The sequence below is a fragment of the Schistocerca gregaria genome, chromosome 6, assembly GCF_023897955.1.
Source record: "Schistocerca gregaria isolate iqSchGreg1 chromosome 6, iqSchGreg1.2, whole genome shotgun sequence".
Classification (NCBI taxonomy): Eukaryota; Metazoa; Arthropoda; class Insecta; order Orthoptera; family Acrididae; genus Schistocerca; species Schistocerca gregaria.
Genome location: NC_064925.1, coordinates 555,802,901 through 555,947,079, shown reverse-complemented (window position 1 = coordinate 555,947,079; position 144,179 = coordinate 555,802,901). Strand labels below are relative to the sequence as shown.

General features: G+C 40.7%; 1 protein-coding gene across 1 annotated transcript; it reads right to left on the bottom strand.

The window, feature by feature from the left end:
* Positions 1 to 27,555: 27,555 nt before the first annotated feature.
* Positions 27,556 to 119,787, bottom strand: LOC126278484 (uncharacterized). The gene is made up of 5 exons (XM_049978640.1): positions 119,698 to 119,787; positions 79,698 to 79,842; positions 66,254 to 66,394; positions 56,257 to 56,331; positions 27,556 to 28,007 (listed from the first exon to the last, which is right to left on the bottom strand). Exons 2-5 carry the CDS (start codon positions 79,748 to 79,750, stop codon positions 27,854 to 27,856), a joined length of 423 nt encoding a protein of 140 aa, XP_049834597.1. The 5' UTR covers positions 79,751 to 79,842; positions 119,698 to 119,787; the 3' UTR covers positions 27,556 to 27,853.
* Between the last annotated feature and the right edge of the window lie 24,392 nt (positions 119,788 to 144,179).

Here is a 144,179-nt window from a genome sequence, read left to right as displayed (position 1 = left end):
GCGACTTACGAGAAGCAATAAAAAAGAAGAAATGTGAACTTTAAACCTACAGAACTCCATTCATGATATGCAGGAATCAATTCGAGAACATCATCGCATCACTATCTGAGGTAAGGACAATCCGCAGCGCGCACTTTCAGGTTTTCATGCTACAACTACTTGTAATACTGAAATTTCCGTCCATGACATTCAAAGACAATACTTTCTGACTTAGTTTTTCGCATTGTCAATGAAATTACGTGAATGTAAGTCACAAGATTACTGATTACGTAACGTTTTATCAGTAATGGCTAGTGCTGCTCTACGTTGTACCACCATTTCCGACGTTCAGATCGTAATTATTCAAAATTAATGCAAAGATATTTCTAATTACTATTAATTTTATGGTGAAAGAGGCAAGATCTCCAAAATAACAACACAGGAAGAAAGTAATGCAGAGCTTAACGGTGGACTGAACAAATTAGCTAACATGGAAGCTGAAAATGCACTAGTTTGAAAATCCGATCCGGAATAGCGCTCTGAATCTGATGCAGAAATTAAGGCAGACAGTTCACTGTATCAAAATGTTCCTCATTTAGGTGAACTTTCACGTAGTGTAATTCATCAGTCTGATATTACGCTGGGCGCTCTTTCATGTGAAGCGAACGTACAAATAGCCAGTGAACCAAATGACTACACCTACAAAATTTTTAGGTAATGAGGGCCGAGGTAACCGCTCAATTTGAGAACGACTCGAAAGAATTACAAAACCAATCCAAAAAATTACGAAACCAATCTAAAAATGGCAACAACAATACAATGATTTCAGATAACCATCTGACAATAAAGAAAAATGGCTATTAACTTCAACACATTGTCGTTACTGCACGATACTCCAGCAAATGATGTTTCGAAATTAAATTTTATCCTCGTCCTCCCGAATGTGTGAAAAACCTCGTCTAAACATTAAAAACAAATAAAAGATACCGTTGTGCAGTTAGGAAATAAAGTCGATACCTTCGTAAAATAACATTTTGTTAAGGTTCAAAAACAGTTAAATGAACAGAGCAAACATGTGGATGAGTTTTTACAATGGCTATTGCAAAGGGATGTAGAGGTGAATGACAAACTAAATTTAGAACTAGAACGAGTCGTAGATGAAACGGTCACACCCGCTGATTCTTTACGAGACAACATGACCAGTCGATATATTCTGAATGAGAACAAAAAGAAACTAATTAAATAAAGATCTGCTGGATAGTCACTTAAAAGTCCAGCACTATTTTGTTTGTTAAAAAGAAGTATGCCGAATGGCACTGGACAGCAAAACGTCGAGCATATTTCTATGCATTAACAAATGCCTTAATAAACTTTTGAAATCCTATATTATACTAACTGAAATTTAATTTTTTGCGATTCAACAGACGCACCCTCTTCGGGAACTGATGCATGCCTATTAAAAACAGGTGGAAAGGACGATGAGATTGAAATTACCACAATTAGTTTTGCTAGTAGAACTCTTTCACAGTGCAAACCAGGAAATTCTGCTACTGAGTTAGAAACTCTGGCCTTGAAGAAGTTCATTTATCACATTTCTGGAACACACGTTAAGGTATTTTGTGACCACCGTCCTCTGAGCGTTTTATTAGCCTATAGGATACTATATCCCAGAATGACGAAATGAAAAGCTTTTCTGCAGGAGCGATATGTCGAGATATGCATGTTAAGGGAAGGACAATGTTGTGGCTGACGCTTTGTCGCCTCTACCGCAATCAGCGACTAATCTTTCACAGTACACAGGATAAATAACTGATTACAGAATTTTGTTAATAAAAGACGCACCCTAGAAATAAAACTATTTAGATAGGTCTAACAACTTGGCTACATTGCACGTTGCATATCCAACGTGGAAGAAAACGAAAACTTCCCTTACAAAAAACACATATAAGAAAATGCACAAGAAGTACAATACTGAAACAACGTCTTATACTACAAATGAAATGTTTCAGGTGCGTTTGCTTGCTAGATACTTGCAGGAAAAAAACATTGGTTTGTAATAGTCATTATTCAAGGTTATTACAGTATCACCATACATTTAAGGAAACAGAATTTATGTTGCTTCTTTCCAAATATCCGAAGGTATGTTGATCAGCTATTAAAATTTGTCTACAGTGTCAAAAAGCAAAGCCTGTTAATGAGTGCGGCTACATGAAATGAACCATGGAATTGACGTTGGTGGGGAGGCTTGCGTGCCTCAGAGATACAGACAGCCGTACCGCAGGTGCAACCACTGCGGAGGGGTATCTATTGAGAAGCCAGACAAACGTGTGGTTCCTGAAGAGGGGCAGCAGCCTTTTCAGTAGTTGCAAGGGCAACAGTCTGGATGATTGACGGATCTGGCATTGTAACACTAACCAAAACGGCCTAGCTATGCTGGTACTGCGAACGGCTGAAAGCAACGGGAAACTACGGCCGTAATTATTGCCAAGGGCGTGCAGCTCTACTGTATGATTAAATGATGATGGGGTCCTCTTTGGTAAAATATTCCGAAGATAACATAGTCCCCCACTCGGATCTCCGGGCGGGGACTACTCAGCAGGACGTTGTTATCAGGACAAAGAAAACTAGCTTTCTACGGATCTGAGCGTGGAATGTCAGAGCCCTTAATAGGGCAGGTAGGTTAGAAAATTTGAAAAGGGAAGTACGTAGGTTAAAGTTAGATATAGTGGGAATTAGTGAAGTTCGGTGGCAGGAGGAGTAAGACTTCTGGTCAGGTGAATACGGGGTTATAAATACAAAATCAAATAGGGGTAATTCACGAGTAGGTTTAATAATGAATAGGAAAACAGGAATGTTGTTAAGCTACTACAGCCAGCACAGTGAACGCACTATTCTCCCCAAGATAGATACGAAGCCCACAACTACCACAATAGTACAAGTTTATATGCCAACTAGCTACGCAGATGACGAAAAGAATGATGAAATGTATGATGACATAAAAGAAATTATTCAGACAGTGAAGGGAGACTAAAACTTAACAGTCACGGGTGACTAGAAATCGACAGTAGGAAAAGATAGTGAAGCAAACGTAGTAGGTGAATATGGAATGGGAGTAAGGAAAGAAAGAGGAAGCCGCCTGCTAGAATTTTGCACAGAGCATAACTTAATCATAGCTAACACTTGGTTCTAGAAAGATTAAAGAAGGCTGTATACATGGAAGAAGCCTGGAGATACTGGAAGGTATCAGATATTTTATGTAATGGTAGGACAGAGATATAGTTACCAGGTTTAAAATTTTAAGACATTTACAGGGTCAGATGTGGACTCTTACCACAATCTATTGATTATGAACTGTAGATTAAAACTCAATAAACTGCACCAAAAGGTGGTAAATTGAGGGTATGGGACATGGATAAACTCAAAGAACCAGAAATTGTAAAAAGCTTCAGCGACAGCGATAGGGAACGATCCACCAAAATGGGGGAAAGAAATACAATAGAAGAAGAATGTGTAGCTTTAAGAGAGAAATAGTGAAGGTAGCATAGGATCAAGTAGATATAAAGACGAGGGCTAATAGAAATCCTTTGGTAACAGAAGAGATATTGAATGTAATTGATGAAAGTATTAATTACAAAATTGCAGTATATGAAGCAGGCAAAAAGTAATACAAACTTTTAAAAAATGAGATCGACAGGAAGTGCAAAATGGCTAAGCAGGGATGGCTAGAGGACAGATGTAAGGATGTAGACGCACACATCACTAAGGGTAAGATAGATACTGCATAGAGGAAAATTAAAGAGAACTTTGGAGATAAGAGGGCGACTTGTATGACTATCAAGAGCACAGATGGAAACCCAGTACTTAGCAAAGAAGGGAAAGCAGAAATGTGGAAGGAGTATGTAGAGGGTCATCTATACAAGGGCGATATTCTTGAGGAAAATATTATAGAAATGGAAGACAATGTAGATGAAGGTGAAATGGGAGATATGATACTGCGTAAAGAGTTTGACAGAGCACTGAAAGATCTATGTCGAAACAAGGCACCAGGAGTAGACAACATCCCATTACAACTAATGACAGCCTTGGGAGAGCCAGGCCTAACAAAACTCTACCACTTAGTGAGCAGGATATATGAGACAGGAGAAATACCCACAGACATCAAGAAGAATATAATAATTCCAATACCAAAGAATGCAGGTGTTGACAGATATGAAAATTACTGAACTATCAGTTGAAGAAGCCACAGCTGCAAAATACTAACTGAATTCTTTACAGACGAGTGGAAAAACTGGTAGAAGCCGACCTCGTGGAAGATGAGTTTGGATTCCGCAGACATGTTGGAACACGTGAGGCAATAGTGACCTACGACTTATCGTAGAAAATACATTAAGGAAAGGCATAACTACGTTTCTAGCATTTGTAGACTTAGAGAAAGCTTTTGACAATTTTGACTGTAATATTCTCTTTCAAATTCTGAAGGTGGCAGGGGTAAAATACTGAGAGCGAAAGGCTACTTACGGTTTGTTCAGAAACCAGATGGCAGTTATAAGAGTCGAGGAGCATGAAAGGAAAGCAGTGGTTGGGAATGGAGTGAGACAGGGTTGTAGCCTCTCCCCAATGTTATTGAATCTGTATATTGAGCAAGCCGTAAAGGAAACAAAAGAAAAATACGGAGTAGATATTAAAATCCATGGAGAAGAAATAAAAACTTTGGCGCTGTAATTCTGTCAGAGACAGCAAAGGACCTGGCAGAGCAGTTGAACGGAATGGACAGTGTCTTGAAAGGAGGATATAAGAAGAACATCAACAAAAGCAAAACGAGAATAATGGAATGTAGTCGAATTAAGTCGGGTGATGCGGAGAGAATTAGATTGGGAAGTGAAACACTTAAAGTAGTAAAGGAGTTTTGCTATTTGGGGAGCAAAATAACTGATGATGGTCGAAGTAGAGAGGATATAAAATGTAGACTGGCAATGGCAAGTAAAGCGTTTTTGGAGAAGAGAAATTTGTTAACGTCAGGTTTAGATTTAAGTGTCGGGAAGCCGTTTCTGAAAGTATTTGAATGGAGTTTAACCAAGTATGGAAGTGAAACATGGACGATAAATAGTTTAGACAAGAAGAGAATAGAAGCTTTCGAAATGTGGTGCTACAGAAGAATGCTGAAGATTAGATGTGTAGATTACATAACTAATGAGGACTTATTGAATAGGATTGGGGAGAAGAGAGGTTTGTGGCCAACTTGACTAGAAAAAGGGATCGGTTGGTAAGACATGTTCTTAGGCATCAAGGGTCACCAATTTAGTATTGGAGGGCAGCGTGGAGGGTAAAAATCATAGAGGGAGGCCAAGGGATGAGTACACGAAACAGATTCAGACGAATGTAGGTTGCCGTAGGTACTGGGAGATGAAGAAGCTTGCGCAGGATAGAGTAGCATGGAGCGCTGCATCAAACCAGTCTCTGGACTGAAGACCACAACAACTACAACACGAAATTATAATCTGTCTTGATATCAGCGAGCCAATGCTCTCTGGACGACGTGATCTTACGTATGCCGTAGCTCTCCATGACCTTTTCCTAAAATACACACGTCAAACTATGTGCTGAAAAGTCGACAGCAGCCTCTACTATTATTAAGAGCGTCCTCAAAGATTACATACTGTAATTATGTAATAGGCGTATTTAAACTGTTTTAGCATGTAATTATCTGAACTGTTTCTTATTTAAATTGTTTTGTTAATTAAATTGCATTGTGTATTATTGAGAAAGAGCGGGAAACCGCGCATAGATACATTTTGAGAAAGAGCGGGAAACAGCGCGCAGTAATACATCTGTAATGGTAGCAGGGATTGTCTGCACCAAAAACCATTGTTGGCGGCGAGACCGCACTTTTGTAGCATTGAGCGTTGGAAGCGAGCAGTTGCGAGTAAGATGTGAGACGAGGCAGTCGTAGCTAGCGAGACATGAGAGGAGGTCGCTGTAAGCGAGGTATGAATTAACACTTTGAAAGAAGCGGTGTGCTCGCCAGCCACTCGCTATATGTAGCGCAATGCTAGTTTTTAAGAATTTTTGTAAAGAACTATGCCCCTTGTAATTGTTTGTCAAGATCGTTCTCAGAATATAGTTATGTAATTTTGATGGAAAATTAGGTATGTAGCGCAACGCTACTTTTTAAGAATTTTTGTAAAGAACTATACCCCTTGTAATTGTTTGTCAAGATCGTTCTCAGAATATAGTTAACTTCTACCAGATTAAATGCATTAAGAATTTTCTATCCCAAAATCATTCACGTAAATGCTTTACGGAATTTATTGTTATCTTAAAAGAAAAGTCTAAACTGAGCTTCAGCTTTTATCAAATCTAAATTAACTTCAACTTAAAGAATTCCAGTCACAAAGTATTATGAAACTCCACCAGCAGCTTATAATTATGTTAAAGAGAAGTAAGTATATTCATTCCACAGTTTGCTGTAGCAGTCAGATGGCGATCCAGTATAAATAATTAAAGGTAAGAATCAGTCTTAATAATTTCAGGTAACGACTGAGGGCCACGGCGACAACACATTTTATGTTTCGTCGTAATAATCAGCAGGTAGTCTTGACAGAGCAGCAGTTAAAAGATTTTAAGAGACGCAGCGTTCAGTCAGCAAGCAAACGTACATCCAATATTAGACGGGAAGGTTTCACTTGGCGATATCCATTCAGTACGACATTTTAGTGAATCTACTGTGGATATGAATATACTGACTTTGATAATAGTGTGAATAAGTTACTGTTAAGTGGCGCAACGCATATACTAAAGTGTATAACTTTTATTCACAGGTCATCGGCAATTCTGTTTGCTTTATTGATTCGGCGTTGAAAAGTGTTTGTTCAGTGTTAAATCCGCTTTGAACAGTGATATATTTTGTTGCGTGTGATGATTATAGACAAATGTCCCGCAGAATAATTACTCGTTCTCAAACTGATAAAACTTTTTGTTGCGTGTGATTATAATAGACAATGTCTCGCAGAATAATTACTCGTTCTCAAACTGATAAAACTGTACAAAATACTGACGAGAGATTCTTTTCTGGAATAGGCAGTAATAATACGTGTGAAAACCCTGATTCTGAAACGTTAGGTGAACAGACATTTAATAACTGTAACAATATGGAAGCGTTTAACGAACAAGTAACTTCAGAAATGCCCACAGACAATGAAACAGTAGTGCAAAATAATTTGGCATTAAATGCAACAGACGGTACACAGTCACAAATTCCGCATAGTAGACATAACAGTTTCAGTAACGAAACCACTACAATGCAGTCAGACAGAGAGACTCCATTAAGCACTGATTTAGATTCAAACGGTACACAGCTACACAACCAGCGTAGCAGATCCAACAGTTCTCATGACCAAAATTCCGAAATTACGGAAAACGTGACGCAGTCACAATCATCTGAGGATGTTCAAATGAACACAGATCTACAGCCTTTAACAACGAATACAAATACACACAGAAGTCAATCCGAAACGGATCCAATAATGGCATTTTTGCTACAAATGAGACAAGACATGAATCAAAACTTTAACAGAGGGTCACAAGAATTAGAAAAAAGGTCACAAGATCTAAAAAACGAAATTAAGGCAGAACACGCACACACAGATCAGAAATTAGACAACATGTACCAAAATCTAAAACACGAAATCAAAGTAGAAATTCAAACAGTCGCTGAAAAATGTTCACAATCAACACAAGAATTACGCGACAAAATTCAAGAAATATCCGATAACCAAGCAACATTTGCAGTTAGTATACGGGAAACAATGACAGAAAACTTTGCTAAACAAAACGCTCAGATTGATGAACGTTTTAACAATCACACAGAAAACTGTTTGATACGTCACCGTAAACTGGTGCGATCGCAGGATAAAGAACGAAAAGAATTACTACAAACAATCACTAAACAGCGTCAGGACGACAAAAAGAAAGTGTTTGCCCAGGGCAAAACATATGTAGACAATCACATACAGTCGATCTCGGAAGAAATCGAAACGGTCAAAGAAACAAATAATCAAATACAAGACAGGCTTACAGAAATCCAAACACAGACAATCGATGTGAAAACTTCTACAGACACTGAAATCCAGAATGTTAAAGATAAATTAACAGAGGACGTTCAGACACTAACTGACAAAATAGAACACATAGAAATTAACCATGACACAGAAAATTTAAAGGCAGATTTTAAGAAAGTCACCAAAAGCAACCGTAAATTACGAAACGAACTGACAGAAAAGATCAATGAACTCACTACAAGAATAGATCTTTTAGATACTAACAATGACGAGAGATCAGACGACACTGCACCAGTTCTAGTGCAACAGAACTCTAATAGTAATAACACGCCATTGACAAATATACAACAAACTATCACAGATCTAAAATCGCGTAATGATTCATTGCATCAGCAAATAAATTCTCTACAGCAAGAGATAGCGGACGCACAAGAAACCGCCGCACATAATCATTTTCAACAGAACACACACCGTTACGAAATGCCTCAGATCCATAATACATACACTCCTGGAAATTGAAATAAGAACACCGTGAATTCATTGTCCCAGGAAGGGGAAACTTTATTGACACATTCCTGGGGTCAGATAAATCACATGATCACACTGACAGAACCACAGGCACATAGGCACAGGCAACAGAGCATGCACAATGTCGGCACTAGTACAGTGTATATCCACCTTTCGCAGCAATGCAGGCTGCTATTCTCCCATGGAGACGATCGTAGAGATGCTGGATGTAGTCCTGTAGAACGGCTTGCCATGCCATTTCCACCTGGCGCCTCAGTTGGACCAGCGTTCGTGCTGGACGTGCAGACCGCGTGATACGACGCTTCATCCAGTCCCAAACATGCTCAATGGGGGACAGATCCGGAGATCTTGCTGGCCAGGGTAGTTGACTTACACCTTCTAGAGCACATTGAGTGGCACGGGATACATGTGGACGTGCATTGTCCTGTTGGAACAGCAAGTTCCCTTGCCAGTCTAGGAGTGGTAGAACGATGAGTTCGATGACGGTTTGGATGTACCGTGCACTATTCAGTGTCCCCTCGACGATCACCAGAGGTGTACGGCCAGTGTAGGAGATCGCTCCCCACACCATGATGCCGGTTGTTGGCCCTGTGTGCCTCGGTCGTATGCAGTCCTGATTGTGGCGCTCACCTGCACGGCGCCAAACACGCATACGACAATCATTGGCACCAAGGCAGAAGCGACTCTCATCGCTGAAGACGACATGTCTCCATTCGTCCCTCCATTCACGCCTGTCGCGGCACCACTGGAGGCGGGCTGCACGATGTTGGGGCGTGAGCGGAAGACGGCCTAACGGTGTGCGGGACCATAGCCCAGCTTCATGGAGACGGTTGCGAATGGTCCTCGCCGATACCCCAGGAGCAACAGTGTCCCTAATTTGCTGGGAAGTGGCGGTGCGGTCCCCTACGGCACTGCGTAGGATCCTACGGTCTTGGCGTGCATCCGTGCGTCGCTGCGATCCGGTCCCAGGTCGACGGGCACGTGAACCTTCCGCCGACCACTGGCGACAACATCGATGTACTGTGGAGACCTCACACCCCACGTGTTGAGCAATTCGGCGGTACGTCCACCCGGCCTCCCGCATGCCCACTATACGCCCTTGCTCAAAGTCCGTCAACTGCACATACGATTCACATCCACACTGTCGCGGCATGCTACCAGTGTTAAAGACTGCGATGGAGCTCCGTATGCCACGGCAAACTGGCTGACACTGACGGCGGCGGTGCACAAATGCTGCACAGCTAGCGCCATTCGACGGCCAACACAGCGGTTCCTGGTGTGTCCGCTGTGGCGTGCGTGTGATCATTGCTTGTACAGCCCTCTCGCAGTGTCCGGAGCAAGTATGGTGGGTCTGACACACCGGTGTCAATGTGTTCTTTTTTCCATTTCCAGGGGTGTATAATGTTGGTAGACTTCAGAGAGTAAGAGATTTTACCCAGGAAGAAAGACACCCGAATCCATATTCAAGACAATACGACACACACAGACATGACAGTTTTGATCACAAACATTTTCTTTCACTTAGAAAGTTAAAACATTTAAAAACGACAGGGCGCAAATACATCCGTTGGATTTTATCCAACAGTTCAGGGGAGCACTTCCACCATCATGGCCAGTACAACATAAGTTAGAATTTATTGTCAGTTTTCTTGAAGGAGAACCAGCACGACGAATGCGACCAATTGCTAGACAATGTTTTGCCGTAGAAGCATTTGAGGAAGCATTTTTATCAGCATATTGGTCTGACACTACACAAAACAGCATCAAAGATCGGCTACTTAGTTTGCCAAACTTTGAAAATTCTACCTTTTCAACAATCACACAATTTTTCGAGTACATGGTGGAACAGAACCAGTACCTCAACGAGCCATACAGTCAATCGGCATTAATACTGCTTTGCATTTCAAAACTGCCCAGAGCTTTGAAAGTGTCATTACTGACAGGGCAACAAAAGGACAATGTATCCGCTTTTAGAGACATCTTACAACTATTAGAAGCACACCAGGCAGACTACGCATTTGTTAACAAAAATTTTTCACGACAGAACGGAAAACAAACCAACTCAGCTACTTTTGAACAAACACGATTTGGTAATAACAATCCGAGTAAACGCTTTCGCAGCGAAAATGACAACGAAAACAGGAGTAATGAAAAACATTATACTGACACGGTAAATTTATATTCAGGACAGCAACAGAATCCGAGACTTAACACGCAACCGAATAGGTCAAATTTCCATATGAATCATCGCTCAGATAATGCGACTGGGGAAGGCCATTACGCGGGTCGACCGCAAAATGAACAAAAACAAACGTTTCTAGGGGGTGCAGGTGGGCTGCCGTACAGTCACAGTTATAACGACAGGAGAAAAGAAAACGAACACAGACCGCCGAGGACGTTCCAGAATGACAATTTTAACGGAAACTACAACAGGGCCCAACAGCTGCGTTACCGTATGAATGTACCAGACACCAGATTTCATCCACCAGACACTGCTAATAATCAAAACGGCAGAACTGTACAGTTGATAGAACACATACCAAACTCCCAAGCTGAAAATCACATATCGGAAGAATTATGACTAGAGAAAACCTGCAATGAATCTCTTAATGTCGATACTATGAAATCACACAGAGAAAACATAACGACCGAAAATGCAATTACATTTGACGACGTGAGAGACACATTGTTACAGGAAAAACCAATCCTACAGAAAACAATATATCACCCAATAATAGAGATAAATTTACAGTCGCACAATATTTTAGCGATAATTGATTCAGGTTCACCTATGTGCGTAATTAACGAAGACACATTTAACAGATGCAATAGCAATAATGATTACCCAGTATTTCCTTTAAACAGAACGAAGGTCAAGGGAGCTTTTGCAGGAAAAGGCATTGAAGTTAAAAGACAGACACAATTAACATTTGTTTTTGCAGGGGAAACGTTCCACAGTGATTGTTGGATAGTTCCGAATTTAACAACAGACATGATATTAGGAATAAATTTTCTTGTTCAGTACGATGCGAAGATTGACTTCAAATCGTCATACCTCACACTACAAAAGGAAAACAGGGAAGTGATCGTAAGATTTCAAAACACAGTATCCTCCGAAGAACAAAATATGTACAGGATCGAGATTATTACTGATTCTCAAGATAACGATTGTTATATCGCACTATACACGAACACACTTAATAATGACTTGGTAGAGGAACAGGAGTACAATATGTTCGAGACAATTACACGCAAGGTAGACAATAGTGTAGCAAAATGCGACGCAGAACGCACAGAACTTGAAAATATTCTGGTACAACACAAAGCAGTTTTTGCCAATGTTCCATGAACAATGACAGGATTTATGTACGAATTTCAGGTGAAACCACACGAGACTTTCAAAGCAAAGCATTATCCAATCCCACACATACACACAGAAGCAGTTAAGAAAGAATTACGAGCAATGATCGATCAAGGAATAATAGAACCAGCAGCCAGCCAATATATAAATCCACTATACATTGTTGAAAAGAAGGATGGATCACTACGTTTAGTTTTAGATTCACGTCAAGTTAATAAAATAATCATTACAGAAACCGACCGACCACAGACGTTAGAAGAGTTACTGCAAAAATTTCATGGCACCTCCATTTATACTACACTCGACCTCAAATCAGGGTTTTGGCAAATCCAACTACACCCAAATTGCCGAAAATATACGGCATTCCTTTGCTTTGGGGAATGCTATCAATTTTGTAAACTTCCGTTTGGACTAACGATTTCGTCTGCCGCCTTTATACGAGGCATGAATACTATTCTACCACAAGATCTGAAAAACAAAATTACTACATATGTCGATGACATTTTAATTGCAGCAGAAAACTGGGAACAACACAATCATACTCTTCAACAATTACTGAATACATTCGAGCAGAATAGTATAACTATAAACTTGCGTAAATCTGAATTTGGTAAAGCGTCAATAAAATTTCTAGGGCACATTATCTCACAAACAGGTATCGCACCAGACCCTGACAAATTGCAAGCACTGAAAGACATCGACGTGCCAACAAACAAAAAGGAACTTCGGAGCTTTTTAGGTCTTATCAATTATTTTAGAAAATTTATCCACTACAAAGCATTAGACACGCCCTTGCTATACCAGCTTACAAGTAAAAACACACTTTGGTCATGGAATGAAGACGTTGAAGCTGAATTCGAGAACTTGAAAGAAGCATTATTAAAAGCACCTTTGTTATCACACCCTGACCCAACACAAAACTTTTCCGTTGCAACAGATAGTTCAACCACAGCACTAGGAGTACATATTTTCCAAGAAATGAAGGAAGAAGATAAGACAGTCGTGAAACACATTGCTTTTGCAAGCAGGATACTTTCTCCAGCAGAGCGCAATTATTCTGTAACAGAATTAGAGACACTATGTGTAATTTACGCTTTTAAGCGATTCCGTCATTTTCTATATGGCCGACATACAACAATATATACCGATCACCGAGCAATCCAGTTTTTATTGTCAGCAAAACTTACACACGATAGATTAAGCCGCTGGAAATTATACTTACAAGAGTTTGATTTTACCATTATACACATTCCAGGCACGCAGAATACTGTTGCCGACGCATTGTCGAGGTCCATTCACAATAAACGCATGGAGAAAGAAAATACCTTTTGCTACAACAACCATAGTATTATGTATATTAAACAAGTTGCTTTCGAAAACTTTATATCAGCAGCATTACAGGATATAGAGAGAGAACAGCAGAAAGATGAAACACTGAAAGAGATTGTAACGCTTTTGAAAGACAGAAGTAACGCTAAAGTCAGACTTCATTACACTGTACATCAAAATATACTCTTTATTCGATCATACCGAGACGGTAATAATTGGCTTTTATGCATTCCGGAAGGGATCGTAAATAAACTGATATGGTATACACATCTAAGTTATGGACACTACGGAGCGAGGAAATGCTTTCTGATTCTGCGACAAAATTGCCACTTTAATAACATGGAAAAACACATAAGAAAAGTAATAGCATCATGCAAGATATGTCAAAAAGCTAAATCATCAACAGTGTCACACATTCCACCATTGTATCCCATCATACCGGTTAAGTTAAGACACATCGCAGCAGTGGATCTTTTCGGTCCAATCCCCAGAACAAATAATGGTTATAGTTATATTTTTGTAGCTGTAGAACTAACATCCAAATTTGTAACATTTTCTCCACTAAGGAAAGCAACAGCAAGAACAGTATCAAGAGCGTTTGTAAGAGATTTTCTATCAGTAGTAGGACGTGTACAGAAGGTTATTTCGGATAACGGTCCGCAGTTTAGGTCAGACGTATGGAAGAAAATGTTAGAAAGTAAGAACATAACACCTATTTACATATCAAGATATCACAGTTCTTCCAACCCATCAGAAAGAATAATGAAAGAGATCGGGAAGTTATGCAGAATTTATTGTCATAAAAGACATACAACATGGGATAAATATATTTTACAGTTTCAAGAAGTGATAAATGCAATACCCAATGACTCTACGATGCTATCACCAACCGTAATACTGACAAATAAAGACCCACCGAACAAAATTACCGAACTAATTACTTTTCCTAAGACGCGTAGGCTTCGACATTGTGAAATAATAGACACAGCATTAGCAAACACTAAAAGAGCTGCAGATCGGCGGAAGAAACAACAGAAGCAGGTAAGTCGACTACAGAAGTACGAGATTGGCGACAAAGTACTGATTCGCACTCATTTTCTTTCCAACAAAGGTAAGCACAGATGCCGTAAATTCGAACTTCTGTATGCAGGCCCTTACAGAGTTCGTAATATTCCACACGCTAATGTAGTGCATGTGGAAACGCTACGTAAGAAGAAATCATTAGGGAATCATCATGTATCCAACGTGAAACATTTCTTGACTTAAATTTTTGCATTTCAGCTGACGAAAGGACGGCGTGACACGTAAGTATGCAACAATGGTAGTTTCAGCGCACTTCAGTAACAAACAAAGCCGCGACACGCAGCGGGCCGCTAATATTTCACCGTACCTTAAAGGACACAGCAGTACTTAATGATGCTACGCCAGCCAAGACAAATAAAAACACGAGAAACATTTCCTAACTTAAAGAGAACATGCAGACAACGACACAACGTATGAATTTGTGCACTGAGAGCTCATAAATGAAAGAAATTTTTTTTATAACGTGACATAATTACTTAAGAAAATGTCGATTTTTGCAATAGCTAAACTGATAATATAGATCGTTCATTAATCAATTATTTTAGTGGTAACATTAACATGTACTCTTTATTCCAGAATGCAGCATTGTTGTCACACGTCATCAAAATGAAACGTAGTTTTAGTTAGAATAAGGATGTGAATCTTTAGGTCACGCAGATAGCTGACGCTAATTGTCATTACAGAAATTTTATAGGTCATGCCGGGAGCTGACGTGATTTTGCAGCAGTTAATATTATGATAAAGTGTTTTATAGGTCATGCCAGGAGCGGACGAGAAGTACCAGAAGATGTTTATTGAAGTCATGCCGTGCACTGACGATAATTAATACTGAATGTTTTATAATAAGTCATGCCGTGCGCTGACGTTAATTAATGCTGAATGTTTATAACAGGTTATGCAGAGAGTTGACACAGATGCAGAAGAAGAATGTGTATGTTATGTTAGTATATAAGAAATGTATAATGTTAAGAAATAATTTTGCTAGCATGTGACGCATTGCAACACTATGGATGGGGACCACACATTACAATGTCTAACCAGAATAATGTTTACCTTAATTTTCAGCTGCAAAAGAATACTTTAAATAATTTTATGACAGTAATTTTATTGTATATTATGACCTGACATTTGACGACTCATAACTGACGACTACACCCCTGAATGGAAGATAAAATTTTAGGACAGTAAGTCAAGAAATGCATTGTCAACAAAATTTATAATTAATGATGTAAGAAACTAAGATATATAAATACAGAATAAGTAATAATGTACTTGTCTATAACAAATCTGTATACTATCAAATACTGAATAAGTAGGAACTTTTATGTCTTTTATATATGGGAATAATTTTCTGGAAGAATTCTTAAATTAAAACTACATATTGTTACAAATTACGACACAACATATTTTGTCATAGGGAAAATTATTTGGTAGTCAAATTATGGTACCAACAATGTCCGTGAACCCATTGCCAAAACAATTTTACCCGTACCTTAATTCCTGTGCATCCCCATGGTTATTGAGCACAGAATCAGTGAATTGTGAAACACGTGACTTCAACCAATGATGTTCTCGACGAGGTGTTTGCATACCTAGATGCACACCACAGCCCGATGTATGTCAATTGGTGCCTGCATACCTAGATACACCACCGTATGATGTACGACAATAGGTGTTTGCATACCAAGATGCACACCACCAACCTTAATGGACCATTGGAGATGGAACTTAATCCTGATGTGGCTGCGGCAACTCAGGCTATTCGACGACGTACTTAGTGTTTGGGTACACTAAAACTATGGAGCAAGGCGATGATGGAACCACATGGCGAAACCTGGTGTTGTGCTATGTGAGGGAAAGGAACAGACTTTTGAGTGCATTCACAGACAGTTGCCAGTGCTTTGACCATGCTATCCAATTCCTTTTGTACCTTCCTTAATTGTGGTACTAAGAGATGCCAATTTGAATTAAATGTTTCATAATGTAAACTTTCAATTGCTTCATATGATCTGTATATTGATTTTCACATTTACTCTTATTCTTGTTGTTAAATTTAAGGGAACCAAATTTTACTTGATGTACAATTCCTACTAAAACCCTTTCTATTTACATATTCTCTTTATTAGAGATAGACAAATCATTTCGTATGACAGCATTTGTGTATACACTTTGTTCAAACTATTTTCTATAATCAAATTTTATACTTATGTTGAGTCCATATGACTCAACAACGTAGTAAAATTTTAAGAAAGTAGAGTAGCGGCATATGTAATTATGTAATAGGCGTATTTAAACTGTTTTAGCATGTAATTATCTGAACTGTTTCTTATTTAAATTGTTTTGTTAATTAAATTGCATTGTGTATTATTGAGAAAGAGCGGGAAATCGCGGATAGATACATTTTGAGAAAGAGCGGGAAACAGCGCGCAGTAATACATCTGTAATGGTAGCAGGGATTGTCTGCACCAAAAACCATTGTTGGCAGCGAGACCGCAATTTTGTAGCATTGAGCGTTGGAAGCGAGCAGTTGCGAGTAAGATGTGAGACGAGGCAGTCGTAGCTAGCGAGACATGAGAGGAGGTCGCTGTAAGCGAGGTATGAATTAACACTTTGAAAGAAGCGGTGTGCTCGCCAGCCACTCGCTATATGTAGCGCAATGCTAGTTTTTAAGAATTTTTGTAAAGAACTATGCCCCTTGTAATTGTTTGTCAAGATCGTTCTCAGAATATAGTTATGTAATTTTGATGGAAAATTAGGTATGTAGCGCAACGCTACTTTTTAAGAATTTTTGTAAAGAACTATACCCCTTGTAATTGTTTGTCAAGATCGTTCTCAGAATATAGTTAACTTCTACCAGATTAAATGCATTAAGAATTTTCTATCCCAAAATCATTCACGTAAATGCTTTACGGAATTTATTGTTATCTTAAAAGAAAAGTCTAAACTGAGCTTCAGCTTTTATCAAATCTAAATTAACTTCAACTTAAAGAATTCCAGTCACAAAGTATTATGAAACTCCACCAGCAGCTTATAATTATGTTAAAGAGAAGTAAGTATATTCATTCCACAGTTTGCTGTAGCAGTCAGATGGCGATCCAGTATAAATAATTAAAGGTAAGAATCAGTCTTAATAATTTCAGGTAACGACTGAGGGCCACGGCGACAACACATTTTATGTTTCGTCGTAATAATCAGCAGGTAGTCTTGACAGAGCAGCAGTTAAAAGATTTTAAGAGACGCAGCGTTCAGTCAGCAAGCAAACGTACATCCAATATTAGACGGGAAGGTTTCAATACCAACAGTTGACAAGCCTGTCGCATTCCTCACAGACGATTCGTCGAATTCTACGTGCAAGAGATCGAAGACTTTTTAAACGACAATAGTATTAAGCAAATATTGATATCATCCACGAACCTCAACGTAACCCAGTAGCCCACGTTTTCAGAGGTTTCAATCGATTTACAGGAACTTGCGCTAGTACACAAAATACACGATGGCTACAATTCATTCACCTGTTTGAAAATATTGTAAATAATTTAGCTTTTTACACAACATCGCACAAATCTGCAGCATTGCTTAGTACCCATAAGGAAACCAACGAAAGGATGAACCCACTACCTTCCCTGTCTAAACAACGGCCTGCTCTGGAGGAATGGAAGATAAGGTGATGATGTCCCTGATAAAGCCAGAATTAAAAAACACAGACTACAAAAGGTTAAGTCATGTTCAGAAATATTAATTTGGAGAAATAGTGAGACTCAAATCTTATCCAACATCGTCTGTTTTACTTAACAGCTGGCTGCCGTGGCTGAGCGGTTCTAGGCTATTCACTCCCGAACGGCGCTCCTGCTACGGTCGCAGGTTCGAATCCTGCCTCGGGCACGGATGTGTGTGATGTCCTTGGGTTAGGTAGGTTTAAATAGGGGCCTGATGACCTCAGATGTTCAGTTCCACACTGCGTAGAGCCATTTGAACCATTTTTAGTTAACAGAAATAGCAAATGACAATTACAGATCCTTGTAGAAAGGTCCGCATACCACATCCAAGTAGTTATACACTCCTCGAAATGGAAAAAAGAACACATTGACACCGGTGTGTCAGACCCACCATACTTGCTCCGGACACTGCGAGAGGGCTGTACAAGCAATGATCACACGCACGGCACAGCGGACACACAAGGAACCGCGGTGTTGGCCGTCGAATGGCGCTAGCTGCGCAGCATTTGTGCACCGCCGCCGTCAGTGTCAGCCAGTTTGCCGTGGCATACGGAGCTCCATCGCAGTCTTTATACACTGGTAGCATGCCGCGACAGCGTGGACGTGAACCTTATGTGCAGTTGACAGACTTTGAGCGAGGGCGTATAGTGGGCATGCGGGAGGCCGGGTGGACGTACCGCCGAATTGCTCAACACGTGGGGTGTGAGGTCTCCACAGTACATCGATGTTGTCGCCAGTGGTCGGCGGAAGGTGAACGTGCCCGTCGATCTGGGACCGGACCGCAGCGACGCACGGATGCACGCCAAGACCGTAGGATCCTACGCAGTGCCGTAGGGGACCGCACCGCCACTTCCCAGCAAATTAGGGACACTGTTGCTCCTGGGGTATCGGCGAGAACAATTCGCAACCGTCTCCATGAAGCAGGGCTACGGTCCCGCATACCGTTAGGCCGTCTTCCGCTCACGCCCCAACATCGTACAGCCCGCCTCCAGTGGTGTCGCGACAGGCGTGAATGGAGGGACGAATGGAGACGTGTCGTCTTCAGCGATGAGAGTCGCTTCTGCCTTGGTGCCAATGATGGTCGTATGCGTGTTTGGCGCCGTGCAGGTGAGCGCCACAATCAGGACTGCATACGACCGAGGCACACAGCGCCAACACCCGGCATCATGTTGTGGGGAACGATCTCCTACACTGGCCATACACCTCTGGTGATCGTCGAGGGGACACTGAATAGTGCATGGCACATCCTAACCGTCATCGAACCCATCGTTCTACCATTCCTAGACCGGCAAGGGAACTTGCTGTTCCAACAGGACAATGCACGTCCGCATGTATCACATGCCACCCAACGTGCTTTAGAAGGTTTAAGTCAACTACCCTGGCCAGCAAGATCTCTGGATCTGTCCCCCATTGAGCATGTTTGGGACTGGATGAAGCGTCTCACGCGGTCTGCACGTCCAGCACGAACGCTGGTCAACCTGAGGCGCAAGGTGGAAATGGCATGGCAAGCCGTTCCACAGGACTACATCCAGCATCTCTACGATCGTCTCCATGGGAGAATAGCAGCCTGCATTTCTGCGAAAGGTGGATATACACTGTACTAGTGCCGACATTGTGCATGCTCTGTTGCCTGTGTCTATGTGCCTGTGGTTCTTTCAGTGTGATCATGTGATGTATCTGACCCCAGGAATGTGTCAATAAAGTTTCGATTCCTGGGACAATGAATTCACGGTGTTCTTATTTCAATTTCCAGGAGTGTATTTTGGCCTTTCCTAAATGTGGTACAATTAAAGGACTGTGTAACGTAGACGACAAACCTCTCATTTAGAAACTCTTGATTTAAGTTACGGTGAAGCTATAAGTTGTTAAAAACAAGGGGACCATTAGGTCTGTGTGACTGAAATGGAGAAAGGCATAATGTTTAAGTTAAGTCCTGTGTATGACAGGCATTACAACATATAATGTGATCGGTTTGCTAACACAGTCACATAAGAAGACGAACTCTTCGCTTACCAGCATTTGATCCTGTGAGCACGTGGCTGTCTGTGTCGATGTATGGATGAGCTATGAAGTTGGTGAGTCCTGCTACGCATCTCATATGAACGCGATTATGCGACAACTTTATCCAGAAACAATTGGTCGTGTCGGTGAGGCTCGAACCTTACGACCATCCCCGAAGTGCAATGCAGATTTGATTGTCGAAACAGAAAATTCAGATCATATAAATAAAAATAACAATAAATGCAAATTTAATACAGAAACGAGGTTTGCCTAAATTTTGGTAACAGTTTTTTTATCCTGGCACTTCATGTTCTGTTTAATTAAAACAATTCGAATTCATCTACATATACATCTTCATGACTACTCTGCAATTCACATTTAAGTGCTTGGCAGAGGGTTCATCGAACCACAATCGTACTATTTCTCTACCATTCCACTCCCGAACAGCGCGCGGGAGAAACGATCACCTAAACTTTTCTGTTCGAGCTCTGATTTCTCTTATTTTATTTTGGTCATCATTTATACCTATGTAGATTGGGCTCAACAAAATATTTTCACATTCGGAAGAGAAAGTTGGTGACTGAAATTTCTTAAATAGATCTCGCCGCAACGAAAAACATCTTTGCTTTAATGACTTCCATCCCAACTCGCGTATCATACCTGCCACACCCTCTCCCCTACTACGTGATAATACTAAACGAACTGCCCTTTTTGCACCCTTTCGATGTCCTCCCACAATCCCACCTGGTAAGGATTCCACACCGCGCAGCAATATTCTAACAGAGGACGAACGAGTGTAGTATAAGCTGTTTCTTTAGTGGACTTGTTGCATCTTCTAAGTGTCCTGCCAATGAACGGATTTTGTAGAATACCTTAAAATCACTTAAGATTTATTAATTTTTATATAAATATGCCCCCCCCCCCCACATGAACCATGGACCTTGCCATTGGTGGGGAGGCTTGCGTGCCTCAGCGATACGGATGGCTGTACCGTAGGTGCAACCACAATGGAGGGGTATCTGTTGGGAGGCCAGACTAACGTGTGGTTCCTAAAGAGGGGCAGCAGCCTTTTCAGTAGTTGCAGGGGCAACAGTCTGGATGATTGACTGATCTGGCCTTGCAACATTAACCAAAACAGCCTTGCTGTGCTGGTACTGCGAACGGCTGAAAGCAAGGGGAAACTACAGCCGTAATTTTTCCCGAGGACATGCAGCTTTACTGTATGATTAAATGATGATGGCATCCTCTTGGGTAAAATATTATGGAGGTAAAATAGTCCCCCATTCGGATCTCCGGGCGGGGACTACTCAGGAGGATGTCGTTATCAGGAGGAAGAAAACTGGCGTTCTACGGATCGGAGCGTGGAATGTCAGATCCCTTAATCGGGCAGGTAGGTTAGAAAATTTAAAAAGTGAAATGGATAGGTTAAAGTTAGATATAGTGGGAATTAGTGAAGTTCGGTGGCAGGAGGAACAAGACTTCTGGTCAGGTGACTACAGGATTATAAACACAAAATCAAATAGGGGTAATGCAGGACTAGGTTTAATAATGAATAGGAAAATTGGAATGCGGGTAAGCTACTACAAACAGCATAGTGAACCCATTATTGTGGCCAAGATAGATACGAAGCCCAAACCTACTACAGTAGTACAAGTTTATATGCCAACTAGCTCTGCAGATAATGAAGAAATTGAAGAAATGTACGATGAAATAAAAGAAATTATTCAGATAGTGAAGGGAGACGATAATTTAATAGTAATGGGTGACTGGAATTCGAGTGTAGGAAAGGGGAGAGAAGGAAACATAGTAGGTGAATATGGATTGGGGCTAAGAAATGAAAGAGGAAGCCGCCTAGCAGAATTTTGCACAGAGCACAACTTAATCATAGCTAACACTTGGTTTAAGAATCATGAAAGAAGGTTGTATACGTGGAAGAACCCTATAGATACTAAAAGGTATCAAATAGATTATATAATGGTAAGACAGAGATTTAGGAACCAGGTTTTAAGTTGTAAGACTTTCCAGGGGCAGATGTGGACTCGGACCACAATCTATTGGTTATGACCTGTAGATTAAAACTGAAGAAACTGCAAAAATGTGGGAAATTAAGGAGAAGGGACCTGGATAAACTGAAAGAACCAGAGGTTGTACAGAGTTTCAGGGAGAGCATAAGGGAACAATTGACAGGAATAGGGGAAAGAAATACAGTAGAAGAAGAATGGGTAGCTCTGAGGGATGAAGTAGTGAAGGCAGCAGAGGATAAAGTAGGTACAAAGACGAGGGCTGCTAGAAATCCTTGGGTAACAGAAGAAATATTGAATTTAATTGATGAAAGGAGAAAATATAAAAATGCAGTAAATGAAGCAGGCAAAAAGGAATACAAACGTCTCAAAAATGAGATCGACAGGAAGTGCAAAATGGCTAAACAGGGATGGCTAGAGGACAAATGTAAGGATGTAGAAGCTTATCTCACTAGAGGTAAGATAGATACTGCCTACAGGAAAATTAAAGAGACCTTCGGAGAGAAGAGAACCACGTGTATGAATATCAAGAGCTCAGATGGCAACCCAGTTCTAAGCAAAGAAGGGAAGGCAGAAAGGTGGAAGGAGTATATAGAGGGTTTATACAAGGGTGATGTACTTGAGGACAATATTATGGAAATGGAAGAGGATGTAGATGAAGACGAAATGGGAGATACGATACTGCGTGAAGAGTTTGACAGAGCACTGAGAGACCTGAGTCGAAACAAGGCCCCCGGAGTAGACAACATTCCATTAGAACTACTGACGGCCTTGGGAGAGCCAGTCTTGACAAAACTCTACCAGCTGGTGAGCAAGATGTATGAGACAGGCGAAATACCCTCAGACTTCAAGAAGAATATAATAATTCCAATCCCAAAGAAGGCAGGTGCTGACAGATGTGAAAATTACCGAACTATCAGTTTAATAAGTCACAGCTGCAAAATACTAACTCGAATTCTTTACAGACGAATGGAAAAACTGGTAGATGCGGACCTCGGGGAGGATCAGTTTGGATTCCGTCGAAATGTTGGAACACGTGAGGCAATACTGAACTTACGACTTATCTTAGAAGAAAGATTAAGAAAAGGCAAACCTATGTTTCTAGCATTTGTAGACTTAGAGAAAGCTTTTGACAATGTTGACTGGAATACTCTCCTTCAAATTCTGAAGGTGGCAGGGGTAAAATACAGGGAGCGAAAGGCTATTTACAATTTGTACAGAAACCAGATGGCAGTCATAAGAGTCGAGGGGCATGAAAGGGAAGCAGTGGTTGGGAAAGGAGTGCGACGGGGTTGTAGCCTCTCCCTGATGTTATTCAATCTGTATATTGAGCAAGCAGTAAAGGAAACAAAAGAAAAATTTGGAGTAGGTATTAAAATTCATGAAGACGAAGTAAAAACTTTGAGGTTCGCCGATGACATTGTAATTCTGTCAGAGACGGCAAAGGACTTGGAAGAGCAGTTGAACGGAATGGACAGTGTCTTGAAAGGAGGATATAAGATGAACATCAAGAAAAGCAAAACGAGGATAATGGAATGTAGTCAAATTAAATCGGGTGATGCTGAGGGAATTAGATTAGGAAATGAGACACTTAAAGTTGTAAAGGAGTTTTGCTATTTAGGAAGTAAAATAACTGATGACGGTCGAAGTAGAGAGGATATAAAATGTAGACTGGCAATGGGAAGGAAAGCGTTTCTGAAGAAGAGAAATTTGTTAACATCGAATATAGATTTATGTATCAGGAAGTCATTTCTGAAAGTATTTGTTTATGGTGTAGCCATGTATGGAAGTGAAACATGGACGATAACTAGTTTGGACAAGAAGAGAATAGAAGCTTTCGAAATGTGGTGCTACAGAAGAATGCTGAAGATTAGATGGGTAGATCACGTAAGTAATGAGGAGGTATTGAATAGGATTGGGGAGAAGAGAAGTTTGTGGCACAACTTGACTAGAAGAAGGGATCGGTTGGTAGGACATGTTTTGAGGCATCAAGGGATCACAAATTTAGCATTGGAGGGCAGTGTGGAGGGTAAAAATCGTAGAGGGAGACCGAGAGATGAGTACACTAAGCAGATTCAGAAGGATGTAGGTTGCGGTAGGTACTGGGAGATGAAGCAGCTTGCACAGGATAGAGTAGCATGGAGAGCTGCATCAAACCAGTATCAGGACTGAAGACAACAACAACAACAACAACAACATATAAATATGTGTACATATCTATTTTCTGTTGTTTTAAAAGATGAAAATACTGATCCCTTTTAGTTTAAAACATTTATTTCAGTATAACTGCTGTCAGTTATGCAAAAGCATTACAGTTTCTCCTGTACAATATTGTTTCATGATCCCCGACTGTGTGGAAGATTTGATGACCACCTGAATGGCGTCCTTGTCAAGTTGTGATATCCAGGAAAAGTACGGACAAGAAACTCGTCTCCTGGATCCCATTCTAGTAAGTGGAATTGTCCGCTAATCTGTGTCACCTCCTATCATCTGACTTCCCTGGGCATGTCGAATACCTTTTCACAGATCAGTGATGAAATAGACTATGTCCATTAATCTAGTGTACATCAAATGCACACTGTGTAATGTGGCTTCGGAAACAAAAGATATGAATAGACATACATCAGTGACTTGTTGAATGGCATTGTCAAATTCATGCTGGGGAATTGTGTCAACGCTATTGAAGGGAGCTGTGTAATCCCACAGTTCATTATTACACTCACAACTTCCCGATCTCAGAGACAGGTTCTATGAATTTCTATTGCTGCGAACTTCTTTTTAGGACAAATTCTGTAGTTTCAATACCACCTTTCGCACTCTGCTGTCGTAGCAGCCTTAGTGAATGGGTGGAATAAATAAGCTGAGTTACATTAATAGAAACATTTACTTCATTCATTGTTATCATTTAAAATACTCCTTGCCCTCATCTGATAATTTTTAACGTTCTTCAGCTAATATTCGTTGTCGAGTGCCATAACACCATGATTAAATGGATCTGCCGCGACTGTCGCAGTCTAAATGTCTCCCAGCTCGTTCCAGAAAATGAACCTATCTTCATTCAGCTACCTGATAACGAATACGGCTGTCTATTTATGAGCGTCATTGTAATAGAAAGTTAACTCTGACTCACAAAACTGATTAATCACCTTTACACACGCATCATGGTGTGAAACATAGGCCTACAACATACTCTTCGCCGATTTTTGTCGTTCATGTCAACATCGTAATCGCCCGATCTCTCTTTTGCCTTTTATATTCACTACACTCTATATTAACTACTTACTAAACGGAAAGAGCCATTAAATAACGAAGTACTAAAATGATTAGGGAAATTCAGGAATACAGAAATACAAGTCACTTAGGAATGATATAAATAGGAAGTGCAGGGAAATTTAAGCGAAATGTCTGTATGAGAAATGGGATGAAGCAGAAAAGGAAATGGTTGGCAAAAGGACGGACCCAAGGGTGGTAACATATACAGCGCAATGGGAACTCCATTGTTATACTCAGAGGAGAGAGCGCATAGGCGGAAAGAGTGCATTGAAGACCTCTATCTAGGGAAGGACTTGCCTGATGAAGTGACGGACGAAGAAACGTGAGTGACAAGGAAGAGACGAGGATTCAGTATTACAACCCGAATTTAAAATATCTTTCGGAGACTTAAAATGAAAGAAGGCAGAAGGGAGAAATAACATTCCATCGGAATTTCTGAAATCACTGATAGAAGTGCAAACAAAACGACTATTCCCGTTGGTTTGTAGCATGTATAACACTGACGCTATACCATCAGACTTTCGAAAGATCATCGTCCACACAATTTCGAAGACAGCAAGACCCAACAAGTGCGATAATTATTGCACAGTGAGCTTAACATCAAAATCATTCAGGCTGATGACAAGAATGATGTACACATGAGTGGATGAGCAAAGGTAAATTCACAGGAGAGGGAGTTTGGAAATAGCAGATGGTGGCGGAATCAAGAACGAAGAAATATAGACACGCTCATACGATTTCACAACATGGAAAAAATACTCGACAGTGTGAGATAATGGAAGACGTTCGAATTTCTGAGAAAAAAAGAAGTAAGCTATTGGGAAATACAAGAAACGTCCAATATGTACAAAAACCAAGAGGGAACAATAAGACTTGAAGGCTAAGAACGAAGTGGATGAATTAAAAAGGGTGCAAGACAGGTTTGTAGTCTTTCGGGGTTACTGTTAAGCCTATACATGCAAGAAGCAATGACGGAAGTGAAAGGAAGGTTCAAGAGTGAGATGTAAATTAGGGTGAGAATATATCAGTTGTAAGATTCGCTGATGCATTGCTATCCTGAGTGAAAAGGCGAAGAAATAAAAGATCCGAATGGAATGAACAGTGTAATGAGTACAGAACATGGATTCAGAAGAAAGATGAAAAAGAAAAAAGTAATGAGAAGCAGGAGAAACAAGAATAGGGAGAAGTTTAACATCAAAACTGGTGATAATGAAATAAATGAATTTAAGGAATTCGCTAACTAGTGAACAAGAGTCGTGTACTCCTATTACAAACAGGTCTTAATTTGAGGAAGAACTTTCTGCAGCACAGCATTGTATGACAGTCAAACATGGACTGTGGGGAAATCTGAACAGAAGGAGATCGAAGAATCTGAGATGTAGTGCTAAAGACGAATTCAGAAAATTGGGTGGACATATAAGGTAAGGAATGAGGAGGTTCTCTTCAGAGTCAGCAAAGAATGGAATATATGGAAAATACTGACAAGAAGAAGAGACAGGAAACCTGGTACATATAAAGGAATAACTTGCATGGTACTCGGGGTAGGCGAAGAAACAAAAGCTGTAGAGGAAGGCAGAGACCGAACACATCCAGCAGGTAACTGAGGACGGATGTTGCAGTGGCTACTCTGAGATGAAAATGTTTGCACTGTAGAGGAGTTTCTGGCGAGCCGCGTCAAATCACACAGAAAACTTATGTCTAAATAAGAAAAAAGGTAATTATATAGTGTAAAGCATGAATTCATTCTACATAATGAAATTATTACTGTTGAACTTATGTCAGTTACACTATTATTTTTCATTCAGAGTTAAACATATATTTCAAGTATCTTCTATCGTTGTATGCTACGTTATTTAGTTATGGACGTATAATTCCTTTTAAAGTACCGTACTCTATGCGACGCAAAAGTCTTTATTTGTCCAGAGAAATATTTTCTATGTAACGAATTGTGCTAATTGTATGCTGAACGCTATATATGAAATTGCCTCAGTAGGATTTCACAATAGCCTACTGCTGAAAATGATCCCATTTTCGATTACATAACAGCCTCTCATTATTTCTCATCTATTTAACTGAACTTACACAAACTACTCTGTTTTCGATGACTACCACATGTGGACTATGTCGTCCTCATCTTTCATTTAAGTCTGTGATAGGCATATGGGACTGATATTCACGTATTAAAAAGAGAGCCAAACACACACAAGTATCACATATAGTTCTTTTATTACGCTGTCTTGAAAGTAATAATATATCTGGCATTAAAATGTAAATATTAATATATGTATGACAATAAAAGGGCCATAGGTATTAAAACAGAGCCTGGGCGGAGTGAGACATTACAGTGTTACTGAACAAAATTCATTGCAAAAGCAAATAAATAAAAAATAAAGGACAAAATGATTTAGTACTCCGGTTACAGTATACGATTTAGCCATTTACCAGTGACAGTAGATCACTATAATCGGAAATGCACGCCTAAAAACCTGATAAAAGGTGTTAAAATTAATGCCGGTAGTTCTTGCACATGGGTGCGGGTGGACAGCCCCACAATTTTGGCTTTTCGCTTTCCATCTGTGGCGAAGCCGTAGTGTGAGCTGCTCCCGATGGAAACAAGCTGTCCATCAACGAATTCCATTCGGAACGTTGCTCCCGTGACCTGAAACAGAATAGTGACCCATGCAAAACTTGATGTCCTAGATGTACATAGAAAGTGCGGGACAAATATTTTCAGTAGGTGGTACCCCATAGGTTGCAAATATTAAACGCGAATGATTCTGTACCGACATTAGTCACTCCATTTTTTTATTATTATCAGTTTCGACAGTCACACACCATCTTCAAGGACAAGAAGCTTATCACTCATAGTATCTGTGTGGATGCATGTATGACAGTCGAACTTACTCTGCAGAACGTAAATATCAGGAACTAAATATATACTAGGTTTCGATGTTCTGTTTGAAGCTTTGCCCTTAAGTAAACCGGGTTTAGGGTAATTTATGTATCTACACAGATGTAGATATCAAAAATATGTAATACGTAACGAAGACATATGGCAATCGAAACAGTTAGGAACAACAGATTATTCGAAGCAGCTGATTGAAGATGACTTTCGGAAATGTATGAGAGATGTCAGTAATACGCAGTAGTACCATGGAAAAAGCGCATGTGACTTTGTAACGTTAGTGTACCTGTCTTGAGACTAGGCTGCACGTCCAAATAGGAATATGAGTACAGTCTTGCTTTGATTTCATTATATTTTCTATCTCCCTCTTAGCATTTAAATGCGCGAGATACACTTTCAGTACGTATCTTGCACCACTTTTAGCCCAGAATCGAAGGCTACGCCCGACAAAAAATGTGATTTGGTAATTACTAAATTATTTAGTTACTCACGGATAAGAACGATGTTGAACTGCATGAATAATTACAAGCATTTAAGAATTGGTGGATATGGCACTTGAACTTAGAATATATCCTATCTTTGTTAATACCAGTAATCGTTTCCTTCTGTCATTTGCGCTCTATATCATTTCGTAACAAATAGTTCCTTTAATTTACTTACAGGGAGGACAGAAGTGTCCCAGGTTAATTAGCATTCAGACTGGCTGCATTTAATTTGAACTCTTTCATTATCAGGTAAGCCAAATTTGACAAGCTGTAAGCTTAAGCACTATTAATTAATTTTCAATACACAAAGAAATGTTTATGATAAAAATGATCCTTTATGCTCAGAACAAAAAGACGAAGTTTTGCTTCCTTTAACATTGCATAGTACGGATCGGTGGACAGGAAGCGGTAATTATACTCGGCGTCGTAATCAAGGAAACATTCATTATCTCAAACATCCAGCGGTATATTCCCACAAAGTTATTGAGCTTTGCGGTGCGCCAGTGCGGGGTCAGAAAAGCTGATTATGGGATCTAAAACTGATTGTACTCACGCACGCTTCAACTGAGTTACTTTGAGGAAAACCACTTATTCCCAAACACACAGCACGGATTCCGCAAAGGGAGATCAACAGTGACTGCCACACTGGACCTATTGAAAATAATTCGCCAGAGTTTTGAAGAGAGAGCGAGTGTGTGGCACTGACACTCTGTGACCTCAGCAAAGCCTTTGACTGCATCTCACACACAACACTAATAGCCAAGCTAGGATGCTATGGTGTAGGGGTTTTGTTCTGTCAACACTCCACTCTTATTTGGAAAACCGAAAGCAGGTAATATCAGTGTATGTAGCAACTTCTCTTGAACACAAGCTGGAACATGGAGTGCCCCAAGGATCAGTCTTAGGACCTCTCCTATTCCTCAAATATGTCAATGATATGAGCTGTAATAGTCAAATGTTGCAGTTTGCAGATGACACTACCCTTATTGCCAACGACATAGAGCCGCAGAAGCTCTTGGTGCATCAAATTTAATGTTCGAAGAAATAAAGGAATGGTTCATAATAAACAAAATGAATATCAATGAAGAAAATACCCAACATTTGATATGCAGTCTAACCAACATTGAAGACTAAGAAAACATGGAGACTGTCAGAGTACTGGGCTTCAAGATTGACAGCAAACTCTCCATGAATGATCACATTGCATATGTATGCACCAAACTTCCTCGTGTTATATACCTCCTGAAGAAGCTGAAGAGGGTAATAACTTACCAGTTTCTCACAATAGTCTACCATGCGCACTTTCACAGCCACATTAGCTATGGACTGTTGTTGTGGGGACACTCCTCAGGCAGCAAAGATGTGTTGCTATTACCAAAAAAAGCCATCATCAGGATCATATCCTCCAGCCAAAGACTGGACCACTGTAAGCCTGTTTTCACCAGGCTATGCGTAATGACTGTTTTTAGCCAGTATATGTTTTTCTGCCTCATTTATATAAAAGAAAATCAAAGGAATTTTAGCATAAGACAAGAAATACATAATCATCACACTCGCTGTAAGAGGAACACTGAAGTGCCAAGGTGTCGCCTATCAAGTACACAAGATAGCTTTCCAACACTCGCCCTAAAAATGCACAATCAACTGCCTCCAGAAGTGAAATCCCTGCCACCTGAATTATTTCGGAAAAAAATGCTCAGGACTTGAAAGCACATCCACTATATTCCTTGGAAAAGTTTTTCAACAGCGATTATAGTGAATGGACAAAATAATAAATATTATTATGTTTTATATATAATTTTGCCTAAATTTAATCTTCTTTTTATGATAACTGCACATTTAATTTTGTAATTTTGTGTTTTACTTAAAGTACATATTTTGCCAAAATGAAACTTTGTGTGTGTGATCCACATAGACTTGTAAACATTTTGCTTTATGGTATTTTCATTTGCTGCTATGAAGTACTACTTTCCTGTTTAAGTATATTCCATTCCCTCTATGTTCTGTGTGTGTTTTGTGCACTGCATAAATATTTTCTTTTATTTGTAATATAGATTTTGTATATGGTGTTGTATAAATGTTAGTTGATAAACATTGTATTTGTGACGCAGTCTGTGCAGCCATAGCTGGTAAATGACGAAGATATAGTAATAAAGTAACTTCAAACGTAATCTCGATACCAGGTAATGAAAACAAAATATGGGAAAAGCAGTTGAAACAGTAAGACTTGAGCCACAGATGCACCGGTGAAGCAAAATGTTGGAAATACTCTGCTCAAGCTCCAAACAGTAATATATAAAATGAGCACCTCATTGATCATAGGCCAATTTTATGGTATCGATCACAAAAAGATTATTCAGAAATGCGAGACTTCACGTGGTAGTTGCATATCATTATGTTTAATACTCATATAGCACACAGAATCAATTAAGAACTGTTCTAGGATAGTTAGGAGCACACATGCATGACTGAGGGGCACAATAGCAACAAAGAGAGCAAGTTAAGATTACGAGCCTCCAGAAGCAAATTGTGTGAGATCATGATTATTATAACACACTCAATCATCTAATAGTCTTTATATAGTGTGTGACGAAGCAAGCAGGGATTATTTTAATTCCCCTCTAGTTTTGCCATCTGCCTTCTTAAATTAGTTTTCTTACTTTTAACTAATTATTATTGCCATACGTGAATATAATCTGCATTTCCGTAAGAGAGAAAGATTGGCCCTCAGATCTATAATAAATAACATCACATCAAATTTTGTGTTTGGTTTTATGTATGTATTTTCTAATTTATTTTGATTATTTCTAGTTAGTAACCTCCATTATAGGGCGAAATCACAAATTGTTTCGTAACTTAAATTCTATTGTTGATGTTTATCTAACTATAAATTCTACAGTAGTTATAAACATTTGGAAGACGAAATTTTAGTAATCTCGAAGTACCTATTTGGCTCTGTTCATAAACAGGTTAGCAAAACCTGCACTTCAATAATTCCAAAGTACAGGTAATAAATAGTTTTGTTAATAGTATTGTCTGCATAACTATGTTTTTAATGTCATGATTTAAACAAATAATTTGGCATAACCCTCGTAGTAGAAGAAACGTCTAAAAAGAACCAATTTTTCCATGTATTCAGTTCATTTAATGAGTTAATTTCTGTAAATTAAACTTCGAACAACGTGTAGTTTCAGTGCCGATTATTATTATGATATATCAGTGCCCGATTTTTGGTGACGAGTGAGTCAGTTCACGGCCGAGTTTCAGACGAGGAACCTGTCCTTGTTAGAACACCAACAATGCTTACAATTAACTCTGGAACAAGTGTTAAACAATTAGGCCGTGTGTAAAGACAGTGTCTCCTCCATACATACCTGATTAATCTTAAAGAACTGTGAACTTTGTGGTTAGGTTCTACTGCTCGTAGATGTTCAACAGCAAAACTTTTGTAGCAGTACGTGGAGTTTCGCCTGCTAACTATTAACGAGTCTTACCAAAAGTTGAACAGGAGTGCACTGGGCATATAACTGTGTATTATTAGGGGGTTGTGCAAAGTGAAAATTAAAGTACTGTAAAACGTAACTCTGCATCTGTCGGCTACATCATTTAAAGTAGACAGTCCCAGAGTCCAGCACCCATTTTACAGCCAGTGTAGCAACGCCGTACGAGGACACAGAGGACAATGAACAAACACAATCGACAAATAAATAAAAGCAGGTGGGACGGCCACAAGGGGGTGGAAATAGCCTAAGGATCGTGTGGTCAGCTAAATGCCACAATACCAAAGATGTGGATCATAAATAAAAGTAGTAAAATTTTCAAAGATTCACACAGAAGTTGTACTTCATCACACTGAATATAGCATTTTGTAATAGTTCTACAGTGGTAAGAGATGGAGAAAGGAACATATGGTTTGATTAATCCCAAAAGATCAAGGACGTGGATCCCAAAGAAAATTAAAATTACTACTTTTCACACGCAACTCGACACTAAACATCTCATAATCCACACAACTGATGGATAGCTAACATACCCCTAGGAAAGTTTACGACCTATCGCTTGAAACTGAAAAAGGCACATAATGGCCATGGACCTATCTCCCAAAAATTCTGAGAGCGCTTACCAGAGACACACCTTACCTGTCCAGCCGCCAGGACCTCAATGCCCTAAGTGGCTCCCTATGTTCTAAGGTTCCGGCTCGGGCATTAGGCGGGCGGAGGGCGGGGGATGACGATGAATACGAAAACGGTGGTTAGACCAGTCTGTCAAGTAACAATGTTTCGTCCCAGCATTGCCTGCCCAGACGTCTGAGTCGGCAACACCACCTCATATCATTAAGGACTATCAAACACCCGGGCCGTACTGCAGCGACTTCACAATTGCTCTCTTTTGCCTGTTTTCGCGTTGATACAAAATTGATGAAGGGAAGTGAGTAGGGCTGTGTAGGGCCATAATATAAGGAAATAAATAGATACAGCCGCTCATTTCTCCTCCAGTGGCTCTATATTGGACTGGAAGTATATTGAATCGTGATATACACCACGCGAAACTACTAAGGTAAAAGTCGCACTTAGCTTTACTGAATGAGTTTCAACCCAACTATTTCAGCTCTAATATATAGCAAGGTTAAACGAACGGACCCACAAAATTTTTAACGTCAGTTTGTTCCAGAAGTGTTTAGTATATTCTAAGTTCGAAAATAAGACGGCATGCTGAAAGTAATGCCTCAGAATTTTTAAGTGGAAACTCTGAAAGTGTTTTAAATAAAACTAATGTTATTAAGATTTTAAATCACTTTTCTTGATGTACACACAGTAAACAATGTCACCCTGACGACGAATACATTTGTGCCAACGAGACACCAGCTGGCTGATAACGTCACTGTAGAATGTTTGATCTTGTTGACAGAGCCACATCACCACTGCTTGTACCGGTTTATCACTATCAAAGTGAAGTCTTCGAAGGAGTTCTGTTATGTTTTTGAAACAGCCGAAGATCGGTTGGGGCCAAGCCGGGACTCTATGGGGGCCGATCGATGACAGCGAAACCAAGGCGTCAGCTTGTTCCAGGTTTCGCGTGTGACATGCCACTGTAACTAGAGTGCGCTTCTTCTCACGCATCGGCATTCTCAAGTCACACAACCCAATGTCACATAGTACATCTTGGAGCTCTCTGGCGGCAGAAAGCTTCAGACATGGGACATGATGAATGAAGGTGTTGAATATTAATAACGTTCGTTTTATTCAAAAATCCCTTAACAATTTTAACATAAAAATTCGGTGGCATTACTTTTTACCACGTCCTCGTAATATATTTCCTTGAGACAGAGAAGTTCCTGTACAACAGTTACAAAGGATTTAGAAAGCGTCAGCTGTGTCAAACTCAGCTTTCCTTTTTCTCACTCTACATCGAGACAACCACGAATGAAGGGAAAATGGCAGGTTCCATATTTCCACTATTCCAGAAACCATTTGAAATGGAGCCCAAATCCAGCCTATTAACGAAGGTCCGTGCTTACGTAATTGGTTTTCAGTCATGTGAGTGGTCTGAAAGGTTCTTAATAGAACCCAGTACATTGTCCTCGACAATGAGTGTTCATCAGAAACAAGGATATCTTTAGGAGTGCCCCAGGGAAGTGTGGTAGGACTGCTATTAATGTCTACATACGTAAATGATCTGACTGACGGGTGGTGTACGGGAACTTGTCGCCACTTAGGGTCTGCAGGAGGATACAAGGTGACTCAGAAGAAATTTGTAGTTGGTGTGATCAATGGCACTTTCATCTAAGTGTAGCAAAATGTAGGTACATGCAGATTGAGCAGAAAAAAGGATCCCATAATGTTCGAATACAGTGTTAGTGCCGTGCCACGCCGATTACATAGCTAGGCAAAACTTTGGAAAGCGCTTTCAAATGGAATATGCTCGTAAGAGGTGTAGTGGGGAACGGGAATGGTGGACTTGGCTTTATTTGTTAGGAATGTGTAGCTCTTGTGCAAGTGATACCGCATATAATTAGTGCGACCCACTATTGAGTACTGCTGGAGTGCTTGGGATCCCAACCATGGTATTAATTGAAGGTATCGGAGCAACTCAGAGATGCGTTAATGGATTAGGAACCAGTACAGAGACGCCCCGTGAACACAAATGGGAATTCCTGTAAGAAGACGATGAACTTTTTGCGAAACACTGTTGAGAAAATTTAGAAAATCGACTTCTGAAGATGACTGCAAAACGCTTCCGCTGACGTTACCGTACATTTCGCGTAAGGATCTCATGAGAAATTAGGGCTCATATGCAGGTGTGCAGGCAGTCGTTTTCCCCTCGCCCCATTTGCAAATGAAACATGAAAGGAAATGACTTGTAGCGGTACAAGGTGGATCTCACAGTACGTGTGCTGTGTAGATGCAGAACTATCAGCAGTGAAAACAGAAAGTTAGTTAACCCATCATCTAACTATGGATAGTATTAATTATGACTTTTCTTCGGTGTCATGGTCTATAAGTCTCTTAAAAACAATCCTGTTGTGAACTAACCGCTTCTTCATCACAGCTAACACCTGTGACATTAACTGCTGGATAAACAGCTCCTCTGTGAACTAAGGCATTCAGTTTGTTTTGATGTCATCTCCCCTTCTTACAGTGCATCAACGTCTTGGTATTTTATTGTCGTTTGGTGTCCATCAAAGCACTTTCTTACTCTGTCTGTCATTCTCTGTGCTAACGACATGTTCCCCGTTCCATCTCATTCCTTTATACTCACTGTAAGTCGTGACTTACGTCTGCAAGCTTATAGCTTGCATTGCGGAGATATCCGTTCCTAATTTGTGAAACGAAGGACGAGTATTAATTATTCGTGATTCCAAGTTTTGCAGTGTGCTATAGATGGAGGCATTATTTCTTCTCGCTTTAAATGGCACGTAGGCAGTGTAACCCATAAATTGTGGATATCTATAACTAAAAATTACTGAAACATGAATATCTGAGCTGCTCTTGATCAAGGATAATGCAAAAGACATCGTAGGTTTGTGTTTCAGAAGGAAAGGCAGCAGAATAATGTTTCGAGCACACAATCATGACGCCGAACGCCCATTTTATTACCGAAGATCATTAGAGTGTTTCTCGAAACAAGTTATTGCAAACTCCCTTTTCCTCAGTACTTATGTTTCCTTCCCTTTGGTGGGACTAGAGGTGACAAACCGGCAAGAGCACTTCAAAATTAGAAGTATTAGGTTAGAGATAAGTATTAGTTCATGTTCTAACTATTTCCGTTACGTTATTACTCGTAGTAACAATAACAGTCATACCGTCTCCATAGCTTCTGGCAGAATAACATAAACGTAAAAAATAAACAATGACACTATATTACAACCTTATGTGATGTAATTGATACTTTTGCACAAAGTGTAATAAATGCAAGAGTATTTTCTACAAAAATATGGCAATGTGAAGCATGTGTCAGTCTATGTTGTTACTGCCAATATCCTTTAAAATTCATGTTTTAGTATACTAGTACAGTAGTTTTATTATAGGTGAATCCCAGATCGATAGGAAAATGAACTCCAGAAAGCATGGACTTCATATTACAGATTCTTTATTGTAGCCCGACTGCATCGTGATGATACGCTGTACTGTCGACAACAGATCGGTAGGGCTTTCAACATAACAAATATAGTGATGAACGGTAATGGATCAAGGGTGGTTGTGATCAAATGTAGGGCACTGTTCTCCTTACATAAATAAACCACCCACTGGCGCTAGCTTAATTTAATGTCCAGCACGTAAACAGTATTGACTTGGATGCATATTTCGTTTAATTAGGCCATACACAATGGGCAATTACAGTCATGTTAATTATCACAATTTATGGGAAAAATGGCGGCCTTGTAGGTACACGATTACTCAGATGTTCAATATTTTCAGCTCAAAGCGATAACTGTGATTTTTGACGACGGTAATTCATGACCCACCCCGGCAGCTCCCACTGTGCTGCTATCGTTCGTTCCCCCACCAACAGCACCACTACCACCACCTCCACTGCTCCCTAGCATCTCCAGAGCTCGTATTCTTAATGTGAACCTACATCCGAGCAACCATCATGAAGTGGCCAAGATCATCATCCACCGACTCTGTGGAGAATAAAAAGAGGAAAAATGTTTCATTCGAATATAAGTATTAATTCCTCCTTCTCTTTTTCATCATCATTATTATTATTATTATTATTATTATTATTATTAGCTATTTTCATAATTTTTTTTCCTGCTCCTGCAGTTCAGTGGATTCCTGATTATAATTCAGTTGGCAAGCCCGATTTACGGGACCCATTCGAATTTCCGCCACACTTACCTGACTTGATAGTCTTTACGTTCCCACTGCCTATTCCGTCCACCTTTGAGCCTCTGATGCAGCAGCGTCAGCAGTCGTCCTCCGGTTCCATGCCACCTGACTGTATAAAAGAACTCTTGTTCTACGATTGCGAGTTAGCGCTATCACCTACGTCTGCACCACCATCTGTGCGGGTACAGTGGCACAAGGCACGGACTGAAGTGTTTGCATTCACTGTTATCTACAATCTAACGGTGAGTGATAAAGTTTAGTCCTGTGCCTCTCCACAGGTCGTGAGTTTAATACTCTGACAGTGATTAAAACTCCACAGGTTATTGGGAAGAATGTTATGCTGTGAGGCAGTTATGTGAGAATTTCTCAAAGTAACTTCTCTATTCAACGATCAAACTGCACCCACTGTGTCGCTGAGTTGTCACTAAGTGTTTGTCCTTGACTACGAGAAAACTGTTTCAATTATGAGTGATGGGGATAGGTTAAATATCATCCATTTACAGAAAGCGACTATCACAAACTTGATGTGCGCCATATAGGTTGGTGGGATTATGTTCATGGATATTTTCGCTACGTTTGTATTCTCTTTCAAAGCAGATAATGAGGACACTATTGCGGATGTATACACAAAAACCTTCGATATGTGTTGTGAAGTTGTGCAGAGAGTGTATGCTGTATCACCAGTGCCTGATGTAGGTAAAGAAATGCATGGATACTTACATATGTTTATCTGCCCTAGAACCGAATCCCAAATTAAAACAGAAAATAAATGACCTGAGAAAAATTATTTATAATTTTTGTTTTCAGGTAAACATGCAGTCCAGTTGTAGGTCCGTTAGTAGTGTGTGAACTTGGACTAAGAGAAAACAATATGAGGGTGCCTCCATTACCAACTGACTGTAACGAAATAATAAACAACCAGTTGCATAAAAGAAATTAAATTTCTTTTCAGAAGATTATAATATCGCAATACTTGCCAGTGTCAACAATAACGGGCATACAGCAAAATACCAAGATCATGTTGTTCATTGTGTCTGTACAAGAACAGTAATGTTTTGGTGCAGACGCTATGAGCCACATGACCATGACATTTTGCTGTATGTCCCTTACTGCTGACTATAAGCTCTATAATGGCTGTGCACTTTTGCATGTCATCGTACTACCCTAACTATATTATACATTTCTTTTGTAGATTAAAAGATCAAAAGAGAGTTATATATTTAACAGTTTTTCTGGTTTATTCACTAGATATTTACAAAATTCATTTCTTACAGTGATACATAGTATTGAACAGAGTTCCACGTTTTTGTTCTCTTTATGCCTAGATACATTGCGTACGACTATAAAGTACGTCTTGCATGCCTATCATATCATCAGAAATTCTTTTGTTTTTCTAATTCACTTGTTATCTTTCACAATTTTAGAGAGAATCTCTCTTTTATACAATATTTCAGATTCATTGTAATGTACATATCGTCTTTGGTGTAGAATAGAGAATGCCAGACAAATGAAAATATATATATATACACTAATAATACTGGAACACATAACAGCAGATGTAGAAATAACTGTATATACAGATACACACAGTGAAATGTACACCGGAAAATTATATAGTTTTTACATACGCACACAGTTGAACACCATACACACACTCATATATACACACATATTTACAGAACAGCGACACACGATTCATGCAACTATGCAGAATACACATGCTCGCTAATTACAAACGAATACCTCAATCACAAACTCAGTCATTCAAGCGAATAGTTTGAGTACAAGATAGTGTCAATACTATGCTCACAGATGAATAGTTTGTTGTCACGATGCAACAGATCGATTGTAAGTTTCGAAACAGTTTTCACATCATGGTCTCACAACCAAATGCTCGCTTGGTACACCATATGTGGAGAAGAAGAATCCTCTCTAGGTAGGAGGCACTCCAAATAATCATCAGTCATTAGAGCCATGGAGGCTCCGTGATGCATGCCTTTAGGAAATCTTTGGTGGCACCTGTTTCTCTACGATATGCTCACATTTTGGATTTAAGACCCACAAACTCCACTACCTGCGAACCATTCATCTTTTCCTTCAGCACAACGATAAACGTCTTGTTTTGACATAAAACGCTATAAGGTTTATCGACCGCATGTCCAGTGGTGTAGAATTCTTAGAGTAGTACCTAATTACTTTATATGGATTGCAACCTTTCATCCAGTCGATAGAACTATCTGTATCCATATAAAGTAACTTCCGATCAGCGAACTTGTGCTTCGCAACGTCATAATGAAATCGGTACATGTTTAATTTGGAATGGTCCAGTTTACACATACCAACAGGTTTCGTGAATTTTATGGAATCTTTAGTCATCTCCAGAGCGACTAATCCTTCAAAAATAGTTCAAATGTCTCTGAGCACTATGGGACTTAACTTCTGAGGTCATCAGTCCCCTAGAACTTAGAACTACTTAAACCTAGCAAATCTAAGGTCATCACACACATCCATGCCCGAGGCAGGATTCGAACCTGCGACCGTAGCGGTCGCGCGATACCTGACTAAAGGGCCTAGAGCGGCACGGCCAGCCTGGCCGGCGAATAATCCTTCATTGAAAATCGTGACCCATTTAATATTTCGGCTGGCGATATAATTCTGTGCGTCACAACGCCCCTATCTGCGGTAAACAAAACGATTTTTGCGGTGATCATTAAATTCCCCGTTGATTAGCAGAAATTGCACTACTCATCAATTAAAAAAAAGTCATTGCAAACGGTACACATTTCAAGAGCATTCTGATCGGTATTAACATCAGTATATTGCTTTAACCAGAGTGCCTGCTTGAAGGAGATGTCACGGATGACAGGCGCGGATTGGCCGCGCGGTTTGACGCGTCATGTAATGGACTGCGCGGCCCCTCCCGCCGGAGTTTCGAGTCCTCCCTCGGACGTGGGTGTGTGTGTCGTTCTTAGCATAAGTTAGTTTAAGTAGTGTTTAAGTCTATAGACCGATGACCTAAGCAGTTTGCTCCCTTAGAAATTCACACACATTTGAACGTTTTACATGGATAACTTTAAGCAGCACCACTCCAAAACTAATGCTCTGCTGCAAGTCACTGTTGCGCATCTTGTGTCTCTGTCCCACCTCCCCCCCCCCCCCCAACATTGCTATCAGTTGGGGCAAGGAATTGTAGTGTGAGACTAAGCGGTCTTGGCATAGAGGCTAATCACATGTCATACGGTCTAGAAGAATATTCCACGGTGTAACTCGGTGTCAGATGCTTTGAACTGTTCACCCATTCACGTGATATCCGCCTTGGCTTTGCCTGTGGATCCAATGGTAAAAAAGCCCCCATAAATTCTACATTACAGAAGAACATCATGTCGACATCAATCAATAATTCAATAAGAACACATGTGCTCTTGAACAAGGCGTCCCACGAAACCCTGGTAGATGTAACAGAATGCAGAGTGTATGTGGTCATGCATGCACTCGGTTTCTGCTCGACAATATCCGCCAGTAGTCGCACATCTGTGTCCATATACAGCTCTGCATACTCCTTTTAATACTATACCCTGCATCTACTATACCTATTACGGCACTGCCTATGAGATTACTGGTGACAAAGGATATGTCGGGCAAGAAGGCTTTGTTTAGCTTCGGCATCAAATCCACATATTCGTAAGGAAAGACCCCCTTCTTCAGCACGAACTGAAATTTTGCGTCATCAGAAAATGTGCATCAGAAAATGTAGTTCTAATGAGATACAATTTCTCCTGACACATCATTTCAGCAAGTTTATGAAGCAGTGTAGACTCAGAGGGCCATAGACACGGGTTCACAGGTAGATGCCGTGTTTCTTGACTTCCGCAAGGCGTTCGATACAGTTCCCCACAGTCGTTTAATGACCAAACTAAGAGCATATGGACTATCAGAACAATTGTGTGATGGGATTCAAGAGTTCCTAGATAACAGAACGCAGCATGTCATTCTCAATGGAGAGAAGTCTTCCGAAGTAAGAGTGATTTCAGGTGTGCCGCAGGAGAGTGTCATAGGACCGTTGCTATTCACAATATACATAAATGACCTTGTGAATGACATCGGAAGTTCACTGAGGCTTTTTGCGGATGATGCTGTGGTGTACCGAGAGGTCGCAACAATGAAAAATTGTACTTAAATGCAGGAGGATCTGCAGCGAATTGACGCATGGTGCAGGGAATGGCAATTGAATCTCAATGTAGACAAATGTAATGTGATGCGAATACATAGAAAGAAAGATCCTTAATCATTTGGCTACAATGTAGCAGGTCAGCACCTGGAAGCAGTTAATTCCATAAATTATCTCGGAGTAGGCATTAGGAGTGATTTAAAGTAGAATGACCAAATAAAATTAATCGTCAGTAAAGGAGACGCCAAACTGAGATTCATTGGAAGAATCCTAAGGAAATGCAATCCGAAAACAAAGGAAGTAGGTTACAGTACGCTTGTTCGCCCACTGATTGAATACTGTTCAGCAGTGTGAGATCCGTACCAGATAGGGTTGATAGAAGAGATAGAGAAGATCCAACGGAGAGCAGCGCGCTTCGTTACAGGATCATTTAGTGATCGCGAAAGCGTTACGGAGATGATAGATAAACTCCAGCGGAAGACTCTGCAGGATAGACGCTCAGTAACCCGTTACAGGCTTTTGTTGAAGTTTCGAGAACATACCTGCACCGAAGAGTCAAGCAGTATATTGCTCCCTCCTACGTATATCTGGCGAAGAGACCATGAGGATAAAATGAGAGACATTAGAGCCCACAGAGAGGCATACCGACAATCCTTCTTTCCACGATCAATACGAGACTGGAATTGAAGGGAGAAACGATAAAGGTACTCAAGGTACCCTCCACCACACACCGTCAGGTGGCTTGCGGAGTATGGATGTAGATGTAGTTGAGATGACGTTCATTGTCAACCACTTGGAGAAAGAAATGTATTCTCAAAGACCGCAGGTAGGAGACTGACTGGATCATTGCGTAAACCGAAATCATGCAAGTGCTGAATGATGAAATGGGTATTCTATCTGTTCAAATTGCTGAAAAATATAAATATGTGTCGTGGCAGTTCGTAGCTCATATTGCATGGAATGTGTGCTGCAACGAGGAACTTCCCAGTTAGATGGCTGTTGTCTCTGTGAGAAGTTTCTACTCCAGACAGCTGTCCACAAATATGGCATTTCATGGGTTTCTCATATAACGCTTTATTCTCCTGCGAGTTAGTCTTGGCAGTGTTGGTGCCATACATGTGAATAATATCCCAGAAGATGATGGATACGAAGCCCATTGAAACGTTACGACAAGACGACGCCACCACTCGGCTTATAACCCAAGAAGAATTCACCAGTGGAATACGCCTAGAAAGACTGCAATCCCAAACATGCCAACCAAGTTTTTCGAGCTCAATGAGCAACCATCTCGCAGGATTAACCCCAACACTAAATCTGGAAACAAATTTATTTCAATCATACGAGTATACAACCTAATACACGCATGCACATGGTACGTGCCACTTTATGTTATATGGGTGGCAGTGGAGTCACCCTCATAGCACACCAAGGGAGCGAGCAGGCATTCGAAATCAGCGTATACTACAAAGAGACATAGCTCATGGTAGTAGAAATTCTTAAACATGAGAAACTTGTCTTTCTGAGTTGTCATTTCCAGACACATTGGTTCCAGGTTGGAGCAGTCAATCAGATGATTCTCTGTACCCTCACTTGTAGTAAAAGCTTTGAAGCATCTACAGCAAGAATAATATGCAGATTTCTTTTTAATCTTTTGGACTGAAAGTAAGTGGAACATGTTCTTCATTCATACGTAGAGCTGTTTGTTGCCCCAGAGAATAACAACAAATCTACAAGTTTTTCACAATGACCAACTAGTTTGAGAAGGTAGGGTGATCCGCAAACTTTTTGATTCACTTAATTTTCTCTTTGCTGCACTGTGGACACTTCTTCTGGCTGGCTTTCTTTTTTGTGCAGGGTATAACTATGAACTCACAAACGCATGATCTGCCTCTCGAATTTACGTGTATCCTGCGTTGTCATGGGTAATGAGATATCATTAAAGTTAAAAAGCCCACAAGCGTCACTGTTCCATATAGTTACGGACACTGAAGACGTTTGGTATAATTCATTTCACGAGCCAATATTGACCATGCGAAGGAGAATTCGTCATAGCGATACTTAACATTCATACATACCGTTTCATGTGCTATATGCTTCGCATATTTGGAATAACTGGACTCTGGTTTAATGGGTTAAAGTCAGATGTGGACACCCAAGTAACGTATAAAGCTTAATGCGTTACCAGCCCCACTTTCCAGCTTTCTGAAGAAATTGGTTAGTATGACCCTCGAGATGGAATCACAGAACCACTCATATATTGAGTCGCCTAGCTTTATCTAGTGATCACAACTGTATTGCTACGGAGGGTATGTTAGTTTTCAGCATAGTAGACTGAGTTTCAGGACGCTCCCTCTCCGGAACGGGTATACATACGTTATGGAGAAGGTTAGGTGGTACGTACCTCGAAGTGGAATTACCTGTGGGAGCATAAGCGACCTGCTACCTAGATGCGTATGCAGCCACTGAGTAGCATAATGCTGGCGTACCACTGAACTTGTCCAGTCCCAGTCCTGTAGAATTGGCGAAGGAGGTGCTACTAACCGGCTGGTGACTAAAACTAGAGGTGATGGCACCGTAGATGGCGCTGGTCGCGGTGACGGCAGTCACGACGGCGCCAGACTCGGCGATGGCATCGTAGACGGCTCCAAATGAGGGGGCAGAAGCCACGACTGTCGTGCATGTGGGGACTGACGGCGTCATAACAGGACTGGCACAAGGAAAACCTAGCCACAAAGGCCCCTCGTGTTGTCGTGGTGGTCGTACTGGGCGCATTAATGACGGTTTAGAAGGTTTTTTTGCTGTTGCTGGGTAAAGTCTGCGTCTGGAAGGCACCCTCCAGTATTATACAAGGATAAAAAAAAGACAAGTATCTCGTATGTGTAACGATGTCAGGAACAAAAAATTGTATTGCAGTAATGTTTTATGCTTATCGTATATGGCCCTTACATCATTCTTGCCTGTCGGTGGGCCATTTATCTTATGAATAGCTCAAGATCATCATCATTACTGTTATTATTATTATCAAGCACACCCAGAAACAAAAAGAAGATAGTAACAGAATTTTCCGTCGGTGCTTGGTAAAACGTAACAATATTATTAAAAGGAAAATGTGGTCACGAACCGGCTTTCGGCTTCTCAGGCCACCTCCAGGTGACAGATCATTGTCACGAACACAGATAAATATAAAGTACGACATAAACAGATATTAGCTGCACAAAATATGCTAAAATTACAGTGTATTTACATAGGAAAAAATCATAATAATGAAATTAACTAAAAAGGGTTATATAAAGTTTTATATATAGATAAATGTAACAAATGATTGAAAATGAGATGAATTTAGAGTGTGAATCTAGTATTTGTAAAGAAAAAATAATTTAGCAATGTTTTCCTACGTACAAATACCGTTATCTTGCTATATTTTGTACTAATTATGTTTGTGTAACTCACACTTAATGTTTATCTTTGTTTCCTACACTCAGTTGTCACCTGAAGATGGCTTGAGAACTCAAAAGCTGATTAATGACAAATTAAATATAATTTTGCAGACCCTTAGGAAGCGTTTTCCTTTTCAATATTAGATAAACATTTCATAAGCTCTGCATGTAAGTGTGGTAAGTTATTCCAGAAGAAGAAACTTTTATCAGGCACTTGAGCTGATGGATGAAAATGGTGTCATGGGCGGAGAAAGGTCGAATCATTCTCCTCCTATGGTTTCACTATTACCGACGGGACCTAGAAACAAGAAGAAAGATATTTCACAAACAATTCATGTAAGCGTGAATAACTCTCCAATAATAATGAATTACCAGTATTACATATGAATTCGTTCACTCACTATTGTGCATCCATGCCAGGCAACAGACGAAACTGGCATTGTGGCCTGGGATGGAATGTCATTCTGAGTCTTGATTGCATCTAGAAAAAAGAGCAACGTGTAAGGAATGTATGCAGATGTAGTAGTAGTAGTAATAGTAGTAGTAGTAGTAGTAGTAACCATTGTAGAAGAGGAACTATATATCGTCACGTATGTATACGTTCATTCGCGAGGTGAGCAGAAGCCCTCGAGACTTAGAACCGGAAATGGCGTCATGGACTCCACAACACGAGTACCACGCATAAAAAAAACCTCAAACACTCAGAAGAAATATTAGGTAACGCTCAATCTGTTGTGGAAGCACAATACTGACTGCAGCCGATGTGTCAGGTGATGGGCGAGCAAGCGCACAGGAGGGTTGAGCTCAACCTTGGCTGCATTCGCCCAGTAAAGTCACTGAATAAATCGACAAGGGAGACTTGCACCTTTTTTGATTGAGCGTATCTGCTCTTAATTCTGACCTTTCCTTTCTCGCAATGCACTTTTATGGTTTGCCAAAATTTCAGTCTCGTGTAGACACCCACTGAGGTATCGAAATCTAGATCAGTGTACCAAGCAGTTATTTGCAACTGATTGACCATATATAATATTATTTTGCTTCAAGGAATAAGTAGGAATACCTAGTACACCCAATCCAGTAAAAAATATACTGCGTCTTTTAAGTATCATGCGTAAGAAAGGAACACTCAGAGGAAAAATAGTGTCAGCACTCACCATATTGTTGCTAAACTAGCAGCTTGCCTACACTCCATGCTCCAGTTTGCAGGGTGAACGCCTCAAGGGAGCACACAGGACCGCCTGGCTCAGCCTGGGTCACAGTCGCCCCCGCAACATCAGTGAAAAAGCTACAAAGAAAAAGAAGAGGAATTAATCGCACAAAAGTAATAGTATTCCCACAAAGATGTGAATTCATACGAAGAAGGAGAAACACCTTAGATAATCGCAGACAACAAAGATGTAGTGTACACTCACCTTCACGAAAACCAACACTTAATGGTTCTGGAGCGACAACTCCAAATCAACTACCTGACCCCTCACTACAGTCAGGCGTACAATAAGTCAGTCGTACAGTTTTCCATGAATGGCAACTGTATATTATTATCTGCAACAACAGGAAACCATAAACAGATTTATGCTATACAGCAACGAACTAGTACGTTGGGGCACACAATTTTCATTATACATACCGCCATCAATGCGATATCTCTTGCCTCCCTGTCCACTAGAGGACCAGAGAATGAAGAACAGGCTGCTACTGTCACTTCATCGCCGAAGTAGTTCTGCTGGCTGTAATTCCACAGTGCGGCCTATTAATAGTGCGTTCTTGGGAAGAGGCTTGCAGCTAACACCAGATCACATTGATAAAGTTCATCCGCCACAGTTTTTTTCCGCCAGTCAGACACAAGAAAGTAACCCCCTCCTCAAGGGCTACCGCCTTAACGTTGGTGGGGAGGATTGTGTGTCTCAGTGATCCGCTGAACAATGCCGGCGGGATCTATGCTCCTGGTAGGGTCACCCACGACAGACACGTCAGTTGGTGAGAGTCCAGACAAAGAGTACTCCCCCAAGGGGGTGCCCGCATTGGGAGTATGTGGGTGGCCACCACATGGGCCATTACCTAAGTTTGACATTACTTCCACTTACTTCTGTCAGGCTTGTTCTGTTTTCTTTCCTATCAGCCTCCCTTGGCCAGCTCTTACTTTTTCGACCCGAACGGTATTAGGTTTCAAGGCCCGAGGGCGTCTTTGATTTTTCTTTTCTATCTGCAACAAATTGGGCAGGGAAGGCTCTAGAGGCGTCGTGAAGCCAGCTTTCCTAAGGGAGTAAACCCTGAAAAAAAATCCTGCCAGCTCAGGGTAGAACAGTGGCTGTCCCACTAGTGGGCTGAACCTTCACAACGCCTGTAACGCGGCCAGCAGACACTTTACCCCAACAAAAACCCTCACAAAAGGGCCTCGAAATAGGGTGGAACCCCTTAAGTCGAAGACGGCTAGGTACACTGGTTTACGAGTTCGCACGTGGGGAGACTTGGAGCTGTTGAGACAGTAGTCTCTGAACTAGAAGAGTATAAAACGAAAGTTACTGCATTACAAGAAACAAAATGGCTATTGGAAGGGATATTAAGTGAGAAGAAATCAGTAATCTTTTATGCAAGTTGTGAAGAAAATGGTAAGCATGAACATGGAACGGGATTTGTGGTGAGTGATTGGGTGATAGGGCAAGTGAACGCCTTCAGTGCATCCAGAAACCCGGATATCGTGTATAACTATTAGACATAGGATGGGCGACCTCACTCTTGTTAATGCATATGCACCAACAGTAAATTCTATGATGAACTGGAAAGAACAGTGGAGAGCATTAGTAACAGAATTCATAAGATTATTCTGTGAGACTTCAATGCCAAAGTGGGGCAAGGACAGTTGTATAGACCAACAATTGGAAAAGAGAGTTTACATGCAAAAACAAATGAAAATGGCCGGCTGTAAATCAGTTTTGCGTCAAGTCAGAATGTTGTGGTGAGCTCAACATCATTTCCCCGCAAAAAGATCCACAAAGGCTACTGGATTTCCCCAGATGTTAGCACTGTCAATCACATAGATCATCTGCTGATAGTTGAGAGGCACAATAAGTGGGTGATGGATGTGAGACCGTACAGAGGAGCAGATGCAGACTCAGACAATTTCCTAGTCATAGCCAAATTACGGCTACAGCTGTGCTATCAAACGAAAAGAACAACATGGCCAAGAGACAGTATGATATTGAGAAGCTGAAGGATCCAGATATATGCCAGCAGTATAACACTGAAGTGCGTAACAAGTATGAAGTACCGGCATCAGACCACGCTGATGAAATGTTAACAAGCAATGGGAAGAAATAAGTACTTCTGTAACTGAAGCAGCTGATGAAATTCTAGGACAGAAAAAGCTAACAACAACGAAGAAACGTTTCACTGAGACATGGGAACAAGCTGTGAAGGCCAGGAAGAGAGTTAGGGCGGTGCACATGCCGGACAGACAGTGTGCGGTGAAACAGGAACTACTCAAGGCCATAAGAAATGAAACAAATAGGATTCTGAGAACAGAATAAAGAAAGTTCTTGAACAATGAGATTCATGAAATCGAAAAGGGAAATACAATATCAGACAGCAGGGAAGTGTTACAGATGTTGAAACATGTGAGGAATGGTCATAGAAACGAAGCTTTAGTTGTTAATGATAAGGATGGAAATATTCTAACATACAACAACAAAAAATCTTAATAGTATTTTGAAGAGCCATTAAATGCTGAAGACCAAGAGAGTGTCTTTACACATGAGATTAATACAGAGGATGAAGGAGGAGCAGCGAACATTCAAGTTACACAACGAGATGTAGATAGAGCAATGATAAAAACTGAAGAACAATAAGGCACCAGAAGAGGATAAAATAACGGCAGAGATGTTGATGGTAGGAGGAGAAACACTTCAGGCAATATCGAAAAAGAGGAAATACCAGAAGAGAGGAAATCACCCGTCATTATCCTACTGCATAAAAAGAACAGTAATAGGAACTGTACGAACTACAGAAGCATTTCACTCCTAAGTGTATCTTATAAAGTTCCATCTTTAATAATACTTGAAGAAGTTCAGACACTAGCAAAAGATCTTGTAGGAAAGTAACAGGCAGGCTTCGAGGAAAGACGATCGACCATCGATCAAATTTTCACCATGAGGCAAATCTGGGGAAAGTGCTGGGAATTCAGCCATCGTTTTCTGAAAGAGTTCGTCGACTTCTCAGAGGCTTATTCCAGTATCCACAGATTAAGTATGTACTACAACCTGAGAGAAATTGATATACCAATGAAGTTAATAAATATTGTCAAGGTGTGCACAGAGGAGACATTGACCAAAGCCAAATACCAAGGGGAGCTGTCCGAGGAATTCCATATCAGAACGGATGTGAGACAAGGTGATGTTATTGCACCACTGTTATTTAATCTGGTCCTAGAGAAAGCAATCCGAGTAATGAAAAGAGAAAACAAAGGCGTGACGCTAAATGGTAGGACAGATTTATTGGGTGATGCAGACGACATCGCAGTTCTAGTAGATTCAGACGAAGAGATGGCAGAAACTGCAGAGGACGTAGCGCAAATGCAAGAAAGATCGGGTAATGGTGGTAATGGTGGTACCAAGAGAATCCCATTACACATAGGGTTATGGAAAGTTGGCAAAGTGGAAAATTTTAAATACCTTAGTACATGGTTTAACAGACAAAATAATTTAAAACTGGAAATAAACCAACGTATTTTGAACGGGTCTAAAACTTATTTCTGTCTAAAGCATATAATGTCATCCAAGAAATAATGTTTTATGAAACAGAAACCCTAAGGATGAAGAAAACAAAGAAGGATGAAGAAAACTTGTTGGTCTTCGAAAGAAAAATTATGAGAAGGGTTTTTGGACCTGTCCAGGAAGGGAGCTTGTGGAGACATAGAAAAAACGAAGAACTGTATGAGCTCCAGAGGCAACCGAACATAATTCAAAAACTGAAAGCGTGGAGAATAAGCTCGGCTGGCCACATTGCACATTCTCGGACAAAGGCCGTACTTATGACCTGATGACACCCGTCCAATCGGAAGATCCAGGAAGCGATGGAAGGATGAGCTACAGAAAGACCTCTGTTGGCTTGGAGTCTGTGACAACTGGATCCAAAGTGCACAAGATCGCCTTCTATGGAGGAGCTATGGTGTCACCGCCAGACACCACACTTGCTAGGGGGTAGCCTTTAAATCGGCCGCGGTCCGTTAGTATACGCCGGACCCGCGTGTGGCCACTATCAGTGATTGCAGACCGAGCGCCGCCACACGGCAGGTCTAGTCTAGAGAGACTCCCTAGCACTTGCCCCAGTTGCACAGCCGACTTTGCTAGCGATGGTTCACTGTCTACATACGCTCTCATTTGCCGAGACGACAGTTTAGCATAGCCTTCAGCTACGTCATTTGCAACGACCTAGCAAGGTGCCATATTCAGTTACTATGAATGTATTCTGATCAGATAATATTCTGAATCATGTACCGTCAAGAGCAACGTTCATCATTAATGGATTAAAGTTAAGTATCAAACTAATTACGTCCGCTTTCTGGGTTCTAATTCCTTGTCATGTTCCAGACCTCACGTCAGTGTAGTTCTTCCCTCCTGACGCCAACCTGCGTGAGCTAAAACCCGTGCACTTCGGCCTCCACTCGTAACACGGCGTTGGCTCTGCAGCCAACACAACAGGAGGTCGGCGCAATGATCTACAGGGTCCTCGATCGTCGATTTGATGATGATGACGATGAGTATGTAAGCCAGATATAGAAACCGTCAACTTGACTGGACTTACTGTTCCAAAACACTCCGAGATTAACCTATATACTCGTTCATACAGTAGCTATTGATAAGACCTCGGAATGGTTCTGGATGATGCAATAAATTTCTGTACCAGACAAACACTCTTTGTAAGAGCCGAGGCATCTGGCTCTGCCACAGAAAAGCCCTGTGCGATAAGTAATGATTTTTACAGCAGCTAATACAGTAGAGTTCGGCATTATATGTGATAAAAATTAATGTCTGCTAGACTGGATGCTCCTGTGTATAACAAACATACACCTGAGAAGAGTACCCAACAAATTTCTTTGCCATCTACTGATGTAGCGTCCGACCGAGAAGACAGTACCTCAGATTTCTGACCATAAGATAGCGCCAATATTGAAGCAGTTTCAGAAGAGTTCTCACTGTCTTAACCTGCTACATATTTAAGTAAGTGCGCCTCTTGGCAATAAGGTAAGCCCTCCATTGTTAAAGAGATCCCAACGAATGCACCCAGTCTACCAAACTCTGCTGCGAGGGATAAAGTCTCTCTCTGTCTCCCTCTCTCTTTAAAGATACGCAGCCACCTCGCATCGTACAGGGAGTAGTGTCCAGTGTATCACAAATACCCTCGCAGCCTGTATGTACTTGGGCGCCGTAAGGACACACGAGATGATATAAAGCAGAGCTGTAAACAAATGGGGACCGGAGGTTGCAGGTAGTCGCACCGGTCTGCTGAAATGGGTGCGAAACATAAGCAGCGCGTGGATATCGATGGGAGCCATAATGAAACTCACCTAATGACTGGAGAAAAGAGGAGCTGACCTAAACAGATTCCGAAAATGTACTCAGGAAGTGTCAGAAATTCTGTCTACCACGCTAGAACGCAAACACGGGGATCGTATGTGGGAGAATTTGCATACACACAACCAAAAATATGTTGATAAGAGAAATAAGTCAAACTCTTAATTTAGTTAAGAAATCATTTATTGATTACCAACCTTAGAAGTAATTTCAAGTTATTTGAAGCAGAAGTAAATGCACTGTTTTATTCATCTTCCTCTCCTTACATGTTCTTGGGCGGCGCATTGCCAGACAAGCGTATGATTCAAGATCAAGTACCAAAGAGTTTTCTAATATTTGTTTCAACCAGAACACTTTGTCACTGCCATTGAGGTAAACTGCAGTATCAGCCATTTCACTAATGCACTGCTCTCTTGACGTGGGTGATATCTTCTCCCACTTTGTTTCTTACTCGAGTGATGCAGAGCTATATTAAATTGCTATTAATAAATGTGACATTTACAGCAGTGTATGACATATTAAGAAGACGAAAGACTATATGTATATCGTCTTTGGTTTCAGGTACACAAGATGAACCACGCAGAGAGCGGCACAGTCAGTTCATCGCATGACATAATGGAAACGTCGTCATACTAGAAGATAAATGTGATAAGAAGAGAGTTTAATTTACAAGCAGGTGACAACTGTATAATGCAACTCGTCTGCACTAAAGCAGCTTTCAAGGCACTGTAGTCAACCATTAACATCTTGTTGATGGAGAATGATGACTGCAGGACAGCAGTGTTTTTAGGAAACCAGTTAAGTCTGTCGCAAATATTCTTGAACAGCTACACTGCAATACGTAATATTGGTGCAGCTAGAAGGCTATGGATTTGACAAGATGGAGAGGGTTGACGCATACCTCATATTGAAATGGCTTGGATCCAAAAATGTGTGTAAAATGATTCTTGGCATTTCTAAGAAGCTTATGAACAAGTGCTATAATATAGATGACGCAGTTTACTACTTCTTTCTTAAAGTACTGATGTCTGCTTTATGTAACATTATACATAGATTTCAGATTTAACGAGCTACCATCAGTGTGTCAGAGTGATGAGTTTATTTCCAAGTACAGATATTGTAGCAAGCATTTACAGATTCATGGGGATTGTGAGGTGGATGGTCCACCTCCGATTAAAGTGTCATGTGAAGGTTGTAAGAAAAAGGGGGTTGAGTGAAAAATAATTGCTTTTTAATACAACTCATTATTTTTATACAAAATGTATGGCTAATTTAGCGCATTGGGTTGGTAATGACGCGATGTCTCTCCCTTTCCTGGTATACAGTATTACCGACTGTGCTAAACCAATTGCACATCTTTTTACACTCCAATTTCCTGCAGTGGGGCCGAGTGTTTACAACCTGGCATGCAGAAGGAGGGATGAAGGCCCCGCCTCTGACAGCAGCCGCTGCGTTCTGCAGCCCCCTGCTGGTCCACCGCCCTCTGCCGGCAGCCGCGGCCCACTCACGGAACGGCCCGTGTTCTGTGGGGCTTCCGACACCTCCCCAACCTCCCCACCCTCCCACTGCCACTCGGGCACAGTGTCAGTGTATGAAGAAAATAAAAGGCACGGCTAGCCTATTCCAATGTCATTTACTGCAATATTAGAGTAGCAACATCATGTTTTTTCAGTGCAGTGTTACTTAGATACCTTTTATGTCTGAGTGCACGTTATCCATAGGGATGATTGTTATGGAAACATTACATTACAGTAGTAAGAGTGTACACACATGTGTTGAGTTCCATAACCGTCTTATTTTAACAAATTAGGTAAATTGCATTGAGGTCCATTATGGTGTTCCAAACTAAACTCTCTTCATGGCGGTGGCAGTATTGCTCGAACAAGGTTCACCTTAAGAATATCAATCTGAGGGATGATAATGAGCTGCAGGATGGAAGTTGTTGTGGTCGGGGAACAATCAATAGCAGCGCAGTGGGGATGGTGAAGGTGTCATTATTTTGGATCATAAAAAAGACAGTTACCACTTTAATCTGAAAGCATTCAGCTCCGGGGTAAACATTAATCCAGTACACATTGATCTTCCCCGTAATCTATGGTAATTAGCACGACAGGTTGCAGCCATATCAACACATTGTGTATATAAGGCCCATTAAAACATTCCCCACCATTTGGCCAGAACCGGCCTTTTCTCCTCTATATTAATGCTTATAATTTACATCAGATAACATTTTTAACTCATCAGTTTTATTACTGCTTTTCTTGTAAGTGTTGGTTCATAATTATTGCTCGCCAACATTTTTTAAATAAGAAAATATGTTTGCTTCACGTAACAACAGTGAAAGATGTGTATCATTCAGATTTTTATCATATGTTTAACCACGGAAGTCCAACCAGCCTCATCAATTTTTCTGGCTAAAAATAACCCAGATGACACAATGAATGAACCGAACTGCCAACTATAATTAATTCAACTAAAATAATAATAATCTAGTGGTATCTTCTACCTGGACAAATGTCTGTGACTCAAGACCAGAATCGTGCTGTACTGGTTTGAGGAGCTTGATAGTGAATCGACACTGACGTCTCCCCATCAAATGTCTTGATGTGGAAGTAACAGAATACATCAGAAACGCTGTCGAGTGACACCTCCCTGTCCACAAACAATCATGCCATAGTTTATGGGAGTTGTGTAACTGAGCGTAAACATCTGCTGTCGTATGGGTCCGGAAACCTTCAAAGGGCTTCTCACGTCCATATCACACAAGAACTTGGCTTTACAGAAGTCGACCAACCCGAGATTAAACAAGAGGTCAAAACATTTTGGCTAATCGTTCTATGGAGCTCGATCAAACTCAATACCCATATGTATCTACAGTGTACAGTTAGTTGCGTTACAGTGCTGCAATACCTGCATATTTTAACTAGCCAGGTAAACATATGTAAAAGTTGTATCTGGCTAAACAAAATAAATGGTCATTTCCAAATATCGATACTTGTAGATTCACTGAAGTTCAGTAATATCTAAAGCTTCACGTATTATAACACTGCAGACACCTGTGTGGTCAAGACACGTTAGTGAAATCTCTGCAGAACGATTGTGGCCTTGGGACGCGGTCAATTATCCTGCTGGAACATGCCATAGCCTTTATCTGTCATGGCATATCAGGTATATCAGGCCGATATCAGGGATGGTATGCATTAATGTTCACGTTTTCGACAGATGTAATGGTGCATTCCATTACTGCCACAGATTCCATGGAAGCCTAGGCGAATGTCGCCCCTATAAGTTGAAAATGGCTCTGCTGGCCTGCATTCGTAACATGGTGCATATTTCGACGAACTGTTGGTCTGGATGATGGCATATCAGGATATTATACAACCGTCAAACTGATCTAACATGAAACGTGATCCGTCCAGCAGGCGAAACATTTCTATACATCCACTATGCAGTCTCAATGACCTTATGCTTACAACAGTAGTAATTGGCGATATCTTGGGATGAATATGAGATCGCGTAGGGGACGTCTTCCGTGTTAGTTTAACCGTATGTTATGAAATACATATGACTGCTCGCACATTGAATTCTATCCTCAGATCTGCCACCTATCCTTCTTCACAGGCGGGCAAGCATCCGACGTCTACCTTTTGTGATGAAGTGTGAATGACCAAGGCCCTATCACCTAGTCATAATTCTACGGGCTTTCAGTCACTTTCCAAGACACGACAGATGCACGTGAACAGTCGACCAGCTTCACTGTTTCCGAGATGGCCATTCCCAGGCGTCAGGAAATAACAATCTGCCCTTTATCACAGTCGCTTGTGTTAGCGTATTGCCCCATTTGTGATCCAAAATATCGTTAGAATGATCTTCAGTTCCTCTCAGCTGCACTTATACTTGTACGTGCTTTTCTTACCGCACCAAGTGTCCGCAGCGTCATTGGTGGGTATACGGAATAGTGGTGGGGAGTGGTAATCATATTTTTTCTTGTCACTGTGAATTCATTATACGTTTAGATAACGACCGGCACCACCACAAAAGCATTCGCATTTTTTCCCTAGGTGATGCCGCTTTTAAGAAGCATCCGAGTCACACTTATTTTTCCTGAGTGTATAACATTTTGTGATAAGCACCGTTCCAAAATGTAAGGAAGATTAGAATGTAACGTCTCGCCGGAACGAGGTCATAAGATACGGAGCACAAGCTCGGATTAAGGACAGATGCGGATGGAAATCGGCAGCGCCCTTTCACAGGAACAATTTCGGTATTTGCCTTAAGTGATTCAGCGAAATCAGGGAAACTTAAATCTAAATGGTCGGACGTGGAATAGAACAGCCGTTCTTCCCAAAGGGAGTGCAGCGATCGTTATGAGCAAGGGTGGTGAGCTTTTTCGGCGCCCAGACGAATTACGGCGCAGGCTTGCTACTGCAGAAAACAAAATTTGTTGTCCATGAAACATCATGAGAACAAACTCAAGATAGGCCTCATTGATTAATAGAAGTACATCGCATAGAAACAAAAACATTTACAGGTTGAATTATAGTACTGATTTCCATTTTATACACAACACTCTTGCATCACCGTTCTGAATAAGTTGTTCAATTTTTACATTTTTTTAAAGTCGGTTAATAAAGGAAAGATTGAATGGACGTTGAGAAGGGGACCGCAGTTACGTGACCGTCTGTAGCGCAACACCAAATTCCATCGACACTTTGGTTTAGGTTTTTTCCGTATAACAGACATTAACTAACGACCGACCACGTCAATTCTGAAAGTTTAGTAGAGACTATCACCTCATAATCTTATTTTGTAAAGAATAACTCGGGGTAACTGAGGAGATATCAGATAAATTAAAAACTAGTTCAGCCACATTTTACTCAGAAGCAGGTGAAAGAGACAAAGTTTTGTAACTCAAACAGTGACGGCGTTAAAATGAGAGCTATCTGTATTCCCCACAACTCGTCCGTAAGACGGCAGCCAAAACGTCCACACACTAAAGTACGTGACTGACCTGTCTTTGAAGGGCACTGGTGGACAGCCGTACCTCATCTTCTTCATCTCTGCAGCACTCTGTGGTCCTGGCTCCCTGCCAATGTTTAAGTTGCACAAATAGTAAAATTAATATATCCGTTTTATTTACAAATTTTCCAAAAAAAAGTTAAAGTTTTCAGTGTCGTGTGCTAATTACAAGAACAGTGATGTAACTCAAATAAATAGTGACAACATTGTGTTTATTCATTGAGAACTATAAATTATTAAATTATTTAAGTCCACTGTAAACGATTTGTGTATGCAGGAAGACAAGAGATACAGATAAAGAAATTGCCGACGCGACACATATTAAACATTAATCATACAAAATAGTCGTTCTTTACTTCAAGATTAAAAACTTATCTTTAAATACATTTCTTCCAATTTTCCTCCATTCTTGAGAAGATAGACATCCAGTATAGACAATTAATGAATACCGTGACCTGTTAAATCCGTCATTTCTTGCAATGACGCAATCAGACATTTCTCTAAGCTTGAACGCTTGTACGTTTCACTTAGAACGTATTTCTCTCCGTCCGTAGCATGTACATCTCAATCGATATAAATAGTTGTCTATTTCATTTTTTCTCGTAAGTATTCAGAAGTCTTGGATGAACAGTTGCACCAGCATACGAACCATTGCTTCAGTCATCTTTTTGTTGACGTAATCTTGTTGTACATTTATATCTGTACCCTACAAAGATGAACGACTGCTTTTGCGCTTCTGCGGCTGGTGCTTTGTTTCTAATTTTGTCTGCCAGGCCTCTAGGGAAAAAAAAATTCATAGATTCAGGCCTCATTACCGATCACTGAAGTTCCTAAAAAGATTCTCTCGAAAAACTGCATATATCTTGCAGTCTACATCTACTCTACATCTACATCCATACTCCGCAAGCCACCTGACGGTGTGTGGCGGAGGATACCCTGAGTATCTATCGGTTCTCCCTTCTATTCCAGTCTCGTATTGTTCGCGGAAAGAAGGATTCTCGGTATGCTTCTGTGTGGGCTCTAATCACTCTGATTTTATCCTCATGGTCTCTTCGCGAGATATACGTAGGAGGGAGCAATATACTGCTTGACTCCTCGGTGAAGGTATGTTCTCGAAACTTTAACAAAAGCTCGTACCGAGCTACTGCGCGTCTCTCCTGCAGAGTCTGCCACTGGAGTTTATCTATCATCTCCGTAACGCTTTCGCGATTACTAAATGATCCTGTAAAGAAGCGCGCTGCTCTCCGTTGGTTCTTCTCTATCTCTTCCATCAAACCTATCTGGTACGGATCCCACACTGTTGAGCAGTATTCAAGCAGTGGGCGAACAAGCGTACTGTAACCTAGTTCCTTTGTTATCGGATTGCATTTCCTTAAGATTCTTGCAATGAATCTCAGTCTGGCATCTGCTTTACCGAAGATCAACTTTATATGATCATTCCATTTTAAATCACTCCTAATGCGTACTCCCAGATAATTTATGGAATTAACTGCTTCCAGTTGCTGACATGCTATATTGTAGGTAAATGATAAGGGAGCTTTCTTTCTATGTATTCGCAGCACATTACACTTGTCTACAGTAAGATTCAATTGCCATTCCCTGCTCCATGCGTCAATTCGCTGCAGATTCTCCTGCATTTCAGTACAGTTTTCCATTGTTGCAACCTCTCGATACACCACAGCATCATCTGCAAAAAGCCTCAGTGAACTTCCGATGTCACCCACAAGGTCATTTATGTATATTGTGAATAGCAACAGCCCTGTGACACTCCCCTGCCGCACATCTGAAATCACTCTTACTTCGGAAGACTTCTCTCCATTGAGAATGACATGCTGCGTTCTGTTATCTAGGAACTCCTCAATCCAATCAGACAATTGGTCTGATAGTCCATATGCTCTTTATTAAACGACTGTGCGGAACTATGTCAAACGCATTGCGGAAGTCAAGAAATACGGCATCTACCTGTGAACCCGTGTCTATGACCCTCTGAGTCTCGTGGACGAATAGCGCGAGCTGGGTTTTACACGACCGTCTTTTTCGAAACCCATGCTGATTCCTACAGAGTAGATTTCTAGTCTCCAGAAAAGTCATTATACTCGAACATCCTTTCACTAGTCAGTCAAGTTTGGGACTGTTTGGATCGATCTTCCTTGAATAGTTCTTATGATCCCTTGTAGTGTGACATTTGTATGATCCCCATACGCTTGAGACGTCCAAGTGAACTGTGTGCAATCTGTTTCGTAAAGAAATTGAAGTTTCCCAATACCCTAACAGTGAACAGTAATTTTCTGTTTTCTTTACCTACAACTGAGCTTATACATTATTACACCACACACTATTGTGCCTTGTGCCGTTGTGCCTACATCAAGCAGTAAGGAGAGTAAAAAAGCGGAGAGGAAACGAATGTAGAATCATTGTAGCACGATAGTTGAGGGCCGTCGCCTGGGAAAGAGAATTTAGGTAATGGTGAAGCAGATACACTTTACTAAGCGTAAATAATTGTGTGACTGATTACTACAACGTAATCCCATATCCCGTCAGAAGACAGCATAATGGTAGTAGTCAACACTGTGTATTGGCAGATACTGTCATGGTTGACAATTTTGATGAACTCTTAGTTGAGAGTACGGTAGGATACGTTGCTGACAGTGAAGATGTAGTGATAAGAAAGGAATAAATAAACAAAATAATCTGAAAAAGGCATATAATGAAGCAACAGCTATTGGTAAGTCCATTGACAATACTGTAATTTCGACGATAGTCAATAAAAACTTGATGTTACAAATATAAATGTCAAATAGAAACCTCAGTCTTAGTTAATGAGTATGAAGAAAGGCAGATATTAACAAATGATACTCTATCAGTAAATGTAGTGGGAACAAGCAAAGTTGGAGAAACACATGAGTTTCAAATCGCTAGCCTAAAATCTGATGTTGTATAGTTGGTTAATGATAAAAAGTAAATCAATGATAATTGTGAACTAGCTCAAAATTTGCAAGATTTAACGAGATAAGAGGTTCATATTAGTCTGTATAAAAGGGAAGGGGTGGTTAGAAAGACGTGCAGTAAATTTACACGAGCTTTGTTAAGAACTGAAAGAAATTCGCGAAACAATAGACATTAGATCAAGGGTACAATCAGAGTAAGTAGCTCAGTCTCCCAGTCGAGTGAAGTCCCCAAACAAAGCAATGAATTAGTGAAGTCTCAAGCAAAGCAATGAATTAAAGGTTGGTATGGGCAGGAAAAGCAGAAGGCTAAACGTAAAATTCATGTAATGCCTGATCATTAGTATCTGCGATTGTGTATGTTCCATAGTTTCTCAACTAGAGAGAGATTATACCTGGTGGTTGCGTGATTATTAGGCTAGAAGGAGAAGCATTATCATGGGGAACGAAACAGCATCACAGTGCAACATATATGACCAGTTCAGGGGCATTTATGAAGCAGTACTGGTCCAATAGCTCACAAATTGTTTCAAGAGAAACCTATTTGAAAGTTGAAATTCCGTTAACGGTGGTTGCAAGAGATATGAAGAGTTTAGGAGATGTATTTACAGAACAATCTGTATTTGGACAATCCACTGAAGGAATCTGACTTAATTTCAGTCAAAATGATTAAGCTACCAGCATTGGTACAGGAAAAGTTAATCGGAATTCTCGAAACAGACCTTAACCCAATTTGCAGGTTTTGTATCAGCTAGAATCGTTGGTTGGTAACAGTCAGAATTTGGAAGATTTGCCCAAAACGAGTAGAAAGGTAATAAACACAAACGATGGGAAGACGTAGGGAAGATATGTCGGATTATGAAGCATAGGTTTTGCGTAATTATTATTATAATTCTATCAGACGTCGAAAGGGTGGATGTATTAGAAGAAAAAGAGGAGGAAATTATCATACGGAATCTAGAGATTATCATAACAATGATAACGGCATATATGAACAGAGGGCAACGCCAAGTGGAAACTCACCGGATGTTCGGATGAGGTCCAAATACGAAATGTAGAAGCTGAAAGACGATAAATTTTATGCTATATGATACCACGAATAGTATTAAAGAGACACTGATGGAAGAGGAAAAGCGAGATGGTTCTGAAGCATCTCAGCCTGGAAGTAAGATATAAACGTACACTTAAAAATGACTGTGGTGGTAAATTCAGGATCTAAGACCAGTGCAAATGCCCAAAATCTGTATGATCGGATTAAGGTGGGTAATGAGGTCCTAGAGTTACCACTGCATGAAATAAGAATAGTCACGACATGTGATGCTAAAAGTTAGCTTATAAGAAGAGAGGTACTACTAGGCTTAAGGATAAATAAAATTAAGCACACAGTTAATGCCAAGGCCTTATAAGATTTGTGTGGGGACTTCGTTAGGAGTGACCTGGTTAATAACCAACATAGATTTTACCACTGGCAGTCACAGTGTAAATTGGAATGAAATAACGGACGTACTGAAGTGGTACACAATCCACATCCCAGATCTCCGTCCCCCGTTTTTGAGTGGAATTTCAAACAAAATTATAAAGTCTACACCCTCTCCATATTTCAATATTCTATCCTTAGCAGTGTGGGCTGGGTGATGATGAGTCAGTGATCAGTCTACATCTACATCTACATTATTCTACATCTACGTGATTACCGTGCTATTCACAATAAAGTGCCTGGCAGGGGGTTCAGTGAACCAACTTCAAGGTGTCAAGTTGTCTCTACTGAGCGAGGTGGCGCAGTGGCTAGCACAGTGGACTCGCATTCGGGAGGACGACGGTTCAACCCCGCGTCCGGCCTTTAGGTTTTCCGTGATACCGTAAATCACTCCAGGCAAATGCCGAGATGGTTCCGTTGAAGACTTCCTACCCCGTCCTTCCAAAATCTGATGAGACCGATGACCTCGCTGTCTGGAATTCTCCCCCCAAAACACAACCAATCAACTTCTCTCTACTGTTCTAATCTCGAGCGGCGTGTGGATAAACGAGCACTTAAACTATTCTATGCGAGCCCTGATTTCTCTTGTTTTATCGTGATGATCATTTCTCCCTATGCAGGAGGGTGCTATCAGAATGTTTTCGCAATCGGAGGAGAAAGCTGGTGATTGAAATATCCTGAGAAGATCCCGTCACAACGAAAAACGCCTTTCTTTTAATGATTGCCACTCCAATTCACGTATCATGTCTGTGGCACTATCTCCCCCATCCCGCGATAATACAAAACGAGCTGCCCTTCTTTGAACTTTTTCGATGTCATCTGTCACTCCAATCTGATGCGGATCCCTCAGAGCACAGCAATACCCCAGAATAGGGCGACTAGCGTAGTGTAAGCAGTCTACTTGGTAGACCTGTTGCACCTTCTAAGTGTTCTTCCAATGAATCGCAGTCTTTGGTTTGCTCTAACCATAACATTATCTATGTGACCGTTCCAATTCAGGTTATTTGTGATTGTAATCCCTAAGTATTTAGTTGAATTTACAGCCTTCTAATCTGTGTGACTTATCGCCTAATCGAAATTTAGCTGTCTGTCTGGATCCATTACACCCCCTTAGAGATTGAATTTCCAAAAGCAGTGAAAAATGTATTTTTTCATTTCTAACCGAGAAGCAAAATACCGATTTCCATAGATTTAGCACTAAAAATACTTTAACGGTCAAATAATTCATAGAATATTTCATTCCCTATTTTAGCACATTAGGAGTCGAACTTCCAAAAGGCCTGAAAAATGTATTTCTTATTTGTAACCGTGAAGTCAAATACCAATTTTCATAGATGTAGCTTTAAAAATACGCCAGTAGTTCTTTAACAATGATTTATTTACAGAAACTTTACCCAATATTTCACCCCCATCGGGTTTAAATTCCCAAAGATGATGAAACACAAGTTTCTTTATTTCTGACCGAAAAACGAAATACCAATTTTTGTAGCTCTACCTTCAAAATTGCCTTATTAGCGACATATTTTGAAAAACACTTCAGGACTGATTTCACCCTCTTGGCTACGGATTTCGAAAAATCGTTTCTTAAACTACGCCTACAGTATACCAATTCAGAGTGTTACTATTTGGATTCCAAATAACTACAGCGGTCCCTTTTTGCAACCAAGATATGGCGTTAGGTGAGGTTTTACTACCTATGGTAACCAACTATAGACGACATATTGAGGTGCCACTTGTGCAAAATTTGTATACAGGGTGTCACATAATTAGCTGTGGAAACAACCATTTTCTGTCCTCACTAGATTGATATTTACTTTTAAAGGCCTTTCCAAGAGATCAAGTAATGGCAACTAATATACAAGGCAAAGAGAAAAGAGGGGAGGGGAGGAAATGGTATATTCTTTGTGTGGAAAAAATTTCTCGAACTTGTGCTGGACTTACTGTGTCATATATGAGGAAACACGTAACTAAGGTACGATTCGTGTGCCCTTGAAATCCATCAGACTGCGCTATGCTGTTTTAGTGTTCGAGCAATCAGACTATTTATTTATGAAGCTATTCAGACATTCACACAGTATTCAACCGGAAGTGCGACAAATCAAATGTCCAGAAAAAGAAGGACAGCAACGCAGCTAATAATTCAGAAGCAGTAACACATTGTTCATATGTCAGGCAGTTTCAATGTGCATGTGGGAGCGGACAAAGTAATATCCTGCGAATGCTATTCATTTCGTCCTTTCAACATTTCGCTCCATCTCCAGTTTTATGCAGGTGAAGGTGTTGACAGCGATCGTCTTAACAGATCAATTGGAGATGGTGAATCAGTCGCTTGGAAAACAGAAAATTACCTTCACGCTCACCAGGCTTAACATCCGCAGACTATGACACTAGCCAACAAAAGAGCAGTTCTTGAATGTTTCCTGCACTTCATGAGTCAAATCTCACCATTTCGGGATCGAGGAAAATGAATGTGACAATGAAAAACTTACCTTAACTCTAGTTTATGTGATACATAAGTATTTCATATTAACGGATTAAGAGAAAAAGATACATTTTAAGTAAATGTGCTAACAGTATTGAAAGTGTATTTGAGTTTTGTTAAGTGATAGTACCATTTAAGAGTTTTAAATTGCCGGAAAAACACCTAGCAGATGGTTGGATATGAAGAGAGTCATGTGGTGGCTCCATGAGATCGTCGTTTCTTAGCTTGCCTTTTGTAACGGAGTTCCGGAGCACCCCTTGACGAGGACCAACAGCAATCCACAAGCGTTGCTTGCTCCACTGGCGACCGCATCTCGTGGTCGTGTGGTAGCGTTCTCGCTTCCCGCGCACGGGTTCCCAGGTTCGATTCCCGGCGGGGTCAGGGATTTTTCCTACCTCGTGATGGCTGGGTGTTGTGTGATGTCCTTAGGTTAGTTAGGTAGTTCCAAGTTCTAGTGGACAGGAGACCACAGCAGTTAAGTCCCATAGTGCTCAGGGCAATTTGAACCATTTTTAGAACTCCAATTGCTGTGATTTCTTTGTTCCATAGCAGAAATGTCCTGATGGAATCTTTCTCCATGTTCAAACTGACAGCTCTACAATTTGGAGGGAAAAAGTAGAGGTGGAAGAGGAGAAAATGGATTTTAAGCTACATGTAGCGTCCAAGGTTACGGTACGTTTGCAGGAGGACGGTCACCAACTGATTGTAGTAACCATCTCTTTTGTTGCCCAAAAACCCACGAACAACTCCCTTGAAGGCTTCCCACGCTTCTTTTCCTTTCGCTTCTCAAACTTGGTCAAATGCAGGATCCTTTACAAGTTCTCGAATTAGTGGCCAGACAAAAATACCTTCCTTACATTTGGCATCACTTAATTTCGGAAATTTCTCTCTTATGTACTTTTAGGCCCGTCCTTCTTGAGTCATACCTTGTACAATATTTTTCATCAAACCCGTCTGGATACCAGGGGCCTAAGAAGAACATCTTTTGAGTCTACGAGAGACACGGCAACGACGTTTTTCTCCCTGAGGTTAAGATTTCTTGTAGACCAGTCTTCTTTAATATAACATGATTTCCTACCCGTTGTGTTACACATACATAAGAAGCAGCAAATTTCTGTGTATCCCAGCTGCATTCCTAAGAATAAGGCTATGGCTTTTGGATCACCACAGATTTTTCATTTGTGATCATCATATTTGATTGAGTCCAAGAGGGCTGTCATATTTGCAAATGTCTCCTTCACTTGAACAGCATGACCAACAGGTACAGAAGTAACACAGCCTTCATAATAAGCTCGAAGGATTCTACGAATGGCCTCCATCCAACTGGATATTGGTTCACATTCAAATATTTCATCAAGCCATTAATGGCGAGGTAAACAACAAGATTGTTTTTCTTCTCGAAAAAGGAAAGCAGTTCTGAGTTACCTATTCTGTAATGTGAGTCTGTGACATCACTTTCGAGAAGATTCCATTGCTGTAATCGAGATCGAAGAATTTCTGCCTTCTCCTTTCACTGGTCCTGGTCTGTATCGAGATTACTCAAATCCGCTTGACTCAGCCTGTGCTGTTCATCATCTTTTCCCTCAAAATGAGCGTCACGGGATATGGAATGCTTGTTTGGTTCTTCTTCTTCTTCTTCTTGCTCCACAATGTATTCATTTTGTACTTCAAACACAGAATTTTCGGGTAACGTAGGAAATGGTAAACTATCCGAATGCGGAATGGCTCAATTAGCACGTCGAATATTCGAGTACTGACCTGTTCATCTTTCCTTTGTAGACAAACCCGCCTTATAAGTGGAGTCAAGCACAAATAGCGGTCATATGTATACAAATGTGTAAAGTACGCTCCCGCCAAACCATACGCACAACAAAAGCCACAGGTCATTTCTTATTTTTCAGCCATTCTCACAGTGTAACTGTACATGTTTTGCAACATATACACGGAGCCCAAGACTTAACTACATTTTGTACATCTATATCGAAGTAATGCTGATATGTCGTCTTCACAAGCGGCTTCGAATTGCGGTTCTATGAGGAACGTTTTACTTCACCACAAATTAAACAAAAATTATTCACCTACATATTTTCGTGGCATTGTTACGAATTTTACACTACTAAAGCACTCTCAAACCAGAAATTCTGCTTTAATTACTCCTGAAATCATATGAAATCCACAGGCGCAACAACAGTACCTATGTTTATGACTTACAAACAGCTAAAGAGCATTTGTGTTTTGTTATTAGACAGATATGCCAACTCGTAAAACAAAATTTTCCTCAAACTAAAAATGTTGACTATAAAAGTGAAATGTCACTTTATTCCCAAAACAAGAGGTAATCGGTCATTATATGGTGATTTTTGAATTCATCAGATGCAAATACATAAGAATTAACTGTTTTTGGCGCTGAAACATTTTCATTGTTGGCCAATGTTACCTGCGATGAAAATTACTGTAAGAGTTAAATAGTGAAGCACTGACGACTGTTGAAGACACGAAATTCAATATGATTGCTATGGTGCGATAGGTCTAGATGAAATTCGGCATGTAGTGTTGTCTTAACAGATCACATTAGAGCTTCAATAGTTTGTATCAGCGGTCGAGTTCAACACTGAGAGCACTTGATATGACAGCCATAATAATCAACACACGAAATGTAATTTCTGGACTACCTGCTTGCTTACATTTGGCGTAGCAGAGCAGAAGTTTGTGACGGTATTGGTTTTGTCGGTTTCATATTAGTTACATTTCTACAAAATGGAAATGTTGCTGTGACGTTTGTTATAAGTAATAAAAGTTTAGTTTTGTATTCAGAATCGGTATCTATTACTTGCTTGGCTGTTACAATATACACTGACTTGAAGTAGTCATTGAACAGATGCTGAGTGACTGAGTACAGCTGTATGAGCAAAGTAAGAGACTACGTACAGATACCACTTGAAAGTGTGTAAATCGAAGTGGAATCTCATCCAGAAAAGCAACAATATGCAACCCGTCCAAACAGAATAGGCAATATAGCTACGCATACAGCAGAACCAGTGCACCAAGGAATACAAAACTAAGAAGGAAACAGAAAATAGCTCACCTGCAATTAAATGGTACCGGGGGACAACCAAACACAATATAGCGCGGTTTTTTCGATTCCTTGTCTGCCTCATACGAATACGGTGGTGAACGGGGATAGGTCTCCGCAACAGAAGTAGGGGTTACTCCGTCCCCCGCACCACTGAAACCAAGAAAATATATGCATAAGTATTACTGCAGAAAGTAATTTAAAACCAGTTTACTTTACGATTAACGGTGTCTCTACAATAGTATTTCAGTGCTGAACGTTCCATGATACCTCAGAATGCCTTCGAGGTCAGAAGAACACAGAACCATTCAAAATTCTCAAGAGTTTATTTAACTTAAGCTGCTCAAACAAACATATCATAACCATTAAAATAGAGAGGTTTAAGATTTTGCTCCATATGTATTTACATTCATAAACATCCATGTATGTGTGTGTGTATGTATGAATGTTGCAGATCTCCTCCTAAACCACTCGATCTATTTCAAACGAACTTGGTGTTAAATTCTGCCTAGTCGTCAACTGTGGGGTGTCTATGAAACCAGCTGTCTCGGATCGCTAGAGAAACAATTCAAACAAATCGTATTAATGTGTTTTATTACGATGATTAAATGACAATACTTCACTATGAGATTTACATAATATGTCGCATGCAAAGGGTGACATGAAAAATAAGCTAAGTTCTTCTACATCTACATCTACGCGATTACTCTGCTATTCAAAATAAAGTGCCTGGCAGAGGGATCGATGAACCACCTTCATGAAGTTACTCTACCGTTCCACTCTGGAACGGCACGCGGGAATAACGAGCAATTAAATTTTTCCGTGCGAACCCTGATTTCTCTTATTTTATCGTGATAATCATTTCCACCTATGTAGGTGGGTGCAAACAGAATGTTTTCGCAATCGGAGGAGAAAACTGGAGTTTGGAATTTCATCTGAAGATCCCGTCTCAACGAAAACCGCCTTGTTTTAATGATTTCCACTCCAATACACGTATCATGCTGTGACACTATCCCCCTATTTCGCGATACTACAAAACGACCTACCCTTCTTTGTACTTTTTCGATGTAATCCATCAGTCCCACCTAAAGTGGATCCCACACCGCGCAGCAATACTCCAGAATAGGGGGGGGGGGGGGGGGGGGGGGGAGAGGACAAGCGTGGTGTAAACAGTGTCTTTAGTAGACCTGTTGCACCTTCTAAGTGTTCTGCCAATGAATGGCAGTCTTTGGCTTGCTCTACCCACAACATTATCTATGTGATCGTTCCAATTTAGGTTCTTTGTAATTGTACTCCCTAAGGATTTGGTTGAATTTGTGTGACTTATCGCGTAATCGAAATTTAGTTGATTTCTTTTAGTACTTACGTGAATAACGTCGCAACTTCTCTTTTTTTCAGGGTCAACTGCCTCTTTCCGCTCCATGCAGATATCTTATCTTCACTATAAACAATCCTAATACAAGCGAAATAATGAAGTTGACGCTTCTAACCAGGTTGCTTGTCTTGAAGCTTCTTTTCGACTGGGTCGCAACCAGTCGGGCGCGAGGCTTATGTCGTCTTCTCTTAGAGTATTATGTTGTCGCGTTGTCGTCCTGGAGAGGGGTTGGTCAGCGTACGATTGGCTGACGTCTTGCCACAGCCCTCGCTGATCTATAGTTCCCGACTGGCATGCCGGCGCTTAACTTTACGCCGTAGCACTTCGTATGATTTACTATCTGTAAAGATCCACTGTGGGGTGTAGAATCACCACCTCCCATAGGAAAGGGGGGGAGTGAAAACAGATGTTATAGAAGCATAACACGGTTACATATAGAGAAACTTAAACCCAAGTCCTGTCAAACTTGTTTCACATGTCACTTGCTGGTTGATTCTTGTAATGAACGCTCCGTCTACAGGCCCTGGGGGGGCCCATCTGTAGTGGCCGACCGCCATGTCATCCTCTGCCAGTGGCTTCATTGGATGAGGTATGGAGGGGCATGCGGTCAACACACCGCTGTCCCGGCCGTTGTCGCTTTTCGTGACCTGGAGCCGCTTCTACTCGCTCAAGCATCTCCTCAATCGTCTCAATTGGTATCACGAGGTTGAGTGCACCCCGTTCCAATCCTCCCGCCAAGGAAAACTTGTGAACAGTAACGGGAATCGAACCTTGGTACTCACACATTGCAGTTACATTATTACCCAGCTACGGAAGCGGACCATGTTAGGAATTTTTATTTACGCCAACCGACTCCAGCTCTGTCACTTTAAATTACCTGTATATGTTCTGTACCTTTATATGACAGAGCTATACTGAATGACAAATAAGTGTAGCCCACAGAAGACGTTGTCGGATGTCAGCAGCATACATGTACACATCACCGGTAGCTGTGTAAGTGATTAGAGCAGCAAATCTCTGTGACACATAGAACAGTCAGTGCACTATCTTCTTTTCCTGTATAGTGTTGTTACCAGGCCTGTTCTGGATACGGGGCGTGAATAGCGTTAGATGTTGAATGATCACTGTGGAGGACATACAGATGTCGCTTAGTTGTTTTATCAGCACCTGAGAGACTATGAAAGGTTCCAGCTCGTAGGTCTCCATTTGGTAGGACGATCCAATCGTGCAATATCCAGGCTTGTGGGGCTCTCATAAGTGGACTGCGTGGAAACGTGACGGCAGGCATACTCACCGTCAACGTTCTGGTTGACAACGTCTGATCACCAAAAGGGAGCGTAAGTGCAGCGACCCCTTCATATCTGCACCTGCTATCTGAGTACAAGTAATGGACTTTACGATCTGCATTTCTTACCACATTTGTTGCATTTTGTTGTCGGCATCTATCAGTGTTTGGCATCTATCTGCCTTGAGCAAGATTAAGCGCTTCTCAAACCTTTCATGAGACGTTAGCGAAATTACTCATCAGGTTTCCACTATTTAACCATAAACACTCCTGGAAATGGGAAAAAGAACACATTGACACCGGTGTGTCAGACCCACCATACTAGCTCCGAACACTGCGAGAGGGCTGTACAAGCAATGATCACACGCACGGCACAGCGGACACACCAGGAACCGCAATGTTGGCCGTCGAATGGCGCTAGCTGCGCGGCATTTGTGCACCACCGCCGTCAGTGTCAGCCAGTTTGCCGTGGCATACGGAGCTCCATCGCAGTCTTTAACACTGGTAGCATACCGCGACAGCGTAGACGTCAACCGCATGTGCAGTTGACGGACTTTGAGCGAGGGCGTATAGTGGGCATGCGGGAGGCCGGGTGGACGTACCGCCGAATTGCTCAACACGTGGGGCGTGAGGTCTCCACAGTACATCGATGTTGTCGCCAGTGGTCGGCGGAAGGTGCACGTGCCCGTCGACCTGGGACCGGACCGCAGCGACGCACGGAAAGACCGTAGGATCCTGCGCAGTGCCGTAGGGGACCGCACCGCCACTTCCCAGCAAATTAGGGACACTGTTGCTCCTGGGGTATCGGCGAAGACCATTCGCAACCGTCTCCATGAAGCTGGGCTACGGTCCCGCACACGGTTAGGCCGTCTTCCGCTCACGCCCCAACATCGTGCAGCCCGCCACCAGTGGTGTCGCGACAGGCGTGAATGGAGAGACGAATGGAGACGTGTCGCCTTCAGCGATGAGAGTCGCTTCTGCCTTGGTGCCAATGATGGTCGTATGCGTGTTTGGCGCCGTGCAGGTGAGCGCCACAATCAGGACTGCATACGACCGAGGCACACAGGGCCAACACCCGGCATCATGGTGTGGGGAGCGATCTCCTACACTTGCCGTACACCTCTGATGATCGACGAGGGGACACTGAATAGTGCACGGTACATCCAAACCGTCATCAAACCCATCGTTCTACCATTCCTAGAACGGCAAGGGAACTTGCTGTTCCAACAGGACAATGCACGTCTGCATGTATCCCGTGCCACCCAACGTGCTCTAGAAGGTGTAAGTCAACTACCCTGGCCAGCAAGATCTCCGGATCTGTCCCCCATTGAGCATGTTTCGGACTGGATGAAGCGTCGTCTCACGCGGACTGCACGTCCAGCACGAACGCTGGTCCAACTGAGGCGCCAGGTGGAAATGGCATGGCAAGCCGTTCCACAGGACTACATCCAGCATCTCTACGATCGTCTCCATGGGAGAATAGCAGCCTGCATTGCTGCGAAAGGTGGATATACACTGTACTATTGCCGACATTGTGCATGCTCTGTTGCCTGTGTCTATGTGCCTGTGGTTCTGTCCGTGTGAATATGTGATGTACCTGACCCCAGGAATGTGTCAATAAAGTTTCCCCTTCCTGTCACAATGAATTCACGGTTTTCTTATTTCAATTTCCAGGAGTGTATGTCAGTCTACTGACTTCGTTTCTCCTGTTTCTCCCCATGTTCATTTGTACATATATTTTGACGCTTCTTTCTCCCTTTTCTCTTCATCAACCTACTGGCCGCTTATTCACTTACACATCTATTGTGATCCTCACACCACTTCAGCACATCTCCTTTAATTATTATTAAGACGCTTCGGCTTGCCTCTATGGGAACCACATTCTTGCCCTCTCTTACCTTCAGACAAACTTACTCCTTGCTGAAAATTATTACTTTATGAAGAGTCTACTGGATTAGATTGTAGCAATTTCCAGCTTCAATAACTTCTTTTAATGCAAAGTGTCTATTTTCGTAGTTAGAAACCCTTTTATGGACCTATTTATTATTTACTTACTTTAGTCTTGGTTGTTCTATTATTGGTGCATAAATGTTACCCTTTGTTATTTTAACTTTTAGAATTTACTCCTGCAGACTACCTCTCACATCCTTTTGTAAGCCATCATTTGTGTATAGTCATTTTCAGGAATCATTCTTATTCACTAAGAAGGTATTACAAAATAATAGCGTACATACTACATGAAGACATACGTTCCTTACTTATTATGATACGACAGAAGAAGAGAATGGAACTTGAAATGGAAATAAAGCTTCATGCAGCTGGGACCGCACATTGCGCCAAACCGTGTATCCGCCAAAGAGGGGCAGACTCCCTACTGTTTCTAGTTACTGTTATTTTTAAATTTCTTCAGATCTACAGTATTTGGTAGACGTAGTACTTCTTTACTCTTCGGTAATTCCAAGCGGTGTGCGTTCGCATGCCGCTTACTTATTACCCTGAATGTTCGTTGATAGACATGTATAAAGTTCTTCGTTTCCGCTGAAATTTTCTTAGATTTTTCTTTAGCTTTGACCAATACTAGTTCACCAATGCTTGAACGAGTGGGGGAAGCATTTGTGTCATGCCTTCTCTTTCTATGCAAGGCTCTTTTACGTAAGTTTGCCGGAGCTTGTGCCTTCATTTCGTCTAAAGAGCTCTGAGTTAGGAATGCAAAATCAACCATGCTTGAAGTAATGTTATGGGGTTCCTGATTAAACATTTGTTCACATGGAGCAAAGCCTGTGGCATTGTGTTTTATATTATTGATGATTTCTTCGAAATTCTTAAATTGATGGGGCCAAGTCGAATGCTTCCTAGCACAGTACGCTCTACACAGCCTGTTTAATTCAGGCATAACTCTCTCGCTCATATTCCTCTGCGGAAAAAACGCAGAGATTCTTATATGGCGAATTCTGTCCTTTTAAAGACACACCTTAAGTTTTTCAGATACAAATTGAGGACCATTATCTGACAGGAGATTCTTTGGATTGCCAGCCTTTACAGAATAGTCCTTTTATAGCACTTTTACAAGCGTTTTGGCATTAGACCTCTCCACTGGATATAGTTCGACACCTTTGCTAAAACCGTCAATAACCACAAAGACATGGGTGCATCCTCCTTTACATATCGGGAAATGCCCAAAAATATCGGTTGCACGTAATTCCAGGGGTTCACTTGGTGCTACATGGTGCCTATCTCCATAGACTAGACTATTTACCGCACGTACTTCGTGACAAATAACACAGGATGCTAGTCTTCTTGCTACTCTTGGATGTATGTTATCGAAAACGACTTTCTCATAAATTTGCTATATATTTATTGGCTCCATAATGGTCATATCTTAGATGCACGTAATCTACATGTCGTGAAGTAAAACCCATTTTCCATTCTGCTGAAACTAACTTTCTTCTTCGGAATAAAATCCCTTTACGTAAGCAGTAATAACGTGCTACTTTTGGGTAATTAGGGACTTGGATTTTAACTAATCTCAATTGATCATCATCATTCTGTTCCCGTCTTAAGGTTTTAAATATTTTCTTCAATACACTCTCCTCCCTGACCTCGTGTATGGCCAACATGCTTACTTCATTCCTATCTTCTAATGGAAGTTCTGATTCCTTGCTTAACTCACCACTTCTTGATAGCCCATCTGCCACCAGATTGTTCTTTTCATGTATGTAATTAATTTCAAGGTCGAACTGCTGAAGGTACATAGCCCACCTGGCTAGTCCTGGGTGTCCCAGTTTGCTAGTTCTTGAAAATCTTTGTGCCTTATGATCACTACAGAGTATCACTTTGTGCCCTAACTAATAATGCTCAAACTTCTGCATACCAAACACGATGGCCAGTGCCTCTGAGTTAGAAATTCCTTAATTTCGCTCAGAAGGTAGCAGTGAACGTGTCGCAGAAGCTATGGTTTTATGAACGTCTTGGTCGCCTTCTGTTTCCATCTGAAACACCTCTACTCCAATGCCATAACTACTTCCGCTAACTGACATGCCAAAAGCTTCTGAAGAATCTGGGTGGTGTTAAACCAGACTATTTGTCAAACAGTTTTTCAATTCCTCAAATGCAGAGTGGCAAACTTGAATCCAAACGCAGGGGGTACCCTTCTTCAAGAAGTTGAGTAAACCAGGTACATTAAACAAAATGCGGTATAATTTGAACAAACCGAACATTAATCTGAGTTCCTATTTATTTCGGTGCCCTTCATATTTTTCAATGAGTGATAATTTGGACGGATCAGGTAATATCTCTTCCCAACAAATTTCATGACCTAGTAATTTTATTTTGTCCCTTACACATTTAGTTTTCTGTAACTTCAATTTCATACTTCCTTTTTCTATAGCTCCTAGCACTGTCCACTATACTCATATGTTCTTCCCATGTGGGAGTTGCCAATAGTATATCATCTACATAAATAGCTACCTGATCTAATAATTACTGTCCCAATACATGAGCCATAACTCGTACAGAGGCACGCACAGATATTATTTAATCCAAATAGGACTACTTTATACTGGTAGCACACGCCTTCATACAAGAAGGCTGTATATTTACGTGATTCCTTCGCCAGGGCAAATTCCAGTGCCCACAAGTTACGTCCACTGATGTAAGGAACCTAACTTCTCGGAATTTTTGTATTAGCTCGTCCATATTCTGGAGACGGTACACTCTCTTATTACAATTTTATTTAACCAGCGCTCATCCATACTAATCATCTAACACTTTCATCACGCTTACGCACAACGACAATGGGATTATTATATTCACTAACTGCTTGCTCAATGACATCCCATGTCAACACACGTTGAATTTCTTCCTTAACCGTTTGTTTTCTTGAACCATGTATCTGATAAGGTTTCTTAAAAAATACCTGCCCAGGCTTTTAATTCAAACCGCATTCATACCCTTTAATTTCACCAGGTGTGTTCGAAAATACATTGTGATACGTGGTTAATACTTTCCTTAATTCTGCTCTTGATTTATGATATGTTGACTGTACCTTTGCTTCTACCTCTTCTAGGATATAGCTCTCTTCTACATTAGCATCTTGCACATTATTACTGAATTCATTATCTTCCTATAAGTATCCTTCATTCCTCATCACCTTAATAGGCAGTTCGCAGGTTTCATTATTACCGCCTATATAACTTCAAATAAAAGCCTCTTTTACTACCTGAGAGTCAAGTAAGGTTCAAAATATGTTGTTCTGGTCAAAACCAATGCTCCCCTGATACTTAGTTAAGAAGTCTATATCTATTAACATGTCAATAGTTAAACCGAGCAAGATTAAACAAGGATGATCTACTATCGCGTCATCTATACCAATGGGTATTAAAACGTCGTGCTGTACTGGTCTAGAAACTTTTCCAGTAGCACCTATTATTTTCAGACCGCTGACTTTCATAATCGTTACCTCCTTTTTATTGGGAATAGAATCAAAAAATGCTTGGGATAAAGCACTTCCTTCTCTGCCACTGTCAAGGTGACAACGTACTGTTACTCCAGAGATATTGGTTTTTATAATAGGGTGAGTTATTTTACACTGAACAGGTTTCTCGTACACATCAAATAAATCCTTTTCCCAGACGATACGCAGCATCTGTGGGGCGGCGGGATGATTCTCATACTATTATTATTATTCATAGGAGGAAATTGGAATTTTTGTAAATATTGTTCGCCGACGTTTACGAAAGCCTGGCAAATGTTTCTGTGGTCTGTCAGAAAGCGATGGACAACATACTGACCATAATCCCCAGTCTGCAAGTCCACATTCTTATCCAGCCCACTAAAACTGATGTTTCTATTCTCTATTTGCTCAGCAGGATGAGGACTATGATTATAAATGAAGGTTTTGAGGACTAATTGCTAGATATATTTTGTTGAGTTTCACACGGACAAAATTGTAATATTCATTATGTTCATATTGACAGTAGATCTCTCTATCCTAAATAGCACTACGAGCAGTTCAGAGGTCATCTCTAGAGTTAGTTCCTAACCAAGCGGAAAATTATTGTCAGCACTTGCCTGTCTCTGACGTGATCCGAAGCAGCACGCACTCTGGTGTTTGACTGACGCGGATTTTATGGTGGCTGGGTGCGAAGTGAAATCTTGTCTTGCCTCTCGGGCTGTATTTATATACGTGGCGCAGCGGACGGTTAAGGGAACACGTGTTGTCATCCGCTCTATGGACACGGTAGCAGTCCTTAAATGGCCGCTTTCACGAATACACAATATTAAATAATAATATTATGAAACAATTTGATGTATCTGACCCCAGGAATGTGTCAATAAAGTTTCCTCTTCCTGGGACAAAGAATTCACGATGTTCTTATTCCTATTTCCAGTAGTGTAGACCTTGTATCGGTTGTTATCAACATCAAGGTCCTAAAACTTGTTATAGCAGTATTATTCAATACGTTTCATCACGTTAAATCAAAACTTTCTAGCATTAATATAACAGATACTCAATCTACTACAAATAAGGACGTTTTTGTTCCAAATTTATGTTTCAGTAAATTACTCGAAAACTATTAAAAGTAGATTAATGGGGTCAGGTAGTTATTATTTCTCTGTTGCAATGAACGTCGTAAAAAATTTTCGCATTTCGAAGTCTAATATTTAGCACCTTTTAGTTTTCTTAAACACGTAGATTCTGATCAAAATATTGTCTTAATCACTTTGAGACTTGTAACAGTTAATTTTGTCATACATCTTCAAGTTATGACCAATTTCTTGGTTCCTAGCTTTATTATTTAGCGCCACTTATTTTTTTCTTAAAGCGATGTATTTAGGTAAAAATATTGACCTAGTGAATCTAAGTCTTGGCCGTTTAAACATTATTACACTGAAGCATATGTTGACGAAGTTTGAAAACAGCAACTTTAACCTCTAATTTCGTTCTTAATTATGGTTCAATACTTGTGTCCTACGCACAGACGCGTTAAGGTGACGTGGCGCTACTAGCAGTGAACTGGGGTGAGTCGCGGCACATTCGCTCGCCTGTGTATCTCACAAACGGTACGGCGCTTGTTTTGCCACATCACCATCTACGCAGAACTTAGGTTAGAGCATTGTACCTGTTAGTGACAGATTTTAAAATCAGATGAAGGGATGAGCGCTGGAACCACCATAAGTAGTTTTCGGCATTTTCTACTTTTGTTGTTGTTGTGAGATATGAGAATGTGTTTTGTGCAAAGTCTGCAAGAATTACGAGTTCTGTACATTTAAATACTGTATGTATAATACGTTAAAGCTATTTGGAGAATAATGTCAAAATTTCTTCTATCTTGAAAATGGAAATTAGAGTTAGTTGCCAACACATTCTGTTTCTATTGTTATCAGCTTGTAACTTGTTTTCGATAATATTGCTTCTTTATTTGAGTTCACGTACTGATTATTCGTGTGTGGTACTGCAATGATGTCACACATAGTCTATAAAGAAGTGCTGACAAGATTATCGATTGCAACAGTTTTAATCTGAGAAGATTATTTGTATTCTGGTACATGACCATGTTGTACCTTGGAATATATTTTCACATTCAGAAACACTTTTTCTTCTGTTACTTCAGTAACTACAGTAACCTAAAATGAATTGTATCATTTCAAAATGTAATTAGGCAATTTACTAATTTTTCTATTACAGGGCTGGATGTTGGCGAAGGTCTGGAAAGTGTTCCACGGTACAACATTCACCTATACCAATAGTTCCAAATAAAACATTCAGACCTTTTTCAAGGTAACACACCCTGCAACCTCGCCGCGTGTAGAGTACCTGCCAATCCGGTGACTCGTATTTTACACATTTCCAGAAATGAAAGAAGTCATTAGTGCTAGATAAAAGCATTAGAAACAACAGGAAATCGAACACGAGACTTTTGTCTTGCACATTACCAGTGAGCCACCGCACTAACTATCTCATTAAAATTGAGACTTTCACATAAACAACACTAATTATGGTGACTGAGGTGTCATACTGATGAAGTTGCTCAGTCATTTTTACTAAGTACTGAGAGCTCCCATTCACATTACACATAGTGACGTGGTCTTGGTGGCACTGCAACTGCAAGGTGACTTAAATGTAGGCCGCACCTACTCATTATCATCATCGGTTTCGTCCAGATATGAGGTATCTGCTGGTTCTGGACAGAAAAGAAAGTGACGGAGATGGGAGCTCCAGATGACTAAACGTTTAGAGAAGAAGAAGCACTTGTGGGCCGGATCTGATGTATTATCAGCCATTTATGTTGGCGCAGCAGGAAGGGTGCACAATGGTGATGAGAAGTTATTGAGTAGAATATCTATGTGAAAACCTCTCTTTGATTCCAGTTCTTACGTTAATTACACCGAAAATAAAACGAACTAGTGCTCAATATATTGCATTCATTAATACTTTCATAAAAATCGTGAAATGGAAAGGCAACGGAAAATAAATTTCCGGAGAGGAATTGTAACACGTACATTACAAATTGTTACACAAAATAATTGTTTTTCCATTTGTTGATTTACACGTACTAGGATGATATTCTTTGCAAAAACCGCGGAATCTGTTGTTATAGTGCAGTTGCCGAGGGCTGCTCGAAAGTCAAAACGAAAGTATCGGAAGTTGTGTACGTTTTAGTTACAATCCCTTCTTGGAAATCATTCGCTATCCAACATTTTCTTTTGCGTTTCCTTTCCTTTCGTTTAATGCAGATATTAATAAATACAGTATACTGAGCATTATTTTAGTTTATCTGCATTGTAACAAACAAAAATTTAAAAATAAAAAAGGACAATATTTCCGTACTGAACCTTGATCCCACCGCCCTCATATTACCTTTCACTATTATGGAAATGGAAGGGGATATAGATGAAGATGAAATGGGAGATACGAAACTGGGTGAAGTGTTTGACAGAGCACTGAAAGACCTGAGTCGAAACAAGGCCCTGGGAGTAGATAACATTCAATTAGAACTACTGATGGCCTTGGGAGAGCCAGTTCAGTCAAAACTCTTCCACCTGGTGAGCAAGATGTACGAGACAGGTGAAATACCCTCAGACTTCAAGAAGAATATAATAATTCCAATCCCAAAGAAAGCATGTGTTGACAGATGTGAAAATTATCGAACTATCAGTTTAATAAGTCACAGCTGCAAAATACTAACGCGAATTCTTTACAGACGAATGGAAAAACTAGTAGAAGCCGACCTCGGGGAAGATCAGTTTGGATTCCGTAGAAATATCGAAACACGTGAGGCAATACTGACCCTACGACTTATCTTAGAATCTAGATTGAGGAAAGGCAAACCTATGTTTCTACCATTTGTAGAATTAGAGAGAGCTTTTGACAATGATGACTGGAATACTCTCTTTCAAATTCTGAAGGTGGCAGGGGTAAAATACAGGGAAGGAAAAGCTATTTACAATTTGTACAGAGGGGCATGAAAGGGAAGTAGTGGTTTGGAAGGGAGTGAAACAGGGTTGTAGCCTCTCCCCGATGTTATTCAATCTATATATTGAGCAAGCAGTGAAGGAAACAAAAGAAAAATTCGGAGTAGGTATTAAAATCCATGGAGAAGAAACAATAACTTTGAGGTTCGCCGATGACATCGTAATTCTGTCAGAGACAGCAAAGGACTTGGAAGAGCAGTTGAACGGAATGGATAGTATCTTGAAAGGAGGTTATAAGATGAACATCAACAAAAGCAAAACGAAGATAATGGAATGTAGTCGAATTAAGTCGGGTGATGCTGAGGCAGTTAGATTAGGAAATGAGACACTTAAAGTAGTAAAGGAGTTTCGCTATTTGGGGAGCAAAATAACTGATGATGCTCGAAGTAGAGAGGATATAACACGTAGATTGGCAATGGCAAGGAAAGCGTTTCTGAAGAAGAGAAATTTGTTAACATCGAGTATATATTTAAGTGTCAGGAAGTCATTTCTGTAAGTATTTGTATGGAGTGTAGCCATGTATGGAAGTGAAACAAGGACGATAAAGAGTTTGGACCAGAAGTGAATAGAAGCTTTCGGAATGTGGTTCTACAGAAGAATGCTGAAGATGATATAGGTAGATCACATAACTAATGAGGAACTGTAGAATAGGGTTGGGGAGAAGAGAAGTTTGTAGCACAACTTGACCAGAAGAAGCGATCGGTTGGTAGGACATGTTCTAAGGCATCAAGGTATCACCAATTTAGTATTGGAGGGCAGTGTGGTGGGTATAAATCGTAGAGGGAGACCAAGAGATGAATACACTAAGTAGATTCAGAAGGATGTAGGTTGCAGTAGGTACTGGGAGATGAAGAAGCTTGCTCAGGATATTTTAGCACGGAGAGCTGCATCAAACTAGTCACAGGGCTGAAGGCCACAACAACAACAACAACTCTCTCCGCTGGACCAATCGCTACCTGGAAACTACGTTGTCACAAATGGCCCATGAGTCGCCCAACGCACGCCAAACATTCTTTTATTTCTGATAGCATGGTCATCCGAAGCTCCCATTCTTGTCACTTCGATTTACGGCCATGCCCTGCATACACCGTAAATTGGGACGATATCGATGACGACCAGTTGACATGCTCCGTATGTTACAAAATTTGATTCAAAACACAGCACAGCATAGATAGAGTTAGGCGCGGCCAAAACATGCTAATGGTCTACGTTTTCATGTAATCAAGTTATATGTTTGGTCCCAGAGCAACCCAAATGCGTAAGGAACACTGCCAAAATGTAGTTCTAACAATACAAGGACGACTGGTGCTCTACTTACTGACCTGCCCACTTGGTGTGTCGTTGTACAGCCACTTACAAACGCATCTCGAGGCATCGTGGTCTTGTATAGGAGACGTGGATGCGCTGACGAAAGCGGCCCCAAAACCAAGGCCAACAGGGCTTAACCTCTTCAGAACTTAGAGAGGCCTGTGCATAAACAACACATTGATTGTACCAATTATCCGTGGAAAGGGGCTGTCTTACCTTTCTTCATTAATAATATGTTTCAAATTCTCGTATCATATCTTAAACTATAGTTGGGAAAGATCAAATAGCAAAACTCAAATACAGATTACATATAGGCGTTTAAGGGAAAAAAGTTTGAACATATATCTTAAGTTCTTCTCTCACGCTTCTCGTTTTGTTCTGTCTTTGTAGGAAAAGTCACAAACGCGTCAGCGTCCCTCTCCGCGTCACAAAATGTAAGACTTCATACAGATATTTATATATTTATTCGATGACTGTGAAGGGGGAATGAAATACAGTAGTACGAGAAATAAATGTCGAAAAATACTAGAGGAACATGGACTTTACAAAAGGAATGTAAGGAGAATGTGCCTGGTAAAATAGAGCTAACTACAACATTCAGTCATTGAAATACATAGTTTAAGAATAGTGAAATAAAGCTATATAAATGGTAGAGACACCATGTGCCAAAGGAAAAGAGGTACTATTTACTTGTATGAGAGAGACTTTGAAATCAAGGTACCAAAGCGAAATCATTACGAGGGGCAAATGTGAACTCCCACAATAATATCCAGGTAATCACTGCAAATTAAACTGAGGAAATTAGAAAGAGGTAGGAAATATAGGAGGTGGGATATGGATACGTTGAAACAACCAGAGGTTGTTGATGCAGTGACTCATATACATGGCGTGATAAATATTTGATCATCGTTTAAAGGAAAATGTCCAACAAATGACCATGATTTAAGGGAGATTTAGTCACCATAAATTTGAACTCCCCAACTGCATCGGATTTCGAAATCTTGTTGCGGAAGTCAGTTGAGAAGTAAGTGAGTTGTCGTTACTTATACCATAGCTACTGATAGGAATCCGTGGGTTCCCAGTAACAGACCTAGAAACATGCAAACATCCCCTCTCCTACGACCCCTCTTAACAGGCAGCCTATGTGATTCTTTGACGCTCCTCTCATTTCCTTGTGCTAAACCGTCTTCTTTCCGTGGTAGCACGCACAGAAAAAATATTATAACAACCAATCATATCGATTATCACATGAAAGCTTATCGAGATCTGTTGGTTATGAAATTTTAACTATAGACAGTAGCTTGAGGGATTTAAAAGGTATAAGAGTGATCACTGGATAAATATACGGGAGAAACAGGCGGTGAAAAATGGAGCCTGGAGGTTTAAAAAAATGCAGTAATACGGGAGGTCCCAGGAAATATGGGAGTCATTACCCTACGTATAGATTACCCTTGATGTTACTCAGTCTGTAGAAAATCATTAATCGTAGAGAGTATTTCACCGCAACGGTTTCTTTTAACTGTCGATTTTCTTGACAACGGCTGAGAAGTGCATCTCGGTGCTTTGCCACATTACATCTCTGGCCATGATCTTTTATTATGCGCAGTACGAATCGAATCTCAATTTCACAATTGGCGGCCTCCCCTTGTTAGCAAAAATTGGGAAAGAGAATTAAAGTTCAGTGAGAAGAGACAGAAACGTCGAAGTTTACCGCTTTCACTGAAACTCTGTGAGAGCTGAAAAAGGCCTTAGAAAAATTACTTGTAAGTTAGAGACGAATAGTGTCTATAACATAGTGTATAAGATAAATATGGACTAAGGTAAAATAAAAGCAATGGAATGTATTCGAATTATATCAGGCGATGCTGTGGAAATGAAATTAAATACCGTGATAGTAAAAACGCTAGACAAATTTAGCTACTTATACAGAAAAATGATCGACGATGGTAGAATCAAAGAAGATAACCAGTGCAGACATGCCATAGCTTTCATGTAAACAAGAATTAAGTTAACATCTAATTTCTTCTTCAGTGTTAGCAACGATTTCCTGAAAACGCCATAGGTTTATACGAAACACTGAAACTTGCTCGATAAACCGTACAGCAGGAAGAGTACATAAACTCAAATGAGTAATAACTTGTCAGAAACGAGAAAAACCGTATCACAGTACTTGGCTTAAATAATGGGTACGTCAGTATACTAAGGCACCAAGCAACAGCCAATTTTATAAGTATGCTCATGGGAGGTTGGGGGTTAAAAATTACAAAGACGTAGGCTTGTCTACATTAAAAAAGTGAAAGAGGATGTAGCTTGCAGCAGGCAGGCGGAGATAAAGGGACACACACTTATTACACTGGTGTCGAGATCTCCATCACGCCTGTCCTTGTATGACGACGCAACTGAACACCATACACATTCATTTAATGTAAGAGGGTCCTATGCTAGAGTCCAGGAAGAATAACGTAGCCCGTAGATGCGCATTCAGCAGGGCACGCGTAGGGAGGGCGTTAGTGGCGGCGGTTATGGACAAACCCTCTAGGGGAAACACCAGAGCCTGGAGGGTAAGTGCCTTTCTTAATTGAAGCCTGTGCTGACCTTTTTTCTTTTATACAATATAGAGTGGAGCCCTCCATCCTAACACTTGCGTGGTGATCATAAAAAAAGTTCTGTTGGACACCTCTGCTTTGGTTAGCATCTACACTACTGGCCATGAAACTTGCTACACAAAGAAAAATTGCAGATGATAAATGGATATTCATTGGACAAATATATTATACTAGAACTGACGTGTTATTACATTCTCAGGCAATTTGGGTGCATAGATCCTGAGGAATCAGTACACAGAACAACCACCTCTGCCCATAGTAACCGCCTTGATACGCCTGAGCACTTGTCAAACAGAGCTTGGATGGCGGGTACAGGTAAAGCTGCCCATGCAGCTTCAACACGATACCACAGTTCACAGTTCACCAAGAGTTGTGACTGGCGTATTGTGACGAGCAAGTTGCTCCGCCACCATTGACCACACATTTTCAGTTGGTGAGAGATCTGGAGAATGTGCTGGCCAGGGCAGCAGCTGAACTTTTTCTGTATCCAGAAAGGCCTCTACAACACCTGCAACATGTGGTCGTGCATTATCCTGCTGAAATGTAGGGATTCGCAGGGATCGAATGAAGGATAGATCCACGGGTCGTAACACATCTGAAATGTAACGTCCACTGTTCAAAGTGCCGTCAATGCGAACAAGAGGTGACCGAGACGTGTAACAATGGCACCCCATACCATCACGCCGTGTGACACGCCAGTATGGCGATCATGAATACACGCTTCCAATGTGCGATCACCGCGATGTCGCCAAACACGGATGCGACCATCATGATGCTGTAAACAGAACTTTGATTCATCCGAAAAAATGACGTTTTGCCATTCGTGTACCCAGGTTCGTCGTTGAGTACACCATCACAGGCTCTCCTGTCTGTGATGCAGCGTCAAGAGTAAACGCTTCCACGGTCTCCGAGCTGATAGTCCATGCTGCTGCAAACGTCGTCGAACTGTTCGTGCAGATGGCTGTTGTCTTGCAAACATCCCCATCTGTTGACTCAGGGTTCGAGACGGGTCTTCACGATCTGTTATAGTCATCTCGACTGTTAGTGATTCGAGGCCGTTGGGATCCAGCACGGCGTTCCGTATTACCCTTCTGAGCCCACCGATTCCATATTCTGCTAGCAGTCATTGGATCACGACCAACGCGAGCAGCAATGTCGCGATACGATAAACCGCAATCGCGATAGGATATAATCTGACCTTTATCAAAGTCGGAAACATGATGGTACGCATTTCTCCTCCTTACACGATGTATCACAAGAACGTTTCACCAGGCAACGGCGGTCAACTGCTGTTTGCGTATGAGAACCAACCTTTGTGTATGAGCGCCAACCTTGTGTGAATGCTCTGAAAAGCTAATCACATCACTTCTTCCTGTCGGTTAAATTTCATCTCAGTATCACGTCATCTTCGTGGTGTAGCAATTTTAATGGGCAGTAATGTAAAAAGAAACCTGCTGAAAAAAACACAAAAGCACTGATTTATTTTCGCCTGACTACTTAATCATTTGTAACTTTTAAAGAAAGATCATGAGTGGCGACTTTCGAGTAAAAGCTACATATTTCTCTCGTTGCCTTATTAAGAAGTTGCTTATTTTGCTAAAACATAGAGAAGTTGAGACAGTGTCACCACGCTAATGAGTTTGCAGACGCAATTCCGAGAGAAATCTGAAACAGTGATTTATCAAGTTTATTAAGCGTGGAAGTGAGGAAAAGTAAGGACAATACCTTATGAGAAACCACATAACCGGCTCAAAGACAAACGTGTAATGTCTTCTATTACGATTTTCCAAAGCATATAAATTTTTTCGTTTAGCAGCCATTGACGGCACTTAAAAATCACATTCATCCATCGAAAAATCTGTAGTTAGTGGAACAACACGGTAAATAATGAATTTTTGTATAACAACCATATGGCAAAATAGTCTCCTTTTTACGTCCTATCATTTGCCAAAATTTCTTTTCCATATCACAAACCGTTTATGAAATATGAGGGGCGTTGTGAATGTTTCACTCTGGCTTTATCACTACTTCACAGGATCGCCAATGAGTGTGGTAGATCAGATCAACTTTCTGGAGATTGGTAACAGAGATCGACACCCAAGGTTAAAGAAAAAATCGATATGTTTGCTAACTTTCAAATGCAGCAGCACATTGTGTAACAAGCATCAAACGCATAATCATATCGACTCCTATTTTTCATTGCAAACATTTTCGAATTTCGCCCCTTAACGCAATAATGAGCACATCAGCAGCAGCTGACATATAAAACTAATAAGTAATGCAAAAATGAAATTGTTTACGGAATAGTCCCTGCTAAATCTTCTGAGAAAGATTGCAGGGCGTGCGACTCGATTCCCTCATCGCTGACCGGCTGAGAGGCGGCAAACATAGTCGACATCCCCTTCCAAACAAACGAGTGAAATTGCCCAGCGCTTTGGGAGAAAACTGGTCACTGCGCTTCGGCCACCGAATCCTGCACGGAATCTGCGTTAAGAGAATCTATACACGATAAGCCCTAGAAGTTTCTCCAGACATCATCTAGTGGAAAGTGTAGTGCAAAGCTGACTTTGCTACGTGTGGACTCTACGACTTCCCACTGACCCATTTTCTCCCTACGCGACTGTTTGATCTGATACGTGAGGTCACAAATTCTCACGCCCGCATGTTACAGAGCGACCACTCCTGATTAGAAGCTGCTGGTAGCCCACTGTGAGCTTTGCGGAGCGCCTCACACAGTATTTGGCCTTCGTAGCTCTATGAAGCGACAGACCTAATTATCACCGCACAAGCATCAGCTCTGAGCTAGTTTCAGAGCGTCAAATGAGAGTTTCACTTCAAATACGTCCTGTGAAGTCTGAGTAAAAGTTCCCTCGCATGCAGTTGTTCTTCCGAATACCGTTTCGCTGTTCCTTGTTTAATGATTTAGGTTGTCGACAGAGGAGAGCGTTTATCCTTCACAGATACATAAGGTATATACAAAACTCCATGTACGTGTGGTAATGTTTCTATTGGAACTACCAAGAGAAGCGTAAATACGCGGCTAAAAGAGCACAAACGGAAAAAGTAGAGAAATCAACTGTAGCGGAGCATGCTCTTCAGTCAGGAAACCATGAGGTGAAGTTATCTGAAACAGAAATTTTATCTACAAATCCAAATTATTATCGACAGCTATGTGGGGAAGCCATTGAAATTTGTAAGCATAAGGTAAGTTTAAGAGAAATGAGCAGGCACTGAAACTTAATGACATATGGATAGTAGCTGTACAGAACCACTAGACAATTTTGTGTTTGACAATACGACAATCGATAGTTAAGATTTTAGTGGTGGTTTTAAATTATTATTGGTATTTTCTTTTGAAATTATTATTTATTTTTATAGTATTCCGGCTATTAAAATGTTTGAGCTAAAATGCAAATGTGAATCGAATTAAAATTATCTTTGGCTCAATCAGTCGTCAATTAAATCAAGAATAATTACGTACTAGAAAAATCATGTAAAAATATTTTTCAAATATTGAATTTGGAATGCAATTACCACCATCATAGGTAATGATGATATTTTTAGCTAGGCTTCTCTACCAGGATTGTCTGTGGGCGAGTATAATTCTGGGACGTGATTTACACCTAACAGCTATCGGACTTCGTTTTGGAAGAAGTGAAATTTTAGATGCAGGTTCTATTTTGAAAGCAAACCAAACGTATTACACTGATTGCTGCCGTTAATATGCGGTCATTCACCAACAGACATCCCCACACAAAGTAAGCCACAATTACTTATCACATTCATGAAGAAAGCTGAGTAAGAAAGGTATAATTAGTTGTAATGACAAACACAATGAAATTAAATAATTATTACTACGCAAAATGAGCACAAAGAAACAGAATCTCTACGGTCCGGTTCATTTAAAATTACATAGATAATATAATTACAGAGGTTTTATTGTAATTGCAGTGTCTATTAAGCAGCGATAAAACTGTCTCAGCGCTACTGCGCAAAAACACAGAGTCACGAAATCCGTCAACACTTGGGGAACATTACAAGTTTTATCTTTGACAAGAATTATCTCTGCTTATCACGTGTTACTTCCACCACTCCCCATTTCCTACTGTATATATGTCGTTCTCGGTCGTCCGAGCAGACAGTCCGCAAGACTCTGTGGAGGAGCGCCTCTGAAGATGTCCAACTCAGTCCATGACGAAACGTCAGGAACTGAAGAGTTTCTTGGACCACGATCTCACACCCCGAAGAGTTTTCTAGCAGCAATGTCATCCGGTGGTGAAAGCCTTCATTCTGTGAATACCACAGGGAAACATCAGCATAAACGCCATTGTAAATGAGCGAGCTGTATAGGTGGTAGATTTGTGAAACAAGGGCACTATTGCCTCAAACTATCCTACCAATAAACAACATTCAATACTAGTCGTTTCGTTGTGGTGATACATGGACGAGAGAACACTGCAGACGTGACACTGTGAGAAAAGCATTCACTTACAGTCGCAGCCAGTAGTTTAATTTTCATCCTGTTTTCGGTTTGAGACTAAATGAAGTTAAAGTACAGTGGCTGATGTCAGTTTGCGATGCATAATAGCCATGTTCTTGACGTCTAATTGACTACCAACACTATGAAATAACGTACACAGATATCAGGATCGAAATTCGTTTCGTAATTTCATTCGAATGGTAGGGGAGATTTTTCGAAGCTGGTCGCCGTCAGTGGAAAATACATTTTACGACAAGACAGAAACATGTGCCTGTCCATAAACACACAGACAGTTTCAAAGTAACAAAAATTTACAGAAAATAACTTGTGTTTACTTTCAGACAAAGACTGATAATCAGGTGAAGATTTCAGCCGCTGGGTAAACATTCCAGTCGTTGGCCTTTGTAGAAGAATTTCAGAAAATACAATACTTAAAATAAATAACATAAAATTTCTGGTATTACTTCTGTTAAATGAATGAGAAAGAGCCAGATTCCCGTAGAAAACGAAAGGTGTAAACGGCCTTTTTTGTAGGAGGTGGACGCGAACCAGTTACCTTTTTCTTATATCAGTGTTCACGGTGCTCTCAACTGCGCTACAACTTCGACTCAGCATTTGGACCTCCGTATATCGTATACTTTCCCTACAGACTGTATCTAGAAACATCATTCTTCGATATTTAATACGAAAGTCGTACTAGAAAGACGCGCCTTTGATATATCATCATTGTGCCGTACCGTAGCACTGAAACGGCAGACTTTAGTGGCACGGAAGTTATAACACTAAAAATTTAATCTTTTGCCTAATACCGATAGGTCGTTTCCTGTCATTTCATTATAACCAATAGTAGTTAAAACGACACGTTTTCTAAAGATTGTCAATTCGCTGACGCTTCTAAGCGAGTTATATTCATACCATATACTCTATAAGAAAGAAAACCCACCAAATACGATGTTTAACGCCATATGATGCATCTGTTCTTTGTCTTGCTTGTGATGTGAAACGATGTCGCATCTCACTAGCTACCTTCTAATGTGACATACCAGATTCTTTATGTCACGCTCCGAGGTGTTGTGCAATCTGGTTTCCAGGCTGTGACGTTACCAGCTCCTCGTCCGTGTGCGTTTTCACGACCCATGAGAAGACAGCTTCAGTTTCTCAGATTATTGTAAGTAAATGAGGCGATATAAACTGATAATAGTTATCACACACATTCTACTCGGTACTAACGTTAATAGTACGACTATCATGAATTCTTCGGCGCACAGTGGTAATGAAGATTGAATAAGTCGATGCTTTACCAATTACGAGCTTGTATTTTAAGTTTTCCTCCGTGAACAGCATTTTTTTTAAACTTGCTAATGAACAGTAAGCAAATGAAACGGGTGAAGAGACATATTCCATGCAATTTCAGCTGCTTAAACACTTAACATTAAACAGCAAATAGGGAATATAGCACAGTGAAAGGCACAATAGCAAGGCAGGAAGAAAACAATTTTGAAACATATAGAGGCTGTAGTATCCAAAGTGTTGAACGTAGATTTCAAACTAACAAGAACTAAGACCGTGCAAAAGCAACTAGTTCGCTCACTTACTGGTTAGACGAGGTAAGCTTGAACACGGAGCAACGACGTATGGGTTTCACTCGATGTCCACATTGCGACCGACATAATCCTCCAGTATCGTCAGAAATGGAGACGCCACGTGAAACGAATGAATGACACGATTGCTGAAGCAAGTCTCCTGACGTAAACCTAGGTAATTTCACAGTGTGACACACAAAACGGAAGACACACCACAATGGAATATTTTGTGAAGGCTCCATAGATATAGTGCGGACGAGTGTTCACTTAAAATAACACTATTACCTCATATGTTGACTTTAAAGATTATCTAGAGCTCCGTTGTTTATTCTACCAAATAACTTTCGCTAGTGAGAGTAATAACCTTTTACGTAAAAATGGTTCAAATGGCTCTGAGCACTATGGGACTTAACTTCTGAGGTCATCAGTCCCCTTGAACTTTAGAACTACATAAAACTAACTAACCTAAGGACATCAGACACATCCATGCCCGAGGCAGTATTCGAACCTGCGACCGTAGCGGTAGCGCGTTTCCAGACTGTAGCGCCTAGAACCGCTTGGCCACCCAGGTCGGCTAACATCTTAAGCGCCTAGCTCTAGTTCACAGAGAGATCATAACTCTGCTACTGCACTGAGAGTCTTTATTTGCAAACTACCCCATCAACTTACCAAATGTGTCGTTGTGAGTAGAGCTAAAAAAACTACAACTGTCTGTACTTGGGCTGCTGAGCCGCTAGGAAATTGCAGAAATCCCTTACAGTCATAAATCTTAGGCTGCACAATATGACAATATCGCTGCAAGTAACATACATTTCCTATCAGGACTAGTATCAAAGCCCCCACACACCTCAGAGACAAAGAAAGAAGTGAAACAACCCTAAAACTGCGAGTGCTGTATGGTTTTCAAAGCGGAGCATCATCAGGAATTTCAAATTCTACAGTGTGAATGCAATTCAAATATTAGATGTGGATCGTTTTAAGAGAAGCATAGAAATTATTACCTATTTTGCGATTGTAATCTGTAAAGGTCGGAAATAGCTAATTATGAAAGTTAACATATCTAACAACAGGTCGCGGTAGATACATGAGTGATATTTCGTAATCGGGCGTAAATTGTTTACTATATTTGATTTAGTTCTGAACGCACACGCATTTACGGAGGCACGGGAGAAGAATGTCTCATGCTTCATTTCATTATTGTGCAAATGTAGATTAACTTTAAACTAGGAAAATTGTACAAAACAGGAAAGAATGTCAGTTTCAGAACTTTATTTTCATAAATACCTAACGTATAACAACTAGGAAAGCAGGCGCCGTGCAATTAGAAAATGAAATTCTCCATGTACAAGCAGTATGGTTTCCATCGATTAATAATACTGGACGAATGGTTCGTACTCCACAGATGAACAATTTTTCTTTTGTCTCGAGCACCTGTGTAGGGCCAATAGTGTGTAAGGCCCAGAATGTTCTAAAGAGAAAGACAAATACCTAATGGGTAGAATTAGGGCTACACACATCAGTGTTATTTTGTAGTAGAATCTGGAAGAAATCTGATTATTACCGTCAGTAATCGCCTATCACACTCTCTGTATAAGCGGACAACACACGAATAGTTTTTGGGGGTCTTTTAAGGCACGTCCGCAGCTCGTGGTCGTGTGGTTGCGTTCTCGCTTCCCTCGCCCGGATTCCCGGGTCCGATTCCCGGCGGGGTCGCGGATTTTCTCTGCCTCTTGATGACTGGGTGCTGTGTGATGTCCTTAGGTTAGTTAGGTTTAAGTAGTTCTAAGTTCTAGGGGACTGATGACCATCGATGTTAAGTCCCATAGTGCTCAGAGTCATTTTTAAGGCAATGTTCGTAATTCGAGAAAACATAAATCTCTTCTCTCGTTGGAAGAATGACATTACTGTTTCACCAGGTGAAGTATGCCACAAGCCTTACACAGAGGAATGTACGCTTCAGAAGATGAGCTACGTTCATACGCGATTGGGAAGTTTTCGGACTCAGTAACTGAAAAAAGGTACCTATAAGTCACGAACACACCAACTTGTTAATTGCTTATAGCCAATGACAACTGCCCAGTGCTTAAATAGGGGTCACTGCACGTCAAGATCTGTTCCTTACATTGAGAAAGATGAATGTAAATGCTCTGCTCACAACAAAGCACACAATCAGTATGTGAAACTGAGCTAATTACATATCTTCTCTGTAACGTACAACACACTATGTAAAGTTATCACTAATAATATACACAAGACATGGAACATTTGTCATTAAATTACATAGAAACGAAGATTCTGATTTATCTACAAAAGGAAGTTTACAATTCGTGTGAGCTGTCAGTTGTGACTTACGGCGTTGAGATCTAGATTTCTTTTCAGATGTTCTATATACAGTCACTGGTTGTAAGACAACACTGTCATTATTCTTTCGTTAGATGAAAGACGAAGAAGAAGTTGTAGACGTCTACCAAATTCTCCATGTGCAAATCGATGAACTGTTGATTGCTGCATATGCAGTTTTTTTTTTTCGCCCACGATGAAGTTAACATACGCGCTACGCAGCTTTCCTAATACGCGCGCGTCAGCTTTTAACCAGGAAAAACGACATCAAAAAATGGCTTTCAGTAACAAGGAACAACGACTCCCAAAAATGAAACCAAGATCCAGAGATACGTGGCAGCGACGTTACGACGGCGGTTTTAGCATACGGTAATTACTTCATCGAGCTGGCAGGCTGCGAAGGTCGTTAGCAGAGGGCAAAACTAATGATTCCTGCTTTATTAGCAGTTGTTCGCTACAAGCACGCTTCACGTGGCGGGAGTGATAAACCTCCATCTGCTGCTGCTTGAGAGCAGTTTAATGGTAGAAGGGCAAGAGCGATAAAAGGAAACTCTTGTGCCTCTCTGCGTAATAAGAACATCGTTACTAGCGACACGAATACTTTTCGTAGTTACCACAGTTTATGTTCCAGTAATCATATTCACATAACGTAACACTGGTAATGAGGATCAGGTCGGAAGGGGTCTCGGAGCGTCAACATAAGGACAGCTTATACGCTACAACGAAACATTTTGTCCATCAAGGAACTCACTCGTCTTTTTCTTCCTCCACGTATTGCACTAACCTACATTACTGACGGTATGTGTGTGTGTGTGTGTGTGTGTGTGTGTGTGTGTGTGTGTGTGTGTGTGTGTGCCTATATGTTAGTGTTTGCGTACGAAATGTCACACAAAGGTAAATTATGAAGTGACAACCTTAAGAGTATTGTCAGAGATACGTTTCTAAGACAACAATCAGGAATAAGTTAGAAACCGTACTTAAAATGTTGTTTCTACGTCAGTACTGGACTTTTGGTTGAGACTTTTCTGAATAGCAGCCGTTTAAGCGATTAACATTGTTTGTTATAAAGAGGCGTATTGAACAGATGACCTCCTCGATGTCAAACTGCATGGATTTCGAAAACATCGACCATGTTAAACCCAACTCGCGCTTTTCTCACATGACATACTGAAAGCTTAGGAACAAGACAACCAGACAGATGTGGTATTATTTGATTTCCGAAAAGCACTTGACTGATTGGCGCACCAACGTTTATTGTCAAAAATACGATCATATGCGGTATCAAGTGAAATTTGTGACAGAATTCTTGGTAGAAAGAACACAGCATGTTATTTTGGATAGAGTGTCATCGACAGATGTAGACGTAACTTCGGATGTGCCCCAGGGAAGTGTGGTGGGACTCTTGCTGTTCATGTAGTATAGTAATGACGTTGTAAACAATACTAATAGTAAAGTGAGACTTTTTGCAGATGATGACATTGTCTCTTATGAAGTATTTTCTGAAAGAAGCTGCATAACTATTTTGTGAGGCCTTGATAAGATTTCAATATGATGGAGAGATTGACAACTAGCTGTAAATACTCATAAATGGAAACTTTTGCACTTCACATAACGAAAAAACGTAGTAGCCTATGACTATAATATCACTGAATCATTGTTGAAATCAGCCAAACACTTTGCATGGATGTGAAGATGAATAATCACATAGGTTCAGTCATGGATAAAGCAGGTGATAGATTTCGGTTTATTGGTAGAACAATGGGGAAGTACCAATAGTTTGTAAAGGGGACTGTTTACAAATCACTAATGTGACCGTATCATAAAACTGCTTAAGTGTGTTGGACTCGTACCAGATAGGCCTAACAGGAGATATTCAACGTATTCAAATAAGGATAGCACGAGTCGTCATAGGCTTGCCTAATCCGAGGGAGAGTGTCACAGAGATACTGAAGGAAGTGAACTGGAAGACTCTTGAAGATGACTTAAACTATCTCGAGAAAGTCTGTTAACAAAGTTTGAAGAACCGGCTTAAAATGATGATGCACGGAATATACTACAACATCCTACATATCACTAACACAGGGATCGTGAGTATAAGATTAGATCAATTTCTGCATGCAGATAGGCAATCAAATATTCTTCCTGCGTTCCATACGTAAATGTAAAAAAAGGAAACCCTAATAACAGGTACAATGAGACATACCCTATGCCATGAACCTTACGGTGGTTTGTATAGTTGTAGATACGTTATGGTCGGATTAGGACGCAGTAGCGTCTCTCCAATGGACCAGATTCTCGCGAATTGTTTATTTAACTTTTTGTCATTGTGAATTTTGAGGTGTTTAACAGTCTGATGTTCTTTTTTCTAGCGCCATTATTAAAACTATTAGAGTTAAACCGGTAACAGTGACTGAATTAAAAGTAATGCGTATTACGAATGTAAGTTTAAAACTCTGTGCCTGCAGACTTACTTTACTTACAGTTACTGGTCCACTCACAGTCACTCTGTAATGTAAAACTGAAAACCACAATTTGCCTATTAACTGCTACAAAACCGTAAAGCCTATTGGAATCAATGATAATACAAGCACTCAGAAAACTATGGTTTAATGACTACATACGAAACATAAAGGGTATCCTAGTCACCGTCACAAACCAATAAAATAATTTAGGTAAGGAAACGACTCCTTATTAGCGTTTAATGTACGTTCAAAAAGTTGGTGAATATACAGGGCGTCACAAAAGTTCTTTCACATTTGAAAATGCACTAGTTTTCGGAATAACATAGGTAGAGAGGTAAAAACAGCCCAACATACCAGGAATGGCAAGAGGTATAACGGAAACACAAACGAGTGCAAAAACTAGCCAACACATGGCGCCGGGCAGGAACACGTCTGTGACGCAACATGAGAATCGTGCGTCAAATGAGCTGTAGTGAGGGAGGGAGTCTGATAACCCCTAGCCTGGCAGATTAACACCTGCTGGAAGGCACGAATTTTATGCATGGCGGTGTCCATCCCATACTGCTGCACGTGTTAAAGACACGCATATCACTACACGAGGATAACATGCTGAGCCGGTACGTCCGTCATTCTGGGCCTCCCTGGTCCCCAGGCTTCCATCCGTGTGATTATTGATTGTGGAGTTACCTAAAGTCGCTAATACAACGCGATCGTCCGCTCTCATTGGGGATGCTAAAAAACGAAATCCGACGACAATTGCTTGCCATACCTACTGATTTTCTGTACAGTGCTGTTCACAACATAGTCCCTCGACTACAGACACTGTTGATGAACGACGGCCGACATTTTGAGCATTTGCATCGTCCTGGCTAAAAATGAATTATTGTGTTAATTATTGCTTTAGTATTGTACGAAGCGCCATCTGTTGCTCATTTTGTGCGTTTGTTTGGTTATAGTAAAACTCCATGTCATTTCAAGCTCGTATACATATTTTTGCTTCTCTCCTTACTCTATTTCGTAAAGCACTGAGTTTTCAAATATTAACGAACATTTTGGTCACTCAGTAAATGAAATACATCCTGGGATTCAATAGCAATAAAGAGGGAAATAGGGAATGTCCAATTCGGAAGAACCGTTACTTCCTTGAAGTGTGTTAAGGAAACAACTGATAATAATCTGAAATTAGATACCCAGATGTACATTGGCATTGAAAAGCCCCCAAATACGCACACATAATGCTTCACCTCATTTTGGATTTGCAGCTCCTTGTGTTTACCGCGTTTGAAGTTAAAACTGTAGGATGTGAGGTCCACCAGTTATGCAAAACACCGTTTCTTCTTACTACTAAAATAATGTTTCAGCACCACTGTGCCATCATCAGTCGGTTTCCGTTTTATTTAATCCTTTTCAAAATCATGGACACCAAGTGTAAAGATTCAATAAAACGAAAACCCACTGATGTTGGCACAGTGGTGTTGAAACGTTTTGGGTACTTGGAGAAAACAGTGTTTTGCATAACGGGCGGACCTTAACCCTACAATGCTTCACCTCGCTCGACTGGTATGAAATCATGGGATATCTTTGACGTAAAATACACCGTTTAATGGGTACTGAACAGATATGACCAACAAACTAAAGTCATCACTCTTTTGGAAGAACGTAGATATACTGTGGCTTTAATGCGTCGAACATTAGGTAAAGTCCAGCTAGTGACAGAACCAGAAGGGGAACAAGCATTTAGCCGTATGTCCGGAAACTTCGGCACGAACGGTGTCTGACTTCATCATAAACCACAAATAATGTCTGGCGTGTTAAATACCTTTCCAACTGGCTTTCATCTCCCCAAACGGAGTTCCCTTAATCATAAGATAAAGTAAATTTATTTACAACTGAGATTTAGTTTAGTTTTTTTTGACAGAGAAGTACTCTGTCGTATATGAGCCAACGGTATGGAAACAATGACATTCCTGATATGGACTGACCTGTCCAGAGAACCACCGTGAACCCAATGAAACGACTTTGGGATGAGTTAGAAAGTCGACTTCGCACTAGACTGCAGCGTTCCAACATCAACATCTACAGTTGTTTCGAGTTTTCAGGAACAATAGATAGCCCTTCCTCCAAGGACATTCAGACATATTTTTCTCCATGAAATGTACCAGAGAATTATATTTGTTAAAGAACATTTTGTAACCACAACTGTCTGTCACAAGTATTCAATTTATTAGACTTTGCACCACTGAACTATTATGGTCTTGCAGGCTATTTTCAAGTGCAGTAGGTGTCCATGTCATGTACAATTATATGTACAATTATCCTGTTAATAAACGACTCGCAGGATAATTGTACAACGCGTCGACACTTACTGCCCTGAAAATTACCAGTAAGACCGAGAGTCAACTATCTTACTAGTTATTATCAATTGAATGCTTGCGAAAAAACAGCCGAGGTTTCAAAATATCGTTAAACAAATATACGACTGTGGTACCTCACATGACGAAAAATATGTCTGTTTGAGGTGGAATGGTTACCCATTCTTCCTGAAAAGCCGAAACCAGAGAAGGTGGTGATGTTGGGACACTGCGGTCTAGTGCGAATTCAATGTTCTGACTCATCCCAAAGTTTTATCATTAGGTTCGTGGAGGTACTCTGGACAGTTCAGTCCATTTCAGGAATGTTATTGTTCACAAACTATTAGCTCACAAACGACAGAGTGCATTATCATGCAGAATTATGTGGTCATGTCCGAATTATTCGTCTACTGTACGCAGTACAGAATGTTGTAAAATGTGGCCACATTCTTCCGCAATTAGTGTTTCTTTAAAGCGCAGTAAGGGGATCACACCATAACCTTGAAACACACCCCCACCACGTACTCTGTTCTTTACTGTTGGCACTACACATAATGACAGGTAACGATCACCAGTCACTAGTAACACCCAAAACCTTACATCAGACTGCCACAAAGAATAGCGTAAGTGATCGCTCCAGATCACCATTCATCCATGGTTGATGGCGTCGCTCTTTACACCAACTCAAGCATCCCTTAACACTGAATACAGAAATATACGGTTGATGAAGAGCTGCTGGACCACAGTGCTCCGTTGTCCATACATACAGTCATCGTCCCAGTACGACCACTGGTTCCTGTTTGGAACTCACGAGTGATATCATCCGCTGATATCACGCGATTTTTTACAGCCATCCTCCACAATGCTCGAGAGCACCTGTCCTTGAGTACCGGGTACTTACTTGGTACTTCTTCCTTCGCACGTCCGCTTCACAATCACATCTCTGAGTGTCAACCTGCACATATTTAGCATGTTTTGAATGTCCCTGACGGATTTGTTACTCGGATGACTACCAATAACTAGCACAGTTTCGATGTCACCCGGCTGTCCAGACCGACCCATTCAATTGTTAAACCAGCTCTACTGACTGTACAATGCCCATGCCCTCCGCCTTCTTTTATGCTAGTGGGTCGGCTCCCCTGACTTTTAGTGACCAGTTCCGCATGATATAGGCGCGTAGGGACACCAATGATCAAGTAGTATATGTACCTTCAAAAATACACAATACCTATATCACAGTAACAGTTTTCGTATAATATTGACACATTATAAACTCTAAAAATTGATCAGTGTGGAATTTGTCAAACCCAAACCATAGCCACAGAATATCTCACGATTCAACACCGAAAATCATTCGTTTCCAGTCATCCACTATCCAGTGGCGTAACTTCTTAGACCAGTCGCTTAGCGTTTACTACAAATAGATGTGGCTTATGCGGAGCTGCTAGATAACTGTTCCCAATTCATTTCAACTCTGTAAGCATTGTCACTATACTAGCCGGTCTACTGGTACCACATGGGAACTCACAAGCAACTTCGGCGGATTTCATTCGATTTTTTTCCACCACCCTTCACAGTGCCCGATGGTCCTACGCATCATTACAGAATATCTGTCTGGCTATATTTTATCTATGGTTGTTCCTTTGCATTTCTGTTTCACAATCACTTCATGAACAGACGACTTGAGAAACTTGAACAGGTTTGAATTTTTCCTGTTGGGCTTGTTACGCAGATGACATTCTATGATTAGTCCCCGTTCGATCTCCCTGATTTCTTCTGACTGAGCCATTCTGCTCTTACTACTTCTCTACTGACAATACTCTTCCCTCCAGCCCCCCTTCCCTCCCCCAATCACACAGCTACTTAGGCAGAAAGGTTCGTCACTCATGACATCTTCTGGTCAGTTCCGTATTACGTAAAGGTGCGGGACACTTTGACCCAAATAGTGCACATTTATGTCATCGATGCTACAAAGATTTTGTCGGCTGTATTGTGAACGGTAAAGCTGCCTTTATTTATGTACTTGTAACTCCTTTTGTCCTGTTTATATGCATGGCTCATAGACGTTTACCTTCACTGATGCACTAAATCGATACAAGCGTTCTGGTGATAACAGTATAGTTTTACAGCACCAAAAGCTATATGGCATCAACAAAGTTACACAGAAAGTGACTCCCTACTGTATTCCTTATACACTCTGTTCATCATAAGAAAAAACCTGGTGTAAACATTACGCCACGTATTCTTTCGCGTTTGCTTGAATTTCATTGGATTTCGTTTCATGTGGAGCGGGAGCCAAGTTGTGACCAGTACAGTCAAGTACGATCCTAGCGATACATTTTATGCTGTGTTACACTCTCAGTCTTCATAGACTGAGCGATAATGTGCGGCACAACAGCTTTACCAGCGCATTATACTAGGACGTCACTGGCCAACCAGTGATCCAACTAGCCTGCAATGATGTGAGCTGTTCAGTTCAGACGTAAAGAAACAACATAGCTTCGAAAGTCACTTAAGTTTTTAAAGAATGAAATAATATTCGGGAAAACTTCAGCACCACCGCGCGCTTTTTACGCGACCAGTCGGAAAGCATAAAATGCTCCCGTTCTCACCTGACATTGTACTCTAATTACAAACAAGAGTGATGAAAATTGCTGACTTAAACACAGGTAATGTTTCTAACCGAGCTATGCGTGATGCAAAAGCATACTGCAGGGATTTCACCGTAATGTTGAACACTGACGCCACTGAAGGAATTAATTACAGTCAATCGTCTGGTAATCTCTTAGCTCCTTCCTTATTTGAATCCGAGAAGCAGATTTCACTACTGGAACTGTCATCTGCTACGTTGATAGGGACTCCATCAACGACAGAGTCCACGAAGCCACCCAGACAGTGCATGTTCTCCTCTTCTTTTATAACCTGCCATTCTATACGCCGCCAACTTTTGGAGTAACTTGTGAAAAAGTTGTGTGCGTTAGTTCCAGTACATCTGGAAATTTAACAGTCTGGTGATTTCTCGGGCCAAATCTCTTGACTTAGCTCCTGATCAGTTCTGTTGCATTCAGATTGTGTTGGTACAGTGGCAAATGTAAAAATGCAGCATTTTTATGGTGTGCTCGATCCTGTGAAAATTGTTACTCGTGTTTCTACTACACGTATCTACATCTGTGGTATAGAACAATGGTCATAGTCCAAATAAAGAGTATCAATTTTTTCGTTTTTGTCTAAAGAAGTAATTTGCTATGTTTTCTTTATTGAAGCAAACTGCAACCTTTATTACCAGTCTTTCATAGAATATCGATAACTGAGAATTTATGTTTGGAATGAAGGACTTTTTTCAATAGTGGTACAAGTCCATTTTGGTTCATATTGAAATACAGAGTCCTAAAGTTAAATGAGCGCTGAAAAATCTGCAGTTGAGATACCAGAAATATTCAAGCATATGGCTTCTGCTAGAGATGAACCTTTCTTTCTGTTTGTTTGGCTCATTAATTTCAGAACGAGTATAGACAGAAAAGTGGAGGTAATGGACTTGTACGACTATTGAAATAAGCCCTTCAAGTGAAAACAGGACTCGCATTCAATATATAAGTAAAGACAAGAAGACTTGCATTATTCGTAAAAAGTCATGATGAATTTTACAATTACGAGATGTAGATAATTCAAATTGAACGGGATAAAAAATTGACTCGAGCAACACTTGAAGCAGAGAATCATTCATTTACCGATTACGCTAAAGACGAGAGTGTATTTGTGTCCAACCTTATGTAATACATCCCCTGGGAAAACTTCAAAGCCCATTATCTCTTCGAATTTATGACAAATATTAAGAACAACCTATTTCTTGGCACTTTTTAACCGTGTTCGACACGCGTGTTTCACTACAGAACGGGAAGCAATCTCAGCCACTTTAATACTGCGACAATCAGAGCACAGCAGTGCAGAGGCTGTGACTATAAACGGTTCTTGAATTTTTGAAATAAATACCGCATAACTAAAGCGTGAGTAAGAAAAACGTTGATGACTTTAAAAACATTTCAATATTTTTAAGTCTCATTTAATGTAACTTAGTAATAATATAATTCATACATAAGTAAGACCTAGTTGCAAGAGCGCAACAACTAGTAACACAGCTACCAGATCTCCAAAGAATTATTTATCGTAGTACAATTAAAAATTTGTGCATACATTCAGTATCATACTGTAGAAACATTGAAAATTTTAGTTTAAGAAAAACTTGAGAAATACAAGATGGCAGTTGACAACGAGAGGTGTATTTCTGTGGCATTATTGAATCTAGAGCAGCTACAAAATATTTTCATTCGACAGATACGAGAGGCAAAACTACAAAACAATGATAAGATTTCTCTCTTACAGTCCTATCCAGTAACGTACAACTACGTCACAAACACTCCGAACATTCACAAGCCCTCTAAAGAAAGTTGTAATAATTATTTTCCAGGTAAATATATACACTCCTGGAAATGGAAAAAAGAACACATTGACACCGGTGTGTCAGACCCGCCATACTCGCTCCGGACACTGCGAGAGGGCTGTACAAGCAATGATCACACGCACGGCACAGCGGACACACCAGGAACCGCGGTGTTGGCCGTCGAATGGCGCTAGCTGCGCAGCATTTGTGCACCGCCGCCGTCAGTGTCAGCCAGTTTGCCGTGGCATACGGAGCTCCATCGCAGTCTTTAACACTGGTAGCATGCCGCGGCAGCGTGGACGTGACAGTATGTGCAGTTGACGGACTTTGAGCGAGGGCGTATAGTAGGCATGCGGGAGGCCGGGTGGACGTACCGCCGAATTGCTCAACACGTGGGGCGTGAGGTCTCCACAGTACATCGATGTTGTCGCCAGTGGTCGGTGGAAGGTGCACGTGCCCGTCGACCTGGGACCGGACCGCAGCGACGCACGGATGCACGCCAAGACCTTAGGATCCTACGCAGTGCCGTTGGGGACCGCACCGCCACTTCCCAGCAAATTAGGGACACTGTTGCTCCTGGGGTATCGGCGAGGACCATTCGCAACCGTCTCCATAAAGCTGGGCTACGGTCCCGCACACCGTTAGGCCGTCTTCCGCTCACGCCCCAACATCGTGCAGCCCGCCTCCAGTGGTGTCGCGACAGGCGTGAATGGAGGGACGAATGGAGACGTGTCGTCTTCAGCGATGAGAGTCGCTTCTGCCTTGCTGCCAATGATGGTCGTATGCGTGTTTGTCGCCGTGCAGATGAGCGCCACAATCAGGACTGCATACGACCGAGGCACACAGGGCCAACACCCGGCATCATGGTGTGGGGAGCGATCTCCTACACTGGCCGTACACCTCTGGTGATCGTCGAGGGGACACTGAATAGTGCACGGTACATCCAAACCGTCATCGAACCCATCGTTCTACCATTCCTAGACCGGCAAGGCAACGTGCTGTTCCAACAGGACAATGCACGTCCGCATGTATCCCGTGCCACCCAACGTGCTCTAGAAGGTGTAAGTCAACTACCCTGGCCAGCAAGATCTCCGGATCCGTCCCCCATTGAGCATGTTTGGGACTGGATGAAGCGTCGTCTCACGCGGTCTGCACGTCCAGCACGAACGCTGGTCCAACTGAGGTGCCAGGTGGAAATGGCATGGCAAGCCGTTCCACAGGACTACATCCAGCATCTCTACGATCGTCTCCATGGGAGAATAGCAGCCTGCATTGCTGCGAAAGGTGGATATACACTGTACTAGTGCCGACATTGTGCATGCTCTGTTGCCTGTGTCTATGTGCCTGTGGTTCTGTCAGTGTGATCATGTGATGTATCTGACCCCAGGAATGTGTCAATAAAGTTTCCCCTTCCTGGGACAATGAATTCACGGTGTTCTTATTTCAATTTCCAGGAGTGTTCTATGGAGAATCATTCTCGTGTTTCATCCAATTGTTATCTGTGTAAGACCCGTGGTCTCGGGAGAGCTTCTTTGATTAGTAATGAAAACGTCCTCAACGCCGTGTTCGACCCACACCACTGCTTAAATTGCAATTGCTATTCAGCACTGGCGGTCGAAGACTTCCAGCATAAGAAGTCACCGTCATTCTGCCAACAGCCTTGGAGCAGCGGAGAGGTTCAGGGCATTCTCTTGTCCTGGGTGGGAAACTGTCCCAAAAGACGGATGAATGAGCCATGATCAACGGCATGAGGATGCAGAAGGCAATGCAAACTACTGCATTAAATACACGTAACGTGTAACAGGACATTTGACCTGTAATTGAAAAAGCTACGGTAAACACGAGGATTTTAACTCTGTCAGTCGAGAAACGGAGAGCAGACAAGAAGAAGACGCGATCGCGTAGTCGGTTTGTTAGTGACCATGGAGTTTAGAAGGAAGCAAAAACGAAAAACATGGTGTAAACAGTGGCTTCAAAGAGAAATGAACACACTCATACGAGATTAGTAGGTATGTTCAGATCCTACAGATTACTGTTATTATTTGCAGGTGAATAAAGAAGTCTACCAAAAACTATTGTCGCTTGTGACTCCTTTAATACAATCAAACAATATAATTATGAGACTTCTATTTCTGTCCATGAGAGACCGGCAGCTACTCTGAGGTTTCTTACAACGGGTCGATCGTACGAATGTCTCAAATATCCTACTACAATATCACCACAAGATCTTGGCAAAAGAATTCAAGAGACATGTGACGCCATGTGCAGTATGCTGAAAGGAGTGTATCTTCAGGTATGTATAATAAATACACAATTTTTTTATACTTAGTAAGCCTGTTTATAATTAGCGACAAAATTTTAACTAAGACACAATAATGAGAAATACACGACATTAGAAAAATAATAGAAAAATTGGTAGCATTCGTCAGTTAAGACCATAGAATAAATAAGTTCCTCAAAAATCAAATATTATGAAAGGTAGCTAAGTAAGTAGCTGCTGATTGTGGAAGTTCTTTATTGGCTACAAATCCTGGTGGCCCTGTTTGTTGTGTAAACTGATCATATGAAGCTGCTGCGGTAGGACATTGTGAGCCCATACTAGAGCTGGGACTGATTAGAGATTCGGAGCTGTATGAACTAGTTGGCACGTTAAGCATTCTCATTTGACAGTCAAAAGCTGGCGTTTTTCCAGTACCCACATTCTCATTGTAATAGATTTTTCCAATAGATCATACCTGTCATCTTGGGGCGAAGGCTTTTTTAAATTATCTCTCACTGATAGCAGGACATCATTAGTATATACCACAGTTGTTCTTTATTCCCAAATTAGGTTGTTATATCGGGAGTTATTTGGAATTTTGAGGTCTCTCTATTTTCCTTGAGGGTTCTTCACTGCTGGGTGTTAGGCCACCATCCTCGATTCCATCCTGAAGGAACTGTGTTATTATTACCTAAAAGTCATTTGACCGGATTTTATTGTTTATCTCACGAATATAATTTAAACTAAGACCAAACTTTGTGATCAAAGTAACACAAGCCATCTTAGAAAATTACTTAACAAATAATTTTACTGTAGTATTTAAAAATTCTATTTCTTATTTTCTTTATAACCCAACTTTATAAACAAGCATTGGTTTTGTGTAATTTGAAATGCAATTTTTATTTTGTTTGTAAAAGTAAATATATAAAACCTGTAGCAATCATCTTCGCTGTACATAAAAAAAATATTATTGATCTGTCGTTGTTTCAGTATCCTGACTCCGCTGAGAAATGGAAACGTATTGTTAAGACATTTGAAGATGGATGCAATTTCCCACATTTTTGACATAGTTCCTCCAGCGAATAGCAGAAATTTTTACTTCAACTACGAAGGCAGATACATTATGGCACTTCTTGCAATAGTGAAAGCTAACTATTAGTTCCTTTTAGTGGATTTTGGAACTAATGGACGTGTTTCTGATGAAGGCATTCTTCAGATTACTAGATTTTATAAAAAAGTTAAAGAGTAACGAGCTCAAACATCCAAAGGCATGTAATGTTACAGAAACTTTCAAAAATGTTCCTTAAGTTTATATGGCTGATGACGCCTTTTCTCTTCCACTTAAAATTATGAGACCTTTTTGACAAGTGCAGCTAGATTCAACTAGTAAAGAAATTTACAACTAACGCATTTCAAGAGCAAGCCACGATGTCAAAAATTGTTTTGGATAACGTGCATTCAGATTTCGTATATTCCGTACTTAAGTGAATTTGAAACCATAGAACATAATGAAAATGGTGATGGCAACATGTGGATTGCGTATTTTTTTGATGGAACAACATCCAAGCTTCTACGCTCCTCCGAACAGTACCTACCAGGAGGCGTAGGATGGAGCGACTGCCATTGCAGGTTTGGATACCTCGAATCTAATATAATCGCGCTTAAACTTCTGAACCACAGGAACATAACGCCTGCTGCTAGACAGCTGATAAATGGGTTCACTGGCAAGACGATAGGGTTCTTCCAAACAAAATATAGACTAAAAAAGAAGTTTGGCCTCAGTAAGTTAATAATTCATATAGTTCAAAACATTTTGCATTAATTAACACAAAATGTGAGCTCTAAATATAAACTTTCCAATTCTAAATACAAAATGTAGTTTAATTAAATTATATGAGTGTTATAAATAATCTGATTACTTACTTCATCGATCTCACATCCATCCTCGTCATCCACGTTTGACACCGATGTACCACGAGTATCTCGATCGCAAAGAAAATCGAACAAATCTAAGTAACACAATTTTGATGTCTAAACGCTGTCTGTTGAAGCTCCGGCTTTCATTGACGTGTCACATTGCTGCTTCTCTTTAAGTGCATTAGTTCTTCAATTATTTATCTTTTTAAGTGAAGATTGCTTTGTAGCATCAGGTTCTAACTACTTCAGTTTAATAAGAAGCCTTTCATAGGCTGCGTATCTCTTTCCACGGTCGTGGTACTCTTTACTTTTCACCTACCACAGACAAGGTTCCAACCTATACATTTCGATAAACTCTTCAATCACTTGGTTCTGTTTTCGATTTGACATGTTGATCACAAGAGTTGAGCATTACCCTGCGTGTAGTCACTGGTTAACACTGTAATACACGTAAATACAAAGACAACCGACGCTCTGTACACAGGGAGCTAGCCCTAGCTAACCATAAACCTGTACAGGCGTGCCGAAGTGACTCACATACACGCTCAAGTCTACACGTCTGCGCTAGTAGAAAGAACTGAATTTTGATTCTTCTCCGGTCGCCTGCGCAAGTCGCCACGGCTGTACAGTTTGGCCTGCTGCGGCTGGTACACACGCTCCGGTTTACCTGTACAGGTTTACCTGACATTCATACCCGAACGTGTATGGCGGGCCTAACGTTCTACGAATCGTGGCGCGGAATGTCAGAAGCTTGAACCTAGTTGGGAAACTAGAAAATCTGAAAACGGAAATTCAAAGGGTGAATCTAGATGTTGTAGGGGTCAGTGAAACGAAATGAAAAGAGGACAAGGATTTCTGGTCAGATGAGTATAGCGTAATATCAACAGCAGCAGAAAATGTATAACGGGAGTGGGATTCCTTATGAACAGGAATGTAGGGCAGAGAGAGTGTTAGTATAAACAGTTCAGTAATAGATTTGTTCTTAACAGAATCGACAGCAAACTAACACCGACAACGATAGTTCAGGTATACAAGCCCAAGTCGCAAGCTGAAGATGAAGAGATAAAGAACATGTATGAGGATGTTGAAAGGGTAATACGGTGTATGAAGGGGGATAAGAATCTAGTAGTCATGGGGGACTGGAATGCAGTAGTAGGGGAAGGAGAAGAAAAATAATGTTACAGGAGAATATGGGCTTGGGAAAAGGAATGAGAGAGGACAAAAACTAATTGAATTCTGTAGTAAATTTCAGCTAGTAATAACGAATACTGTGTTCAAGAATCAGAAGAGGAGGACGTGTATTGGAAAAGTCCGGGTGATAAGAAAAGATTTCAGCTAGATTACATCATGGTCAGACAGAGATTCCAAAATCAGATACTGGATTATAAGGCGTACCCTGGAGTTTAAGACATTAGTCAGGAAGAATCAATACACAGAGAAGTGGGATATGGAAGTATTAAGGAATGGCTAGATACACATGAAGCTCTTTAAGGCTATACATAGAGCAATAAGGAATTACTCGGTAGGCAGTAGATTTGAAGAGGAATGGACATCCATAGAAACGGCCATATAAAAGAAGGTAACTGTGAAGAAACCATAGGTAACAGAAGCAACATTTCAGTTGATTGATGAAAAGAGGAAGTACAAAAATATACCGGGGGAACACAGGAATACAGAAATACAAGGAATCAAATAAATAGGAAGTGCAGGGAAGTTAATACGAAGTGGCTGCATGAAAAATGTGAAAAAAAAATCGAAAAAGAAATGTTTGTTGGAAGGAAAGACTCAGCATACAGCAAGTTAAAATAATCTTCGGTGTCATTATAAGCAAGGGTGGTAACATTAAGTATGCAACGGGGATGCGGCTGTTTAATGTAGAGTAGAGAGTGGATAGGAGGAAAGAATACATTGAAAGCCTCTGTGAGGGTTAAGATTTGTCTGATGTGGTAGTAGAAAAAACAGTAGTCGATGTAAAAGGGGTAGGGGATCCAATATTAGAATCATAACTTAAAAGAGCTTTGGTCCGAGAATTATCGTACAATCAGCGGAACAGCTCATTCACCCAAGGTACAGACAAGAATAATATACAGAAGAATGGAAAAGAAAATTAAGGATGTGCTAGATGACATTCAGTTTGGCTTTAGGAAAGGTAAAGGCACAAAACAGGCCATTCTGGCGTCGCGGTTGATAACTGAAGCAAGACTAGAGAAAAATCAAAACAAGTTCATAAGACTTGTCGACCTGAAAAAAAAACGATTGACAATGTAAAATGGTGGAAGATATTCGAAATTCTGAGAGAAATAGGGATAAACTATAGGGAGAGACGGATAATATTCAATATTTACAAGGACATACGAGGGAACAATGATCGTGAACGATCAAGAACGAGGTGCTCGAATTAAAAAGAATGTAAGACAGGAATGTAGTATTTCGGCCCCACTGTTCAGTCTGTACATCGAAGAAGCTATTATGTAAAAAAACAAGACAGGCTTAAGAGTGGAATTAAAATTCAAGGTGAAAGGATATCAGTGATATAATTCGCTGATGACATTGCTATCCTGAGTGAAAGTTAATAACAATTAAATGTTCTGCTCTAATGAGTGAACAGTCTAATGAGTACAGAATATGGACTGAAAGTAAATCGGAGAAAGACGAAAGTAATGAGAAATAGCAGAAATGAGAAGAGCGAAGACGTGATATCAGGATTGACGGTCACGAAGTAGATGAATTTAAGGAATTCTGCTACCTAGGCAGTAAAATAACCAATGACGGACGGAATTAGGAGGACATTAAAAGCAGACTAGCAATAGAAAAAAGGCATTCCTGGCCAAGAGACGTCTACTGGTATCAAACATAGGCCTTAATTTGAAGAAAAAATTTCTGACATTGTACGTCTGGAGTACAGCATGGACTGTGGGAAAACCGGAACAGAAGAAAATCGAAGCATTTGTGATGTGGAGCTACAGACGAATGTTGAAAATTAAATTCCTTAGAAATGGATTCGTTATTAATGTAACAAGAGCTTCAGTGGGTGATTGTCACGTCCGAACTACGCATGACAAAACTTTTGGATAAGATGTTGGGAAATCGGCTGTCGGGCAGTCAAACCCAACCGCGTGCACCACAAAGAAAATCGGTCGTTCCGTTGCCAACAAGTCCACGCACGCAAAATTTTTTCGACGGTCGGCCGATACATCGGAATTTGTGTAGGCTCCTCATGCAAGCATAACCGTCATCAAAGTGATGTTGGGAAATAGATGCTATTGTTTGCGTCATTTAAGAAGGCGGCCGAATTTCTAGTAGTTTTGCGAATCCCCATCCACTAGCCACTGGCGGCCAATAATATTCGTTTTCTTTCCGAGCAGCTATAGAGCGGTAATATCGCTCCTATACGCTGCACTGTTGCCGCACTTCGCGACAACTGAATTATTCATTCAACTATCGGTTATTTTGTTCGTTTTTTTTTCTTTTTTGCTGCACTGCAGCTATGAATGTGTATCTTCTAAATGTTTAAGTGCGATTTAAAAAAAGTCAGGTGGCGGCAATAAGCGTGAACTGCTTTACGAACAGGCGAGCCGGATTATTTAGCTTATTTATACCTTTTTGAGACGTGAGTTTAAAAGCAGGGCTCCTAACGTTCACATTGTAAAACAAGAACGGACTCCAGAACCATGTGGTGGTGGCCAAGAGAACTGTAAAGGGAAGTGTCAGAGCTGTAGGAGCCGTAGAAACAGTTGGTTTCGTGTCACCTGGAAGGCATCAAAATCGCTAGAAACATGTAACACAAATAGATAGTTTTAACAATGATATTTTAACGTGCTCCATGTGAATGATAAATGTCCAACATACCAAAAACGTGTCACAGTTAAGCAGCCTTCCTAGCCTTTTTGATTAGGAGTTTGTATCTTTTTAATTATGCAGACTGTAATGTTCAACATATTGCCAAAGGAGAAGCTTCTCCCACCAATGTGTAAACCTCTGTCATTTTCAAGGCACGAACTGGATAAGGCCCTAAAATGCCAATAACTGTTTCTTGTCGAGATATTGGTGGTTTTCGATGGTATCGGTCTGATTCTCTGGAGTTATTCGCTGATGTCGGTTAATTGTCTGCTTGTTCCATGGATTATGAATGCTGTCTCTCACTGTAATATCGAACGTACTAGTTTTCACTCATAATGCCCATTAACAACGAGAAATATGACAACTCACTGACCATTTTTAAGATGGTTTTTTACATGTTTTCTACCACTAATTCGTTTTTACACTCAATGATTACACTTAACTATCGTCAAACACACACACACACACACAAACACACCCACACACACACACACACACACACGTGCGCGCGCGCGCGCTCGCGCGAGCGCGTTAAGGCATTTTTTAAAATTCTTTTTACTTATAATCCAGTTGAAATCGCAATAAATGCTAAGCATGTAGATACAGCCCTGAAAGATAAAGGACGCATTGTTACAGGCTGCTTAGACCTACTCTTGTCAATAAGCTGTACCAAATTCTGGGCATAGCACCGCCACGCATTCGAAGGCAAGCTGCAGCAGAAGTGGAGAGGATAAAACAAGAAATCTACCCTAGGCATCCTTTGTTTGGACATGACCCTCAACAGCCAAGACTAGGTAAAGAAAAAGCTTCCTGCAGAAAACTATCGCAATTCATTCATCTCCCAGAACTCGCAGAGAGGAGCTTTGGCGAGACTCCCTAGCTGAAGACAATCACATAACGGTCAAGGAGGAAATAGCCGAGGGTTCACACCCGTCATACGTGACCTGGAAGACTTTGAACAGACTACGAGCTGGGGTGTCAAGGTGCAAAGCCAGCCTCAGGAAGTGGGGCTTCCGCAAAGAGGATGAACCTCGTCAGTATGGTGACGAACAGCACCTGATAGTCTGCAGCAACCTACCGACCTCATGCACTGTCTGTGGTCTTGCTGCAACCAGCTACACTGCTTGAAAACTGCCGAATACTGTTCCCGTCAAAAAATATAATCATCTTGCTGCTTGTTTATCTGCTACTTGTTTGTATATGTTGTTGAATCTGTGTCGTAAATACTACTGTACATATTTAATTTTGCAAATTTGTTATGTGAATCAATACTTATTACTGTTTGTAATTACTTTATGTCCTGGACTCGAAAAATAAATAAATTGCATGCAGTCAATGTCGTTTTGAGAAAAATTGTACTTCACATCTTCACAAAGCTGTGTCAGCTGTTTTCGCCTATAGAAGTCACGCAGAGTAAATCTGTGGATCAGTGGACGTGAATTAATATTTCTCTCATGACGATTGATCGAAATTGGTTTTAATATTTATTCTTCCCCTCGTAGATTTGAACGTATAATAGAATATACCGTATGCAAACGAGCCAGACCGTTATCTACAGCAAAGCAGTTCGGCAACGTGGACTTTGATTGCCCGCTCTCTGCTGCCGCACATGCGCAGTTCTCAGCTCCCCCCCCCCCCCCCACCCCCCACCCCCCACCACTCCTTCCAGCGCTTCCAATCCGATTCGCCTCTATACGCGGAGGCGCCGTCCTAGCTGTCGTGGGCTTTAGTATCTGTAATTTTCTACTGCAGGGCTCCCTAGTTCAGAACTGGTAGAGGTCGTAACGGGCGGATGAGTTCGGACTGCCAGTGTTACGTATCTGATCTCAGTAATGGTTACAGACATAACTATAACAATAATATGGGTATTAGCAATTATAGCAGATACAGTTGTGCTGTGTGGCTTTGTTCGTTACTGAAAATGAGATGCAACAGTTAAAGACAAATCCTGAGAGCTATCGACGACTCTTCAGTGAAGTTTTGTTAGTAGTGTATGAGGTAGTAGAAACTTGTTACACCCATAACGCTCTCCTCCATAATCATAGCTCCTTACGTAATGTGTAAGGTCTCAGGGAACACTCCCGGAACAGGTGGGACAAACTATTCAATCTAGTTTATCGTGCTGGAATTTTAGTTGCATAAGCGTAGTTAAGATTTTGCAGACGTCTGGAGCGGATCAGAAGAAATGTATTACACTCTTATCTGTGACTCAGAAACGTAGACAGTCAATATATCTGCTACTACGAACTGGGTCAATCTGTAGTGTCCGATTTCACCTATCAGCTTAGAACGGTGACGTCATGAGTTTACGATGCGAAAATGGAAGAGGCCAAGCATGCAAGCGACCTCTATGGGGGACTGATATTAAATGTTATCTGTTATGGTGTAAGTAACGTAAACTACGTTGTTTACTCCAAACTGGTCGCCATTTCCAAGGTTGTGGTTTTGGCAGGAACCTACCTGCACAGCTTAAATTGTTACCATTGAATCACGTAATAATCGTATTCCTAACCATTTCGAAAAGTTAAATCCTCAACAAAATAACAACTCAAATCTACCCAAATCACAAAACATAATGGAATGTGTAATCGACAATTAGAATTGAACTATATAGCTCAAGTACTTACAGCGATTCCAAATATGAAAATCCTAAAAGAAAGCACACTACACAAATACTGCAAAAGCACGGAAAATAACAAAACTCCGACTCAGCAACTGGAATCGCCAAATGTAGGTGAATTCAGTTTGTCGACTCCGCGTATCGCAATTAGTTGTTGTTTTTTTTTTTTTCGATGTTTCTGGTCTCTACCGTTTTACTGGATAAACTGTAGTGGCTGATTGCACCCGTCGGCTTTGGAAAATGATAACTTCACCAGGGACAAGGACGCAGTCTTTGAAAGCAACGGATTATATTCCGAAACTAATGAATGTAGCCTAAAAAATTACAGTCACAATTCACGCTGTTATTTAGTTAGCCACGAATTATATCGAAAGGAACTGAAATGGCAAGAAACAGGCGAAACACAAAAGATAGATACATATGTGTGTGAAATAAATTATTGTGGTAATTTGTGCAAGAAAGAGAGGCACAGAGAATCTTTAAATTACATTACAGTATAATGCATGATGAAGTCGTAATATGATAAAAAGCGTTAATTTATAATAATTATCATTGAATGTAAAGGAACTACAGCGGGAAGGTGGAGATTTTGGGCCAGTGGGAACTACAATGTAACATAACAACGGGAAAACGAAATAATAATGTAAACATTTACGTATATGAAACAATAGCATGAAGTGTGGAAAAACCGAAACAGAAATGCTAAAAGAAGCTAGTACACAAGCAACCAAAATTCCGAAAAAGAGAAACATAATGGAATCGATAACTAGAGTTGTCCTATATAGGTTAATTGTAGTTACCGATTCCAATATCAGCTCTTTTTCTGAGCGGTTCAGAGAGAAATTACTGTTCAGATATCCTATTACGTTCCAGAGTACACACCTACTCCAAAACATATCTAAATAATAAATCATGCAATGGATGGAATCTGTAAAGTACATAGCTTACGTCTAGTTACCGAATCATATATTTGTCATTTTTTTGCAGTAGTTTCGAGAGAAAGCACAAACGCACAATTCGTATTACATTTCATTGTGAACAACTGCCAGGAGAACTATCAAAATAATGAACCGTGGAACTGCTGAAATCGGTAACTAGAACTGCCCTACATCGATGCATAGTTTAGTAACCAATTCCGGGCATTCGATGGTTCTTTATTTATTACATGTTTACAGCACGTGCGTAAATTCAGTGTTTGTGGGATTCTAGAAATGTTACTGATCTCTGAACTACGCCGAAAACATAACAAATATTGTGGGTACCGATTCTACGCTTTTTTCTTTTTCATAGTAGTGAAGAGAGTAATGCGATATGCAATAAACCTATAACACTGAATGATACACACACTACTTTCAGACGGCTAGGGTGGCCGAGCGGTTCTAGGCGCTTCAGTCTGTAACGGCGCGCGCTCGCCTTGGTCGCAGGTTCGAATCCTGCTTCGGGCATGGATATGTGTGATGTCCTTAGGTTAGTTAGGTTTAAGTAGTTCTAAGTTCTAGCGGACTGATGACTTCCGAAGTTAAGTCCCAGAGTGCTTAGAGCCATTTGAACCATTTTTGAACTTATTTCAAAACCGGTCTAAATAACAAATGAATGACTGCAATCGGTAAATAGAATTGAGCTATACAGATCAATTCTTATTACAGATTCCAATATTTGTTACTTTTTCGTAGTACTTCAGAGAGGAATTGAAATACAGGCACCCTATTACCTTTCAGTTCGCTCACCTCCTGGAAAAACGATATAAATAATGAACTCTGGATTAGCTGAAACCGATAACTAGAATGAGCTATATAGCGATTCCAATACATATGTTACTTCTGGGGAATTTTTAATACCAGTGTACTCGCTTTTCCTTTGTGATTTCTGTGTCGGTCTCATCACATTTCATACTCTGGTCTTTTTATGTTCCATGTATGTCGATATTTATTACATTTTCTCATTTTAGTTTCTCCCCTCCCAAAACCCCCAATTACCCGCATTCGTACCGTTTGATTAAATAATTATTATTAAAAATTGCGCTGTCTCACAACATTGCGACTTCACTAAGCACGAAATGTATTTAAAGATTTTCCACGCTTTTCTTACTCACATAAATTACGATAATAATACTTCAGATGCATATTTTTCTCTTTCTCTGTTATTTATTTCCATTATCTTCAATACTTTTCCATATAATTCGCAGCTAAGTAAATAATCACCTGAAATGTGATTGTAATATTATCGTAGTTTGTTTACGAACATGATCTGTAGCGTTCAAAGATTGTCCCTACCTAGCGCCTTTGCCTAAGGTATAACGTCATTGCTCAAAGCCGACGCGTGGAATCAGACGTTTGTTATTTACAGTGCAAATATCCTGTGTCTACGATGTGGAATGTTGTGCTGGACGCTGAATGCTGCCGGTTTTTCCTTTACTCTATGATAACGTATTATTTCACATACGTGAATTTCCTTTCTTTGCTGACTTTCTTTTTCATTGTAAATCGAGTGCCTTATAATTCGCACGTAAGTTGTTAATCGCGTGAACTGTAATTGTCATCTAGACTACGTATGCGTATTATCTTTGGTTTTTTCATCGCTAAATTCGTTTGTTCACCAGCAACCAAAGTTTTATTTATTTATTGGTTTATTGTACCATCTTCACATTTTACTTGGAGATATTGTCTTTATTTTTGAGCCATCTTCTGTGCCGAAAAATCATCGTTGTACATTTAAATAAATTATTGTTTTTAAAAACACATGGATAGACATTATGTACGAATATTTTCGCTTGTATTAATTTAAATAACTTGTTCGTTCCAAATAATTCGGCACTTATTTTCATTCTTAATGAGTTTGAGATGTTTTGGAACAGTTATTTTCCTTCTGGAGAATTTTTACCTCTGGATTTTCGTTTGTAGGTATGGATGTATCTAGTCCTATGAAATATGAAAGACTTGAAGCAGGGTTTACCAACTGCAGTACAGAATACAAATTTTTCAGATGTCGCTTTTTCTCGCCTTCGCTAGCATAAGTATTAATACGGTTTTTTTCAGTCGATAGCAGTACTAGCGGGGCCGAAAAAACCGACACATGAATATTTTTATCCCGGACTTCAGCCGACCGTTATGGCAAACACACAAAAAGTGATATGTTTAACAATGGCATCCTGCATCTCCGTTGAACTATATTGGTCAACTGAACTTCAGTACACAAATCTTTCGTATGTAGTTCTTTTCTCCTTCGCTAGCACTAGTACCCTTTTCTTCAGTTGACCTATGTAGTCCAACTGAGGTACGGGATAAAAATTTAACGAACCGTACGTTGAGTTTTTTTGCCTTCGCAAACACTAGTATACTACACTTCAGCGTACCCACAAAGATCAACTGAAGTAAGAGATGCAAATTTTAGTGCTGTAAGTTTTTTCGCTCTCACTGGTATTACAGTGATAATTTTCAGTCGATATTGTTATATCGAAGGAGAAGAAAATTCTCTCTCATACTTCAGGTGACCTGGTCAACAAAAGCTGAGTAAATGTCGCTTTTTTTGCCTTCTCTTAGTTCAACTGAGGTACAGGATGACAATGTTACGAACATCGACTTTTTCGTCTTCGCTAGCATTAGTATCCTATTGTCCAGTAGATCTATTTAGATCAGCTGAGTTAAGGGATAAAAATTTTTCGCCTTCGGTAGTACTGGTATCAGTTAAAGAATAAGATGCTAGTAGTAGCGGAGACCAAATAAGCAACACCTCTCAACTGATGTGTTTCATGCTAACGTTACTTCTGCCCATTCTTTTCCTTCCTTTTTAGCTCTAGTATCCCATTCTTCAGTTGAACTATAAAGGTCAGTTGTAGAAAAGGATACTAGAACTCAAAAAAGCGATATACTTAACAGTACGTTTTGAAATATTAATGTACGTGACATAAGTCTACCATCTGTTTTCTCTGTCCTCCATTCCTTTGTTTCTCAACATTCAACTTTGATGTTAGAACCAAAGACTACAGATAATATAGACTGCGCGTCATTACACTGATACCAACATGTAAGTTACGTGACTCGGTACGGGACGCCGAGTTTCTGTTATTATGAGCTATGTGAAGTGGAGTTGACAGTTACAGTTTTTCTCTTTTATAACTAAAATCAAGCACTGATTTTTAACAGTGAAACAACGTGGCTATTCATATCACACACGTAGTAATGCAGGTAAACTAATTTCTCCTAAATAATCCCATGGTTATCGTCTTTGCACGTGGCCAGGTGAAACGTACTGACAGTGTGTATACAAGCAACGAAATTACAGTTCTCCTATGAATACTTTCTGTTGCACTGTGATTCTTTTACACCACCGCTTCCAACACGAGTAGAAGACACAATATCAGTTTAGAAGGTAGGATTATTTTTCTAACTTTTCTTGAACAGAAGAAGTGTGTAATGTTTTGTTATGCTTTTATGAGAAGTGAAATCCATTTAAATTCATAATGCCCGGTTTTTGTGCAAAATAAGAGTTTATATTTTATGACTTTTGCCACTGATGCCGGGATGTAAAGCAAGCCAAAGACTGCCGGTTTACATTAAAAGAATCTCCTAAGGGAGCTTTTCTGGTTCACTCAACAAGAACTGCTTTTATTAGTATAAGTAACAGTCTATATTCATCTTTTGTTGTGCATGAAGCTGTCAGAAGCAGATTTCCACCACGAAGTACTTTTGTACCCCCATATAAATTCAGTGAAGACCTATTGGAAGTATTTTCAGTGCTATGATATGTCTTGAATCAACAGAATATCAGTACAGCAGTCTGAAGCTGCTTCCAAGCCATTTTTGATACTCATTCACATTGTTACAACTGCTAGTGCTAATTGCTCTATCATTACAATGACTATGATGACATACCTCATCTAATTTCCTACACCTTTTATTTGGCTAGGAATCTGAACAAAATACTGTAGTGCCACGTTTAGCAAATTTCACCGTGCTCTAAAGTTTCTAGTATCGGTATCTTGTACAGAAAAAAAAACAGAGGTGGCTTGTCTATTATATGCAACGATCATGTTTATCTGTGAAAACTGGTCAGAAAGTATAGGGCAGATGCCCATTTTTAATATGAAAACCCTTCTGAAGTAATAAGATACCTAATGTCAGCTTTGCAGGACATAAGATATGGTGTTTTCGTTCAACTGAAGAATCGAGTTTCCAACAGTACTCCCCTTGACAACCAAAAAAAAGCAGTAAGCATAGACAACTGTAAAATGAGGCTACATCATGAAGTAAGACTCCACAGCAAGACGCTCCATTAATTACTACAATGATAGGTAGATTAATGTTAATACCGGTACAGATTAAGGTCTATAATTTGATTGTCTTTTGTTAATGTAAATCTTGACTCATTCTACATCCTTGATGTTTCTTCTCCTTCATGAGATTTTGTCTCAGATCAGATTTTGTGCTTTGTATTAGAAACAGAAGAGATGGCCTAAATATATACTCAGAGAAGAATTGTTCTTCAGCCTACAGATTAGGCAAACCGATGAAAACCTCAGTTGTAGAACTGTACTAATTCACAAGCATGGTATAGATAAATTCGGTAATTTCCAAAACTGATTGCCTATGGAAGTCATTAGGCCCAAACGATGCATATTGAACATGCGAGCGGAAATCGATCATGCGACTTCGGTGGCGAGCGTTATGAGTATGTTTACGTATGTCACTACAGCATCGACGAAAGAAGAGCGTTGCAAAAATACTTGCAACTGCAAACGAGACGACTGATCAAAATGGCTCTGAGCACTTAACTGCTGAGGTCATCAGTCCCCTAGAACTCAGAACTACTTAAACCTAACTAACCTAAGGGCATCACACACATCCATGCCCGAGGCAGGATTCGAACCTGCGGCCGTAGCGGTAGCGCGGTTCCAGATTGTAGCGCCTAGAACCGCTCGGCCACCCCGGCCGACCGAGCCGACTGACCTCATTCGTCGTCGGTATTGTCTCGAGAAAGTCCATTAGGGTGTTCTGGATGGAGGAAGAATCGAACCATGTACTCTACCTGATATTCGTTCGTTTTCCGTACTGTCCGCAATGACATTGTAACGGTATTTAAGGTTCGAAACGGTTCTTACGAAGTTTAACACACTTCGCACCACCTCAGTCTAAACAGTCCCTTCTTTCCTCGTTCAGTTGTACTCTATATTTGCGAAAAAAAGTCGAACAATTTTCTGTGCTGGTTAAACATGGAACTAGATTCTTCCATATGAGAGAATCCGCCGAAGAAACGTCAGGAACACCAAACATCACACTCACTAATGACATAAATCGTCTGGGTTTCCCCGGCAACTCACAAATAATTCGCGGAGGTATGTAATTTATAGCAAGTAAGGGAACGACGGAAAACAGATAAAAATGACGATCACAAATAATTGAGCACACGCTCGCCTCTGGAGTCGCATGATCGATTTACGATCGCACGTTCGATAGGTATCGTTTGGACCCAACGAATTCGATAGGCAGTTATTCTTCAAAATTACCGATATTTCCATGAGTTTAAAGTCAGGATGTATGTTAGTCCTTAAAGCAAATCTTAATGAAAGGATTTTAATGTGAAGGAATGTCAATATCCAACTAATCACACGGGTTTTCTCTATAACCAACGTTTTGTACTATATTACGATATATGCTGTTTTGCTATATGCTTACTTTGCGTAAAAGTGGACGTTTTGAGTATAAAAGGATTTCATTACTTATAAAAGCATAACAAAACAATTCGTACGCATTGGTAAGTAGTCGTCAATTTGTTTTTTAGTCCTGTGGAAGCGGTGAATTAAGGAACTCACTCTGCAACAAAAAGCATGTATTCACTGAAGAACGGTAGGTCTCTTGCTTGTAAAGAGAACTGTCAGTACCTTTCACCTGGCCACATATAAAGACGATAACCATCAATTAATATTAGGAATTTCGGAGACGTTAGGTTAACGGCACTACTACATGTATAAAATAAAAAAGGCACCTGCTTTTATTGTTAAACTCAATGCCTGATTTCAGTTATAAATGAGAAAAATCATAACTGTCAACTCAGCTTCCTGCCCCTTGTCACGTGACTTAGATGTTGGTATCAGACCTCAGCACGCCAGAGATAGGGGCATGCGCAGTCTACGTTATTTATAGTCTATGTTTAAAACTGTGTAATACGTCATCCCTGGAAACATCTGACATCACTGGTGAAACCTAAGGGTTATATCCCATTATTCTGTAATCCTGCTTTTGGGAAGAAGGTATGCTGACTGACTATGCTAACTGATTATATAAGGTGGCGGAACCGATGACGGAACTGTTCGACAAATGTCATTGTAACGTTAATGCAGAAAAATAAACGTCGGCGCATTAAAATGTACATTTATCCCCTATGATATGGAATGGAATGTGAAAATATATTTGAACGGCGAGAGATGCAAATGGTGAATAATTCAGAAATATGTGTCGAACGTATGGTACGATTATGACTATAGGTCCGTGTTGGTCGTTTTCCTTCGACAAAAGAAAATTAGTTTGAGGATTATTAAGAAGAGGCGCTACCACAGCCCTGGTTTAAGACAGCTAGCTTCCCTTCCGTCTGTACGAACACACAAGTTTACCACACAAAAGGATACTGATGATTATAATTCATGTTTGAAGAATGCTAATACACTACAACTACATTTAGACGTTACTGAGTATTGAAAACAATGACAAATACGTAAATCGAAATTCCGTTTCCAAAACTAACAAACGACATACCGAGTTGCAGGTTCTCCAGATAGACTCCTATTATCAAAGCACACATATCTGCCGAAAAGAATGGAACAACTCACCAAATTATTTACCATTCATCATTAGTAGTGTGTAAATAAAAATGTAATTAAAGTGGAATGTAAAATAATTTGTATTTTGCTCATCAAGTTTGCAGTAATAGGCAATAGTTCACCGCCTTTCAAAATATTAGCCTAGTCTTCACGATACACTGTGGATTCAAAACAAGACCGCTCCCACATATCTCACTTAAGCTGTAGTGTCATGTCTTAACCTGACCAACACCTAACCTTGCATTTAGGTAAAGAACTTGCTACAAAATATTGAGATCTTAACAACGACAATTATCTTGCAAACTGACTTTGCCGTCTGCTCAAGTTTCTGATACTTCAGACTGAAGCTTAAGTTTATGTACATATGCAAAATAAATGTTGATCTGTATTTATAAGCATGAATATCAGTACGCCAATCCATAAAGGATAATCCATTTAGCAGCACACAAGTGAACAATGTATTCGAGCTTGTATAGAAGCATACCATATAGAAGACAACAGACCTGCCCATCGCATGTTCACAATAATTCCAGCTAATTGCTAGGTGAGCCACTCTTTGCACTTCAAGAGGAGCTCCAAAATATCTTTCCTCCTCCCAGCGAAAAGTTAAGGCACAATCGTGAAACACAGTGACAATAAGCTAGAGATCCAATGATGCCACCGTATTTTGAAGACTGCACGAGTATTTTTCCTGCATAAATTAATAAAAGAAACATGAACACGTATCCTGTAACCAGTATAATGTGAAAATTGCTCATAACTGCGACGGTTTCGGTCCAGTAGTAATTCTGTACCAGTTTACAAGAAATACACATTCCACTACCTCGCTAGAATTCATTCAGGTTAACTATTGTTTTTTGTGAGATCCAATACTACATTTAATTAATCATCTACTTCTTTTCCTAAGAATGTCAGAAAGATATCTGTACCAACATAAGAAGCGAAAATCTGCAATCAGCGCTAAAGAAACATAATTCATAATCGGCCCTAATGACACTGAATTTATAATCTTTGTATTCTTACAAAACACTGAGAATAGTACCTACTGATACGCCTGTAGCACCAAACATCTCGGTAACTCTGGTAGTTGAATCATTTGTTTTCGCTCGTCTCTCACGGCCTTAATAATCGCTTTCTCATCGACGTCAAAATAACTTCAAACACTGGAAATGCCTTTGAGGCACATACTGGTACCGCTATTCACATTTCGCGTGGAAAATGAGCAATAACGAGCGCTTTTCGTTTTGTCAGGCGCTCTCAAAATCAAAAGTTGTAATATGAATGCTTACAAAACTACTACTTGCCTTTCTTCAGCGACTGTGCGCCTCTCGTCGCTCTAACACAGTCGACAGTGAAAACTGATTTGTATGCTGGACATTAATAAAAAGTGTTTTGTTTCCAAAGAACTTTTATTACAGCATGTTAATGCTAATATGCAGCGACAATTTAGTTTTGGTAGAAGAAATTTATAAATTATGGGACATTTTTAAACTATTGTCAGTATTTTAAATATGTTTCTGTTCTCTAAAGATTTTTCTGATGTAATACGTTTAGGCCGTTAAGAACGGACAATGCCGTACTGTAATTCTAAGACGGATTGTTATACTCTGTACATATCAACAGTTCGTACTCAGCATCAATGTACGACGCGCACACGTCATCACCACATATCACTTACGTCCGACTTCCCAACAATGATAATAATGCAATGTATACTTTAACGATTGCGCATATCTGCAAAGCCGTACTAATATGTATGGTACAATGCGTAGTAACAGTCTAACACATCATTCTTGACGCATTTTAATACCTACGTGAAGGAGCCCTCAAACGCTGAACATTTATTGGTAAATAGTGTTGTGTCAATACATTGCGCAATATTTATGCGTCGGACAAACTCTGGATAAGAAATCTTCATACGTAGCGAAGATGCCGACCTTCGACGATGTGGCTCTCGTATGTATTGCGACTGAGTTGCTTGTCTTGAAACACACAGGCAAAAAGTGTGTGTAACAGACTGAAATAGTCTGAAAAAAAAAAAAGAAAAAAGAAACCGTGTACTGGTACCCTGATCTGATTTGGCAGTTCAATCACCTACATCTAAAAGAGGATATCTCAATGTTGATAAATTAATCAGAGGATAGGAAAAACGTTCCACATAATTTTTTTGATAATTAAACGCCGAATTTCCTTACATTATTTGTAGCAATTCATTTCTTGTATTGCATAAGGCTAATATTACCTTGTTCAGAAATATTTGTATCTCTTATAGTGATTTTTTTCAACTGGAATTCTACCTTCATAGCAATAAATGAGAAAGGTTGTACATTTTAAAGCATCTTCTTAAACTCCATGAGAATAAGAAACTGTAACTAACGAATGACAGTTTTCCAAGCGCAATAAATGTATAACAAATTAATATGTATGCTCTGAGCGCACTGTTACGCAGAAAAGTGCATTATTATCTACGCGATCACGTTATGAAGTACAGTGAAATCGTTACTAAACAATATACTGTTTGTTACTGCTTTTGCTACGTTCTTAGGTAAATGAACTCAAAGCTGGTTACAAAAGATGACTGGCCACAAAACTGTCGTAAATTGATACAATAATGAACACAGAACACGTTAAAACGATTGTTGTTTCTAATCACTTTCCAGTTAACTTCGTCAGCTTCCGTGGTAGGCCTTCACTCTACAGTCGAACTGTTTGCTTTCAATGTTTGTTTACAATATACTTCAAACACATGCATATACCAGTTCTCTTTTACACTTCTGTTATTATAGGTTATCTGCCTTGAGCTGACTGCAGTGTAATTAAAAATAAGTACACCAGACGCGTTTCGCTTTTATTTACAAAGCATCTTCCGCGGTATTCTGTAACTTGGATACACATGTTTGTACATTTACTTTTTGATTCTTTTAAGTTAAAAAATGCTTTTTACTTTATGAAGTTGGTCTGCAAGCTACTTACGCTATTTCTTTACACCCTCTGCACCTTGCCCTCTTGCTAGCAGTGGCTGATGTCTACAGGCTTTATTTCACATCTGCAGTTTTGGGCATTTTGCGTTACTTCCTGGACTGCACTTTTTATAACTTACTCTCTTTACTGTTTTTCATTCATCACTGCTACAGTGTTTTATGCCTATTCGCTTATTTCCGTTCACGTTGTGAACCTATGAAATGTTTTTCGTGTGTATGTATGAGAGAGAGACAGAGAGAGACAGAGAGAGAGAGACAGAGACAGTATGTGAAATTGTATTGTATGTAGGTAGAGACGTGAGAGGGGTGGTGTTTTGTTTTTTCCCCCAAGGGGTAGGGGAGGGTCAGGAGGAGCGACAGGGATGGCCTGGACAGTGATTATGGGACAGATCTGGGAAGACATGGTAGTGGTAAATAGAGGAAATGGTTATATTTGTACTTTTAATGTTATATTAAGTGGTCACTCAGTTTGAAGAGTGTGCGGTTTGGCAAGTTGATCTCAACATTTAGGAGTTGTTTCTCTTCTGTTATGGTTTTATAGATGTGGTTATTTTCTTGTAAGGTGAGGAGGTGTTTTCTGTTGTTGTTTAGCCTTATGATTCCCCTGTCCGTGTCTCTGATTGTAATTTTATGTTGGTGTTGGTGTAAGTGTTCTGCAAAAGTTGAATGATTTGTTGTATACTTCCATGTTCTTTGTATCTGGTGTCAAATGTCCTTGTGGTTTGACCTACATATTTTCCATCATATGTGTTCCATTTCAGTTGGTATATTTCTGTTAGAGATCAGTTTTCTCTACTGTTTTAGGGAAGTATTTCTGAACTGAGTTGTTGGTTTGGTGTGCTATTATTATGCCTTGTTTTTTTAAAATATTGGATATACTGTGTGTGTATTTGTGATAATATGATATTGTGAACCATATTTTACTTTCTGTTTCTTTCGCACTCTGTGTTGCTTCTGTTCTGTATTTTGTGTGTGGATTTGTCCTTATGTTGGTGACAGTTTGGTTTTTCTTCTTTTCGGCTTCTTGATTTTCTTGTTCAGCTTTATTACTAAGTTCTCTTTGTATCTATTGTTTGTGGCTATTTGTATTAGGAATAGCATTCATTTCTTTTTTGTAATTGTCTGTATCTAGTGGTACTGTGTTTAGTCTGTGGAGCATGTATCTAGGTGCGACCTGCTTTTGAGAAATGGGGTGTTGTGATGTCTTATATATAATTGTATATGTTGTTGTCGGTTTTCGGTACATGGCAAATGTGTGTTGGTTGTTTTGAAACTTTATAGTGATGTCCAGGAAATTTAACTGTCTATTTCGCTCTTTCTTTATTGTAAAGTGTATCTTATCTTGAACAGAATTTATGTCTCTGTGTAACTGGTCCATTTTCTTGTTTGGTTCATTTATCAGGCACATGATATCATCCGTATATCTACTCCAGTATAGCATGTTGTAACTCTTTGGTACTATTTTTTAAATATAATGTAAATAGAATTCATTATTGAACTGAAAATATTTCTGTTCTGTTATTAGCTCTAGAAGCCTGAATGTTTCTTTGGTGTACTCATGTGCAAGTGTACTGTGTGTCTTAAGATTTTGTTCTATGGTGTTTATTGTTTCAGTTTGCTGTATTGGAATACATATTATTTACATCAAACGACAGGGGTTGGCTGTCTCTGGAAATGGTATGTATTTTATGTACGGAGTCGACTGTTTGGTGTTTCTTATAGTTCTGTCTTCTTGTAATTTGTAGTTTTCTGGTACGATTTTCATCATGTACCTTGCAAGTGGGTAAATGGGAGCGTTTCTATAATTCACAATAGCTCGGACAGGGAGATCTCTCTTGTGTAGCGTTGGTTGGCATCGGAGAGAAGGTTCAATAGGATTGTTTGTATCAATTTTCCTTTTTCATTGTTTTCTATTGTATGTTCAATGTCTTTTAGAGTGTTTCTCAGCTTTATTTTTAATCTGTTTGTTGGATCTGAATTTAATTTTTTAATTTTATTTTTTGTGAAACAGTGGTTGCTTACATGGCAGCAATATAAGGAACCAATCAAATAGAACACAGAGTCATCAGCTATCCTGTCACTGTGACAGATGAGTTTAAATGGAGAGGTCGTCAATAATCTCCGTAGGAAACGCTCCACAAAGCATCAAAACCCTTCCAGTTTCCTTATGTTGTGACTGTCTTTTATTTCAATCAATCAGTGCGTGCGTGCGGGCGTGTGTGTGTGTGTACGTGTGTGTGTGTGTGTGTGTGTGTGTGTGTGTGTGTGTGTGTGTGTGTGTTGTGGGAGCAGCAGCAACTGTGATGACCTCAACCCACAGGATAAATAATTATCAAAATCTGAACTGTGAAGTCATCCAAAATTCTAGTTCAAAACCACACTCTTTGTTATACCTCTCAATTGGTCACGATCCCACTTTGTTCATAAACTGAAAACTCTAATATTCACGAGAAACTGCTCTGAAATTAACCTGAACCGACAAAATTGGGTATATATTCTCTGAAACTTCAAAGAAATTAGAAAAAGTGACAAAATTTCGTAAATCACACACAATACTGTTAACAATCGCATGAACACTGGGGGGTTTCACCATACATCTACCCTGTTTTGCGTATAACCAGTGTCTCTTAATACTACGACTCGTAGCACTACAGTATCAAAATCTTTTATTACTGGGTAGCCGGCCGATGTGGCCAAGCGGTTAAAGGCGCTACAGTCTGGAACCGCGCGACCGCGATGGTCGGAGGTTCGAATCCTGCCTCGGGCATAAATGTGTGTGATGTCCTTAGGTTAGTTAGGTTTAAGTAGTTCTAAGTTCTAGGGGACTGATGACCTCAGACGTTAAGTCCCATAGTGCTCAGAGCCATATGAACCATTTATTACTGGGTAAACAGCGACTACGTGATTTGACAGCTGACATTTATAATTCCCGCTCAGATCAGGAAAAGCACCAATACGGGAATAGCACCTTTTACGTTATTTGTCAGAACGCAAGCAATTATGGCGGTCGCCGTAATTTTCGCGCGAAGCCATATTTCGCGACAAAATACTCTTATTAGTTACTGCCATATATCTAGTCTCATAACACTACATAAAACTACATAAAATAACTACAATAATTTTTACATGCAAGGAGAATTAGTCCTAATGAGAGGAAGAAGTTTATATTTACTGACGTTTCAACAATGACCACCAGGCAACATTTAATTCACTGATTGTAATTTTATTTTCGTTAGCAGAAAGCAAACAAACTAAACAAAGAATTTAATTAAACAGTCCGTAAGTCTTATACTTTTAATAGAGAAGGAAAGTTTCTAGGTCAGGGGATAGCTTTCGGCGAAATCCCTTAACTTTTTGTTGCATAGGAAGCGTTGCGTTAGGCAGCTCAATGTCGGCGAGTTACGATGATGAGAGCAGGACACAGGCAGTTCCGCTGGTTAATCTTCTCCGGCGAAACGCAAATAAAGTTCCGGCACAGCTGTATCATTAACCCCGTGGTGATTAACAAACCACAAGACGCCAGTATACGAACGTTGTTGACAAGTCCTCGCTTTCAAAGTACATGACGTAGACATCGCTCGTTTTTACACTTTATGCACTGTCCGTGACGCTATCGTCCATAATTACACGGTTCGTCACATTCATATAGTCTTAGCCACAAGTAAACAGTTCATAGAATACACCGTAAACAATGTCCACTCTGTTTTCGCATTTCAAACTTCGACAACGTCACTGAAAGCCATTTATATTGCACAGTTAATTAGTCTTCACTTTCATGGCTTGATAGAATGTGATATACAACAGTTCCACCACCCAAAACCAATACCAGCAATGTTGATTCGAATAAAGGCACAGTTCGAGTCGGCCACAACAAAGTAATGTTAGCGGCACTTTCACAGTCCGATTTATTTGCTCTTAAAGTTCGCTTGCAATGGCATTACATACCGCAGTGGTAAAGAGAATTAACAATCTGATAGTTCGGTATCACTGTCCATACAATTACGTATGCTTTTCATGGAACACACTACTATTTTCCCCACGCACGCTTCACAGACACGCCATCCACCATCCCCTCTACTACGCAACAACCTTTCAACTCTCGATATCACTATAGCTGTCTATAGATGTTATTTCGTTATCGTAAATTACATAAACATTTACAAATGTTATTGACTGCATTTTCCTCAATTAATAATATTCCAAAAGAGACCTTTACAAACTTTATCACAGGTACAAAGCAAGAAACATATTTATCCATTGGCAAACGAAATAATCCCAATTATATCTTTACATTCAAAAACCACAGTAGAATGTTATATAATCACAATAAGAAATGCCCATATGAACAAAAGAAAAAGAATAGGAATCTAAAGAAAATCACGAAAAAATTTCATCGGCGTAATTGTCAATGCCTTCACATATTGCTCCACATTTTATCATGAAATGTTCCCAGCAACCTCTCAAGATAAAATGTCATTGACTCATGTGAGACAACTAACATCATAGAGCTGTCATGTCATGGGTATATACAGGGTGTTTCAAAAATGACCGGTATATTTGAAACGGCAATACAAACTAAACGAGCAGCGATAGAAATACACCGTTTGTTGCAATATGCTTGGGACAACAGTACATTTTCAGGCAGACAAACTTTCGAAATTACAGTAGTTACAACTGTCAACAACAGATGGCGCTGCGGTCTGGGAAACTCTATAGTACGATATTTTCCACATATCCACCATGCGTAGCAATAATATGGCGTAGTCTCTGAATGAAATTACCCGAAACCTTTGACAACGTGTCTGGCGGAATGGCTTCACATGCAGATGAGATGTACTGCTTCAGCTGTTCAATTGTTTCTGGATTCTGGCGGTACACCTAGTCTTTCAAGTGTCCCCACAGAAACTAGTCGCAGGGGTTCATGTCTGGCGAATAGGGTGGCCAATCCACGCCGCCTCCTGTATGTTTCGGATAGCCCAAAGCAATCACACGATCATCGAAATATTCATTCAGGAAATTAAAGACGTCGGCGGTGCGATGTGGCTGGGCACCATCTTGCATAAACCACGAGGTGTTCGCAGTGTCGTCTAAGTCAGTTTGTACCGCCACAAATTCACAAATGTCCAGATAGCAAGATGCAGTAATCGTTTCGGATATGAAAAATGGGTCAGTGATTCCTTTGGAAGAAATGGCGGCCCAGACCAGTACTTTTTGAGGATGCAGGGACGATGGGACTGCAACATGGGGCTTTTCGGTTCCCCATATGCGCCAGTTCTGTTTATTGACGAAGCTGTCCAGGTAAAAATAAGCTTCGTCAGTAAACCAAATGCTGCCCACATGCATATCGCCGTCATCAATCCTGTGCACTATATCGTTAGCGAATGTCTCTCGTGCAGCAATGGTAGCGGCACTGAGGGGTTGCCGCGTTTGAATTTTGTATGGATAGAGGTGTAACCTCTGGCGCATGAGACGATACGTGGACATTGGCGTCATTTGGACCGCAGCTGCAACACGGCAAACGGAAACCCGAGGCCGCTGTTGGATCACCCACTGCACTAGCTGTGCGTTGCCCTCTGTGGTTGCTGTATGCGGTCGCCCTACCTTTCCAGCATGTTCATCCGTCATGTTCCCTGTCCGTTGAAATTTTTCAAACAGATCCTTTATTGTATCGCTTTTCGGTCCTTTGGTTACATTAAACCTCGGTTGAAAACTTCGTCTTGTTGCAACAACACTGTGTTCTAGGTGGTGGAATTCCAACACCAGAAAAATCCTCTGTTCTAAGGAATAAACCATGTTGTCCACAGCACACTTGCACATTGTGAACAGCACACACTTACAGCAGAAGGACGACGTACAGAATGGCGCACCCACAGAATGCGTTGTCTTCTATATCTTTCACATCACTTGCAGCGCCATCTGTTGTTGAAAATTGTAACTACTGTATTTTAGAAAGTTTGTCCACCTGAAAATGTACTGTTGGCCCAAGCATATTGCAACAAACGGTGTATTTCTATCGCTGCTCGTTTAGTTGTTATTGCCGTTTCAAATATACCAGTCATTTTTGAAACACCCTGTATATTGCACTAAGGTATTCAACCTTCTATTCAGACTATTTGACATGAATAATTGGATACATCATATAATAGTACAAATAAACTTAACAACAATGAAACAGCATTTTACACAATTCTTTGAGAATGCTGACATAAATAAAGCAAATCAAATTAACAAATGAATATTTCATATAGTAAAGACTAAAACTAAGACAGGTGTTAGTTACAGCACAAACAGAATTCTAGGATGAACAAATAATTACAGTAAACCTATACAATGCTGCTGCAGACAAATCTCGCTAGATTCTTGACAGTTGTATATACTACTTATCATCATACACACTGGAGTTCCTTTGGAAGAATTTGTAAGCAAAACCAGAGTCTACTGTAACAACTCACATTTCGTTGCTTGAATCTGATAACTACTTGACTTTTCACATCATAAAACATGTAAAAAAATCTATCTGGTTTCAAAAAGATATTTATATAATTTTATACTAGAAATTATTCTTAAACCACTTCTTATTTACAGTTCATAGTCAAATCTTTACACTAATTACACTGAAATTTATTTCCTCTGAAAGCTGCAAGTGGGAAAATTTATTATTGTGTTGTTCTTGCCTTATATGATTTTAAATCAACCACATTCTTAAGGGCAAATTTCTTCTTGGACTTGGGATAAATCAGATAGAATGCATTTGGGTGGGATATACCAGGCACCTCAAATGGTCCTTTGTATACATCAAAAAATTTAGAAATCTCACTATTTATCTGTTTTGACTTCTCATATGTCTTGACCAAAACCAAATCTCCTATTCTTATATCAATACCCTTCAACTTATCATCATGTCTTTTTTTTCTTTCCAACGGTTCCTTCTCTACCATTTCTCTTACCCTTTTCTTCTTTTCACCCCAACTCAATTCCTCCTTGGCAGAGAAAGATAAATTTTCTTCCACCAGACTTTTTTGCCTCTCACCTTTCATAATCTCCTGAGGAGTAAACTCCGTTACCTCATGAACAACAGTATTCATTACAACCTCAATGTCTCCTATTGTGTCTCTCCATGAACTGTGGTTATTGCTACAATAATTACAGCAGAATCTCCCTCACACAACGTTCTACTGGATTCCCTTGCGGATGAGACGTTGATGTGAAAATTACTGTAACTCCTTGATTGGTAAGGCCTTCTTTCCACTTCTTACATGCAAACTGTGACCCATTGTCAGATAATTTGTCCTTAGGTTTACCAAACTTCACACAACAATCACCTTCCAATTTACTCAAAACGGCTTTTCCAGTAGCTCTACGTAGCGCATAAAGTTTTATAAATTTAGAAAACACCTCCAAAACTACAAAAATGTATGCAAAACCTCCCTTGGTTTTTGGTAACTTACCATAAAGACCAACCGATAACAGTTCCATTACATCATTCGGTTTAATATTTTGCAAAGGGAGCCTACATGTTTGGTTAATAACTTTGTCTCTTTGACATTTGTCGTATGTCTTAATATGGTTATTCACTCTCTTTACCATGTTGTTAAAAGATACACATTCCCTCACTTTCTGTATACACTTCTTAGCACCAACATGGCCAAAATTCAAATGAATATAGTCTATTATCTCATCTATATATCCATGGGGCCAACATACTTTCCAATCTTCTGAATTTTCATCAGTTCGTCTAAACAACAATCCATCATGAATTTTGAAATACTTTGGCAACTTATTGTTACTATCTTTCCTTTACAGCTCACGCTTCACCATTTTCCACACTTCATCCTGATTCTGATACCTTCTCATGCTTTTGCAAATACCTTCAATTTTCTTCTCTCCTTGATCACCTTTCATATAAAACAACTTGACATGCTCTTTTTCAACATCATACCCTGTATCATTACCTTAACTCAATGGTAACCTAGATAAAGCATCTGCTACATTGTTCTGTGTACCTTTAATATACTTTATCTCAAAAGGAAACTGTTTTATGAATAAAGTCTATCTTGTTAAGCGTCTATGTACCAGCCGAAACTTTTTGAAAAATATAAGGGCTCTGTGATTAGTATATATGATAGTTTTATTCCGCACAGGTAATCTCTGAACTTTTGAAATCCCCAAACTATTGCCAATGCTTCACGCCCAATCACAGTGTAATTTCTCTCATACCTGGTCAATGACCTACTTGCAAAGGCTATGGTCCTAAGATCTTCATTTTCCTCATCCCCAAAACTTTGAAACAATTCCACTCCAATATCGTACCCACTCGAATCAGTCCCCAAACAGAATGGTTTACTAAGATCCGGATGGTGTAAAATCTTTTCCTCTTTCAAAGTTTCCTTAAGTTCATTAAAGGCTTTTTGACACTCTTCTGTCCAAACATAATCCACTTTAGGACTCAATAATTTGTTCAGACATGGGACATTAGAAGCTTGCCCTGCCACAAAATTCTGGTAAAAATTACACATATCCAAAAATGATTTCAACTCTTTTCTGTTTTTGTGGGGATGGTCACTCTTCGATTGCTTTCATTTTGTCTGGATCCATCATAAAACCAGGAGTTGACGTAATCCTTCCCCAAAACTTTATCTCATTGCGAACAAATTCACACATTCTGAGTCTCAGGGTCAGGCCCCCTTTCCTTAAGGCTTCAAACAACTCATTTAATATAAAACAATGTTCTTCCGAAAACTCAGTGGCAACTAATGGGTCAACGACATACATTGTCAGTTCTGAACTTAGCTCAGGTCCTAATACTTGATCAACGGCTCGTATAAAAACAGACACACTAATATTCAGCCCGAATGGGACAACGGTGTATTGATAACACCTCCCATTTACCAAAAATGCTGTATACTTCCTATATTCCTTAGCAAGTGGCACCGGCCAGTATCCGCAGGTCAGATCGAGACTACTAAGATAGTTTACTTTGTGACTCCTCTCTAACATCCCCTCCATACTCTCTGGCCTGTCAGTTTTTCTCCTTACCATTTCGTGTAACATCCTGGCATCAATAACTAGTCTCACACTACAATTATTCTTGCCCAAAATGACCAGAGATGAATTATATTCACTCTTCCCTCACTCTATAACACCACAATTCAACATCCTCTCAATTTCTTTATTTAACCCCTCCCTCTGTGCAAATGGTATGGAATAAGGTTTTTTCCTTAAAAGGTTTATGCGGTTTGATATCCAGCTTACATTCATAATTCTTTACTCTTCCTCACCTGTCAGAAAAAACTTCCGTATTCATCCACAAAACTTCTCTCAATTCTTCTTTCTGGCATTCATTTAACCCTTAGAGTTTAGACATTTGGTTCTTCAATTCGTCCATAAGTCCACTTGTATCCTCCTCACTCCTATACTCCAAGTTCAGCTTATCATCACCCAAATTAGTTACTACAGGCACCATATTCACTTTTAAATACCCTAACAATCGGTCCTTATCTATCACCAATCCATCAAACTTCACTCTGATCCTTGACTCATCACCCTCAAAATTAACAAAACTCTTTCCACAATTTACCTCTGCCTTGCACTCTGTCAACCAATCCATGCCCAATATAATATTCACTGTTAACCCAGGTACTACAAAAAATTATGCACTAAACCTATGCCCCCAATCTCTAATTCCAAAATTATTTGGTGTTTAATTACCGTGCTTAATTTCCCTGCAGCACCCACTATCTTCAAACCTACTACTCGTAAATTCATCACTTCATTATGCTTCTTTATGTAATTAAATAAACTTTCAGTGCTAGCACTAATTTCACTACCTGTATCCAAAAGAGCTTTTTCTTCCCTACCATACATTCCCATTCACACAGAAGGTTGCTTAATCCTATCACCATCATCACTACTTTCTTCACATAACAAATCCTGCTCAATTTCATTATGATCCGAGTCATCGCAATTCAACTTTGAACTTTCCTTTCCTTCTAAACACTTCTGAAGAGCACAAACACCTACTTCCTCCTCATCATCAGCTGCTATTCCTACATCTCTGTGTATAATAAAACATTCACATCTTCTTCATTACTTACTTTCTCTTTATCGTTCAAGGCATGTGTATTCATCACCCTCCATTGACCTCAGAAATTGACCTTTCTCTTGGCTTAGCATCTTTCCTTAAATTATCACATGCATTGAAAGCACCCCTTTCACTACTTTCTTTCTCTGCTCCTATACTGCAACCATTACTCATACTGTCCCTTTCATTATTACCACTTACATTTTGAAATAATTTCTTTTCCTTTATCACTCCTTTGGCTGCCTTTCATATTCATTGACTCCCTCATACATCTGGGAAAATCTCTCCATACATGAGTCCCCTAATTCCTTATCACCTTCACCATTAACCTCAGGTCCAATTTCTTCCATCACCAGATAATGATGACTACACACCCTATCACCATAATCATTACTAATACTAATACCCACCACTGTATCCCTTACATTAGCATGGTGATTTGAAAATTCAATAAGCCCTAACCTTTGACCCACCCCAGCAAGGGCCTCCACTGTAGCGGGGTCCTGTTTCCCTCTCGTGATTCCCCAACAGTCTGATAACCTTGGCTATTTCCTTTAAAAGCTCCTCGTCCTCTTCCCCTACCTCTAACATTTACTTACTTCATTCTCCCTACTCTGTCCTGATTATGATAATTACCATCCAAATATCTGCTTTCATTAAATGAACAGCCCACTTGCCTCCTATCCACATCCCTCACTCGGTTCAGAAAGTATTTGATAGTACTAAAATTTCCTATCAACCCACTTCTTCTACTAGGAGGCAACTTCCCTATCAATACTTCTATAGTATCCTTGTAACTCCATGGGCTGTCCAAATGTTTTAGTGTACTTATCCATTTCTCACAATATTCTCTCACGTTCTCCCTACTACTCCTATCATACCATGAAGCCTTCTTAAAAGCTTCTATGACATCACTTTGTCTTTCTTTCGACCAGAATTCTTTCAAAAACGCTGACACAAAATCCTCAAATGTTTCATATTTTTCTGGTGCATCAGCTCCCCAATCTAAACCTTCCCCTTTTAAACAAGCACTTGCCCTCCTTAGTTTGTCCTTTTCAGTCCAATCTGTAGTAAACTGACTTCTCAAACTATTCACAAAATACAAGTAATGTGCATCGCCACTAGGATCAAAAACTATATTATTGAAACTACTACCATCCCTTATCTGCACTATTACTGGTGATGCAGTAAACTGCTTACCCTTTACTGTCTTTTCTAAACTCCCTACCCTATTCTCGATCTTAGCAGTGGTCTCTCTAATATATTCCACTCATGCCTTGGTCTCTTGCTATATTCACGGAACATTCCTTTGCATTAATCTTTAGTTTCATCCTTCCCCTTCATACATTCAGTAGCTTGGGTTTTAATGTTTTTATCCAAGCATTCTACACTTTCCTTTATGATGTTTTCAAACTTCTCTTGCTTCTTATTTAATTCAAACTCTGTCTCTTTAAAAGTCTCTTTAACGTCACCTTTAAACTTCTCAAAGTCTTTATCAACCTCTGATTTAAAGCCCATGATTTTTATTTCCAACCCATCTTCCATTTCCTGTTTAAATCCCCTCTGACGTTTTTCAAACTTTTCGTGTAGCTTTTTTATTTCTTCACCCATTTTTTCCTATGATTTGGTGACAGCTTCTAGCTTTCCAGTCACTTCTGTTTTCATTCCTTCCAGTTTCGCCGAGAGCAATGCTAACATACTTACCACTCCTCCCTTGTCATCTGCTTCTCTTCTGGCACCTGGTTCCACTTAATACAATTACGTATGCTTTTCATGGAACACAGTACTATTTTCCCCTGAGGGACGCGGATCAGCTTTGGACTACAGTACGTGTAATATGTTGAGTCCTCCTAATTTTACCAATAAGAAACACCAGCGTAACTATTCGTACTGTCATGAAAAAGGTAACTCGTTTCGAGATATGTGTGTGCCATGGACATGGTTCACTAGTGTCTGTAATACTTAAAAGACTTCTCCATAGAATCCAACGCAGGTGTGTGGCTGAATGAAATGACTTCATCCCAAATTGCTAACAGCATTTCTACCGGAGAGTGTCGCACTAGAGATCTGAAAAGCCAGGCTACATTTGTTACGACCTCAATCAACACACTAACTGTTGTATGTGATCATTGTCAATCAACCATTGCCTAGTCCGTCCCCGGTAGCTGAGTGGTCAGCGCGACATAATGTCAATCCCAACGGCCCGGGTGCGATTCCCGACTGGGTCGGAATCCGCTCAGGAACTAGTGTTGTTCTAATCATCATCATATCATCCCCATCGACGTGCAAGTCGCCGCAGTGGCGTCAAATCGAAAGACTTGCACCCTGCAAACGGTCTACCCGACGGGAGGCCCCAGTCACACGACATTTATTTACTTTAACCATCGCCTGTAACCCAGTGTATACGTCGCAGAACCTCTGACGTGGCATGCATTACATGTACTGGAGAAATGTCTAGCGGCGTCATCAGGGAGTTGCAAATACCGGCCTCACATTGCTTTCCTTAGCCGAATCACTTTCTCAATTCTGTAATTTTATTACCAGCATAAGCCCGTCGGCGACTTGTAACAGCACTGTCGGACTGTTATTACACACTACAGCGATTGCCGTCTATATTCAATATGGAGGTATTTGTGTGAAAAACCACTTCATTCGGAGATAATATTACACCTCGATTTATATGGCTTGTATAGTTTTTTACATAGATATCGTTAGCGATACTTGTAAGCACCTGTAGAATCAAGACCGCATGTGACACTAACATGGCCGTGGCGACCTTGTTTTTAACATCTGGCAGCGCGGACGATTATGCCTCTCTTTGTAAGAGACAGTGGTCCCACAATCAAAGAAAAAAACTTATAAGACATGTCCACCCATCGCTGATATTCACTCCTTATTGTTTCGTATCGCCAGCATTCAGTTATTGGTGAAGTATTATAGTTAGTAGTAGTACGGATTGAGTGATAGATTCGTCTTGAGCAACAGGCTTATAAAGTATGTGGGTGTTCCGACAAGTGCAAAGAAAAATGCTATATCCTGTCGTAAGGGAATATATGGATTTAACATGGAAACTGCGATAGCTGTGAGGGGAATGAAAGATTTTTATACTGTTTATGAATGGATAATACAGGTGCACCTCGTATAATTAATAGTTTGCTGGATATGGTCTTCGTCCAGTACTGACAATAAAATTTTGTGTAGATCAGCACAAAGGACTTCGAGCACTGACCTCCTACTGTATATGTAGTATGCTCATTGACAGCACGCAGACGGTACTTGTTTATTTATGAAAAGGGAGAGAAATGGTGGTTCAAATGACTCTGAGCACTATGGGACTTAACATCAGCCCCCTCGCACGTAGAGCTACTTAAACCTAACTAAACTAAGGACATCACACATATCAATGCCCGAGGCAGGATTCGAACCTGCGACCGTAGTGGTCGCGCGGTTCCAGACTGAAGCGCCCAGAGCCGTTCAGCCACACAGGTCGGCATCGGGAGAGAGATACGTGGTAAAGTCTTATAGGAGGCACTGTTACAAGGAGTGTCATAACGGGTTAAAGATATGAAGCACACAGTTATCTCAAAACTACTCATAAAACTAACAGAAATCGGCTGTCTCTATTCTCATGGACTCATGACTGTCTTTTTATTATTGTTGTCACGACTGCATGTTTAAAAAATAGGTGTTATGTCATACTTCATAGCCTTTAATTATAAAGAAGACACCGCATGAATTATAGCTCGTTGTGGATACTAGAAATGATAGTGGATTTTTTTCTGACTTGTGAGTAGAATGTGTAAAACAGGTTGTGATGATCATATTGTTTACAAAACTAGAACGCTAGAATCTGCTGCTATTGACAGATACTTTACCGACATTTCTGAAGAGGTGAGTTATGCATCAAAAATGTCAAATGTGAGCATGCAGATGTTAACTGGTTTCGATCTAACGGAGGAGACGTGTGCTAGAATCTAATAGGAGGTTCTATTATAAGACAGACTCTCACGATTTGTTTTGTAAACGCCTTAATGATGTAGCAGCACAATGATAAAACGAGACCTCCCATAGTGTACAAAACTGATATGTCTTCTTGAATTATACATTGTTGTTGGTTAATGTAAAACGGATGTGCTGCCTTCCGACATGAGCTGACTGCGTGGAAGATTGTGTTCTCTAATGTGTCTGAAATCCTTGTAATAGACACGTTATTATCTATGATCGGCGGTCGTGGACTTCGCTAGATTTCGAAAAATAATAGATGCGAATTTTATCCTGCAGTTGAATGCAAAAACTATTCCCATTTTAGAATGAGATTTTCACTCTGCAGCGGAGTGTGCGCTGATATGAAACTTCCTGGCAGATTAAAACTGTGTGCTGGAACGAGGCTCGAACTCGAGACCTTTGCCCTTCTGCAAGGTTCGCAGGAGAGCTTCTGTAGAGTTTGGAAGACTGGCGGAAGTAAAGCTGTGAGAAAGAGACGTGAGTAGTTTTCGGGTAGCTCAGTTGGGAGAGCACTCGCCCGCGAAAAGCAAGGGTCCCGAGTTCGAGTCTCGGACCGGCACTCAGTTTTAATCTGCCAGGAAGTTTTATACTGATTTTGCTCATAAAACAGAAAGAAAATGAAGTGTTTCCATTTTCATGAAAAAAGGATAATTATGATCGGTGCGTCTGTGTTTTCCTTTTTTAATCGTAGTTTTAGTATAGGAGTCGTGTTAAATACATAGGTTACAGCCCAGTCCTTAGAATGGTGTAGTGGCCGAGTTTCGTAAGTGGTCGTGGCTGTCCTTTTAGGCAAACAAACCACGGTCGGGATAGCCCTGATTTATCACAGATTTGTTCTGACGGATGCCGGCGTCGTGCTCTATCATTGTATGTAAAGGTTTTGTCGCCGTTGATTACGCTGACCCTCCAGCAATGTGCTCGCTGGAGCGCATTGGACTTAAGACACTACTGTGTAGGGCTGTGGTCGCTTTAGGTGGAAAGCTTCTGTTTCTCCAAGCATCAGACTTTGAAAAAGCCATCTGGAGCATTCTCTGGAGGGGCAGACTGGTGCTGCTAAATTTCCATTTTGTGCTAAGGGGTACCGCCTCAACGCAGGTCGTGTGCCACGAGGGACTGCTGAGGGTAGCAACAGGCCTGGTGTGACCTGCGACCGTGAGAGGATGACCGTTCGCCGCAGAAAAACTACGAGACCTTCATCAGAGCAGCTGGCCATTGGAAAATGCCTTTCCCGCAGCGAGATGGATGGAGGAAGGGGGGGGGGGGGAGTGTGGGAGAGAGGAGAGGGATGAGGGCCCTCTACTTTTGACAGTTTGTGATTGTACATCGAGGAGAATGCACATTCAACTACCATCTCCTGTGTAGTCTTTAAGGACACCAATTTTCCGCAGTACATGTGTTACATTATGACCAGTTCATTACTAGTTCAGGTTCTTCCACGACAATTTCGAAGTGTGATTAGAACTGTGATGCGCTTTTTCCATTAGTTGTAGAATATGTAGGCTTCGGTTACTGGGGCTGCAGGGTGGTTTTTGAGCAGGCGTCTGTAGCAAATTCTGGCGTTAAACTATGATAGATACAGTCCTCAGCGGTATGCCTACAAGCATTATGTTGTGGTTGGCAGGAGAGCCAACCGTATGGTTAAAGGAGGCCGAAATGCACGCGTCTCAGCTCACGCAGGCTGGCGTGAGGTCTGGAACATGTCAAGGGAATTAGAATTGAGAAAAACGGACGTAGCTGGTGGAATACATAACTTTAATCCATTAATGGAGAACGTCGCTCTTTATGGTACATGATTCACAATATCAATAGTACGGATACTGGCGCCTTGCTAGGTCGTAGCAAATAACGTAGCTGAAGGCTATGCTAGCTATCGTGTCGGCAAATGAGAGCGTAGAAGTCAGTGAACCATCGCTAGCAAAGTCGGCTGTACAACTGGGGCGAGTGCTAGGAAGTCTCTCTAGACCTGTCGTCTGGCGGCGCTCGGTCTGTAATCACTTATAGTGGCGACACGCGGGTCCGACGTATACTACCGGACCGCGGCCGATTTAAAGGCTACCACCTAGCAAGTGTGGTGTCTGGCGGTGACACCACACATTACAGTTTTTAAACTCCTCTGGTACTTGTCAGAGTCGTATCTAGACGTACCAGGCGTAACGTATCACTCCAACTGCAGACGCCCCACACCATTACAGAGCCTCCACCAGCTTGAACAGTCCGCTGTTGACTTACAGGGTCCATGGATTAATGAGATTGTCTCCCTACACATACATGTCTATCCACTGAATACAGTGTGAAATGAGACTCGTCCGACCAGCTGAAACGTCCCCTTAGAAAAATTTAATTAATTAAATTAATTAATTTAATTGATTAATTTTAATAATTAAATTAATGAATCACTGTGCTGATAAACCCCTACGTTATCTGCTTTTCAATCAGCTGAGAAAAACTGAACGGACTCAGACATTACTCTCTTTACTAATTCTGATCAACAGCAAACTGACAGCTAATATTTTTAGCGCAACGCAATCTGACTTTCAATAATCCCTACAAGAGAATGACCCTGACTAACATTAACCTATACGTTCCACAAGTCACTTACCTCACAAAAATCTTCGTTACTCGAACTACAGCAATACTGCGAGCGCCACAACTGCCAGCTAAATAAAAGATTCAAACTACTGAAGTCACTAACTACTGATAGGCATAGTTAGCAAATGAAAGATTTTGATAAGGAACAAACAATGTATTTAACGTTCAAAAGTCATAATATATATATCAGTCCATGATATACAATATTACAAATTTACTCTTTCTGACGGACAGAAGTCCAGATCGGCCGCTCTCAAAATTCCGCCATCTCTCTCCCCACATCCATCACTGCGGGCGGCTCACCTCCAACTGCGCAATGCTACTCGCTGTTAACAGCCAATTGTCCAACACTACAACAGCGAACAACAATGCAAACCAGCCACAGACTGCACACAGCACAGCCAGTGATTTTCATACAGAACGCTACGTGGCGTTACCAATATAAAAGCCTGAACAGACTACTTACATAGCCAACATGTTTCCACTCATGAACAGTCCAATTTCGGTGTTGATGGGCCTAGGCAAGGTGTAAAGCTTTGCGTCGTGCAGTCATCAAGGGTACACATGTGGGCCTATGGCTCTGTAAGCCCATATCAATTATATTTGGTTGAATGGTGTTACAGCGTAAAGTCAATCACCGGCAACGCCAGTCGGGAACGACAATGAAGAGAAGACTGTGAGAGAAGTCAGCCAATCGCATTCGGACCGACCACCTTCCAGGACGACAACGCAATTGCAGCGGCCCCTAGGGGAAGAGGTTGGTGGGGCCCACTCTGATAGCAGTTTAAAATTTAGCTAGTTGGAAAGCAGCTTCAAGATTAGCAACTTGGATAGCCGTGTCTACGTTAGGCACTTCAATAGCAGTTTAGGAAAGACTTTTGTCAGTTACAGATCAGAAGTCACTGCAAAGGCAGATTTATTTCGTATGTCCCCCTTTGCTTGCGAAACATCTGTGTAATTGCCAAAGTTTAGCTTTGTATTTGATTAATTGTAATAAAACTCATTAATATTATTTGTCTAGCGAACCGAATAGGCAGGATTCATAGACACAATAAATGGTTCGCTCTGTGACACTTGTTGATGGCCCAGCATTGAAATCTGCAGATGGGTTGCACTTCTGTCACGTTGAACGATTCTGTTCAGCCGTCGTTGGTTCCGTTCTTGCACGATTTTATTCCAGTTCCAGCAATGTCGTAGATCTGTTTTACCGGATTCCAGTTATTCACGGTACGCTCGTGACATGGACGTATGGGAATATCCTCACTCCTTCGCTACCTCAGAGATGCTGTGTCCCCTTCGAAAACGCGCCGACTATAACTCCACGTTCAAATTCACTTAAATCTTGATAACCTCCCATAGTAGCAGCAGTAACCCATCTAACAACTGCACCAAACACTTGTGTTATATAGTCGTTGCCGACTGCAGCACCGTATTCTGTCTGTTTACGTATCTCTGAATTTCAATACGCCCGTCTACACCAGTTTCTTTCGCACTTCACATATACTGATGTCATCAGTTTAATAATTTAATGTCTTTGCAGATCGTCCATCATACGCAGCGCAGATCCTCAGATCAACTTAAAACCGTTGGAAGGTTAGTGTTATTCAACATAATTGTTAAAAACAAGTCTTTTCTGATAACCAACATCCATTCCATGCTTCACGGTAAGATGATTATTTTTTTCGTTTTTATCAATGCTCATTTATCGAGGGAGGTGGCTTAGTGGTTAGCACACTGGAGTCTCATTCGGGAGGACTACGGTTAAAACCCGCGTCCGGCCATACTAATTTAGGTTTTCCGTGTTTTCCCTAAATCGCTTCAGGCAAATGCCGGGAGGGTTCCTTTGAAAGGGCACGGCTGACTTCCTTCCCTAATCCGATGGGACCGATGACCTCGCTGCTTGGTCCCCTGCCCCAAATTATCCAAACAACCAACCAACGATGCTTCTTGTTGCAAAATAACACACGCACAAAACGGTATCCGTCTGGTGGTCTTCGTGGTGGCGACTCATTTGGAAACAAGTGTCGCCCTAACCGCCGTCTGCTTCACGTCTGCTGTGGAGCGAGCTACCTTAATTTAAGTATTAACTGTATTTTTCTTACTTGTCACTTCTTCTTCTGCGTGTTTTTGCTTTTAGGAAGCTTTAATAGTCGAGTGCTATTAAGTGTTCCATAGATCTCGTGTCTGTTTTGAATACAGTCAGCCAGTCAGCCAGTCAGTCAGCCATAGTGCTAGTAGTGCTAGTGTTTGTTTTGAATACAGTCCAGAGACAGGTAGTGCTATTTTCCTTGTTTTCTACAAGGAGTGGTTAGCAATCACACTTCAGTCAATAATCAACCGCCTTTAGTGAATTAGCAGTCTATTTAAAAGTTTATTAACACTCTATAGTAAATTGACTTCTTAGGATGGATAGGATGTGTGGCTGCTGTGTACGGACGCAGGAGGAGCTGGCCACTCTTCGCGAACAGCTGAGCGTGTTGATGGCCGCGGTCAGCCGTCTTCAGGCTGCTGCCTCGGAGTGTAGCGGCAGTGGGGAGTCTGGTGCGTCGCAAGGTACACCCCAGGTGTTACATGCTTCACCCACTGTCCCTGCTGTCGAGACATCTTCGCGGGTACCGGGCGCGGTTGGGCCACCCTCTCCCCAAGGGGAGTGGCGGGTTCAGCGGCGTTCGCGGCGCACGAGGCGGAGGGTCAATGTGGAGGCTGGCCGTGTGGCATCGCCCGCTCTGCCTGTGAGTGGACATGTGGCTGCTCCTTCAGCAAGGTCCGAGCAGGCACATGGGGGGAGGGGTTTATTAGTTATTGGGAGCTCCAACGTTAGGCGGGTGATGGAGCCCCTTAGGGAAATAGCGGAAAGGTCGGGGAAGAAGGCCAGTGTTCACTCTGTCTGCTAGCCGGGGGGTCTCATCCGAGATGTGGAGGAGGCCCTACCGGCGGCGATAGAGAGCACTGGGTGCACCCGACTGCAAATTGTTGCTCATGTCGGCACCAATGACTCCTGCCGTCTGGGTTCAGAGGTCATCCTCAGTTCGTACAGGCGGCTGGCGGAGTTGGTGAAGGCGGAAAGCCTCGCTCGTGGGGTGGAATCAGAGCTAACTATTTGTAGTATCGTTCCCAGAACCGATCGCGGTCCTCTGGTTTGGAGCCGAGTGGAAGGCTTAAACCAGAGGCTCAGACGATTCTGCGGAGAGCTGGGGTGCAAATTTCTCGACCTCCGCTATCGGGTGGAGAAATGTAGGGTCCCCCTGAATAGGTCAGGCGTGCACTACACGCCGGAAGCGGCTACGAGGGTAGCGGAGTACGTGTGGAGTGCACATGGGGTTTTTTTAGGTTAGAGAATTCCCTCCCTAGGACCGACAAGACGCCTCCTGAGACGCGGCAAGGCAGTAGGCAAAATGCAACAAGGAATAACAATATTAATGTGCTTACAGTAAACTGCAGGAGCGTCTATAGAAAGGTCCCAGAACTGCTCTCATTAATAAACGGTCACAACGCCCATATAGTACTAGGAACAGAAAGTTGGCTGAAACCAGACATAAACAGTAATGAAATGCTAAACTCGGATTGGAATGTATACCGCAGAGATAGGCTGGACAGTGAAGGGGGACGCGTGTTTATAGCGATAAGAAGTGCAATAGTATCGAAGGAAATTGACGGAGATTCGAATTGTGAAATGATTTGGGTGAAGGTCACGGTTAAAGCAGGCTCAGACATGGTAATTGGATGTCTCTATAGGCCCCCGGGCTCAGCAGCTGTTGTGGCTCAGCACCTGAAGAATAATTTGGAAAATATTTCGAGTAGATTTCCCCACCATGTTATAGTTCTGGGTGGAGATTTTAATTTGCCGGATATAGACTGGGAGACTCGGACGTTCATAACGGGTGGCAGGGACAAAGAATCTAGTGAAATATTTTTAAGTGCTTTATCTGAAAACTACCTTGAGCAGTTAAACAGAAAACCGACTCGTGGCGATAACATATCAGACCTTCTGGTGACAAACAGACCCGAACTATTTGAATCAGTTAATGCAGAACAGGGAATCAGCGATCATAAAGCGGTTACTGCATCGATGATTTCAGCCGTAAATAGAAATATTAAAAAAGGTAGAAAGATTTTTCTGTTTAGCAAAAGTGACAAAAAGCAGATTTCAGAGTACTTGGTGGCTCAACACAAAAGTTTTGTCTTAAGTACAGACAGTGTTGAGGATCAGTGGACAAAGTTCAAACCATGGTACAATATGCGTTAGATGAGTATGTGCCAAGTAGGATCGTAAGAGATGGGAAAGAGCCACCGTGGTACAACAACCGAGTTAGAAAACTGCTGCGGAAGCAAAGGGAACTTCACAGCAAACATAAACATAGCCAAAGCCTTGCAGACAAACAAAAATTACGCGAAGCGAAATGCAGTGTGAGGAGGGCTATGCGAGAGGCTTTCAATGAATTCGAAAGTAAAGTTCTATGTACTGACTTGGCAGAAAATCCTAAGAAATTTTGGTCCTATGTCAAAGCGGTAGGTGGATCAAAACAAAATGTCCAGACACTCTGTGACCAAAATGGTACTGAAACAGAGGATGACAGACTAAAGGCCGAATTGCTAAATGTCTGTTTCACAGAGGAAGACTGCACTGTAGTTCCTTCTCTAGATTGTCGCACAGTTGACAAAATGGTACATATCGAAATAGACGACAGAGGGATAGAGAAACAATTAAAATCGCTCAAAAGACGAAAGGCCGCTGGTCCTGATGGAATACCAGTTCGATTTTACACAGAGTACGCGAAGGAACTTGCCCCCCTTCTTGCAGCGGTGTACCGTAGGTCTCTAGAAGAGCGAAGCGTTCCAAAGGATTGGAAAAGGGCACAGGTCATCCCCGTTTTCAAGAAGGGACGTCAAACAGATGTGCAGAACTATAGACCTATATCTCTAACGTCGATCAGTTGTAGAATTTTGGAACACGTATTATGTTCGAGTATAATGTCTTTTCTGGAGACTAGAAATCTACTCTGTAGGAATCAGCATGGATTTCGAAAAAGACGGTCGTGTGAAACCCAGCTCTCGCTATTCGTCCACGAGACTCAGAGGGCCTTAGACACGGGTTCACAGGTAGATGCCGTGTTTCTTGACTTCCGCAAGGCGTTTGACACAGTTCCCCACAGTCGTTTAATGAACAAAGTAAGAGCATACGGACTATCAGATCAATTGTGTGATTGTATTGAGGAGTTCCTAGATAACAGAACGCAGCATGTCATTCTCAATGGAGAGAAGTCTTCCGAAGTAAGAGTGATTTCAGGTGTGCCGCAGGGGAGTGTCATAGGACCGTTGCTATTCACAATATACATAAATGACCTGGTGGATGACATCGGAAGTTCACTGAGGCTTTTTGCAGATGATGCTGTGGTGTATCGAGAGGTTGCAACAATGGAAAATTGTACTGAAATGCAGGAGGATCTGCAGCGAATTGACGCATGGTGCACGGAATGGCAATTGAATCTCAATGTAGACAAGTGTAATGTGATGCGAATACATAGAAAGATAGGTCCCTTATCATTTAGCTACAAAATAGCAGGTCAGCAACTGGAAGTAGTTAATTCCATAAATTATCTGGGAGTACTCATTAGGAGTGATTTAAAATGGAATGATCATATAAAGTTGATCGTCGGTAAAGCAGATGCCAGACTGAGATTCATTGGAAGAATCTTAAGGAAATGCAATCCGACAACAAAGGAAGTAGGTTACAGTACGCTTGTTCGCCCAATGCTTGAATACTGCTCAGCAGTGTGGGATCCGCACCAGGTAGGGTTGATAGAAGAGATAGAGAAGATCCAATGGAGAGCAGCGCGCTTCGTTACAGGATCATTTAGTAATTGCGAAAGCGTTACGGAGATGATAGATAAACTCCAGTGGAAGACTCTGCAGGAGAGACGCTCAGTAGCTCGGTACGGGCTTTTGTTAAAGTTTCGAGAACATACCTTCACCGAAGAGTCAAGCAGTATATTGCTCCCTCCTACGTATATCTCGCGAAGAGACCATGAGGATAAAATCAGAGAGATTAGAGCCCACACAGAAGCATACCGACAATCCTTCTTTCCACGTACAATACGAGACTGGAATAGAAGGGAGAACCGATAGAGGT

Coding starts and splice junctions, on each gene's coding strand:
- LOC126278484 (XM_049978640.1), bottom strand. CDS start 79,750: ATGCCTCGAGATGCGTTTGTAAGTGGCTGTACAACGACACACCAAGTG. Junction 56,332..66,253: donor CCGGTACCATTTAATTGCAG/GTGAGCTATTTT, acceptor AAACATTGGCAG/GGAGCCAGGACCACAGAGTG. Junction 28,008..56,256: donor CCAGTGCCCTTCAAAGACAG/GTCAGTCACGTA, acceptor ATTCTGTTTCAG/GTCACGGGAGCAACGTTCCG.